The following is a 133,977-nucleotide window of genomic DNA, read 5'->3' as shown; positions in this document are numbered from 1 at the left end:
TAATGAAGAAATATTTTACTATCCATACCCAGTTTATTCCTTACAAAAAATAAAATTTATTAAAGGAACCTATACAAAAACTTGTGTTTCTAAACTATTATGATCCCTAGGTATTTAATAATTTAAAATACCGTAAAAAATAAATTTTAAAAATTATGCAGTACACCTGCAATAGTTAGCCTCATTCAATCATTTTCTCTTTGAGTAAAAACCTACTACAGCTGATCCATGTATGGGATCTCTTCTTTAGTTTCTAAATTCAATGAAAGTGCTGTTGACATTACCTCTTCAATACAGAGTGTAAGTGAAACTGATCAAGTATGTTTAGATGGCAACACAGATGGATCTACAAACGGGATCATGAAAGTAGATCTGAACTTTCTATGATACTGGATGCATTATGTATTACTGCTCTCTACTCAGGACTCAAGACCAATGTTACTGTTAAGCGAAGATATACAATAGAACCCTGACAAGTAGACTCATGGGAATTGTGTTTGCAATAGCTTGTGATAAGGGGTAAAATATATTCAAGGGGATTTTGTATTTTAAAATTACACTTGTTATCAAGGGTGACTTGTTATCGAGGTTCCACTGTAGCACTTGTGGTACTTTAGTCAAGCTATTGGCTTTGATAGCAAGTCGACAAAGCTGAAGCCAGTTTTGAATTCTGTTTTATTTTGGTGAAGTTTTGAGTACACCATAATGTGGACTAAATGTTTCTAAGTTTATCTTTTATCTAAAGGAAGATTTTGCTATTTATGCTTTAAACTTTGGTTCTGTTAAAATGTCACCAGAGGACAAACGGTAACAGGTTGTACTAACCAGTAACAAATTTAATACCCAACAATATTTTTTACATCTTAAAAGCAGTAAAAAACACAAAATGTGTTTTGGTTCCAAAAACAGATGTTTCCGCCCAAAACTCAAACTCATAAATGTTGATGAAAACAATAATTTCTCCATGTATAAAGGGGGAGAAAGTAAAAAAATAACGTCTCATATAGATCATATTTACTTTCTTATCATTGAACCAATAATAAATAAAATACTAGGTGACCTGCTCAACTTAGTCTTATCTATCAATGAGCCAATAATATCCAAAATACTATCTGGCCTATGACTTACTTCGTACCCTGCATGTGTTAACCTTTGACCGATGCAATGGTTTAACCTAATCTATGATTTTGGGGAGCGAGCTGGTCTAGTGGATAGAGCGTGGGACATCTGTGCCCGAGGTCCCGGGTTCAAATCCCGCCAAATCACCAATGGATTTTGATAATGCCTCAACCCCTAGGTCTAGCCTGAAGTAATTTGAAAAACAATCCTAGGCTCGTGCCTAGCGTCCTAGAATAAAAAATCTATGATTTTATTAAATTAATAAAATATCAAAGCATACCTAACTTTGGGATGCGGAACAAATTGGTTCAGAAAGTGAAAGTTTCCTGAAGATTTACAACTTACCTCAGATTTTAAATTCCAGTCATGAACTTAGGTAATTATTTTGCTTTTGTTCTGTTTTTTTTTTTTTTTTTTTTAGTTAGATTATTGTTTTGTATTTGCCGTGTTAGGTTTTTTTTATAATTATACTACCAATGGTTAATAGGTAGGTAGGCCTAAAACTCTCCTAAAACCCTCTCTAAGATCTCCCGAGTCTGCTTTTTGTTGAGAAGACTTAAGAGTTGCGTCTCGGATAGTATGCTCATTACTGCTTATTATAGTTTCTTCCACTCTCATCTTCTGTATGGAAACATTCTGTGGGGTAATAGCGCTGGAGCCAGAAAGGTTTTCTCATGGCAGAAAAAAGCACTGAGAATAATTTTTGAAATACCACGCAGAACGACCAGCAAACCTTCTTTTAGCAAACACAGAATAATGACTCTACTGTGTATATTTATTTTTCAAAATTTGCTATTTGTTAAAGAAAATCTTTCATCATTCCCAAAACGTAATGAATTTCACAGTTATAATACTAGAACAAGTAACCACCTAGATATTCCGATAGTAAGATTATCAAAATCAACTAATAGCCACAAATTCCTTCAAATACAGCTCTTTAATAAGCTACCTGTATCGTTTCAAGAGCTTAGCTTTAATAAATTTAAAAATAAATTGGCTGTTTGGCTTCTTGACAGAAGTTTTTTTTTCAGTAAAAGAATTTTTAGAATACCAAATACCTAATATATAGTTCATTGTTTTTTCCCTTTTCAATTCCTGCTGTAACTTATTTTCTTTTAACACAATTGACCTAATCCATAGAAAGTTTGTATTTATTTTTGAAGTTGTCTATTGTACTTTTGTTTGTATTTAATGACAATACAGATATTCTTATTCTTATTCTTAAAAACACCTTTGAACCATTTGTTTGGAAGGGATGTAATTTTTATATTGATTTTGAAAAATAGTTATTTTGTCATCCTAGACCTAGTCAAATCCATCAAAAACAACAAAAAATATCCCAACCATTCTCAAGTTGTAAGTGTTTGAGCAAACCTGACTTGATTTATTAATACGTAGTACTACATTCAAAGGTCAATTTCGTGTAGGTTTTTAACCCTGAAAAACGATAGCTACATTTATGTTCTGCGCTGGAGCCCACACGACCGGCTCTAAAAGACGGATTCCTTGGCGGATACCTCGTGACATCGGTTCACACGGATGTGTAAGACGGATGATCCACCGTATCACGACCCAAAGTCAACGGACTGCTGGGAAGATCCGGCAGTCCAATGTCCGGCAGCGCTCGGCTGTTTTCGGCAGCGCTCGGCAAATTTCGGAAGAGCCGCGCATCAAGCAGGCGCAGACAGTCGCAAGTCGCGCCGAAGATGCAACTCCTACTGCTAGCAGGTCAGTCTGATTGTGGAATCTGGTTTGAAAATAAATAAAAAGTAACTTAGTATCAAGATATAAGAATAAAACATTTAAATTGAGTACGTTTATAATTTTGTTCTGTTTCAATTCTTTTTCTATTAAAAATGTTTGAATCTTTTCCTCTCCATTTTTTTCAAACTCAAATGTAATAAACCCTTTATACAATTAGACCTATTATCAATTAGGTAACTCATACAGCTAATAATTTTACCTAATTAGTTAGCCTAGTATACCTAGTAATTAGCATTTTTTTATTTTTGTATAATTTCAATTTGTTTCTTTAGCTCTTGTCTAATAATGCTATTATATAATTTATTTATGCAGAAACATTTCCAGTTGTTGAGAATCATTCATTCTTTAGAGTGTTTAGACAAATCTTTGTTTTATACCACTAACGTGTATAATATAGCCTATATTCATTACCTATTGTAACAGACAGACAAAATGTGTTCTTTCTCCCTTTAAATACCCCAGTTGGTGTTTGTTAATGTCAGGTCAGCACTAAACAATAATAAGCCTTGCACGTGGCTGGATTAATCCCAATTATGATTAAAACCGCAACAAGTTCATTGTTATTTTCTCAAACAATTTTGGATAACAAGAACCGTCAATATTTGACTGTTCGAACACCTCTCTTCTGGTCGACCTATAGAACTGGGCTATAGTAAAAATAATTTGCACATTTACAGTTTTCATTAATTTATTTATTGTGTTTACTTTTGTAATTATATGAAAATCGTTTCATTTTACGATTATTCGGGCTGTTAGCCTATTAAACGTGCTACGACGAATATTAGACCAGAAACGGCATGGATCACAGTTTCTGTTCTAATATTGGTGCGTGCTTCACAACGGGAAGAAGCGCGAAAGAGACTACTGTAATAATGATCTTGAAATAGTTACACATCTATTATTTATTTTAGAAACAACCCTTAGCTTTTACTACTTAGTGTAGTAAATTTCTGATTTAAATAAGCGGTTCAACCAAGTACAGTGTTTAAATGTAGATGGTGCGTGTTAAGAAATATTGTAACTCTATGATTTACTTAGAAAAGATAAACTTATTTAAAATTATGTAGACCTACATACTTTCAAAACCCTACTCATATTTGAGGTCAATCGATTTAAAAGGATCTAACAACATGCCGTTGCCCCCATTTTTCAACTTTAGTAAAGCGTCTTTCTTTACCTGTAGCTTATTATATAAATTTCAATAAAAACTATGAACAAAATCCCATTACCTTTACTACTTTTCTTTAACTCAATATAACCTTATTACTGTGTATACCTCACGAATGTCCATACCATAAATAAAGCATCATCAAACACCCTTTCAAGTAAAAAAAAACACCTTTCAATTGCATCGGCCTGAAAATTTTGGAGCCTTGGACATCGCCCTGTGTGGGGCAGAGCTTTTATCAAATTCGTTCATAACAATAATTTTTGGCAAATTTAGGTTTATTTTGATCTATCATATACCTGTTTCTTTATGTGGTTAGACCTTAAATTTGGATATATCACTTTAATAATACAGATGATAATAGATTTGGACTGTAGTTTTGTTATAGTCAAGTGTGTCTCATTAAAAAATTATATGGTTACTGCAACTGAAATGACCATTAGATCTAACTTCAGGACACTTAAGGAATAGCTTTACAAAAATTCATTGCAAAACTCAACCATTAACTTATTAAATTTAAATTCCTTAATTTGATAACGTGGATTTTCGTTTTGAGTCAAAGGTCATCATTCAGAACATTTTTCCACCTGAACGTATTATTCAATGGTCCTTTTAGCATGAGAGAACCACAACAATGGTGGACATTAGAGCGAGTCAGAAGTCACACAGTAAAAATGTCGACTAAGAATGCGGAGCTTAGAACACATAAATTAGACCCAGATTATGCAGCGCATCGTTGTAGGCGAGAGGTGTTTGTAAACAGCTGTTTAGCGCGTACTTCGTTTTGTACGCTACGTCTCACTCGACACTACTGTAGCAATTGTTGCGCTGCACTTATAATCGATGCAAATGATGTTTTCTATTATCAACAAACTTAAAATCTGTATACATCTATAAATTTAAGGTAAAATATAAGAGCAAGTCTGTCCGGTATTAATTATGCACTTCCATACGATCATCGTTAAACTAAGGTACACAAATATCCTTAGGAAGGGTCCTGTCTTACAGCTTAATTTCATCAGGGCTTTGTCCCTTGGTATTGGCAAATTAGAATTATTTTTTATTTATTTTTTCCATGGCAACGGAAAGACTATCAACATTATTACAATCCTATAAGTATTTATATTTTACATAACTTTGCTCTGTTCAAATAATTTAGACGGTTTGAGGGGAAGTTCGATCCCCACTACTTTTTTGTGCATAATTTGTATGTTACTTAATCAGCTGAGCTACTTACTGTTTTAAATGCAAGGGTCAAGTGGAGAGGATAAATTCCTCCTTCCCTAAAACCACCTAAATTTTATGAACGGAGTATGGCGTTCCAAGTCTGTTTTTTTTTTTTTCAAAACCTAAAACTTAGGTATAGACTTTTTTGTTAAATATGTGTTACGCTTGTTTGTTGTATGGTAAGGAAATTCGGTGGCCTCTTGTTTTTTATCATCTAAAAGACTTATTTTTACTTTTCCCCCTATCATTTATGAAAAAAATACTGTTTAGTGAAAATGTTCTTGTTTGAGTTTTGGGCGGAAATACCTGTTTTGGGCCCCCTGAGCAAAAACAAAGTTGGAGTTATGTCTGTGTTGATGTGTACAGAGCTTTGACTATACCCTGTGATCCGATGTTGATGGCATTTGTTATGCTACTAAATCATGGTATTCCCATTTTGCTTTTTGATTAGGATGACCCATAAGCCCCATAAAATAACGGAAAATCAGATTTTCACAAAAAAAACTGCCAAATGATTTTTAAAACCATGTTTGAAACTTTTGAAAGAGGGAATACAAAAGCTGGAAGTGGAATAGGAATCTGGAATGTTTAGTAGTTCGGTCATTCACCGGACTAGAGGCTCGACGCGTTCCTGTATTCCTGTTACACGTGCAATCTGCATGTACGTATGCACGTATTCATGTCTAAGTATATAAGTTATATTGTAGGCTAACCACATTAAATCATTCAAATTTGACGTATACGAATACTGGATGAAGAATAATCACATAACATCGCTATAGTTCATAATGTCCACTTACCACATAGTTGCATGATTTATATTATGTGTAAGGGTGTCATTTCGTTAAAGACGAAATAAGGGTCACGTTTTCCTATGAATGTGTAATTATTGTGTAGGTTCTATTGACAGATGTTGTGTTAACTCGTTCCTCGCGCACAGGCTTCGCCTGTATAGGGGACCATCCATTTTGGAAGATGGCATTTTCTGTATGACTGTTTGTTCTTGGAATAAATTATTTTAATTTTATTTGACCTGATAGAAATTAAAACAAAATGTGCGTAGAATTTCTCTGGCATTGCCAAAATCCATACATAGGAACAAGGAGGCTACTTGTTCACGTTTTTGGGGCACTGCTATTTTATAAACACTGTTGGAAAGATTTAAAAAATAAAAGTCAATTAATAGGTGAAACAGGTGGTAAATAACAACGGAATATGCGGACATAACAACGGAGTGTGCGAAAATAACAACACCGAATATGCTAACTTTACAATGGAGTAGGCGCACGTTATTGATTTAAGAATAAGTCGTTAAATATTGATAAACAAAAATGCAATTTGTTTGGTTTGTGTTATCGCCATTTCTACTTGAAATTAAAATAACTTATGAAACCTTATTTTGACAGAAAAGTTGTTTAGGCTAAGGCTAATGATATTTGCCAAAATGATTAATGTATAGATACAGTTTAATACCACCAATCTCCACCAACAAGGATGTACAAGAAGTGACTTTTAAATCCGAAGGCTACGGCAATGTTGCGAAAGTACAATTTACCTGACGAAAGGGAAGCTTATCAAATAAGCCTTTCATTATCAGTCAAACGCCGGTTGTAAATTAAAAACAGCAAAACAGCTGATGGCACGACCCGGACCTGTCAGTGACCGGCGACCTTGGCGGCAAAGTTCACGGATCATCTGCGAATAGTTCGGTCTCGTCGATATTTACCTCTTTGGCCAACGTCATTTTAGGAGGAAGCTTGAATAGAGGTTTTTGCAGAAGTTTAAGATCCCTGTATTTCCCTATTATTATTTTGTTTTGGCACTTTTCTGTAATTTGACAGCACCAGCAGTTATGTTGAATTACATACTCCAACAACAACACTGTTTCCTTTACAGTTACATTATATAGGTCATAGGTGTATGTTTGTTTCCGTGTTCAGTTCAGTGCCAACTACAGACAATCGTGTTGTGATTCATTCAATTCAGTTCCGAGAGACGGGAGTTTGCGTTTGTTAGGATATAACCTCAATGATGTAACTAAATTTGTAAAAAAAACCTATCCATCCTCCTCAAGTGGCTATAATACTCGCCATCAATTCTAAAGGTTGCCTGTTAGATTCCAAGCTGAGTTGATTTGTCATCAATTAACTAACTACCGTACGCCATCCCAGAACATTTCGGTATTATAAAGTAAAATACCAGATTGTTTAGACCGTTCCGTAATAAAACCCCGTAGAGGAAATGTCATTTAAGTTAAAGCACTTAAAAATAAAAAAAACGAATCCCGGTTACATAGGAATAGTAGGCCTATGAGCCTTACATCAGCACTAGGGCCTAAAATGACCCAGGTCGACTTGATGTCAGGTTTGACAACCGAGGCGACGCCGAGGATGGAAAATTAGGGTTGAAATGGTTCATTTCATGACTATAGCAACGAAAGTGGCATTTTCCGATGCGCGCTCAAGTTTAATGTGCGAGTCAAAACCGAACAAAGGAACTCCAAATTTCACGTGCTAGGCGAAGCTGAAGACGGGGAAAACATTGGAACAAGTACAGGAAAATCACTTTCTGTACAATTTATGAACGAAACTTTTCATAACGACGAAAATAATACATACAGAATAACAGAAGTCAGTAAAATTAAGTTAAAACTATATTTCCTAATTAATATTTTCATAAATATATAAAGCAAATTTGTTATAAAAAAAAACCTACCTGTCAATGTAAAAATATTAAGTTCAAGGTTGTGATAACAACACGCACTACACTACACTGCACACTAAAGCACAGCTAGCTACACTAGCTTGTCTATTCCTGTAAAAACATCTTATTTAAATTGTAAAAAAATGTATATAATTACTACAGTAGCGCGCGTGGTGAGCAAATAGATAAGTGATTGAGAGCAAGGGACCCCTAAGAGTTTGAGAAACGATATCATTTTTTTATGTCAGCTGTTATAAAAATAACTTCTTTCTGTACTGAGTGATGAAAATACACTTTCGGTCCGTGTGATTAATAAACGGTATCAGCAATCTGACACATACTTTCTCCCATAAGCTCCAACAAACTTTATCATGGGTAAGCGGTGGGAGTAACTATGATAATTTTATAGGAAAAAATCGCAAAAGTTGCAATAACTTTTGAACCGTAATTGATACAGTAACGGGGGTTGCATTATTTTGTTTGGAATTATAAATTTAATCAACACCGGATTTTTTCCCAAAATCCGATGTTTGTAATTTTATGGGGTTTTTTTATGGGAAAATAACATAAGTTACAATAACTTTTGAACCGTAATTTTTACGGAAATGGGATTTGTACCTACCATTTTTTTCATAATATAAAGGACATACTAAATTATTATCAAAATCGTACAGGCCATTTTTGAGAAAATCTGATTTTTCCGTTATTTTATGGGTTTTTATGGAAAATCCCCATTAAAAATCAAAATTTCAAAAAAAAAGAAAAAACGCCTGTAGATACATATTCATGGCTTAGTACCTACATACCAAATGTCATCAAAATCGGAGATGTGGTCTGTAGCTCTGTAGACATCCACACACACAAACATAACTTCGAAAACCACTTTTTTTGGTTCAGGGGGACCCAAAATGGATATATCCACTCAAAACCATAACTCGAAAATTTTGATAAAAACAATACTTTCTCCATATACTATGTATAGGGGAGAAAGTAAAAAATGTAACGTCATACTATAATTACTGTACGGTTCGTCGGGCTATAAAATCACAAAACCTCAATTTTGACCATTGTTTATATTTATAGATTAACAACCTATATGTACCTCTGTGGTTGTTAGATTTAGATACAATGCCTTTCAACTCGACCAACACAATAATACAATCATGTTTAAATTGGAGAATATCTGTTGCATTTTAATTTGTATATAATCTTGATAATGTGAAGTATACTGTAGTAAAATATACAATATGACTCCATAATATACACAAACACATTTTAATAATCATGCGATAGCATAATTAAAACTGGGAGACTAACTTATTTGACAAAATCAGGAACAATATTACAGATGTAAAAATGTACGGCGCTGTACATTTTTCACATTTGAAAATTATTTGGCTGATTTTGCGGGGTAAAAATAGTAAATTAAAAAACTATCGTTGCAACGTTATGCGTAACAGCGGTTTCTCACTTGACGAGAAGTATCTTTTCGACCCTCACTCATTTTCCAACTTCAGCTTTGCTTGGTTTAAACGACCATCAGTAACACAGAGAAACTATTCCAAGACCTCTCTCTTTTAAGAATACCTAATTCAAATGGTTTTGAAAAGAAAATGTGTAACAAATACCAAATGCAGTGTATTGTTTTACTTCTTTTGTTATGCTAAGCACAATTGGCTATAGGAGGAAGTTAGGTGACCAATGGAGAGTTGTTCTGTACGTTTAGTTTCGATGTCTCAAATTTTAAAAACCAAGCACAGGGGAGACAGGCCTATATATATTGAACTAATTAAATACAGCTTGAATAACTGTATAAAGAAGCTTATGTCCTCTGTCCTCACATTAATATTTATGTACTTGTCAACTCTGTTGTGTTTTGTGTTTTAACTACATTAATACATCACAAGCTTGTGTCATATATTCCATCACGTACCGTACTGCATTTAGTACATTTATCAAATTTCTTAAATATGATTACTGAATGCATAGTGAAATTGTTTGATCTTATCATCAAGGTTTTTTCCCCTATTTTTCAGGCATAACATTCATAAATGGAGTTCTATGTTCACCAACGATTGAATGGGTGAGTAATTCATTTGTACATTGGGCTATTTTTCGCAAACAAGTTGTTTAAAGAATATTGACAAGTTAAGAGGCCTACTATGATTATGAATTTTAGCAGATAAACTTTACATTTTGGGACCTAGACTTTTTCATAAAATTAAGAGTCTTGTTTTCACATTTTCATAAAACATTAAAAATTATGTTAAATTACATAATTATATTTAAGTTATTTTAATTTTGAAAGAAGAAAAGTTAGTACATCTTCAAATGATCATAAATTATACTGTGGGTCTGTAACAATAAAGCAAACGTAGAAAACCAATTTTGAGCAAGTATTTTTTTTTTGTGGTAAATATTGTATTTTGTGTAGGTACCTACTAAAAAATAATATGAAGCACACAATAGATCACCTAAAATGTATTACCTTACCATTTGCGGCATTCTTAGCCTCTTTCCACCAGTAAAAGTTGTTTCTACTCTAGCATAAAGCGATCTGATGGCAAATGGATGCTGCCACTGTGGCGAACATGTCCCCTATCTTGATTTTTGTACCTCAACTTTACTATTTTTTTAAATTGTTAGCCTACACTATACAATTTGTTTTACAGAAAGACAACACAAATATGATTTCCTGCAAGGGAAGGCCTGATGGCTACTATGCTGACACAACTGATGCTCAGGATTCTTTTTTTAGGTGAGAATAAGATCATATTGGCTAAATGGAACTGTAGATTACATTTTAATATGCTATATGATTAAGTATACAGTGCATTATACACCAGTAGCGAGGGAAGTCACTTTTTTAGTCTCTTATTATGTACATAAGAATCTCACTTGACTCCTCGGAGCTCTCGTCCCTACAAAATTCTGCCACAGTCTTAAAAGCTGAGGAAAATGGGTTGGCATTGTGACCCTGTTTCCCGCATATTTTTTCATTGCATTTTTTGTTTGAATTGTGTTTCATGCGTTGTTGGGTTCCAGTTCCCACGCCATACTTATACATCTGTGCATATTCAGGATTATGACTTGAGGAATTAGATTCCCTACTCGGTGGTAAAACGTGTCATGGATCTTGAAATTGTAGATACTCTGAGTGATCCTCTCATCTAAAAGAGCTTCAGAGCTGATCATGGCAAAGGCAAATTGACGAATTTATAAAATTCAAATAATTTTTGGATTTAAGCCTCAAAGCACTGTTTTCAGATTTGGAGTTTCCAATAAGTTCCTGAAAGTATGGTGAATTTCACAATTGAGGTAAACAAACCTTTAATTTATTCCAACAAAGAGTAAAAATTGAACTGTCTCGGCCAGTCTTTTCATGCTTAAAATTGATGCAAGCCACAACAATGTAAATATTTAACATTCATTTGTCCGAGGTTGTATGTATCATCACAATAATTGTGAGCAAATTGTGTGAGCGAGTTTGGAAAAAAATTTCTATAGCTGGTCAATGTTGAATGTTGATAGAAGTCTAAATAAAAAAACAAAGTCAATCACTTCAAGAACGATTTGACATTGACACAGATGAATTAGTAACATATTCTCTATACATTTTATTTGCAGATGTAAGGACAATGAGGTGATAGAGCAGACCACGTGTGACAGAGGTTCAAGGTACGATCCTCACTCTCAGCAGTGTAGCCTCACTACAGCCCTGGACACAGACTGCGACCAATCAGATGACAGTTTCTACACAACACCTGGCACCCTGTGTAGAGGCTACTACCGATGTGTCAATGGCGCCAGGGAGGATTACACGTGTCCCAAAGACTCCTATTTTGATATGAACTCCCAGGTTTGTTCATGCTACTGTACAATGAACAGTAAACTAAAACACAAAAAATACCCAATAAATAATTCACTACAACATTTTTTTTTCGATTTCAATGTCAAATTGGCTTACAGAATAATATATTTCCATATAGTAGTTGTGGAAAAACAGCGTTTTCTTATCATTGCAGTGGCGGTTCAAAGGTGGAGGGGTCTACAAGCCCCCCCCCCCCACCAATAGACCCTGAAAATATAAATTGAAACATACATTTCCTCCTAAAAACATAACGGAATTTGTTCTACAGTACCAGTTCTAGATGTTAAAAATAGCTTTAGAAAGTCACGGCTTTAAAATACCAAATTTTCCAGGGTAGGACCCCTGAACCACACTCTTTTCTTGGGGGGTGTGGGACAGCACCCGGTAGCCCCCCTTGACAAGGTCCTAGAGATTTATTTATTTATTTATTTATCATTTCAACGGCTGACGCCAATACATAGATGATTGGATTGAGATACAATTTAAAGGAACTAACAAGATGCAAATGTAATAGGTACAATTTAGAACAGTACAAGCTACGAGAAAACAATAGAGCTGCTTGATTGATAGAGCTCCTAGTTCAATAAGAGCTCTTGGTATTTTGGCAATCTGGTGTGACAGCTTCTTCCTCATTTCTTCGGGACTCGACACTCAGTCTGACGATGTGTGTTACTGCCATACATCAGCCTCTTTATCTTACACCAGTATTTCTGTACATTTTGATGTTTGTTGCAGTTCTGCGTGCGTACTGGTGGGCTCTGTTACGAGTTGGTTTGTAGCGGCCGAGTCAACGGGAGATACGCAGACACAACCCATGCATGCCGCAGATCCTACGTGTGTGAGGGAGGAATGCTACGATCCCTCGGCTCCTGTCCTCCTGGTTCTTTGTACAACGGCAGCTCATGCCAGCCCAGGGAACAAGTCCAGGTGAGCTTAAGATGAAAAATTGTTGTTAGATGGAAGACTTAGAAAAAATATATTGTAGAATTATTTGTCTACAAATTGTTTTAAGTTGTATTAGGATTGTTTTTAGTTTTGTCATACAGTGTTTGTACTAGGGTTTGCGAGCATTGTTATAGGGTCAAAACAAAAATTCATTGTAATAGCCCCAGAACTGCAATAATTTATGGTATATTTTTTGCTAAGCTCATCAGCAGTTCTGTTATAATTGGTGATTGACAATGGCATCTCACTGTGCTAAGAGGTAATGTAAAATCTAGTCAAAACTAAACACAAACATCCAAATACTTCAATTCTATGGTCTTTCATTAGTATATGTCAACTTAACAGTATTATACAAACCCTTCTTCAGGACATTAGGTCATGTCAAAGGCTCACGATAAAAGATTACTACAAACGCAAACTACTTTAGACAATTGGTACATTTAACCCTTTGAGTGCCACCGCCGTTTCACCATGTAATATGCATAAAATGCCGGGCCTACAAAATTGCAAGCATCTAGGGGAAAAATTATCAAAAATTAACTATTTAACCAATTTTAATAAATCTTTTTTTATTTTGTTGGTTATTAAGTGGAGAACATAATGATCATGGTGATACAGTTTGAAATTAAGTTTGCACTATAAAAAATATATTATAACAATATATAAAAAAATTATAAATTTCAAGTTTGAAGTATAATTTTGTGTATACAACATTTTTAAAATTTTTTTTTTTAGTCATACAATAAGAAAGAGCATGAAAATCTGATCTAAAATCATTTATACTATGTTATCTTACTATGAAATATGACATGGTAACGCAATGCAAACAAAACACTACAAAAAGTATATTTTGGTTCACTACTAGGTACTTTTACAATTCACTTTTCTCACATACTCTAACACTAAAACAAAAGTCACTAAAATACTTATAAACTTATAATAAAGTGTTTCAAATAAGTTTAGTGAAAACAAACAAAGAACTCACGGTGTAAACAAAACAACTAACCAAACTGCGTAGCTGTCTGCCCCTAGTACTGACAGCTGTTAAATGATTGCGTCACCTTTTTCTTGTAAAGCCCATGACTCCCAAGGAGACAGTAAAATATAAATTCAACATCAATCGATAGTTTGGAGCTTGGAGAATGTGATACAGCCAATAACAGGTTAAAAAAACAATGTACTATATGAAATATTTATAAAATACTGATCGTCTACTATGTAGACGCTGGCACTTTATGCATATTTCATATCGTCTACTATGTAGATGCTGCGGCACTCAAAGGGTTAATTTTACTTTTTTCCAGTGTCTGACATCAGAAAAGTCAGCTGTAGCAGTGAAGATCCTCTCCACAGATCCTTGTGCAGAATTGCCCAACGGTTTCCAGACTCTACCTGACGAGACATGTCGCAACTACCTGCTTTGCCACTCTGGACAGACCATCGCCAAGCTGCACTGCGCGACAAGCGAGCACTTCAACGGTGACAAGTGCGTGCCAGCCACCAACACCAGTTGTGCGTCCTACTGTGCCGACAAACCTGACGGCTTCACTACCGACTTACGCCGCCAATGCCGAGGCTACGTCAGCTGTGTCAAAGGCAGAGTGGTCGAAGAACTGGCCTGCAAAGACGGCTCACTTTTCAACGGAAAAACATGTGTCCCTGCCTTACTGTATCAATGTCCTGTACCTGTGAAGAAAAACGTTTGTTCCAAACTGAAAGACGGATATCACCAAGATTACATGACTGGATGCAAAGAGTATTTTTACTGCCACCAAGGACAAATGCTGTTGAGAAGTACATGTAGGGACGGAAAAGTATGGAATGGCTCGGATTGTGTGTCAAGAGATGAATTTTTGTGTGAAGGTCCAGAGATTTGGCCGGGTTGTAGTGCTTTGGACGACGGTCTGTACACAGACCTATCAAAAGGTTCAAAATGTAGATTTTACCACTATTGTTCCAACGGTAAGAAGGTCCGATTGAGTTGTCCGATGGGGTATGTATTCAACGGGAAAACTTGCGTAGAACAAGATTCCTATCACTGTCCACTGCTTGACACAGACTGTCACAATAAGGTGGACGGTTATTACTCAGACCCTAAGTCAGGTTGTCGTTCGTACTATTATTGCTCAAACGGCCAAAAACTGACTTACATTTGCCCAGAAGGTTTACTCTTCAATGGAACAGACTGTGTTAACAAACGCATACACAGCTGCACAGCGAAAATCAGCATTTGCTCCAACAAAACAAACGGATACCACGCAGACGCTGCCACCGGGTGTCACAAGTATGTTTATTGCTTACAAAAAGTAAAAATTACGTCCTTTGAGTGTTCGGAAAATAGTGTTTTTGATGGCAAAAAATGTGTACCGGTCAAAACGGATAGTTGTACTAACGCTAAAGAATCTTGTGATACATTAGAAGATGGTTTATACGGAGAACCCAACTCTCAATGCACCAGATACTTTAAATGTGTGGGAAAAAAGAAGACTACAACTTTTACTTGCCGAGGAGGGTAAGTTTTTAACGGAGTAAAGTGTGTGAAGTACATATGTCCAGTGGAGAAAAAGCAATTGTATAGCCAAGATGATTGTGTGGGGAAGATCGGGTTTTTTCAAGATTTTGAGTCAAATTGTAATAAGTATTACTTTTGTATTAATGGTGTCAAAACTATGCTTTCTTGTAAAAGAGGCCAAGTATTCAATGGGGAGGTTTGTGTTAGTGAGAAAAACTACACATGCCCCATTTAGTTGTCACATTGTAAAACTTCCTTTGGATTGTTACGGTTGAAGAGAGAGATTATGTTTTAGGATTAGGTAAGGAAAGAAAATTGAAGTTGGAGAAGACGTTTATTTTTAAATAATAATATATAGAAATAAGTATTTATGCCTTACCATGTTTAAAAAAAAATCAACCTTAAATTAAATTTTGACTTCCATTAAATCTTTCATTACGATTAACTTCAAGTTCAAATATTTGTAATAGTTTTTGTAAACAAATTATTCACTTATAGTCAGATGAAAGGTAATTAGTAAATAATAGGTACTAATTGATGAATAAAGAGACAGGTTTAACATACTGTAAGTATTGACAAGTACTGTTTATTATATTGAATTCTTCTAAAATGGTTTCAAGTTACTTTGGTGTGAAATAATCAATTAGCACCTAGTATTAGAATTTGGATGGAATTGAAGCACTGTAGTTTGAAAAAGATGGCATGCAACAAAGTCATTGTACCTGTTGATAATAATTTTATTTTTAATTGTTAAATCATGATATTTAACTTATTTATGCTGTAAATAAAATTACTTTATTTATGAAACTAATTTTTTTCCTTCCTAGTTAATTTATGTAGATGAATAGAATTTTCTAATTTCTGTGGTTTTCTTTCTAAAATATTTTTTGTACAAGCAAATAGACTAACTCTTTTGTTTTTACCAGGACATAAAGAAGTATAAATAACTTCTTGATCAGCATTGTACGTGTTATTAAATTTACGGAAAGTAAATAAAAGTCTTACCATCTTTTTTGTATATTAACCGTCTTGTGAGTAACATTATAAGCGTAAATATATGTTTTAAGTGTTGATTCAAGAAATCAGAATTTTTTACATCTTTTGTAAGGGAATGGTCAAAAACCTTTATGGTTACTCGGCCTTTTGTTGGAGATAGCATAATAAACTGATTGCACATAGTTAATTATGCCATGATTGCATTGTTAATGCTGTAATAAATACCACAAAGGTCATTTTTAAATAAAACAATCAGAGCTAAATAAATAACATCAGTTTATTTCTATTTAATTAAAATGATTATACGAATATTAACAATATTTATAAAACTATAACTATTTAATGGTAAATAAACATTTGATAAACATCAATAATTGCATAACACAACAAGGTTATTGGACGAAAGCAGGGCGATTTTGTAACCTACCTAAACCAGAAGAAAAACATTCTGTGTCAGAATTAATAACGTAAGTGCTTCAAAACAATTATTTTTAACACCAAAGCAACACAAAAATCAGCATAAACCTGAGAGTTTCGTTGAAAAATTGAGGGAATCTAAATAAGCCTACTGGGTTTAATATTTTAAGAGTTCTTATTTAATCTGGTCCCGGTGAAGGATTAGACTATCCTGCTGAGATTGGAGAGCAATGAAGGTATGGGCTGGATTGAAGCAAACTCAAAGTCTCGGAAGATCACAATCGTTATTACCAAACCAACTAAACTCTTTAAGACAATAATTTTTACCACCTACTCAAGTTATCATAAGTCATCGTCAAGTTTATCTTTCATTGATCTATTCGATTTCTTTTCTAGATTATATTGATTGACATTTTGTTTTGCTAATACAATAGAGGGGCATATAATAATTAGTTGGAATATTGTTTATCTTAAATTATTTTAAAATCTTTATCTAAAAATTTGTTTGGGTCCCAGGACTTAGTTCAATAAATTAACTGACTCCAACCTAAAATCATTTTTGACTATAACCAAAATGTTGTATTACAATTTTTCTCATCGGAAAACAGCTTGTGAATCTGAACTCATTGCAGTGTTTGAAAATGTTGCATGTTTTCAGAAAGACATCATTTTGAGAAGTACTTTCCTGTCCTAATTTGTATTCACAGACAGAAACAGGTAATCTTATACCATTTTAATTTTCAAGAAGTGATCATGGACCAAATAACATCATTATGACTTTCCTGTCTCTTAGATTTAATCGTACAAGAAGACTACAAGAACTAACTCTTTTTTTAACTCTCTCTTATCCACTAACTTACTGTTTTACTGTTTACACTACTACTAAAACTTTGAACTCGTAAAAGAGTTAAAATTCTAGAAACAAATTAACGAGCTCAATCGAAAAGTAGCGAGGTGCATTAACAAATTTGTTTAACTGGTGACAGCAAACTGTATTTGTCTATACTGACTTCAGGCTGAAAATGTACGACTATTTTGATTTATGCCAGATTGGTAACTGAATTTAGCTACGATTTATAAGTATCAAGATTCAATTACATCACCTCACTATGTAGTGATACCAAATCATCCTAATGAAACTATTGGGATGTACAACTACTGTCTCAATTTCTGGTCTATTTTCAAATAAAACACTGGTATCTGGAAATTCCCTAACACATTGTGCATTCAGTGTCCTGATCCAAATTTAATCCAATACAATTATTATTCAAATATCACTATCACAGTTCCAAATTTGTTCAACAAATCCCAGAATCATGCATTGTTACAAGTGTTTACGATTACTCAGTTATTATAATCCCTAAATACCTCTATCTAATAAGTCTTGAAAATAATATATAAGTAAAACTAATTATTTACCATAGACTACCAAAAAAAAATTCATTAATATAGTACATCCTTAGCACATTACATCTAGCCATATTTTTACTCGTTTTAATCTTACGATAAAATATTTACAAGGTTTGACCGTCAAAATATACACTGGAAATCAAGAATAACCTTGAACGTAGACGTTAGAAAAATATCATTCATCGAATCGCTCAACAAAACGCTCCGTCATGACTGGGGTTAACGGGCAAACGTTAAATATATCGGAACATCGACCCACGGATTACACATGAGCATTACATTACTGTGGTAGAAGCGCTATGTCCGGGGACTGAGTTTGGCTACAGAAGGGCAGACACGTCCCACAACTTGATGAGTTTGTCCTGTCCAACTGTCAACAGCCGTTTCCTAGGCTCGTCCAGGTCCATGGAGACGATGCAGTGCTTAGTGTCGTGGAAGGTAGCTAGAGGAGTGCGGCTGCAAACAGAAAACTGGGTTGAATATCAGCTATCTTGTAGTCAAACAAAGAAGTGAATTTGTGAGAATATTTTAACCGATCAGTCAGTTATGTGTATAAATTAAATATATGTGTCAGTTGGTTTCAATAAATGTGCTGGATAGTTGTGTTAAGATCAGCTCAAAAAGATTAAAGCTTAGAGAGCAAATAGATTAAACCCATACATACATACAGTGGCGGTTCTAGGACCTTGTCAAGGAGGGGGCCACCGGGGGGCTTGGGGGGTGTGGATCACCCCCTAATAAAGCAGGGGGGTTCGGGAGTCAGGGAAAATTTGGAGTTTTCGAAGCCATTTGGTGACTTTATAAAGCCATTTTTAACACCTACAACTGGTCCCAATTGCCCATAAACTTCCATTTCACCTGTTTGTCATGAGCAAGTAGACATTTAAAAAATTAAACTATGATGATTGCATTAATGGATTTCAAAACACACTGTAGCCTACGGTCATATCCTCCTAAAAGCCGTTTGGTGACTTTCTAAAGCAATTTTTAATGTCTAGAACTGTGTGCAAAACCTCCCATTTCCCCATTTATTTGTCATGAATAAGTAGACATTTATTTTTAAAACTAACTATGACGATTGCATTCATAATCTCAAAACATATTGTAGGCTACGGCCATATCTTGCTAAAAGCTGTTTACTGACTTTCCAAAGCCATTATTAATTTCTTTATCTGTGCCCTACTGTACATAAACCTCCCATTTCACCTGTTATTTGTCTTTGTCATCGGCAAGTAGACATTTTAAAAAGTAAACTGTGACGAACTTGCATTTTTGAATTTCAAAACATATGCCTACTTTAGACTACAAAGCCATATCTCCTAAGCCGTTTGGTGACTTTATAAAGCCATTTTAACGTCTAGAACTGAGCCCAATTGTCCTAAAACCTCGCGCTGTTTTGGCGTGTCCTAGAGGAATAAAACTTTTGTATCCCAACCTGATGATGAAGCTTTGAAATGTACATATTCATCATCGACTGTTAGAACTGTGAAGACGGGTAAAGATGTTAACCTAGGCTATTCTAATTTTAAATAGGCCAATTTTAGCATAAGTTTAAAATTATTTAAACTAAAATCACACTCACTCAGCGTCACGTAGCTGTATGTGGCAAGGGTCACACACACGGACAGGCAGCTCAAAGCCCATGGTAGGTATAGTCACTGCGCGACTAGAGCATCTGTCACACACTGCGCGACCACACGCCCGACAGTGATGTTGTCGGAACCCCAGCTGCTTCTGGTCCATCATGGCCCGGATGTTCCAAAAAAAGGGTCGTCCACACAGCTGACATGTATCCGACTCCACCCACTCTGGTGTCTACGGGATGAAAATAGCTTTGTTAAACAAGATCAAAAGCTTAGCTACTACTAGGTTAAACATTACTAGGTTGATACAGTAATGGTGATCGAATTCATTTTTCCTATAATCAAAGATACAGTTGGCTCTCGATAATCCGACAGTTACGGGACCGGGGGGGTGTCGGATTACCAAAAACGTTGGACTACCAAAGGTTAGCTTAATTTCACTGAATTTAACTGCATACGTTAAGAAAAACCAGTTTTTAATACATATCACGTACTATTTAACTGTTATAGGTATAAACTAATCAACATAGGCATTACATATTACAAAAAAGAAAGATTTATTGCATATAAAAATACAAAAAACAGTACAGTACAAATCAAAACTAAAATACAATGTAGTGCTCCGTTTTTTCTAAATACATTACAATACTGTAATTACTGTACTGTAACTACGGTGTAGGCCTACACATTTACGGGTTGAAAAAATCTGTGATAGTCTTTTGTTTCTTTTTACGCAAACAGTCTGTCATTGCATTTTCTTGAATGTGTCTCAACATTAAGGCCGGGCGCGCACTATCCCGACCACGACCACGACCACGACCACGACCAAACGCCCGACCAGTGGTTGTCATTCACCATGCGACCAGAGCACGACCCGACCACGACCCGACCAAGGCAACAATGTTTTACAAACTTCAGTGTCAAGATGATTGTTGAAGAAGTAGTTGATATTGTGCATTTGTATTGTAAGTACGTTAAGCGGAAGAAGACACGATACTGGGTACATCCAATGTTAACTGTCAGGTCTGAAAGGGCATTTTGCAACATTTTATGAAGAGCTACGTCAATATGAAGATAAGTTTCAAAATTGTCAAAATCCTGCGACATTTTACCAAATGAGTCACTTCACAGACCGGCACTGAAAGCAAGTGCTCACCGTTTGATTGGTCTAGGAATACTGGGGATTGAGTTGTGTACTGGTCGGGTCGGAGGCAAGTCGGGGGTAGTGCGCGTCGTCCCATTACATTGTGTGCTATTTTTGGCTGCAACGACCAGCGGGTCGGGCCCGACCAAACTGGAAAATTTTGGTCGTGCGACCAGGGCCCGACCAGTCGACCAGTGCGTGCTGTTCCATTTATTCCTATTATAAAACTGGTCGTATCCGACCAGTCGGAGTCGTGGTCGTGGTCGTGGTCGGGATAGTGCGCGCCGGCCCTAACACGTTGTTCAAGTCAAGTCCACGCTCTTCACACCAGCGAATCAAAGTGTTTGCAGCCAACATAGCTTCGTCACAGCTAATCGTGTATTTTGCCTCCACGGCCTCCTCAATTGTGTCGTCTTGTTCATTAGATATGACTTCCTGTACTATATCTTCATCTGTTAGGTCAGCACACAGGTTGTCGTCTAATACCCATCTTCTTAGGTCTTCTGAAGATTCTTGCGAAACGTTAATATCATCGCAAAGTGTTAGTGTATCCTCCACAACTCCGTTGTCATCTTGACCATTGTCATTTCCATCGTCTTTATTTTAGAGGAGTGGGTTTTCTGGCCAAACATTTTCTTTTTGAAATTTTCAAACCAGCCATCGCTGGCACGAAAATCATCTTTTTTAATGATTTCACGATAAAAAAACCGTGCTTTCTCTTTTAAAATGTCCCCATAAATCGGGGCATGTCTGTTTCTTTGCTGTTTAAACCACGCATAAAGAGCTTCCTCAATTTGGGGATATTCGCTCATTTTAAGTGTTTTTCTCTTAGAATCGTTTTCAACACATTTTATAAAATGTTCTATTTTTCCCTATTTTTCACAATGTCATAAACGGTAGGTCGCCCGATGTCATAAACCTTAGAAATAGCCGTGGGAGTTTCACCACGGTCATACCTCTTAATAATTTCCCATTTTTCGGGAAGAGTTAATGTTTTATGCTTACGTTTATTGGTTCCACTTGTGCTCGCCATCACACAACACTTAACAAAACTCTAACACTAAAACACTGAAGGTAAACTGTCATTTGATCACCAAAAGTACAGTACGTATGCACGAGTCACTTCGCTACTGAACACTGGAACCAGCTACCGGAAACACATGAGAAGCCCAAACCGATGTCAGTCTAGACAAATGACCCCGGTGACTCCTACAGTACAGCTGTACTGTAGTTTGCCGCAGCGTCGGACTACCGAGCGTGTCGGACTGTTAAGTGTCGGACTATCGAGAGCCAACTGTACTATTTTTTAATCGATAACCTACCTCTTGAACAAAATATTATTTAATTTTTAGCCGGCCGTTAGTGATATTGCACTTAAAATATTACAGTTTGCTGCTAGACTAAAAAAATTTTTTAACAGTAAAAAAAATTAATAAGTGAACAAAACAAAATGGCGGCTGTGTGAGTAACTAAGGACTTCCGGACTATTTAAATATGATATTTGGATACGTTTCTTCCCAGGAACAATGCCCTAAAATATTGGTAGAGAGTTCCGGGACACCCTGTATATTACAGCTTAAATATGCAGTACCTCTTTCCTCTCAGCTGTCATATCCCAAAACACCAAAGTACAGTCTTCTCCTCCAGAAATCAGCTGTTGCTTCAAGGGACAATAGTTGAGGGCTGTCACTTTATTGCTGCAAAAAAATAAAATTTATAAAAATCACCAAACATAATATTTAATCCGGATTTTGATTGATAATTTATATATTTTTTTAATTAGTCCCATTGAATTTCTCTCACCCTCCCGTGTTACACATCACTTTATAATACTTCCCCCTATACTATGTATAGGGGAAGAAAATAAAACTTAGAGAAAATGTTATTTCTAGTCTCCTCTAACATACGCTCTAAGCAAGTACTCTTGGTATAACAATTGCTAAGAAAAACAATGACTACAGCTGGCCAATTTCCATTAGTATCCAAAGTGAATGGTTTAACGTACTGATGCCCCTGGAGCTCATAAGCATTGCCTTGCTGGCCTCCGATGTCCCAACAGATGACAATCTGGTCAAAGCTGCCCGAGTAAAGTCTTTGTCTCTGAGGGTCCCAGGCTAGAGTACGGATACTGCCAGTGTGTCCCTACAACACAGAACAATGTCTTAGATGTGTTGATTACCAGGAGTACAAATCCACGAACACCACACATAATCTCTTTCTTTCTTTGTGCTTGTCTGTAGGCTTGACTAGTTGCCGTACACCCTAGAATGTTTCTGCAATATGGGCCCATGTCTTGGACATGTGGACTACCAGGCCTAGTACAATAATTAACAATACAAAACCTTAGAGACCAAACATAATCTCAACAACATAATCTCTTTCTTTTTTGTTTGATTTTCAGCAGGCATGACTAGTTGTCATGTAGTGTAGATCGTAGAATAACGTACAAATTGGCTAAACATATCTAGATAATCTATAATCAAGTCATGTCCGCCATGTTACCTGTGTCGGTTTGTCCCGTGTATCAATGTGGCCGGCCTATCATCTTTAAATGTATTTAAATTGTGTTTTTAATTGAGAACTTAATGTGTTTAACTGTATTTACGTGTTGATGAAGACTTCCGTCGGATTTATGACTAACTCCAATTTGATGTTGACAAGGATTTGATCGTGGGTCTTTGACCCGAAACTAGTCATTACTAGACTAACTGAAGATGGACTAAGGTATGTAACCTATTATTACTTGATTAGATGTCAACCTTGATCAAAATTCGTATTTAATAATACCTGTGAAAGTCTTGTTATCGAGGTTACACTGTACCCAAGATTACTTAGTGTCTGATGGCTGCTTCTTGTTATAGAAACAAGTTACTTATGATGAGAACCAAATCCAGTACTAATAAGAGTAATTCTAACTAACACACTATTACAATAACAATTTCAAATCCCTTGCTAAATAATTCCTGAAAGAGGTATGTAAAACTTTCTGTTTCTAGAATAAGATTACTGTGTACTAATCTTGACATGTTCAAGGTTACTCCCCACATTGGCAGGGTCAGATTCAGATGGAAAGTGTCCACAATAATTCTTTAAACAAATTTAACAGTTCATAAACTAAGAAAACTTGATCATCTAACTCACTTTAAGGGAGGTGATGATTTGACAACCGGCATTGCTCAGTTTCAGCATTGTGATAACTCCACTGTAGTCTCCTACGAATGCGTGCTTTGATGGAGCGTCAAAACTGAGAAAGTGTTAAGGGAAATAGAAACAGGTTGATTTACAAATCTCTTATCTCTTGTAAGAATACAAAGTTGTCTTAGTAAATTATATACTCTTAGATCATATTACAAAAGCTTAAGAATGTTTTAGTAGGAAACACAACAACATAGCCCGCTAATTTCTGGCAAAATCAGTAATCAAAATATGCATAGTTATCAACCCTAAGTCATTACAATTTACACTTTATGGACTCACAATTCCTTTAAATGCTTAAGCTGTTGCTTCGATCCTAAAAATGATTGTTACTTGACTTAGTTTTGTTCAATGAAAGGCTCGATTCCAGGATTTTGAATTGTAGAGGAAGGAGGATAGTGGCCAGCTTACCTAGGTAGTGGTTGTTGTAGGTAGGCCATAGGACATACAGAAGAGATACTGTGCACACAATGTTTTGTCCCCTGATGGACTTTTTCAAAGTGTAGAGAAAGTGGTAGAGTTTGTATGGTGGTTGTAATATGGTTTGTAATCTCTACCACTTTCTCTACACTAAGTTCCTCAGGGGACGAAATATTGTGTGCACAGTGTCTCTTCTGTACTTCTATGGCCTTCCTACACTTCTTCTAGGTAAGCTAGCTGCTGTCCTCCTGTCATTTGAGTTAGTCATGGGGCTATTGATTGACAATACTTTCCAACAGCATAATTTTTCTGTTTCATTTTCTAAACAACACTCGACTCGTATCATTATGAAGGAATGAATGGGTACACAACAAACTCACTGAAAAGAGTTTCAGAAAGGTTTCAGGCAGTTGATAACAAATAAGAAGTTCACAACACAAACTTGCTATTTTGCCCCAGCAAGAGGACTTCTTTAGAGAAAAATTGTAGGGCTTTTTATCTAGGAAGTAAATTTTTTTAATTACAGCCTACCACTGGAGAAGCTCCCTTGTACAGGAAAAATATCACCTTGTTTTTGCTACCAACAGCCATAACTCTTTTCTTTCTGGAGTTCTTTGATTAGTTGTAAATGTTCCTTCCTCTTTGCATGCACTTTTAGCAGGTTAGGGTTTCATAAAGCAAGACGAGGTTTTGATCCAACCTTTAATAAAAATTTTGACTGAGTTTAAATTTACAAAAATATATAAATATGAATATGAAACGGAATGTGTTTTTGGCCTTAATATGAGACGTACAGTAATAGCTTATTCCCAACCTGGGAAGTTCGCTAAAAACATAACATGTTGTAAAGGATACACAAGGGCTGTGCACCAAGCGTTGCTGATGAAGTTGCCGAGTTGTCTGCCAGTCTCAGAACAATGGAACTGGAACATCTTGTCCCTACTGATGCTCAACACCCACTCTAGGGTGAGAGCGTAGTGTACTGCAGTCACTCGGCCTTGGTGAGCCAGTACATCTCTCACTGACGACATCCGGTTTAAGTCCTCCTCCAGCAAATATTGCTGAAAATATAGAACAGTTAAAAACTATTTAAAGGTGCTCCATGCAGACATTCTGTTCACATTGACTCACTCGGCCAGTTGGTGTGAACAAAAGCTTGAACACCAATATTGAACTCCCTTCCTAACTCACATGAGTTAGCCGATATTTTGCAAGCAAGTCGCAGTAAACATTGGCAATTTTCGGGATGATGTTGTATAAAACATTGAAGATAACGACATTTACATGAATGGTGGTGAACATAGCAACACCATAAATATCGGTAAAGGTTATTATAAATGCAAACGTTAGCCGAGGTAGTAAAATGTCTCCATTGTTTCAATACACTAAAATGTTGCACAAAGCAGGTTGTCATCGTCTAGTGTGGTTTTGGTGACATTTTCATCTACCCCATACACTGGAACATTGTTTCGATTTTTGTGATTGTGGCCATAACTCCAAAATCTTTTACGACCGTAGCTTCATAAACGTCAACCACGATCATTACAATTTTACCATCAATATGCCGACTTAAAAATCTGCTTGAAAATTTGAATCGAGGTCCTGACTAGTTTTGTTCCAAGCTTTGACAATGTTGCGCTTGCAGCGAAACTAGTTAACACCTTGTTGATAGAAGTTTCTGACCACGGACTGGGGTAAGATAGCCTAATGTGTCATATTGCTCATCTTGTCTAAAATTGTTCAAACTGGCTAATTATGGTAGGTTAGATCCACTTACAGTGATTGTGCCATTGTCTTGCCCAACGAACATCTGTCTAGTCTCAGGGCAGTAGAAGACGCAAGTAGCTGCCACAGGCATGTAAGCGCAGATACTGGGCCAATACTGTCCCGAGTCCCTCTTCAACCACACCCGTACAGTCCTGCAATAGCGGCAGTGTTAGCAAACCAAACAGCAAAGGACATCAAATGGCACTAAAGAAATAGAAATAAACGATAACTATCAGCAATCTGACATACTTTCTTCCATTAGCTTGTCAACAGCCCTTATGGGTGTAATTATGATATTTTAGGGGGAAAATTACAAAAATTGCAAACACTTTTGAACCCCAATTTTTACAGCAATGGTGGTTGTAAAATTTTTTTATAGATAGAAAGACTATGATAAAATACTAGATTTGAAACAGAATCTAGAGCTGTTTAGAGCTGCTGTTAGAGCTGTTATGGGGATTTTTATGATTTTTATGGGGAAATCAGCTTAAATATCAAAATTTTCCAAAACATGAAAAAACGCTAGGAGATAATAAGTTAACTTCTGTAATTTGCCTATCAGGTCGTTAATATAAAACATTGCTAGAACCAGGTATTTAAACCACTATTTTCTTCGCAATCCAGAGTCTATTCATACTACAATAAAACATTAAAATCAGATTTTACCAGTGATTACAGGTTTAACTTTAACCAGATGTAAACTATGATCCATGTTTCATTATAGGAAATTGTAAGCCCTGCAACCGCTTTAGCCACTTGTAGGGCTTGCAGGGTTATTTAGCTGTTGAATAACGCTTTAGACCATCTTGACACTCAAGTTCAACATTTAAGAAAACAAAAGAATTAAATTATATTTTTGAAAATCATTATTTCATTTTCATAACTTTTTTTAACTGATAAAACATTGTTCTCTTATTCTTCTCAAAAATTTAAATTTTAAAAATAGAAAAATATTAGGCTAATAAACAAGCAAAATTTAAGAATGGGAATGAATAAAAGTAAACTGTAGGCCTACTTTGTTTTCTAGTTTTGAAGAATACAGGATGTATCTAATAATTTTTTAAAATTAGTTTTCACTGGTTTTTTACTAACGGCTATTTGAGTTTTTTTTTTCATTGATATGCTGTACAAAATTTAGACTATCAAGTTTGTTTGCAATTTATAAAAGTGTGGTGTGCTGGCTAGATTGAGAAAGCGCTGGAATTGAATGGTGGCAATGTCTCATCTATTACAGTAAAGAAATATGCAACAATTCATTATAAACTGGGCGAAGCCTATTTAAGTTATATGGGAAGTGATACTTTAAAATAATGATAAATTACTAGGTCATTCTGTAGGCTGCTGAGACAAAAAAATATTTAGCAATATTGAATATAAGAAGCTCTCTCTAATCAGAGTGCCCACTTTGACAGAAAACACAAAAAAACTGTGATTTTTTACTGTAAGCATTACTTGCCTTGGAAAAAAATTAAGGCCAAGAGTATCTAAAAGCAAAAGCAATCAAGTGAGATTTGTTTATAAATTGTGTTCCGTTCAGCATTAACAGCAATGGTGTCTTGCGATAAAAAAGTGAATAACCAACAATAAATATTGACAACCAACAATATTGGTTGGAGGCTAACTTTGACAACCAACTTTGATAGTGAGATGTGTGTAGAACAATAATAAAAACAGGTTGCCAGTTATATAAGTCATGGAACATTTTGTCTTTGAGAGACATTGTTCTCTCATGTAGCCTACTGTACTAAAGAAAATTCACCTTCCCGAAGACACTTTCTAGGGGTTCCCATATTTTGAATTAACCGAACTGGGGCACAGAGTTGGAGGGGGAGGGGGGACCTAAGGCTACTTGGGACAGATTATAAATTAAGAATATAAGTTATTGAATGGTATTTTTTCTTTTCTTTCAAACATCGAATTTTGCCAAAAATGATATCACAACTCCTAGCCCTTATTGTGATTGTTTCTTAACAACCGGTAGGCCTACAGTAAAATCTCACTAATTTTCAACAATTATTTGTGAACCCTGTAACAACCCATTGATGTATAATAACTCCCTCCGTCGCTACCTCGCTCTGTCCGCGAGGAGTGGGGATAAAGGCATGACTCACCCTAGTGCCAAGCAACGCGCCCGCTCTTGCCTTTTATTGCTATGTTAGTTTTGTGGAAATATTCCGAGTATAATTGATTGTAACGAACTTAAGGAGGTTTTATAAGCAGATATAATTAATTTTTAAGTCAAAAGTAAATCTCATAAGAAACGTAGTGGTGATATAAAAGAGTTAGATTTATTTATATTTGAACATTAACCAGAGCAAAGTATATCACAATAATCATTTGATCACATATGCATGTCATCATTTGCTTCGGTGAGGCCCAATTATTATTGAGAGACTTTGCATCATTTAAGAATATATATTTTGTTTATATTATAGTCTGTTTCTTTGTCATACTGTGATTAACGTGTTTGGAAAACATATTATGTTGCTAAATAAAATAAGTATATAATATTTAATGCCAATATCTCAAATGTATTCATTATTCTCACTGAAGTAAAATAATAACAAAATATTTTCTTAGGTATTAAAATACTACTGTGTAATAGCACATTTATTCTTTGATTCAAAGAATTTTGTTAACTTTAGACTACCGGTAAGCATTAAAATGCATAAAATACGCCTGTAAATTTAGTTACCATTCTTCGTAATGTAATGACATATTTGATGTAATATAATGATAATTAAATGCAAGAAACTCAGTTTCTATATCCTGTAAACTGATGCTGAGCCGGCCGAGCTCCTAGCGCCAATGCCGCGCCAAGCGATTTTATGCCTATTTTTAATCGCTTAAAAATGATACAAGCAGGCTCCGTATCAAAAAAGCTTCAAATAAAAAAAAAATTCATTCTTTGATCTAAAACTTTGCCGCAGGAATTTTTTTCCTGACCAAAAAAGAAAAAAGTTCCTCGCTTACTACATTTTTCATGTTTTTAATGGTGTTAAAAAACAATCATCTGTTTTAATTTGCCTAGATAAATTATAAAGAATATGTTAAGGTAAAAACTAGCTACATAGTAATGAGCACTGGTTTTTCCAGAAAAATAATATATCAATTTGAAATTTTTATGTTAACAAATAAGTGTAGCAGAGCAGGTTGAGTGAATGTATGTTTGTGTAAAACAGAGAGGTTCATTCGGCCCGTCCGCCTCGGTATCCCGCCAATTCGATTGGCGGGCACGGACTGTTTTTCCACCACACAGCACGCTATCCAGTAGAGTTATTATACATCGATGTGACAGCCCTGAGGTTGTCGATTTTGGGGGTTGTCAAATTATCCAGAACATTGACATTTTTAAGGGGTTTTGATGAATGAATACATAACAAACAAATTTTTACTTTCCCCCCCTATACCATAGTAGGCCAATATATGGTGATAGTATTGTTTACGTCAAAATTTCGAGTTTGAGTTTTGAGTGGATACACATCCGTTTTGGGTCCCCCTGTACCCAAAGAAGTGGTTTTCAAAGTGATGTCCTTGTGTCTGTGTGTGGTTGTGTACAGAGCTACAGACTACACCTGTGGTCCGATTTTGATAAAATTTGGTATGTAGGTACTAATCTCCAGGCGTTTTATTTTTATTTTTTGAAGTTTTAATTTTTAATGTTGACTGACCCATAAAAAACCATAAAATAATGGAAAATAGAATTTTCTCAAAAATGGCCAGAGCGATTTTGATGAACATTTAGTAGGCTATGTTATAGCCCTTTAAATTCTGAACAAAATGGTAGAACTCCCATTTCTGTAAAAATTACGGTTCAAAAGTTATTGTAAATGATGTTATTTTCCCATAAAAACCCCATAAAATAAGAGAAAATTGTCTTTTCAAAAGAAACCGGTTTTGATTAAAATTAGTAGCCTATGTGATAATCCTTAAAATTCCAAACAACATAGTGCAACCCCTCATTGCTGTAAAAGTTATAGGTACCGGTAGTTCAAAATGTATTGTAACTTATGTTATTTCCCCATAAAAACCCATTCAAAAAAAGGAAAAATCGATTTAAAAAAAACCGATTCTGGTTGAAATTCTTCTGTTATGGTCCTTATAATTCTAAACAAAATAGTGCATCCCTTCATTCCTGTTAAAATTACTACGACGGCCCTTAAGGGACATTCAGCTTCTTTTTGTTTATCATTCACTTCGACTTTATTCTCAAACTACTTCGACTTTATTCTCGAAGCAGTCTAACTTCAACACACACAACTTAATTCTCTCGGTTTCTGTCAATGTCAATTTTTCAAGTGTCCGCTCACTTATGAAAATGTTATCTATATATATAAAAGGCAAAGCCCTCACTGGCTGACTGACTGACTCACTCACTCACTCCACACTAATTCTCCCACTTCCCATTTACCTAGGATGCTGAAATTCGGTACACCGATTCTTTGGGCATTAAATAGGAGAACTAAGTAGTTTTTATTCTGATTGAATTGAATTGAATTGAAAATGTCTTTATTCATATAATATACAGTGGTATACATCAAATGGCGTCATTATGCTAAATTACAGCTAACAAATTAATTTCATTACATTTCCTCCATGAGCCATAATGATCGGGCTTTCGGGCTCCGCCCCAGTGGCTCTGGAGTTTCCCATGTTAACCTTATGATCTTTCATATTTAAAAGGAATTAATGAATCTTAACAGCTGTTTCAATTAATCAAGTTGGTTCTGTTCTATGATGTTCAATAGCATTAAAGTTACAAGGATTAGCCTACCGACAGGGTGCAGCACTATTATTTTTTTTTAAATTTATGACAACAGCTAATTTGCAACCATAAGGTGAGTGAGCGTAGCGAAAGAACTTCAACCTGGAGGCGAGTTAGCGTAGCGAACGAGATAGCCTGAAGGCAAGTGAGCGCAGCAAACGAGCTCCAACCTACAGGTGAGTGAGCGTAGCAAACAAACTTCAACCAGGACGTGATTGAGCCATGCGAATACTTATGAAGTTAAACGGGGCAAAGCCTGCGAGTACAGCTAGTGCTTCAATAAAAGAATTGCAAGTATTTCAGGCTGAAGGCATAAACTAAAATATTGTTCCATATCAGTTCATTAATGTCATATTCCATGAAGTGTGCTAAAAAACACTTTCTATCTGCCAATTCTGATTAAAAAATCGAAGGCAATTAAATTACATTTAACTTATTTAATAAATTAATATGGTATATTTAAAAGAAACACCCAACATCAACAGTTAGTTGTGGTTGTGGTTGCAGTAAAATTATGTGGTTGCAGTAAAATTATAACAAACTAGGGTATAATAAGCACTTTGAGGATAAAGTCGAGGTACTTCGAGAAAAATGAAGAACTTCGAGAATAAAGTCATCGAATTACTTTGAGGTAAAAGTCGAATTGAATGAAAAACAGAAAGAAACTGAATGTCCCTTCAGGGCTGTCGTAGATTACTGTTCAAAAGTTAATGAAACTTTTGTGATTTTACCTATTAAATATCATAGTTACTCTCATCACTTACCCATGATAAGTTAAAGGTTGTTGACAAGCTAATGGGAGAAAGTATGTGTCAGATTAAAACAGAAAAAAAACTTTAGTAGAGAGTACAAGAGTTGCATTTTACAGTCATTGCACTACAATATTTGCAAACACAAACATTTATTTTAGCCTATTCCAAAAGTGATGTTAGCCTATACAATTATTTTAATAGAGAGTAAAAAAGATGAGATTTCTCACTTTTTGCAGGAGCTAAATTTTGAACGTCAAAATCCGGTAATCTCCGGGGATATGGCAACTCTAGTCAATTTGTAATTGTTTAATGTGTTTGAAGATATTAAAACAGATATTGTAAAATAACTACTCTTCTTGATCTCACTCATGCACTACTTGTTGCCATCCAACTTTATTTAAAAATTGTAAATATTTGTATTGTTACGGTAATATTTTTGTTACTATTGATATTGTTACCGGTACCACTATTGTTATTGTTCACTATTTTGTTGTGAGTTGTTATGTTGTGAATGTTTTTCATTGTAAAGTGGCTATGCCGTTGGGAAATAAAATAAAATAAAACAGAAAGAATGGATTGTAAAGGAAAACAAAAATATTGATATGAAAGAAATCAGATTAATAATAATGAATGTTCCCTTTAACAGGAAAATAAATTAGGCTACCCTTTCATTTTATAACTAGATTCTAGACATTTCAAAAAATAATCATTTTGCGGTTTCAGATACCGGTACTGGTCGAGACGCGTAAACTGGTATTTGGGCCTTAAAGTGCGGGTAGTGTAGGTATGGGGAGTGTGGAGACAAGAAAAGGCCGAACTAAGTAGGTACTTTAAACATTTCCGCTGACTCACAGGGATGACTCCCCGTGTTTCGTGTACTTGAAAGCCTTCATGGGTCACAAGGACAGTTGACACAACTTTTATTGCGCCACATAATGATTTAGAACTAGGCTAGTAGCGATCGGTCAAGTGCCAGCTTGTGTCACGAGCTGTTCATAGGCCAAATAAATTACTGTACATCATAAGTTACCTAGTAGGCCTACATATCCAACACAATTGATTCGTTTTTTTCAGAATTTCAATATTTAGATGGTTCAAACTCACAACAAATCTTATTTGTTACTAATTTTATAGGACCTTACATGCCCCATGCTCCCTCACGACACATACACCTTACTGTCCAACACTTCTACTGGGCTGCACTTTACGTCCTACACTCATTCGAATGAAACTATCGATTGTTCGATTGTTTCATTCGATATATCGTTTGGTTAGTTAGGTTAGGTTAACCTTACCTAATTAACCAAACGATATAACTTATCGAACAATCGATATATCGGTCGATATTTTCATTCGAATGAGTGTAGGACGTAAAGTAAAGTGCAGCCCTCCTACTGCCCTTCTTTGGGACCCAGGTAAGTACATGCATTTGTAGGTGAGTGTCCAGGAAAACTGGGTGGTATAAGTTAGGCACCATAAGCTTGACACAACCCTTTAAGCTAGAGTTAATCATATACATGTTCATTTTAGGTAGGCTATTATCTGAACCAACTAAGCAAAGACCTGAAAAGCTTCCAGATACCCATTACACCACACCTAGGCATTATTAAAGTTACAGGCTCTTAAACCATCTCTACATAGAAATTTTAGCTTGGTTGTATGACAATAGTTCTGATATTAACTTACCTATCATCCGAAACACTGATCACCCCATCCTGGCCAGGTATGAGAATTGCTTGGTTTATATCATCGTTGCATCCTTCTAACTTCGACAATAGCACCGGTTTTTTCGTTGTACTGAATCTATCTCCAGCATTTGCTGAACCAGGTTTTATTTCAGCTGCCATTTTATCACTATATCAATATCAATTACTGAAACAATATTATTCTAAAAGATATCTTCTATTCCAGAATGTGAAAGAAAAACAACAACACAGATAAATCCACTTTTCATTGAACGAAGAAGAGTGAGCTGTGGGCTATAAACTGAACAACTGTCGCCAGCGATGACAACGACAGACAATACAAAACAGAACATAACAGATGATTATTTTTCAGTTGAGTGAAAATAGTTAGGTCTACGAATGCAAAGTACACACTGACGCTGATTATAAAACCCTGCACAGTAAACGCGAATTTTCTATCTTTGGACTTGATCATTACAATTAATGGCTAAGATTTACTGTATCTACATTGGGATAAGATTTAATTTTTAGATGTCTACTTACAGTATTTTTCACGCTGAATCAAAAAATGCAATCAGTACCGGTAATTAATTAATTATTGTTGGGTAATGAATTAATTCATCAACCATTGACTTTGAGTGCTGAAGAAAACATCCCATCAATATGCTTCAAGCATCCAATAATCTACATATATAATACGTGAATACTAATATTATTGCTCACGCTATATCTATTTCACATTGTTACCAGTTCTTATCCATGTCAACTCATCAACACTCTTGTAAAATGGCGTTTGCCGTGCATGTAATAAAAAATATATGGACCAGCTGTAGAAAGGTTGTGTAGTCAATCCACTGAGCTTTATCTCAATTAGCCAATCAAATAACAGTATCCACCATGAGGGTCCCACATAGCACAGAATATCCTCAGGATATCCCACAGAGTTCCCAAAACGTCCCAAAATATCCCATGAGTTATAGGAATATACCTGGGACATTCCTGGGATTATATCCCATGGGATATAGGAATATCCCTGGGACATTCCTGGCATATTCCCGTTACAATAATTAATTTAATTTTTGTTCGGGTTTTTGATCGAGGGACAGGAATATCTTTGGCATATCCCTAGAATATCCACGCGATCTCCTTTTTTCACAATTTATTTGTAAAATCCACTAATAACTCAAGTATTTCTCGAAATATGCTACCGAATACAGCTTTCCCACACAGAACAGGATTCTGACCAGTTCCCACATATCCCACATAAATCCCAGGATTTGAGAATGTCCCTTAGGATCACTCTAAAATATTGCACATATCCAACACAAACGAATGCATTTTGAGGATATTCTGGGGACTTCCTATGGATATTCTCGGTAGGCTACCTATATTAAAACATATTTTATAGTACTGGATGTATTTTTTCAAGTTACAAGTGCTTGAGAAACGTTATTAAAAAGGATTTCAATACTATTTCGAATAACGTTACTAATGATTTATACAAATTAATCATGATTCTAACTTATTTGAGAAAATGTATTGGTTGAAAATTTAAGGGGAATTTAATTTAAGAATTTAATTAATCATATAACAATTATAATCTATATTCTTATTACAGTATATCCTCTACAACTCCCAGAAAAACAATTAAACAACTTGATGCCTAAACAGAATCAGTATCAAAAATATTTAAGTAGTGCGACCATTTCAGCTGTCGGCTGAACCGCTTGAAAACTAGTAATATCAACAATCACAAATAGCTCAGGAGGTAAGGTAAGAGTTTCATAAGTCAAAGGTAACCGGTTCAAAACTCGTCTGGGCAAAAATATTATATTGTTTCTATTTTTTTCCAAAATTTGTTTTTATGGGCTATTTCATTAAAATATACTTAACTGGTAAAAGTGCTTTTCAGACTAAATATTTATTATTTTGTGTTTTATGTATAATATCCTGGTGGGATATCCCAGGGATCAGGATTTGGGCGGACATGGGGATATCCCAGGGAGTTCCCCAGGATATCTTGAGGATATTGCGGGATATACAGAGGATATCCCCCATATCTCACTGGGATATCCCCAGGACATTTCAAGGATATTCTTGTGTTGTGTAGGGTATAGGTTGACTACGCCATTTACAGAGTATGCTGCTCTACAAATTTGATATTCCCTTTAAGCTCCAAGTTTTTGGTAGGTTTGTCGAATAGTACGTTGGTAAAAGTGCTTGAAATATGGAAAAAAGGAGAAAAAGTATTGAGTTTATTTTGGAAGATCTGGCTACAAGATTACTTAATGAGCCTACGTGAAAGGCAAGCAACGGAAATGAAACAGAAAAATGGAACTACAAAAAACCAACCAATGTTGGAGAAACTGTGTTGTTCTGATCCATGCAGAACTACCACGAGGAAGTTGGAATTGCTTAATGTTTTAATTGGGGTAAGACGGTAAGATCATTTAAGTTTACAGAAATTGCGCTGAAGACTATACTCACACAAAAAAAAAACGTTGGACGGACTCACAATGTATTCAACCAATGGAGAACATAGTGAGTATGTCCAAAGTATTTTAATACTTTAATACTTTTCGATGAAATGGGGACCATACAAAGTAGGTATTTTGCGTGTCACATAGTCTTCAACGCAATTAATCATACATCAAATAAATATAATTTTAATTTATTCCACCTAATGATTGTGGATTTTGTGTCAATTTTTGTGTATGAGGTAGTTTATACAGGCTATTTGGCGTTTGCGCAAACTAGAAGTACCCACTTTCCGACGACGACAATTACATTTGCTCACATTGCGTTGTGGATATTTTGGCTTTGCTCAATCGCCGAAGAACGTTTTGACTTTGGCATTTGAGTAAACTAGTTTACCCACAACGCGGTCTGGGCATTTCGCTTTGGCCAATGTCCGAAAAGAAATGCTAACTGCGCGACGTGGGTATTTCACACTGTCCACATCGCGAAGTGGGTAAAAATCTTGGACATTGTCCGAATTTGGAGTTTGAGCGTAACATCGACATAAAAAGGAATGTTTCAAGCGTTCAGAAACCCCAGAATGTTGAGAGTGGAGTAAGTGATATTGTATACTTGCATTCAATAGAAAAGGACTAGAAATTACTCCAAATGGCACTCTGCAAAATCTATACTCTATTACTCTTCAACATTGAGCATCGATAGTCAATTTTTTCGAAACATCAATGTTTTTCTATCGATGGTCAGTGTTTTTTACATTGATGGTAGATTACCGATGTTTTTGTTAAATCGATGTATAAGTCAAACATCGATATTTTTTGGGCAGTATTGAGATATCGATGTTTTCCATTACTAGAGAATATAAAAAACAGACGAAAAACATCGGAAACTTTATGTTTTAGTCCCAAAAACATCAATGTTTACGCAACGATGTTATCAGTACATAGATGGTTGACGTCAATGTTACAATGGTTGACCTATCGATGCTCATTCCTAGCCCGAAGTATGGCCTCGGAAAACTGCTTGATAGTTCCAGGTGCCCTCAGCTCGAACGATGTTGTCAGGACTGGGGAGTAATGTCGACTCTCAAAGAAGCCTGAGAGACTAAAACTGCCATATAACTTATTAAATAAACGGTATCAGCAATCTGACACATACTTTCTCCCATTAGCTTGTCAACAACCATTTTCATGGGTAAGCGATGAGAATAACTATGGTATTTAATAGGTAAAATCTCAAAAGTTTCATTAACTTTTGAACAGTAATTTTAATAGGAATGAAGGGATGCACTATTTTGTTTAGAATTATAAGGACCATAACTGAAGAATTTCAATCAGAATCAGTTTTTCTTAAAAAAATCATTTTTTTCGTTTTTTAAATGGGTTTTTATGGGAAAATAACATAAGTTACAATAACTTTTGAACCATAATTTTTACAGAAATGGGGGGTTGCACTATGTTGTTTGGAATTATAAGTATTAGAGTGAAAATTTAAAAACGTTCGTTTTCAGGAAAAGCACTTTGCAAATTTTTTTCTCCTTTTTTCAAAACTTTTATTTTTTTTATTTCATTAACATTTGAAGTTTCATAAAATGTCCATGGTAACGCAATATCTTTGGTAGTTTTTTTTTTTTAAAGAGCATCTTTAGTGGAAAAACACAAAATCCTGTCACGACCATAACAGACGTTTAGTTGAATATTAAAAATAGTTAATATTATTTTTATAACTATGTTTTGCTTTAAATAATTTACTTTTATGACCATTATACAATAAAAAGGTCACTGAGCTTTTGGTATATTTGGTCTTTCTAGAAAAAAATAAAAAATCTCAAGAAATGGAAAAAAAGCCAATAAAATCTTTTTAAGTTTGTATAACTCCGAAAAAACTTACCTGAGACCCAAAAAATCGTTATGTTTGTATAGAGGTGTGCTTCTTTTGTGTATAAAACATTGAAATATGACGATATTTCAATTTTTGAAATTTTTATGATAGAAATCGTAAACGTGATGGTCAGGGACAAGCGGTACGGTCGTGAATTTTCTGAAATAATCTAAATCTTTCTAAACAATCCTTCAATTATACTGTTAGTTATAATAAAAATATGTGTTTCAATTGAACTAAACTGTTCAATTTACAATTATATTAAAGTTATTGTCACGACCAAACACAGTATAATCCATAAGGCTGGATTGGTCGTGAAAAAACCCGCGATGGTCGTGAAACTTTGGTCGTGAAATTACGTGTTATTTGGCGGTAGCCCTGCACCTCATGTTCGAGGATACAAAGTGGACTTCTAGGTTAATCTAGCAATTGAAATATCTTATAAACAAAAATTAACACCATGTCTACTTCATCGAATGACTACGTACGGTCATGGACACACCAAAATTACAAAAAACACAATCTTTCCTTTATTAATCTTGTAATTTCTCCTTTCAACTCGAAACAACACTACAATCCTGACGTACACCACGAACTAGTCTCTAAAACCAGCTGACTCCATCGACGCCAGGCTTGTCACTGTCGTGCTCCAAAGTTGAAAATTTTTCCCAAATGGTCGTGACGCCAAATCGAGGGACAGACTTATTTTGTCATGGTAGTCAGTTTGCAATGACAATAAAACTATAATATGATCCTTTTTTGTAAGTTTAATAACCATTGATGACATAAAAATATGGCTTTATATATTTCGGCATGAATAATTAGTCTAAAAACAGCGTGAAAGTTGGAAAATGTACCCTAGGGACACGTCATGGTCGTGAATTTCGAGACTTTAAAAATACGAAAAAAATACCTAGAACCTGTTTAAAACCAAATAAATGTATTAATAATAATATATTTTACACTAGCTGTGTACCAGTTCTACGCACGGGGATATTATAGTATTCAGTTGAAACCTTCTTATATACAGTATAAAGAACAGCAGTTGGCTTGCATATTTTCAGATATGCTGGCCAAACTATTATACATAGCTTCATTTTATGTTGTTTGTTGTTGTTCCGGATCGGTATGACAATCAATAAAAGGTTAAATTACCTGTGTCCGCCGGTCGATCCTAATCTATCCTATTACAGGAGATGCATTTCGGCAAAATTAAATCTCCATTATCAGTCCTAATATAAGGTCTTGAGCTTCCCCATTAGGTGCATCTTGGAGTTTTTGAAACACATACACAAACTGTACACTTTTACACATGACGAATAAAACATAAATACACAGTAGGCCTACTTTTATTTTTACTATAGACATGTAGACGCGTGTCGGTCACGTTCCGAGTCTCGACTGAAAACGCTCATTTAAAAAATGTAAGTTTCCCAGCCATATACAACACTGATTCAAGGTTTTTTTTCCCGGTTATCAAAACTCAAGAACAATATTATACACAAAGAATCTCTATTTTCATTTACGGTTACCCTACAAATTATTGCACTTGCGATTAATTAAATCCTTTATGTAAGGAAAAAAGTTTTTAATCTTCCTTGGTTTCCATTTGCTTTAAAAACGTGATCGGAATTGGTTACGGTATTTGTAAACAACATTCAATGTAAACATATCAGTGACAGCTAGAAGAAATAATCTTGATTTGAACAGCTGTTCGTTATTTCATAGATGAATATGTGATAAACATTGGGAGAAAACTTTACAAAAAATCGCACAAAATTGGGTTTTTTAACGTCTGTCATTTTATTTACAAAGTAGTGACGCTATATTTTAATGGCTAAAGACAATCTCGCCAATCCAGTGAATACATTAAAATTATTTGGAACTTGATAGGTACTCTCGTTTTTCAGGAGAAGGCCGCGTTAAATGGCTCTTGGGCCGTGACAGACAGGAAGACAGACAGAAATTTAGATGAAACTTGTTTCGGTTTCTTTAATGTATAAAACGTAAAATAACCTAAAAGTTTATGATTCTGAGCAATGCCAATTTACAGACAAAACTCTAATTTTATTTATATAGAAAACTATGTGGTAGGATTATTTATTCTAAATCTATTTCAATGATTGTGAAACTGAATTTTCTTACCGTTGCGAAGCACGGGTACAGCAGCTAGTTTATTATAAAGTTGAGAGCTCTAAATTGCATTTGTTTAAGGATTAAGGATATTGAAAAAAACCGTCACCAATACAATATTCAAATATTTATTTAATTTATTGAATATTATACAAATTAAGCTACCTTAAATACAATGTATTAATCATACAGTTTTTATAGAACTGAGCTTGAAGATAACATTTTGTTCTTCTGCCACAGTAATGCTGAGTATTTCGTCAAGTGACTAGAAAGTAAACTGAGTTGCTGTAAAATTCTACAAGCTGTTTTGAACTACTAATCTCAAATTATTACTGGTTGTTGAAAGACACAATTTATTTAACAAGTTATAGTACATTTTACAAAATAAGTCACCAGATTCAGATTTTAATCTACACAAAAATAGTAACAAAATTATTGAGCGTGAAAATATTTCAGTATAAATACTTTTTGAACAATAGACTAAACTCCAAATTTAAATAAATAAATTCAGCTCTCTAATCGTGGTATTTATAAAACCTTAGACATTTTTCAATTTTACAGAAATTACTGCTAATCACAACCACAGACAAAAATGAATGCTGCAATTTATCATTTCAACCAAATTCACACAGAAGTTTTCATAAAAAAATACTTATACAAATCTATACTTTTGAGTTAGTTTTTACCATGAATCACATCGCAAAACATTTACGAGATAAATGCCTCAGAACATCCTTTACAAAATTTCAGCTTAACGTAATATCAATGAACTTATTAAATATTAAAGCCACATTTATGGCAACACACATAGGGGAACTTGTATGACACTTTGTACAAACGTAATGGTAACTGACATACTAAATACATCAGCATACTAGGCAAACTCAGTGGCTCAGTCCTACCTTAGTTAACCGTTCACATATGGATTGTGCCACAGACAGATGCACACATAGCGACACCACAAGATCATGTCTTCGGAACCAGACTTCATAAATAAATAGTGATGTAAAATTGTTCTGGAGTAACTGTAGAAAAAATGCACATGGGTTGATTCTAAGATGGTGAACAAAACAAACTAATAAAAGCAAAGTATAAAATAATTGTTCTCAAGCTCATTCTATACATTAGTCTCAAGTAAGGAAGCCAAAACATATTTTAAACGCTTACGCTAAGAGGTGACATGAAAAAGCACTCGAATACTGTACACTATGGAAATCGAAACAAGGTCACCGAGGCCCATCAGTGCAAGGTCGTATCCAAATGTTTCAAGAGCATCCTACGATAGAAAAGTATCAAATGTAAAAACCTATAGGCCTCTTCATTACACAAACCATTTATCAGATAAATTCAGACATATTGTTTCATTTCCAGTCTCGAAAAGTCAGATTGTATCTTTAAGCTTAAATTTACTTTACCTCTCAAATAAAAAGGTTTGAGCAGCGCTTGGCTTCATTTGAAAAACAAATTTAGTTTCCACATTGCTAGTAAATTTATCTTGTCTTCTTAACTAGTTTTGTTTCAACCTTAAAATCAGCGTAATATAATACTCAGCCTAGCCTATGAAATGCAATCGATTAACTACTTAGCTACATACACAAATTTTCTTTCCCTGAGTAAAATGGATTAAGGAAGATTTACATGTAAAAAATGTTAGGCTGAGTTGTGTCAGTTGAGACTAAAAATGGAATGCTTTTTAGAGGGGTTTTTGTAGGCTATATTAATATTTACTCTTCATGGCTCGCCACCGACTGTAAGCAATCCCAGATAAAACATACTCACTCCCTAAGTAGATTTATCATCCTTATAGATCAGTAAAAGAAAATTTTACTATTAGTTCTGTTCGGTGCACTGTAGGGGTCGTTTTCTGTTTACAATTTGTTCTTGTCATTTAAAACCTCGTTTAACCAAATGAAATGATCTAATCATAAAAAATAATAGTAACAAAATTTTGTCAACACTAGGGATCAGTGTCACCGGACATGAACTAGACACAAAAAACGAGTTTTAAAATTTACAATGGGATGAGTTGTCTACTTGTGTTGGTAAGTCCATGGCAATACAAACCAACGACAAGCTAGTAAATCTTATGTGCAATGTGATTTGTACAGTTTGTTTTGTGAGTGAAAAACCAAGTATGTTTATGAACATTGAATCACGTGGGCAGTGAGCAGTTTTTCGTATCGCCGCGTAGGGATGATGAGAATAGATATCGTTCGTGATCATACTGATCACTCAATTGTTTATTGAATAGCTGACACAAAGAAAAAAATAACGAACAATCGAAACTAAGTCCATTCAATGGTCAATAAAATATATTTTTTATATGACAAACCGATATCATCCTTCTCGTCTTTAGGTTAAAACGCTTACGAAAGTAAGAGCTGTTCTGCTGTCTGCTAACTTCACATCTTTTTGTTTGGTTGTATCACTCGTAAGACAAACTACAAATAATTTTTTTATTGTTTAAAACTTATTCCTGCTTCACATGTTATTTTCCAACCAGTCAATTTTTTTTTTTATATTGAAAGAACAATATGAATAGTATGCAAATTGTAAAAGTATATTTACATGAGTAAACAAGTAATTTTAATGTTGTAAAATGCATTTAAAGTCATAGGATTTACGATTTACTTTTACACCATGACCAAAAAATTAATTAATTACCATGCCCAATATTTACACTTTGCTTCTTTAGTGATATTGTAGATCAATGTTTTAAAACAAGACTGAATCACCGTGTTTTGTGATATGTTACTATTGATCATACAGCATTAATTTTGTAGTTACACAAAAATATGTGAATAGAAGACTAAATTTCAACAAGAAAATTTGTTTATGGATTGTTCTATATTTGAATGTTATAAAAATTAATTCTAAGTCTGTAATTTATTTATCATTGCTCAATATTCACACATCTATATTCTATCAAATAGGCCATGTTCAAATTTGGAGGAATAGATTTGTGCGGTGTAGTAAAAAAAGGTTTTACAATTTAACAAACCATTTTTGTTAACATATTATGGAACACAAAATAATAAAAGGTAAGTAAACTAACTAAATATTTATGCATTTCTAACAAAATTATGATTCTAAAATATTAAATGATTGTTAAAAACAATTAAAAACATAAATATCGAGAGTAATCAATGGTGACAAAAAAATGAGCACAGATAATGTTGTTAATTTAAATATTTGCAATGTTAACAATAGCTCCAATGTGGAGTACTCTCGTTAAAACAAGATAGCTATGAATATCAGAAAGAAATAATATTTTCACTGCAGCGTCCACTAAACTCAGAACATTTTACTCTCGGTATCATGCTAACTTCAAGCAATTATCACTGTATAACATTCTTTAACTATTCAACTTTGCAGCCGCTGGGTTAATACCATTAGATTAAAACAAACAAAACTTAGTGTCTCACACAATAAATAAAACTTCTTCGCAATAAATAACACACAGGTTGAATATACAGCATCTGGAGTATTTTTTAAAAGCAAACACTATTTTGATAGTGCCGGACTTACTGGTACAAGTTCTCAGTATATGACAACATTAATTAATTTTTTACTACACTAATCAGACTAATATCCAAACTCTGAGATTCGGCCAGTTGAAAGGTGATGTCTTCTTCACATCAAACAAAACGACTCTCTTCCTGCTGCATTAGGCTTTTGATGATTGACTAATTGGGTGCTTTTAGTTCAGATCAGAATCTATGCTAACTACTTTTGGTTAGTAAAACAGAAATCAGGTATTTAATTGGCTAAGAAGTATTAGTTGTATACAAACTGAAAACTGAACATTTCTACTGGATTAGTCAAAACATATCCGATGGTTACAATTGTACACATTTTAGTCTAATCATCACAAGCCTCGTACATTGGTAAAACTAAAATACTACAATGAAAAAAAGAGTTAAAAAGCAGATGAAAATAAAACTACGCGTACAAGTCATGGAAAATACTAAATAAAGAACACTACTGGTGTCGAAGAAATGTGATAAGCTAAATAATACAACTAACCAAGGCTTTGGACGATCTTATAAAAACTAAACATCGAAAAATGTGCACACTCATACAACACATATACACTCGAATCGTAACAATGCTACAAAATATATATATTTTAAATACAAAATACATTACAAACCGGCAAGCCGTGTCTTAGGACCGATACAAAAATTGGAAAAAGCGATCGATTTCCATCATATAAAAATCCATCGAATCGTGGACCATTCTAGTTTATCACATCACAACCTGTCTGGCCGTCCATCCACTGTCGAGACTAGCAGCACAATACTCTCGGAAAATTAAAAATCTTACTTTAAAAAAATTTGAGCCGCCGTTCAAAACAAAATACATCGTTGTACGAAGGGAGCTCGTGTCCGTTTCACAGCTCACTTAATAAATAAATCACACTGAAATACGCTTCAAGCAATAAAAAACTAAACTAAACTGTTCTGGCTTTGGTAACGGATTAGCAGTTGTTGTTGGACCGCGGAAGAGGTCTGACAAGGTAGAGTTTCTCGCCTTGCTTGTTGGTGTAGATGGGCGCTCGCTGGTAATGGTCCACGAGCTGGTCCAGAGTGTGGAACTTGCGCTGGCCGATGCAGTAGAGCGCACCTTCCACGTGCACTCGGAAGTGTTTGTTGCGGCCGGGCGCTTTGAGCGACACAGAGTAATCACCCATCTACCAACATCAGTCACATCATATAGTAATAGTACGCTGGGAAAATAATCAGACATGAAAATAGGAACAGAAGTTTATGAAAGTAGGTATGAAGAGAACATGAGTACCAAATCTAAATGTACCCATTGTCTAGATATTTTTGGCCCAAGAAGAGTACATCATTCTACAGTACCATAAAGTTATAACAAAGGCTGGTTTACCTAGCTGCGAAATTCAGTTGCTCGTGCAAAAAATATGTGATACTTTTCTTTAGTTTAGGCTGCAGTAGTGAGTTGTAATGGTTTTATGTTGTAAGTAGACCACTTTAATTGGTTTACTGATTTTATTTAAGTTGTAGGTTCTGGAGGATAAAAGCATAGGCCTACCTTCCTCTAATACAAGACCACGGTTAGACCAACGAGCACATAATAAAATAGAGAGGACACAGCGTTTAACCAAATGCACTGAAAGTATGGCCAAAACCGCCATCTTGGTCCGTCCTACAGCCTGAATCCAAGGCCCGTGAGCACAGTTCGCATTAAAAACCCCGCAACAAAAACACGATTATAAACAACATTAATAGTTGACAAAAAATTCTGAATTTTTGCACACTTGTAGATATGATACTGAGGAAAACGATGGTGTTAATATAAAATTATTAGTTATGATAGTAATTGAGTTATAAATATGTTTAATACTTATGTAGTTCCTGCATTGCCACACACCAACGTCACAGCCTTGTATTTGAGGAGGCTATGAAAATAATCAATAAATTCAACTTTAAACTTGAAAATTGATTTAGTTCAAACTTTTATCCTTGTCATTTAGTAGTGCAGTACAAACATTTTTTTTACAAAGGATAAACAACTAAAACTAGAACTAATTGTAGGTAATGAATTTTTGCAGAACGACGCTCATTTGGATAAAAAAAAAACTTCTTACATTTAAACAGACTCCGCAGTGAAATATCAAAATTCTAGGAAAATACTCTTGCCGAAAAACTTAAAACACTGTAAAACGGACACTCACAATCCCGCAGCTTTACTCACTACAGCAGTTTGTACTCACGTTGGTCTCGCTGTCCCGTATGAGGAAATCGCCGTCGTGGCCTTGTTGGTTGAGCAGGGTATCGCACTGAGCCCGAGTGATGACTCCGTAGTACCAAGGTTTGCCCACCAGGTGCGGTCTGTCAGGTAAGTTATCTCCTCCCCCACCACCCCCTCCACTGCCGCCCGTTCCAACACGCTCACGTAGCGGCTGCGTCAGGTATTCACTCAACTCCTGCAATCAGACAACATATTTGGTGATGGACTCATAAGATGGTTAGGTTGATAGTATTGCTCTTGTGAATAATGATTGGGGAATGTTTAACATCCAGTCTTCCATCCAAGGTTTAGAAAGATACATGATGAGAAGAGGAAAGAATGATAGGATAGGACAAGTAAAAATGGAAAGAATGAGTAATGAAAGTCTATTGTATATTTTGAGGTTAGGTATTCTTGGCCAGAATAAGTATAGGAAACCTAATCTGGCTTAGACCCCTTTATGACGAATGCTAGTTAATGTATACATTAGTACAAAAACATTTAAAAAAGAACTACTGACCTGTAGGTAGTTCCTGGGCACCAGACCGATCTGTCCGTGACTGTTCCTTGCCTTGTACCACTCAGGGTCCGACGGTGGCCGGTCCAGTATCTCCAGCCGATCACCCTTCTCAAAGCTCAGCTCCTGGTCGTTGGTGGACGTAAAGCTGTAGAGGGCCACCACAATGTCCAGCACATTCTCAGCCATGGCGTACGTGTGTAATGTGTCGTCCGCATCTGTCTCCTCCTGCGTGTAGTTGCTAGGAAACCAACCAGCTTGCGACCCGCTCTGACCTCGCCACCACCTGACAAAATGTCACTTCAAACACTTGTTTTTACAGGTTTATTCACTGCTTTTACGATTCAATTCTTGTCTTATTGACTTTTGAATACGGTAATGAAGTAGACATGTTATTATATATATGGACTATAGTTAAAAGATCCACTCATAGACTACAGTATACCTCCAATTATCCAAACCTTAACTATCTGAATCACCACTTATCCAAATTGCTTACACAAAGAATTTTTAAAATATATAAAACAACAGTGATAAGAATATTTAAAAAAAGGCAGAGGCTGTGATAAAAAAAAACATTGCCTTTTTTCACGATCGCCGCAAAATATATAACATCTTCTGTGGTCTTACAGAAATAATCTTCATCTCCCCTGGCCATGCGAAATTATACTTCCTCCATCGGGACGAAAGCGTGAATTTTTCGACCGTGAAATCTTTGCAGAGGCGTTCTGCGATCGCAATAGAAAAAGACTCAGTCTATTTTCTGTAAAATACCTTGAATTTTGATAAAAATTCAATTAGTTTAATTTTTGATTATCCAAATGAGTTATCGTGCCAATTGATTTGCATAATTGGAGATCTGCTGTACTAAGAAGAGAATAATCTTCGCAAAAGGGGTAGAAGCTGGCTACAATAGTGGTGGAAAAATGATCACTAGGTTGGTCTTAATTTATTGACAGCACTTGTACTGTGCCTACAGTTAACATTGAATGTGATGTCTACTTCTGCCAATAGTCAAAGATGGTGGTCTTTGGACGACAAAGTCACGACAGCATCATCTGTACCAGACATTCAATGGATGCAGTTTCAATTAATACTGAAATTTCAACCTTTAACTTTGGACTGGAAGTAAAATCGCCTATGAACATGACACTATGAAAGGATAATGGATAGTGATCAGTCCAGTTTTGGTAAGGTCAGCCAACGACCATGATTCTAGAATATGTGACTATGGAAGCAATTCCATGAATGTCCTTAGTTTATTGGGGTAAATTACATTATCTATCACTCAAATTAATTTTAAAAGGCAAAATACTTTACCAATCACAACACAGTGGCTATTCAAGGACACTTGCTGAGAGTTTGAAAAATCTTCAAATAACAAGGAAATCGTCCCTTTTTATATTGAAATAAATTGAATCTTTGGCATTTTAGTTTTTAGTTTACTAATTTAAAGTATCAGTGGACAGTTATTTTTTTCACAGGATCTAGATATGTTTAAAATCTTCTTATAAAATCGAGATCGAACATGAAATATTTCTACAATATGGCCTACTTGCCCTTCTTCAAGGTAAGCTAGCTGCTGTCCTCCTTATTATACAATTCACAAACTTGTAAGTTGTAGACAATGAAATACGATATATAGCCTAGGCCTACAATTACATTATTTCCTAGATACTGATGAACTACTGAATCGCTGTGTTTATTAATGTCCCTCACCCATCATTGCTCTTCTCCAGTATGAGTATTCTCGTCCCCTTGATGAGGCTAAGTTCGTCGGGTTGTTGGGCCTGATAGTTATATTTGACAACAGCTGTTCCGATGGCCTCTGACGGATCAGCTGGGAGTCGCCGCGCTGTCGTTGGACTCTCCATCGCGCGGTGAGGTGAACTGCTTGAGGGCAGCGTCTTACTGCCCCCTCCCCCTTTCTTTACTTTTTTCTTGATGCTAAAAGCGAATTATTTATTTATTGCCAGACTTTTGGTTGCAACATAATATTTAACCTTAAGATGTGGATTGTTTAGAACTACAAAAAGATTGTCTAAGGAAGTCAAATAAATAACTTGATGGGCATGCGCAAAAAAAATCTTCCTCAACCATTTTCACTTTTGTTATTGTGTACATTGCACAGCAATTTCAACAATTAACTAACATAGCAAAACATTTACAATTTAATAGCTTAATTAGGTCAAAAATGTAATCATAAAATAATTATAATTTACATGAAACTGACTTATTGTCTGACAGTATTTACCTGTCAAACAAGGATGGTTTTTCCTTCTTGACGTAGTTACTCGGCACATAGCCAGCTTGGTTACGAGCGTTCTGTACTCGCCACCAGTGCTTGGAGTCGTCCAGCAGCAAATAGCGCTCGTTTTTGCGCAAATCCAGCTCCTGTGCGCCTTGCGCGGCGTAATCGTACTTAGCCACCACATAGCACACGTCATCCTGACCTGCCTTGCCTGAAACAATTATTTGTACTGGTTCTAAAATCTTTAAATTTTTTAAAATTAGGTTTAAAAGTGTAATCAGCATTAAAAAATCCTTTTCAAGGTTGGACTAGGCTGGTTAGCGAATTCAACCAAATAAATTTTGTGTTTGATGTTCCTAGGTTAAACTAAAAATAACAATTACATACGTGGGGTCTAAATTTACATGGGGTTTGTCAAAACATTGACTATTGAAAACTGAAGTAGACTTTCCATTTATATGGGCTAGCGATCACCAATTTTGTTTATTAAAACAGAATATAGTTGAGTGAGCCAGTCACAGAATGTGCTTTTGTCTAAAATTCTATAGGCCTATTCTGTCTTTTTTTCTTTTTAGCGAATTTCCCTATAGGGAAGTAGCTATTACCGTAGGTCTCATGGTAAGACCTAAGCCCGGGACCGATTTACTTTTTCATTTTGATGTCCCCAGAGGCCAAAAACACCATTCGTTCAAATTTTTATATATCTATATATAGATATATATATATATATATATATATATATATATGTGTCCATCCGCACGATAACTTGAGTAATTTTTGTCCGATTTTGATAAAACTTGGTTTAAAGGTGTAAGGCGGGATAAACTTGAATGAGTTCGCGAACCAGCATGATCGGACTATGGGAACGGGGGTTTATGGGGGGTTTTATGGGGTAAAAATAGGTTTTTCCCATTTTTGGCCCTAAAAACACAAAATTTCACAATTTCTTTTCAAACCATTTTGTAGAGCTTAAAAAAACAAATAATTTAGTATATTGAAGCGTTATTATGCGCCTAATTGTTACGGAGAAAATTCAAAAAAATTGTAATTTTAAAATTTCCATGTTATTCTTATGGAGAACAAGTAAACTGTTGTAGTTTGCTTGTTTATGAACATATTTTGATCAAATTTGGAATATACATTAATTTCTTACTAAACCACAGTACCTTTTAATATTTTACATTAAAAAAAACTTTTTTACCCTCCCTGTTGCAGCAAACCTAAGTACTCATTAAACTAATTCTGTTTAAATAGGGAATAAATGTGATATTTTTAAGGAGACATTTTAGTTTAAATCCAATCAGGCAGATGGAAATTCGCTAAGTCTGCAGGTTTGCTGCGGCGGGGGTATTTTTCTTTTTTTTTGTAAACACAGTTTATGGGTCAAACACTTGCTACAGATCACAATAAGTCATTGCATAAGTTTGACTTGTTTTCAACTAAAATTAGTAATATCAGCACAATTTGTCGGTGGCTCCCATCATTTAAAAGGATGTTAAAAAAAGTGACATCTGTTTACAGTATGAGAGCATATCAATATATAGAATATTACAGCCTGTAGGCCTAGGCTAATCAGTTTTCAATATACAATGTTTATTGGCTTGTTGGAATCCATAAGAGCCAAGTAGTTTTATTTATGAACACTACAGTAACAGTGGTTTCCCTAGAGAGAGTTTTATCTCAAAACTGTTTCTTGATCAAACAAACTACCACAACTATAGATTCCATAAGGGAAAACTTTCATGCTGAAAACAAATAAAAAAACTCTTACACAACTAAAACAAGTAACACAACTACCTATAGCCTTGACCAACGTACTATGTGATCGCATGGCGGCCATGTGGTGGGGTGGGGGCCGCACTCCGTTGCTCTTGATGAGGTGTCTATCCGCAGTCACTGATCGTGAGTCCAACATGCTCATGTCGTCTGTTACACCATAACCATCTCAACCACTACCATTCCGTGACACTACAACAAACAGTGCAACTATCAAAAATCAAAACTACAAGGGCGCTAGTGCGGGCAAGCACTAAGAGAAACGGTTTTGAAATAAACAGGAACTTTACATTCTTAAATTGTTAAAAGTTTCTTTTACATGGCTGTGTAGCTGAGTGTTGAAAGTGCTCGCCTAACAATCAAAAAGTTGCCAGTTCGATCCTGAGAAAAGTCAGTAGCTTCTTGATGTTTCAAAACTGCACCCAGCTGTCCCTGATCATTTGGCTTTAAATAAATGATCCTGGCTGATGAAACAGCTGATCATAGTTTTAGCTACACAGATCATCTCACACTATTCTACACTCATCCCATCCTTCAATTATTTGGGTTAAAATACGCACTTAGGTAGCACCCCCATCTTAATTAATTGATAATTAGATTAACAGCATAAGTGAGAACGGTGAGAGGGATGGATCACTGTAGAGACTAAAGTCCTGTATTAGAACAACAAATCATTGAATCTATCACTGCCCTTCAGGTACTGTCTGAGTTTTGCGCAACTGATATGTCAGTCCAGATTGTTCACATTAGCAATATTTTTGCTGCACATTTATTTTTAATAAGGCAATTTTAAGTAGGCCTAAATTTGCCCCCCCCCCCAAAAAAAATTTCCAAATTTGTAAATTTGGAGCCCGAAATTTGTTGGCCCAAATTTGCACCACTGTTTTAAGATCTACTTAAGTCCTGTTATTTAGGCTATTTACAGATGGGAAGTTTTGCTGTAAAAACAGCTGTTAACCCTAGAACCGCAGGGGGCTCACGCTTGCGTGGGTTCGTGGCCAGGGCGACCACGCGGACCCTAGCTCTCCCAGAGGGGAGGTAACTGCCCGGTGTCAGACCCAGCACTTCAGGTAGACCACAGTTATGGACGACTGGTAAGCGCCAGCCCCTTAGGGGGAGCCTCCAGTGACATTCCCTCCATTCAGGGTGGGGGGGGGTGTTTAGCTCTCAGTGACGCCGTTAATTCCGCCTCTCCTCATCTACCTGTAACTGTGGTTGTGACTGAGTCCTACCTGTTGTGTTCGACTGACATTTTGTGAGGCATATCCTCGACTTTGGAAGTAGCCTCGTCCTGGGAGGTGAAATACCTAGCCCCCAGAGGGGAGGTAAATGCTCCGTGTTGGTATCGGCATTTTCAAGTTGGCCACAGACATGGTCGACTGGGCATCGGGTCCCAGTGACATTCCTTTATCCAGGATGGAGGGGTGTTTAGCTCTAGGAGAGATGGAAGTACATCATAATCTCTAACCTACCTGTGTCTGTGGTTCTTTGGGCTTCGGCCTGCTTGTTGTGTGCGACCAGCATTCAGTGGGCAAATCCTCGACTTTGGAAGTAACCTTTCCTGGAGGTGAAAACGGGCAAGTACCCGCAGCTCACGGGGACACTCAAGGGCAACGTAACTTTCCGCAGTGTGAGGGCAACGGTTTGTAGGTACTTATGCAAACCTATCCCTGTCTCTGAGCACGGACGGTATGGTTATCTTGAGTGTGGGGGGTTCTTCCCGGAACCTCAATTGAGTCAAGGGTGTCGCCACCTCTGGTGGATAGGTTCATCCGGGTGGGTCCCACTTCTATACCTGCCTCCTTTTGGGAAACCCTGATGGCCTGGCAGTGATGTTGGGTCTGACGGGCAAACGAAGTAGATCGGGTGCTGGGTCCGAGCCCGCCAGGGGTATCTGGGGATCTATCGCTCTGGATATCTCTGGTTCCCAGCAATGGGTCAGGCCTCGATCGGGCAGCGGTGTAAATGGGAGGTTGGGGTTCCCCCCGTCAGCGTGCTGATGGTCCCCTTCCTCCTGGCTATTGATGGCGGGTTCTGCCTGTCAGGGATGAGATAGGTCCCGAGTGTTGCTTGCACTAAATGCGTCGGGGCGCTCTACTATGGACCTCTAGGTTCCGACCTAGTGGAACCCAGGTGGAGTGACGCTTAAACAAGCAGCCGGAATCCCTGGTTAGGATTGAGGGGCAACCCTCTTTCCGAAGGGTCTGCTTCGGCAGCCGGCGAGCCTGATGACCTTAAGTCATCCGCCCATGATGTGCTAAAGGTTGATGCGTAAGCTTCGGCCTACATCATGGGGCCCGGGTATGTCCTGAAGGATAGGTACCGGGTAAGCAGTCAGGGGGCTTCGGCTCTCATGACAACAAATGTAAATAATGTAATAATAATAAATAATAATGTTAACCCTAGCAGTGGCCAACTCGTTTGCCGTGACGCCTAAAATGGCCACCAGCGTAATACGCTAGTATGGGCCAAAAATTTTTTAAGGGTGAAAAACCACTTATAATCAACTCTGATATGAACAATATATATACCATTCGAAACATCACATTCTGAACTTTCATTTTATTATATAAACAAACCCTGTAGCAGGTATATAACAATGTCACGACGATTAGAAATCAAATGAATTTTTGGCGCGGCACCACTTTTGCAACTGACACTTGGGAACTGTCAAAACACAACATGTTTGGCATTACCCTGCTCGGGTAATTTTTGTCTTGGGATGTTGCGCGTGGTACCACTGGATAGCCATTGATTTTATCTTCATTGGGGTATTGGTATTTAGAACGAAATATTGATTGCACAACAGGTACGATTTTATGTTAACAGCTGTTTTCGAAATTTATAACAAATGGCCAACCAGCGTAATACGCTAAGTATGGAAGATACGAAATACACACAGTGCAAGTTATTATTACTAGTCATATAATATGTCATTTTGAAGAGGAAGAAATGTAGCTTGTGATAGTGGCAGCCCTCCGCTCAGGGTTATTTCCGTTTTCTCTCTCTAAGACGACGGAAGTGATACACAAAGTGTCTTGTATTCGCCATTGCGTGTTGTTGCCGGTGAGTTTTCACCCTCGTTTTATCCGTGATTGATTACTAAATTCGTTATTATTTCGTATTGTCAGAGAAATGTGTGTGTGTGTGTGTGTGTATAACAGTAATCTTCATGCATTTTATATGCATGAATATTTACTGAATAGTGTGAAATTGTGTTTATACAAGTTTGCATTTTTTTGCAGTTGTATATTGCGGTTTTCCGTTTATTTATATTATTATGCCCTTAGCACGTAAAAACAAAAATTCTTACCCAACATGTTATTACTTTTTTATGTAGGTAATTGAATACACTACAAGGTGTTTATGTTGGTTTGAAGTAAAAACATTTGGTACAAAAGTTTTATACTAAATACTATGAACTTTTTTTCACAAAATCGCTAAAATTCAAAAACATCATTTTGTTTATAAATAAAAAATTATTTTAACCATAGACTTAATGACTTTTTTGTATTCCTTACTTTATTAGCTTTACAAACATGTATATATCATTATTAGTTTACACATATATTATATATCTTTTTACAACACAAACTAACACTGTTTGCAGGGTGTCTAGTTTATTTCCATCATAAAATTCAAGACTAATTCCAGACTTTTCAAGACTAATTCCAGATTTTTCAAGACTAGTTTTTTCAACAATTAGTGGTTGTTGATACCAAAATGTATCGATTCTCGATTCTTGATACCGATACCAATTTTTATTGCTTAACAAAATTTTCTGAATAATACTACACCAACCACTGTCTTTGTCATAAAGTAGTATTATGATAATGTGGTGTTTTAAGGTAAAGAAATAATGCAGCAATAAAAAATTCTAACTAGCAAATATGTTTTTTTTTTTATCATGAAATCTTCCGCGTACCGTACGTTTAGACATGCGGTTACAGAAACGTGATCGTCGTCGTCCGCTATCACGGCAAAATCATGAACATTTCCCGCGGCCTTGTAGCCATCAATGACATTATCGTCGTCTCCCGCGGTCTCAGAAACGTCATCGTCATCGTCCGCGATCGCGGCAAAATCATGAACATTTCCCGCGGCTGTTTGGACATCACCGTCATCTCCCGCGGTCACGGAAACGTTATCGTTGACGTCCGCAATCACGGCAAAATCATGAACATTTCCCGCGGCCGTGTAGACATCATCGTCGTCTCCCGCGGTCACGGAAACGTCATCGTCATCTCCCGCGATCGCGACAAAGTCATAAACATTTCCCGCGGCCGAGCAGATATCATCGTCGTCTCCCGCGGTCACGTAAACGTCATCGTCATCTCCCGCGGTCACGGAAACGTTATCGTTGATGTCCGCAATCACGGCAAAATCATGAACATTTCCCGCGGCCGTGTAGACATCATCGTCGTCTCCCGCGGTCACGGAAACGTCATCGTCATCTCCCGCGATCGCGACAAAGTCATGAACATTTCCCGCGGCCGAGCAGATATCACCGTCATCTCCCGCGGTCACGTAAACGTCATCGTCATCTCCCGCGGTCACGGAAACGTTATCGTTGATGTCCGCAATCACGGCAAAATCATGAACATTTCCCGCGGCCGTGTAGACATCATCGTCGTCTCCCGCGGTCACGGAAACGTCATCGTCATCTCCCGCGATCGCGACAAAGTCATGAACATTTCCCGCGGCCGAGCAGATATCATCGTCGTCTCCCGCGGTCACGGAAACGTCATCGTCGTCTCCCGCGGTCACGGAAATGTCATCGTCGTCTTCCGCGGTCACGTAAACGTCATCGTCATCTCCCGCGGTCACGGAAACGTCATCGTCGTCGTCCGCGATCGCGGCAAAATCGTGAAAATTTCCCGCGGCTGTTTAGACATCACCGTCATCTCCCGCGGTCACGGAAACGTTATCGTCGTCGTCCGCGATCACGGCAAAATCATGAACATTTCCCGCGGCCGTGTAGACATCATCGTCGTCTCCCGCGGTCACGGAAACGTCATCGTCATCTCCCGCGGTCACGGAAACGTCATCGTATAATTTTTTTTAGATAAGTCACAAAAAGTGGCTAGCATGATCTATTTTTAAATCTCGCCGACTAAATGTATGCACAGTAAATAGCTAAATATAAGCTATAAGTTTACAATAAATTAATACCCAATAGAGAGCCTGACAAAACTTAATTAGGTAATTAATTTGTTAGGCTATCTCAAATGATGAATTTAAAACTCTCATAATAAATACCCCTACCAAAAAGTGGGTAGGCTTTTTATTATTTTTCATAGGCTACTTAAACAATTGTTAAGGTTTCTTCAGGGCCATAACGTTTTATATCAGATGACATAACTTACATTTTTAGCGAATTTCCCTATAGGGAAGTAGCTATTACCGTAGGTGGCACGGTAAGACCTAGACCTGGGACCGATTTATTTTTTCATTTTGATGTCCCCAGAGGCCAAAAACACCATTCGTTCAAATTTTTATATATGTATATATATATATATATATATAGATTTATATATATATATATATTTTGTTATTGTATACATCAATGAGGGCTACTTTAAATGTTACTAAGCAAATCAAAATACCACAGTACCCTAAAATTTTAGGTTACTGTGGTATTTTGATTTGCTTAGTAATATATATATATATATATATATATATATATATATATATATATATACGTCCGTGAACGCGATAACTTGAGTAATTTTGGTCCGATTTTGATGAAATTTGGTTTAAAGGTGTAAAGCGAGATAAACTTGAATGAGTTCGCGAACCAGCATGATCGGACCATGGGAACGGGGCTTTAGGGGGGGTTTTATGGGGTAAAAATTGGTTTTTCTCACTTTTGACCCTCAAAACACAAAATTTCCCAATTTCTTTTTAGACCTTTTTAAAGACCTTAAAAAAACAAATAATTTAGTATATAAAAGTATTTGTGTTCGATTATTAGTAAAAAATTGTAAATTTAAAATTCCCATGTTATTCTTATGGAGAATATTGTCAAATGTTGTAATTTGCTTGTTTATGGATATATTTTGATCAAACTTGGCAAATTTATTTATTTTGTACTAAGCTATCAATATTTTACTCAAAAACACACTTTAATAGGTTCCTTGTAGCAGCAAACCTAGGTACTCGTCAAACCTAATGTTATTAAAATATATTTAATTGAAAATCAATTCAGACAAATGGAAATTCGCTTAGTCGGCAGGTTTGCTGCAGCGGGGGTATTGTTATAAATAAGTCTGCTGATTTTTTTAAAAGTAGGCCTAAGGTCAAGTGGGGTAAGTGTTCGTACCAAATCACATAATACAACATTGACCACAGATTAAAAAATACCTGTAGGTGCTATACAAATCAAATTGACTGAGCTCATACTTTAGAATGTGTTGTGTATGTTTTTTTTATTTTGTTAAAAATATTACCAAAAGTTAGGCCTATAGTTTAGTGCATGTGCCGGGAATTGGAACCCTTCCCCCCCACCGAGGTTGAAGACGCTAACCACTAGGCTAGCAACACACCTAATGATTAACACAACACCCCTATTATTAAGTTAAACCCAAAGTTATAACAACCCAGATTAAATTTTTAAATTTGATCATTTCAGGCTCCCAATAACTTAATCTAATTAAGAACAAGGCTTTTATAATTCTGTTACTGTATTTAAGTCCCCAAAACACACAATGAGTGATGCTCGTTACACAAAGTTGCGTGGCGGGTTGCGTCGCTATCTGCGTTTTAGTTCCCAACAACAGACACCTAAAGGATATAATTACCTTACAAAAATACTAGAGTCAGGAATCAGGGATTAAATTACTTGAAAATCTTTTTCAATTGGTGATAATCAAATCCATACAATTAATGTAAGAAAATATTTAAACCTATAAAAGTACTATATTTGTTATTAAAAATTGACAATACAGTGCATATTGAATGTACACTGACACAATATTCACGTAAATAACTCGTATCACTCATCAAACTAAGCTGACAGCTGAGCTGAGACTGCCGGAAGAGAAAGGAGTGATTGGGATAGGGGTTGGTGGTGGGTGGGGGAGGGGCGACATGACAACACGTGCATATTTAAGTCATTGTCTCTACCATGAGTCATGGTCAGAGTCCCAACCAAGGTCAGCTGTCGGCCGGTCGGGTGAAATAAGACATTGCAATATTGATATTAAGATAATTAAGTTGGGACAGGGCCTTCAGCTCCATAGTGGGGTTAATATTAGGCTATTATACTAAACTAAAAGTAGTAAGTTATACAAGCAAATCCAGCTACTCCATTTACATATATTTAATTTGGGAAAACGTTGCGAATATAAATATATAAAGTGATTGGTGTCAAATAATATGTATTTGTTCAGTAAATACATACAACGTAATATTCCAAATTCAGCTACATAATTTCCAAAATGCGTTGTTATGCTAACCTATTTTTTCCAATTTTGTTGTATTACTTTTATCGTGGCACTCGCAGTGCTCCCAGCGGCGCCCCACCCACGCAACGGCCCTGTTCATACTCAACAAGTCTTAGTCTTCCCATATTCATATTTTATGCAAACATAACTTATCAATTGATTACGGTAACCTAATGGTTGTACTTATTCATTGACATTGAAATAGATTTTGCTAGCCCTGATATTAAAAAGGGAACAATAAGTTTAAGATTTTCACTTAGGCCTAGCTGTTTTATACAACAGACCTGATAACTTTTTAGGTTAGTTTCTGCTGGAAAAATATGGCGTAGCCTATGCCTATTAAGGACCTGGACCTGATGATTTGTATAGTATTTTTAAGGCTTAGGCAACCGTGGTAGCCTTCTACGCTAAAGCTGAATTAGAAAACACATTCAAAATGAGTTATCTTGCGTTCTCTAAGTTAGGCCTAATTGAATTTGTGATATTTAATGTGGCCATGGGAACCTATATAGATTTATATATCACCAGAAACTAGATTTATAGCTGAAAATAATGGTGCTAAAATTTCTCCGCGCTCATAAATATTAACGGAACTACGGCCATTTAAAGTTTTTTTTTACTTTTGTAAATTGACTATACCTACCCTAAGTTAGGCCTAACCTATTTGTTAGCCTACAATATTTCCTCACCAGAAACTTTATATCTTACGTTTAATTCTGAGTGATTAAGTTTAAAGTACCGGTACTCAACTATTAGTGTATTAGACTCACTTTTAACATGGAAATAATGGTACAAAAATGTTTGGAGGTCTCGAATATTAACTAAGACAGTTTAAAGTTTTGATTTATTATATTTAGGCTAATGTACCTTCTTGTCTGCCTGAGGTCAACTAAAACTGAAATAAAATGAAAATACGAATAACTGAAGAGAAGAGAAGAGGATAAAGTAAGTTAATGCACAGGCATTCAGAGTAGGAGGTTTTACAGACATTATCTAAAACACAACTGAGCACTGAATTTTAGGCATGTGTGGAAAGCAAGTGGGACTTAATGCTGATTCGTGACTGTGTTAAGTCCTTTGAAGGTAGAGATTAGGTAAGTTAAAGTGTAGGTTTATAGTGAACAGAGTTGATAATTTATATTCACACAGGCTGTTTTTGTGCAATTGAAATACCTAGTGGCTTAAACACAACAAAATAACAATTTCAAAAATGCTTGAAAAAGATGCTTTTGTGCAAGTATTTGAAATTGTTATTTTGTTGTGTTTAAGCCACTAAGTTAATTTTGATACCACAAAAACAGCCAGTGTGAATATAAATTATCAACTGTTCACTATAACATCCTCTACCATAAATTTAACAAACCTATAGGCTAAGTAGTCTGGCTTAGTTTTAGACCTATCAAGAAGTATACAAGTGTATATGGTCATTCGTTTTATCTTACATACATATATTCGTAAATAATGAAATAAAACATAGAATAACAATGAAATTAGATTGTGGGTCCAATTTTATCAGGTTGAGGTGATTATTGTTCTCAGACAGTGTAAGTGTGGTAAACATATAACCATACAGCATTCTAACGTAATATTCCAAAAATTACAAAGCAATTTATAACAAAAACGCCCAATGAATTTATCAATAACTATTTTGTTGTATATATGGCCAAGTCTAAATGGGTTACCCTGAACCACCCAAACAGCATATTGGCAGAAGCCAGGCCATCTTTAAGAAACTAAGGCGAGTCTTGTTACTCAAGCCAAACGGTTCAAAAGTTTCTCACAGCTAAAACATTCAATATTTTAAAATAACTAATCTTCTAAACAAATACGTCGTAACTCACCAATTTTCAGACTGGACATATTATAACTGCAGGCATAGATTACAAAATAGGCCCTTTTGACAAACTACACACCCTCACCGGGAACCATTATCAATTAACATAGAGGAATTCCCTCATATCAAAGAGGTAGGAAAGTAAAAAGAGGTTAGATGCTTATTTTATAGTTGCTAATGTATAAAAAATGTCAATTAATAAATAATTTTCTTTGAAAAAAAACACTGTTGAACTTAGTGCGTTTGATTTTTTTGCTCTTTATGCTACAAGAAAACTTCTCTTCTTATTAATTTTAATTATTTGTGGAGGCTGCTTTAATGAGCAGTGTTTGAGGTCCGGTAACGCTTGATGGATGGATTAGTAGCCATCATGGCAACCCGTAAGACTAATGTTAAACATTAATAATTTTATGTCAGTCAAAAAGTGTACAGGTATTATCAAATTGAAATTTGTTTGTTTAGTAACATCAAAAATATTTGTCGAAATGCCCCTGGTAAGTTTGGATTCAATATGTTCAGCCGTTATTGAGTTAATTGATTACATAGTTTGCATAAGGTCCGATCTCAAAGAGCTTCGCTCAATTAGGTACCTATATGAAAAGTTCCCTTTAGAAAGCAATTACGACCTTAAAGGGCAATTTATGAAATAATGGAGTTTTGCGCAAGGTCTCTCATCATGACGAACATTTTAAGTATATGGTTTATGGGGGTGTGACTTTTGGTTTTCTCAAAAGTTCATGGGTACTTTTGGCTTTATATGCAGGGTTAGTAAAAAGTCTGGAGACCCCCTGTTAATTTTTTAACGGTCCATACTAGAAAAACCAAACTCGGCACATCTTTATGGCATGTTATGAAGTACTTTTTGGCCATAACCGCTACTTGATGTGATCCCCAAAATGGGGGATTTTAGGGGAAACTCAAAATTTTCAAATAGTAATCCCCATCAAGTGACCCCTCATTTTGAAGGTCACGATAAAATAAAACTAGCAACGCAAACTAGAGGTCTATATCTCATTCCAGTAAAAATTGCAGCTGATTGAAATCTTTAGATATCAGAATTAACTTGCAATTTTATATTCAATATTCTGTCATATTTTACTGTGTGATTATAGAGACCTCTAGTTTGCGTTGTTAGTTTTCTTTTAACAAGACCTTCAAAATGAGGGGTCACGCAATGGGGCTTAACTTTTAAACTTTTTGAGTTTTCCCCAAAATCCCCCATTTTGGGTTTGGGAACCAAGTAGCAATTAGGCTCAAAAAGTACTTCATAACATTCCATAAAGGTGTGTAGAGTGTAGTTTTCTTTCCTAGTGTGAGCCGTTACAAAATTTGCAGGGAGTCTCCCCAGACTTGGTAAGCTGTAAGTTAAATAACTTCTGAGAATTTCAATTGACTGCCATTTTTTACTGGATTGAGATAGAGACCTCCAGTTTGCGTTGTTGATTTTCTTTTACCAGGACCTTAAAAATGAGGGGTCACTCAATGGGTCTTACTATTCGAAAATTTTGAGTTTCCCTCAAAATCCCCCATTTTGGGGATGTACACCAAGTGGCGGTTATGCCCAAAAAGTACTTCATAACATGCCATAAAGATGTACCGAGTTTAGTTTTTCTAGTATGGACCGTTAAAAATTAACAGGGGGTCTCCAGAATTTTTACTAACCCTGTATAGATACTGTAATATGTGTGTCCGTTAGCACGATAACTCGAGCAAAAATGATCCGAGCAAATTTGGTATAAACGTGTAAACCTACATTTATTCGAACGAGTTCGCGAATCAGCATGATCGGAATATAGAAACAGGGGTTTATGGGGGGGGGGGGTTTATGGGGTAAAATTTTGTTTACCATTTTTGAACAAAAAAACATAAAAGTAAGCAATAATTTCTTTCCAAATAATTTTTAGAGCTTGAAAACAAATAATTTAGTATATTGATGTATTATAATAAGCCTCATAACTCATAACTCATTTTTTGAACCAAAATAACTAATAGAAAATTTGCATTGGTCATGTCAATTAATAGCTTAGAACTAAAATAAAATAAACAATAAACAATGGTGATTCAATAAAACTATACCAATTATACTTCTTAAAAAAGCTAACTAACTAAACCCATCAGCGACACAATCTCGAACACTGTAACCCTTGGCTAAGAGAATTTTTTTTATTTGCTTTTTAAAGCTATTCAAGTCCGACTCCAGCTGAAGGGAGGAAGGGATAGGAGATTAAAAAGTTTAATGCCATTGTAATGAAAGTGTATTGTAAATTAAAAATTCTTATGTTATTCTTATGGAAAATAAGTAAATGGTTGTAGTTTGCTTAATTATGAACATATTTTGATGAAATTTGGAAAATGTATTTATTTTATACTTAACTATTAACATTTTACAAAAACACTTTTTACCCTCCCTGTTGCAGCAAACCTAAATACTCGTTTAACTAATGCTATTTAAATAGGGAATAAATGTGACATTTTTAAGGAGACATTTTAGTGTAAATCCAATCAGACAAATGGATAAATTCGCTTAGTCTGCGTTTATGTACAGTACTAGGAGCGGGAGCGGGCGATAGCGGTCACGCTCCCGCTGTAAAAATTCTGCCAAATTGTGCAAGCGATAGCGGTAGCGGTCGGTCAACGGCGAACCGGAGCCTTTAGTAGTTTGCAGGTTTGCTGCGGCGGGGGTATTTGTGGTTAATGTTAGCTTTATTACATTTAGAACATTAGTAAAAAGGAGTGATTGCTTATGTAGTAACTTGTGACATAGCATTAGCCTTCAGTTGAAATGGTACAAATTGTTTTTTGTACTAAGAAATTGTATATTTCATCACTCAGTGGCTCTTTTTGACCGTGAGGTAAACTATATTTTTTGTCGTATTGCGTAATTAATTAACGAACTAAGCTAGAAACGAAATAATTTGTATGTAAAGATAACATCTCAAAACGACTCCCAGCTGGTTTTCAATTCTGCTAATGCAAATAAGCAATTGTTATAAGTAGGCCTATAGGCTATGCAGCGGCTAATTGTAAGTGTGCTATAAGCGGCTGCAAATAAAGTAAGTGATTCAGTCATTTCGTATGTTACGATTGTGTTACAAATACATTAATACCATAGATAAAACCTTTGACTATTAGCTTTGACTATTCAATTGTCAATGCTATTAGTCAATTATAAAACATACTTCACCATCGATATGGCGAGCGATCAACAACAATAGTCCTTACCTAATAAATCAATCGATAAATAATTTCGATCGATACGATTGCTACAATAGAAATTTACAACTGTTTATAACTGCTGATTTTTAGTCTCTATGGACTAAAATGGTTTTTTACTCCCTAGAGTAAAATGGCTACTTTATATCCCCAACGCATGCATTAAAAACGGCGGTTTTTTTCTGCAGTATGACAAAAATTTTGTTTTTAATCGCTTAAGTGATGAGGTATTCGAGTAACATTTTTTATAGGAAAATACACATGGTAACTTAGTGGTGCCGTAAATAGCATGTTGAATTTGCCATAATTAGCCTAATAGCAAAATAAGCTTTTTTATTACATGAGAAATTCGGAAAAAGAAATAAAACAATCTTATTGTAAATAAAATTAGCACAGTTGCAAGTATAAAACATAATGTATGTATCCGAACAAAAAACATAAAATTAATCTAAACATATTACAAGAAATTGTTTTATGAAAAGTCATCACGACATACTTTCTAGTACAGTTCAGTATTCAATGAATCACAATAATCGCTCAAATTTGCAAATTATTTTTGATGATTCACGATTGACCTGATCACATTTGACGTACGATAGTCTACACACGACACGTCATTGGTTGAGCAAACGCAGGCAGACCAAAGATCTCTTTGTTATAATGACTCATAACGGTTGTAAGTAAATCAGCTGTTTAGTGTTTAGCGTTGGACGTGTTGTGTTTCCACGCTTCGCCGCTCGCGATCCCAAGCGCTGGTGTACGAGAGGGGGTGAATAACATCATACAGTGTTCCGGACGATGCCGTCTGTCATTTTATTTCTCTCTCAGTTCGATTCGATTCACCCATTCGATCTAGTCTGCGTCTCAGTACGGGGTAGTTGCTACTCGACTGTCTATTATTACATGGTAGTCAAGCTTGCATTGTTGTGTTAGTGTTGTGTGGTCATTGTCTCAAAATCAAATTATTGAAAGTTGAGTTGAGACTGAACTTCGGTTGAGATAGGCGTAAATTTCAGTGTCAGATAAACGAATAGAAAGGGTTGAGGTTAGGTTAGTCAGTGTTGTGATTGTGTTTCTTCTATTGATCATCGTCAATCGTCATGCATAAAATCATGCAATGGGTAAGTGTATTCAATTTGATTTTTTAAATATTTTTTTTTATTTAATTGATAGGTTTTTATTATTACTTTATTATGTTAATTTAATGACAATCTCATTGCAGCTTTGTGACTGCAGTAAATATTTTTCTTGATTTATGGAAACTTATAAAATATTAATACATTTTTTGTTTGTTTGACGTTCAATATCACGCAATCTGGTCGGATTGGTCCAGCGAACACAGAATTATTTGTCTGAAATTCGGTATGGTGAAAGCTCACATTCCCGATTGACATATAGACGCATTCTTATCTTAAAAATCTTTTCGGGCTCTGCCCCAGTGGCTCTGTAGTTCCCCATGTTAATCTTATGAGTAATATTTAAAAGGAATAAAATCATTTTGTCAGCTGTTCCAATCCAACTACACGAGTTGGTTCTACGATATTAGGATATTAGATTCTTTTTGTGTATGATATTAGATAGCATTAAAAAGTTAAAAGGTTTACCAACAGGGTGGTGCACTATTAATATTTTTTGCATTTATGACAACAGCTTATTTGAACCAACTAGGTAGCAATAAAAAGCTGTCATATACGATGAGAACTTTACTTTTTTCTATTGTTTAGGTGCAGTGGTTGAACATTATGGCTACCGGTATGGTAGATGTGCTATACTATAGCATGCCGTAAATTAAAAGGACCAAATTTTATCTAACTGTGTCCTCCCCATTGCAAGCGAAAAGTCTGAGTATAACACTACTGCAATAAGCATATGCCAACCCCGTACGAAGGACGGGTTCTCTGCTAGTAGGCCTACTGTAATAAATACAAGCATGAACAATGTAAATTATTAAAAAAAATTATTACAAATATAATAAGTACAAAGGAGAAATATATAACATACCGCATAAGAGATTTTTAACAGTTGAATGAATTAATAAAATCAAGTAGTGTAGTAGGCCCTACTCAGGTTGAAAATTCAACTTTTTACTTAAAACTTTCGCGAGCGAAGCCACGACGAGTTTGATAGTTTGCATACATTTGGGAAGTATTGAGGGCTGTAGGGTACTGTTTTGTTGCTAAAAGGACATAAGACATAAGATCAATTTATTTCCTTTAGAACTTTAATTAGCAAAGTCATTGGAAAACGTCTATACGATACTCAGTTTTAATAAAAATAGTTTCAGTCGTTTTTGGTAAAAATCCGATGTTCCGCTATTTTGTGCAATTTTATTGGAAAATCACAGTTAAAATTACAAATTTGAAAAGATTAAAAAACACATTATGGAGTATATAGTATCCACATATTAATTAAAACTAGTGTACATGTTGCTCGAATTCGAGCAATTGCAAAGTATTACAGGAGTTATTTCAAAACGAATAACAATCATATTTACAATGAATTTAAAAGAGTCAACTCAAAGATTACCGCGGTGTGTAACTCAGACTATGTTTATCTTCGTTATTGATAAACCTAAAGCATTCCGGCCGGTTTTCGTCTCCTTCCCAAAATGCCTCGCTGTACAGGCAACACAGAATTGAGAACGAAAAGTTGTTTTGGGGTAGTGTTAGGGCGCATTATTAACCTAATAGTTGAGCCTATTACGTGTCACTGTTTTGTAGCTGCGGTCGTTATCACGATTACGCCTCCTGTACATGTTTCGTTGTAGTAGCGTCGGAGGCATTTAAAAGAAAAAAAAAACAACAAATAAACAAATTATAGCTACACAAAACAACGATAAATTCACAAAGTTAAGTTACCATCATTACACGATCTGTCATAGCGACACAAAACAGCGATAAATACACTAATTTAAGATACAACCATACTAACACGATCCGTCTTGGGGGTTATGTTTACACAAACTCAAATAGTAAATAAATGTACTCAATGCGTTTCATTGAATTGAAAAATAAATAACAGCAATTAAATTGGCTGCACTTTACTTTAGGTCCTACACTCATTCGAATGAAAATATCGATTATTCGATTGTTTCATAATTAAACCACACCTAAGCACAGTAAGGTTAACCTAACCTAACTAACCAAACGATATATCGAATGATACAATCGATTAATTGATATATTGATCGATATTTTCATACGAATGAGTGTAGGACCTAAAGTAAAGTGCAGCCATTAAATTATACAGCTGATCAAAATGTAAACAATTATGTTCTTCATAAGGATAACATAGGAACTTTCAAAGCCACTGGGGCAGAGCCCAAGGGACTTTAAAAAAATGTAAGGCCAGTTTGCAAATCTACGCGACACGACCTTTCCAATGAGACGTCAATGGATAAAATCGGTTAAGAAATGGAGGAGGAGTTCAACCGACAAAGTTTCATGTAGCGTATTAATTATATAGATTTGGATTAAAAATATGGGTACAGTCTCCATAAGATACTATTTTTACCTAGGGGGAGATCAAACTGTGGAATGTAATATCATAGGTGAACTAATATAATATTATATCATTATGATATATTAATATACTATTATGTTAGTTCACCCATAGTAATATGTTGTCAATTAATGTACGTGAACGGACTTGGATTTGCAATAATTGAATTAAAATCTATGGTTGAAAATTAAACAGTAGTATTGTTTAGCAAGAAATAATACACACAGTTAATTATATTTTTATATCAGACAAGCATTTGATACAATGTTAATAGTCAAGTGTTTTTCACCAAACACTTAACTTAACGCTGCTTACTAATTTTCTCAGATCATGACAATGCCGTTATGATGTCGTCATGGTTACCGCGAAATGCCTACTTGACATCGTCACTGTCCGGGGAGTCTGAAGCCCTGCATCCTACACCCATGCGGTGACTGTGTCGCTTATTTTAAAGTTTAGTAAACGCAAGCTAAAACAGAGGAATAGTTTAGTTTCGGAGTTTCTGCAGTTTTGAGACTCAGTCAATACAAATTTATGAGTTAAAGTTGAAAAGAATGTTTTGTTTCAAGTTGTGCTGTGCAAATTACGGTAGCGAAAAAATCCTGGAAAGAAAATTAGTAACTACTAAAATTTGTATTTTTACTATTATTTTTTATATATTATTTTTTTAGCTGGTAAAATGACGTCTTTTAATGTAAATTAAGATTGTAAAAGGCTATGAAACTGAAGTATTGGCGATTGGACATATCCTTTGCATATTATGAGCACCGACAATTTCTCTGTGTTTTAAGATCGCCTTTCAAAGAATTGAGTTAACTGTATCATTCTTAAGGTAAAATTGTTTTAACCATCGAACAAACAGTTCTATGTAGCATTGGTTTGCCTTGACACACGCCCCCAATTTCATCATCGAGTACATTGACTGTAAATAAATGACGCATTGCAATTTTGTTCCAAATTCCATAAATCAGCGTACGTTGTTGAATGTTGAATCACTAAACGATTTATAGCAACGTCCATGTTTACCCAAATACGCGATGGGCATTGGTCGCCGATGTCGTCAGCTGTTCCTGCTGACAATGTGTGACGTCACACTCAGCTGGTCTAAGCATGTTGCAACCAGAAATGCACTTGCACCATGCACCGACCCAGTTGCAACGGCAAGGTTAACCGGGCAATTCCACTTTATGTTGCCGGGGTTACGGTGCTCGGTGCTGTCAAGGCTTCATGTGTACACAAAGGCTTGCCTACTCGAGCATGGCAGTTAACCTAGTTGTGGGGTAAGGTTTTATGGTTTGTGGAAAATGATCTAGGGGTGTAACTGAAATAAATTGCTAGACAAATTGTTTTTCGATCCATTGTGATCGGGTTGTTCTGAAAAGGATAGTAGGGAGTATGTATGTACTTAAAATAAAATATGTTACTGGAAAGTCAGGCTGCTTTGTAATTTAGACGATTTATTTACTAATATGTAGGCTAGCCATATGTTTCGTAAAAACGCTGCCTTTTCTGTCTCGTACTCACTGTGTCAGATTTGACTATTAGTCAATGGTATCAGTGAAGAAATACAGTAGACTCTTTCTTATCCGGACACCATTTAACCGATCGTCGGTTTACCCAGACTAAATTCGGCAAAATGGCATCTACTAAACCAGACAATTTTTATCGGGGTAGGATGAAAGTGGGCGGCACTGAAACTGTTCTCGGTGAAAGATTTGAGGCCGGCGAATTTTGTTCACATAGGCTATGTAAAACAACGTACTCCCAGATTTAAGTAAAATTTGGGCTAGTTTTTCGAGTAATTCCCATGGTGTGTCCTATTTTGTCAAGTTTTAGGGGACGACGGTTTAACCGAAACCCTTATCCGGACTGGCCTCAGCCCCTAGGAGTCCGGATAAGATGGAGTCTACTGTAGTACGTTTTGGTTGGTTAATGAAATACGCTAACAATTATCTGCGATATAACACGTAAATTTTGTTATAATAAATCATTGTTCCGACTTAAGATAATTCACAAAATGTTCAACAAAATTAACTGAAGGTCATGCAATGTATTTGTCAACTTAAGAAAACGTTTCACGTAGGCCATATCCGTATCCGGGCCTGTTCAGGTACGTGAGACTGTGAGTCATGTTTGCGCAAAGAATAAAATCGTGAATATCTGCCTCAATATCGTGAATTTATTAAGACGAATTAAAGTCAAGCTTAAAACATCGGTAATTTAAGAACAGTATGAACAAGTAGACTTCTCATTGCATTGTCAATTTTGAAGTTGGTTTTTCGGTTCTAGTTCGTACGTCAACACGGATCGCTAGCGTAGAGGAAATTTTGATTCTATTATTTTAGAGTTATTTTCTTGATTTGTGCTTTACTGTTTGGTTATACAACTAGAGGACGAGTTTTTGTTTATAATTAGATCGTTTTATTTGGTTAAACGAGGTTTTGAATGACTGACATATGAAGAAACGAATTGTAAACAAAATACGACCTCTGCAGTGCGACGTACAGAACTAACAATAACATTATTGGCTTCAGCTGTTCCATTGTGATAAATAATCTTTGGGGTGATCACGTCTTTTTGTCAAGGTTGACTTCTTATCGGAGTTTGCAATAGCGTGTTATTATGGGTCGTAAGGGTATGGAATCCACTAACTATTTATCCACTGAGTATTTGAAAATTCCACTTGTTATCAACCTTCTTCTTATTGAGGTTCCGCTATAGTCCTGAGTACGTAGTTAAACAATTGGCCTTTTAATAAATTGTCCTGGATAAAGTAACTGAATCAGCCAGTGACAAAGCTATGATGTCATTGATTCAATACACTAATTCGTCGCTTATTTTCGCCTTCAAATTCACACTCTATTGTGCTCGCATCTTACAAATTTTATCATCACATTGTATCCATTGTTTCTTTCAAACTCTAACGTATCTACTACCTCTGTGTTCCAGACGGCGCGGATGCTGGACTGGGGACCTGGGACAGACTCTGACAGTTCCTGTGGGGCGGAGACCCTGGAGTCTGCCCTGAGAGGACTACGGGAGTGTACTCTGGACCCCCGGGAACTTCCCAGACCCCACAGGCTGCACGACCATCCAGGTAATGACTTTATAAAAGTTGTAAAAATGTGTTTTTATCTTATTATTGCCTTTGGTTATGGATGTAACCAGACGCCCCACCCCCATGTATTCAAGTTTAAATTGATAGCAATGCATTTGAAAAATTACTGCAAAAACTGTTATAAAATAAAAAAATAGTTTTGTAAAAACACTTAATGGCGGCTTAGGCTGCGGCCACACGGGCGTTTTTTCACGCAAGAACGCAGCGTGAAAAAACGCGAGAAATATGAGCAGCATTAAATGTAATGAGGTATGCCACACGCAGTGTGTTTTCCCGCAGTAGTGGGCGCCCATTTGTTTCAATGCTACTCTAATTTTTCGCGTGTTTTCACGCTGCGTTTGTGCGTGAAAAAAACGCCCGTGTGGCCGCAGCCTTAGAATATTTACGTAGGCTAGCCCTAATATTTGACTTTGTCTGTCGTCCAGGATTGATAAATAAAAAGGTCGGTAGAGTTTGGGGACGCCCTGTATATTAAGAAAGAGCCACAACAGAATTGACGGGGACGTAGGCTAGAATTTATCAATGAATAATGCATAAGAACAGCAACAGCCTGCATTCAAATACTGCATCAACATTTATTTATTTCCAACAAACAGCAAACTCCATTTTCATCAAGTACAAAGGAATACACGCTATTTTGTAAGAGAACAATATCATAGTGCATTCTTAACCTACTTAGCAATTAAAAAACCCTACAAGAAATACAAATATACCTTGGTGATTCCGTGATACTCATTTTAAGCGGTACCGACATGAGAGAAATATAGCACTACTACTTTGTAATAAAAATATACTTTATAACCCCGTTTATAAGTCTGGGCTTTATCTACAGTATAAGATTTATTTTGCTTCAACATTCCACATTCCATTACTGTAATACAACCCTAATCCCTTTCGTTTGCAAAATTATTACACTGAATATATTGTACTAGCTTGCAAAGTACAGCATAATAAACTTATCAAATGTATGACAACTGTTTCATGGAGTAAAGATGCGGGTTTGACCGATTACGTTTGTCTGCAGGTTAAACCAATCCAATAACCCTAGAATCCTATCCTATAGTCTAAAAGTGCGTGTACGGACAAACTTTTCGTCCAAGGATTGTTTATGTGTGGCATTTGGCCACGAGAAATCGATTGGTGTTGACCACAAGGCTGGGAAAAATTCAGTTTCCGTCATACAGCCCTTGAAAGTGCCCGTGTTATCGACAATACCTTGTTGTAGCTGCGGTTAATAAAACAGCTGATGCAGGTACAGTATATTTTATTGCAATCTATAAATTTATAAAGGTGTTAAAATGTTAAATTAAAATGTTTCCTTTCTATCATTAAAAAAATCTTCATACTGCAGCAAAAACAGCCGTTTTTAATGCATGCGTTGCGGGTCTACAGCTAGGCGAATTAAACATTACATTATTACTCTCTAGGGAGTAAAAATCATTATAGTCTCTATGGAGTAAATTTCGATTTTGGCAATCGTATCAATCGAAATTATTTATCGATTGATTTGTTAGGTAAGGCCTATTGTTATCGATTGCTCGACATGGTATGGTATAATCATAGATAAAACATAGGTTAGTCTATGGTATGGTTAGTCTATGGTATAATGTACTCTAACTCAATCGTTATAGACGAAAAATGATTGTACCACTTACTAAACAGCTGCTTATTTGCATTAGCAGAATTGAAAACAAACTGGAAGTCGTTTTGAGAGGTTATCTTTTAACTTTCTTTTACATAAAACTTATTTTAGTTTTCTAGCTTTGTTTGTTAATTAATGATCAATAGGACGAAAAATATAGTTCACCACACGGGCAAAAACAGACACTTTAGGCCCCAGTGATGAAATATACTATTTCACATTGATTACCGTACATAATAAATATTTATTAGCTAAATAACTTATCTAATAAATTTGATGTTAAATCAAATCTGAGCAAAGCTCTGCTCCTGGTACAGTACTGTAAAAATGTAGGCTCGCGTTAAAAATTGTACTATAAATAACAGATAGATTGTCATCAAGCAGCTGCTAGCAAGTGTGCCAGATTTAGGCCTATGCACGCTATTTTTTAAAGAAATGTAACCACGCTTAACTTAACATTTGTTTGGATGCTATTATATTGTTCCTGACCATTGATTTATTTCAAGGTTCTCTAACTATTGTTTATACACAAATAATATTCGCCAAATTACAGTCAACGATGTAAATAACTACAGTTATATATAAAACAATAACTGAGTTGTTTATATCGTTGATTACAGTTGATAAGCTAAACTACATACTTAATTGAGAAGCTTAACTTCAGCAATTATAATTAGACTGAGGCGGCGTACTTTGTCAATTTCATTGGGTCGAGTTGTCAAGCTATGAACGCATGTGTAACTACTACCCTATATAACTTCATAGTTACCTCTTTGTTCTTAAAAGCTTGCGATTATTGTTACTGTAGAAGTATCCTTTACTGACTTCTCGGTAAATTTTTGATGTCCAAAACCTATTATCGATCGTTAAAATCAATTTAGAAAGTTAGTTGGTTATTTCAAGTTTTGGTTATAAGATCGAATAGATGTTGCTTTTACTTGTTGATTTCGATGTTTTGCCAACTTTTTCATCGGTGAATATAGGGTATTGTTATTTTACCGTATACGTGTAAACCACTTACACACCAAAAGAGAGTTTTAGTTATGAGTTCAGGCCATAGTTAAGCTTAAAACCGGACAAACCATCTGGCGCTCTTTTTACTTCCAGTCCTCCTCGGAGATAAAAAACTAATCTATTTTAGGACTTACGGCTTTAACCCCATACTGCGAGTGGTGTATGTTGACGAATTTCAGACTCTCATATCTCAGAGTAAATAAAATATATCTTATTCTGTCTAATAAATAATTGTCTTATTACTAATAAATTCCCTGTTACACTTAACCATCATCAGTGCAACAATGCATATCAGCTGATTGATAATGAAGTAAAGGATTCAGTGATACCAATTTATGAGCTTATGTTATCCTAAATAGCGTCTCTTGGTACTTGTAATTTGGGTTGCGTTTTTAAACAAACACCCTGTATTTGGCCTTAGTTTGGATAGTAAAATGCAAAAATTGATAAACACAGCCAAGCGTCACCGGAAATTTTCGTCATATTTCATGAAAATTGTTCTAGACCCATATAAGGATGATAACTTATTATGGAATTTGTTTCTCCATGGGCATATACGGTAGGTATTAACAGTTAATTTTATCTAGGATATCCATTTTAGCACCGGTTAAAACAGGACAATATTTCAAATTCTAGCATATCACCAATAATATTTCAAATATACAGTAAATTTCCGACATAAATTTGAAAAGCCCCGATCCTAAATTGAACAGACTTGTTTGAAGTTTTTGAAAGACAGATGATGTCTGTTAGTTCTGAAGTTTAGACCATTAGTACAATGAGCGTCATTTAGACCAGTAGATCAGATAGCGGTCTAGGGACAGTGATATATATATAACTATGACAACCGAGTGCGATCTTTCTGTCGATGGAATTCCTTTCAGTTTTGACAACTAGACTGGCTTAGGCCTACATCTAAGCTGATTTCAGTAGAATGCTTTTCAAGTCTGTAGTTTAAGAAAGTAAGACAGTTCTACTGTTATACTAAAATGAGAGGTTGAGTATTATTGTATAGCTACCATGTCTTAAATTTGAGGTACTGCTTATGTAATAATTAGGAAACATATATTGTTAGTGTACTTTGCTAGTGTATAAGGGTGCCCTGTAAATAAGTGGAAAAAATTAGAAATTGATTTAATGAGTCGAAATAAAACGAAAACCAAGAATAACGTTCTTTAAACGTCTCGTTAATGTGGTATCCGTAATCTTGTTTCTCGCTAAAGAGGCGTTTTTAAAGGAATGTTATTCTTGATTTTCATTGTATTTTAACCCATTAAACCTATTCCTGGATTTTTGGTACTTATTTACGGGACACCCTGGCTGTATATTAAATACACCACTGCGAAGTAGACATTTTATCCCACTCATCAAGATTTTACATTAACCATAACTGGCTTGAATTTGGCAAGTATACCTTTTATCCCACTGTTTTACAACAATCATGTAGGTGTAGTTCATTTTGGTGACGTTTAGCGACCACTGTCGACTAATTGTCTTTGATTTTATTGTAGAGATGTTACTGTTACACGACGGCACGACACGTGCTCTACTGTTTATTGTAATACTTATACTAAAGGACAAGCTATAGTTTTGTTTAGGGAAAATAGTAAACAACAAAATACCATCTACTATCTACTAAAACCCGAACTGAACTTAACATTACAATTGTCTTAAACCAGCATCTATGATAAATCTATAGAAGGTTTAATCTGTGGGTTTTCGTCGCGTGTCACAAGTAGGCCTAATCTAGTACATTGCGGCTTATTTGTTACAACAGAGTATTTTATCTTTCTTTGTGTAGAGTTTATTGGCCGAACTGCGCCTGGATGTGTAAACTATTTCATCAGCACGTGTCGGCGCCGCTGCGCAGCGCTGCGAGTGCGTGTGAATCAAACAGCTGATACAACAATGCTAGGCTATACAGAATATGTCTTTGTTTACAGTTGCTAAATCGTTGATTACTAAACGATATCACTTAATAAAAAAAAGATTTATGATGTGTTGTCTGGCATTATTTTGTGAACAATGTACATTATTTGCATTTAGTCGGTTTTTAGCAACTAAAACCCTTTACGTTGTAAGGCTGGTTATTTCTACATGTATATTTTTAAAACCTACTAAATATCAACGATATATTGTCATTAATACACTTTCAATATTATTCTCATTGAATAATAAAAACAGTTACAGCTATTGCTTAAATGCGGGTAATTTTCCGTATACGTAGTCAGGGAAGCGAGCTGGTCGAGTTGTAGAGAACGGGAATACAGTCCCAAAGTCGCGGGCTCAAATCTTGCCAGTTACCAATGGATTTTATCTAATTGATAATGCCACAATTTCTAGGTCTATCATGAATTATTTAATGGTAATGATTTATCTGAGTCTAAAACTCATGTTTATTTTCGTCAGTTTCTCTATACAGTAATAAGTTCGGAGCACAAAATAGTTCGACGTCTCGCAAAAACCGTTATCACCAGTTGCTGTTATCAGTAGTTGTCTATATTATGTAGTAGCACGAGTCATCAGTATAGTCATTGCTTCTGATGACTCTTGGTACATATTTCAACAACTTATAAACTGAGTCACGACATAAAAGAACAAACTACAGCATTTGTTTTGTAAACCACTACATCCTCTGGAATTTTAACCCAACAGGAAAGCGCACTTTCTGTCTCTGAAACAATAGTTTTTTTTTATATAAACAGCAGGGCATTTAAGCGTAACCGGTCAACTCAATGGAAATATATGGAATACACAATGGAACACATGAAAATAGCCCTAGATTTTATAGTAGAATGACAAGTCTACGCTACTACAGTACAGTTAAAAGTTTTGGGTCCACAAGTGAACTAATTTTTTTGTAATTACCTCATAAATCTTCTAACTACACGACACAGATATACCTACTATACAATACTACACAATGTATAGAACTACATTTTCAACTACACTAGCAACACAATTAATTGTGCAAGTTTATAAGAGTATATTCATGCAGTTTAACTTTTCCTAGATTTAATACTGTCCCAAAAATCGTTTACTTTTGGCGAAACGTAAGATTATTGATTTTGACAAAGATCCTAGGCACGTGATACAAAGAAAACTTGTACCTTTCGACCTAAGCTTTCCTCACGAAAAAATATTGTTAAAAAACAAGCATAATATATCTATTCTTGAATTACGGCGTTAAAAATAGCGACAACAATCAAACGTAGGAATTTATATTTTTCTTGAACATTTCACGTATTCCTTATGTAAAATCGAAGCAAAAACTTTCTCCCGTATTCGAAATACCGCACGACCAACATACAATATCCATACGTGGAATAATGCTGTACAACTTCTCCAGTGTCACTGCGACAAAGATCCATTGTTTTTCTAAAACGGTAAACCGTCAGCTGGTCGGTGTGGTGTTACCCACAAAGAATAATTCCAGCGTGGCGTCCGTAGTTAAAACATTCTTGGGTATCCAACTATCCATTGGACGGTTCTTTGTTTGGCTGTCAGCTGTGGAGAGGGGGGGGGGGCTGTACGCACATCAGCTGATTATAGATGTCACAGACGCATTCCATGAGTCACTGGCGTCCGGGGTACGTCACAGGTCTTTGCCACCGATACACAATACACATAACGTATTGCACCATCAATAAAATACAGGATATACACACTTCAAAACGTTGCTGAAGTGATAGATCTTGATATAAATCGCTTATTTAGGCTTGCTCAGCTGTGTATTGCTGCAACTACTCGTTCATCCCGGAGGGCATTACTATTTAATGAACTGGAAACTAAATGAAACCGTTGACGATTATTACTCACTCTAGTAGTTTACTCGCACTGTGCGTATATCTTATCTTATTTAACTTGTCAATATGCGTCATTGATTGTATGTGCCTGGAGGTCAAATGATGACCTTCCATGGATTAAACAGTTTCCAAAAGTCATATTGGTCATACTCTTAATGTATTTTTTATCTGTATAGATGTAATTAGATTTTAGGGTTGTTTCGTTTAGGTGCATGTAGTGTGTATTTTGGCATTGACGAATTTTTTCTTGTTATTTTATTTTACTTAAAAACGAAAAATTTGTTAATGGTTTTGCTCTACACTCTGAAAATAGAATCAAAGAATTTTGATCTAAACGATACCAGCTCAATGATACTGAAGTTAAATTTAAAACATAACTTTAGTTAGTAAAACGTAACACTAACACAGTTTAGTTTACCATCGAATTTGCATTAAACAGGCTTCAGATTTTAAGTTTAGAAGACTAGGCTACTTTGCAGTACAGTATATTATTGTCGATGCTTGTACAAACCATCGAAGTATATAACGTACAAACCAAACCAGTTTAACATTATAGTCTGTATGATGTATCCTGTCTCCTTACCAAGTAAGGACCTGGGGATAGGCCAGCCAATGGTTCAAGACCCGGACTAGTCCAATGTAGATGGAGCGTTGGGAGACAGGTTCCATCATACAGACTATAGAGACTATGTTCTGCATTTCTAGACGACAGGGAGAAACACTTGGAATGTTAATCATAAAATTCCACTAACTGTGGGTGTAGTCTTGTGTGAGTACATAGTTAACAGGAACTACGTGTAGTCAAACACACTTTCACCGAATTGTAATAACTTTTTCCTACAGTCACCCGACAAAGTTGGCTTCCCTGTACTGTTTATAGTACAGAAAGCTGCTAATTGCTGCATATTTATACTTTGCCGTACGGTTTATACTTTGCCGTACGGTTTATACTTTGCCGCACATCAGGATTCCAACCAAACAACACAAAACAGCGTGGTTTTATTATGCACGTAATCCGTGTACGCTTGGAAATAGGTTGGCAACACTTAAAGATAATAATTCTATGAGCAGCTGATTGACTAATTATAACTACGATTTAACCTGTCATTTCGTGTTTATAGTTTCGGTATTCCTGAACTTTCTGGACTTTTCTTTTAAACGTTTTTAAAATATTCCTACGATCTTAATAAACAAAAAAACTACCTTTTAAGCATTTTTTAAGGCGCGGAAACCACTTCAAATTACTAAAACATACGGAACTATATTCTCAAAACGCGTAGCAAATTTCTTGCCGACGAAAAAAACGGAGTGATACGGACCGCGGGTACTACTTTCTCTAGGGCACCATTTTTGTTGCCAGCTGAACCTAAAAAAGCTTTGTATAGTGTTTGAAAGACTAATTATTTATATGCTTTATAGTGACTGTAGGAAAAATATAATGTGTAACACGAGTGAAAAAGGCCTTTGCTGCACTCGAGATCATTCCGCACTCGCCTGCGGCTCGTGCGTAAACATTGCTCTCGTGTGCAGAAAAGTGCCACTTTCACCACTAGTTACACAAATAACTATTTCTTGTAAACAGTTAAACTATTAGTGAAAGTCATGCGAAGTCAAGTACTGTACTGTCAAAACTGTATTGAACAAATTCTCAGAAAACAATCTTTCATTACTGTTTCCATTGATTTTTTAAGTTTAACATTAACTGTTGCTAAATTTTACGAATTATGTTTTTGAAATGAAATGAAATTAAATTAAAATCCTTCTCTATTGAGGCGAACTTAGGAACTCATGGTCATTTTTTTCCAGTTAACTCCACAGTCTACTCTTTTGGTCATTTGTCAGCAATATTCTTGTTGTCTGGGATTTTGTTGTTTAAAGAATTGTTGCGTACATTTCTATCACGGATTGTTAATATTCGTCGGGGTATGCCTTCGAATTGCCGATAAATGGATATGTAAGGGACTTTCTTCAGTCGAGTCGATATTTAGACATTGTTTGAAGATCATTTAGTTCCCGCGACGTTTTGGGATTTGGGATCGGATTGTATCTTCAAGTAGGAAATAACTTAGAGCATAACATAATTAGTAGACAAATTGGGAAACACAGTAGCTGAAAACAACAGGACGAAAAAAATTGAAAAAAAAATAGTATGTAGTGTTCTAGGTCAAGTAGTTAACTTATACTGATAGCAGATTGTGGATATTCCTCACATTCTTATATTTTATGTTGACAAACAAGGAATCCACATTTTTTATTTAGTGGCATTCGTTCTATTTAAGACAAGGCGAAACAATGTTCTTAAGTGAAAACAGTAACCTATAAAAGTATAGATCCACAACTGTCTTGGAAGTTGGGAAGTTCGATAAATTGAAAACACAAGTCTTATTTTAAGGGCTTCGTGTTCTAGTTATTCGCGGACACGACTCTCTTGTACCCCGACCCCATTCAATCTCACCCCATCCTCGTACGATTCCCCTTTTCAAAGTCATCGCGGACCGGGTAAATCATTCCCGCACAATCAATACTAGGCTCAAGAGTCGTGCAATTAGGGTCGATTTTCGCCTTTGTTATCTTTGAAATGGTTGTCTAGAAGTTGAGTAAAGTAAAATAAAAGGTCGGTTTTTAGTTCTTTATCTTGTCGTCGACATACATCTATGAATGCAATGCAATGCAATTCTTGGTATTCGCGTGGTTTTTTTAGTGCTTTCGAGTTTATTTGGTCAAATAATCTTTTTAATTCTTAAATAAGTTTTAAGTTTGGTACTTGTAAAAATACTATACATTTTTCATCGATGGTGTATAGCTGAATCAAAATTATGATTCCATGAATCTAGGGGCCCCAATAAATCGATCTCGGCAAAAGTGCAATAAAACTTAATTATAAGTGTATTAATTTATATCAATAAATTAATTTATTTATTAATTTATAATATCAATTGTTACAGTAGTATTTAATACTACTGTAACAATATTTTTATAAACAAATATTGGTAAAATTTGTATACATGAAGACAATATTTACAGAGAGTTGTGTTTGCACTTGAAACTGTACTCACTCATGGTATGTCTCGAATCATTTTTAAATCTATAATTAGTAGTCTCTTATTCATCCGATACGGATTAAAATACAACAAAACAATCATATAACGAAGAGGGAGTATTCTGACACTAGCGAGAGTCTCCCGATCATATCTCCACAGACCAGACCAACAATGTAAATGTGACGGTGGAGGGGTGGGGGGTGTACGTGACTGATCAGCTTTAACAACCAAGTAACAACAATCACCCGAAGAGAGATCTCCCAGTGACAAATTTGTTGAGCGGAGCGAAGCAAAGCTCTATCTTTGGGATCGGCTTCAATGCAATCTTTCTAACACTATCACTCAATTACGGCTGAAACTAGTTTAGCCAAACTTACCAAGGTTGTTTTAACAAATGTTTGGAAGGTTTTAGAAGGAACAATTTCAATCTTTTATATTGCCTATGTAATTCCTATGTAGTGAGTCGGGAGATTACTACGACAATGTCCTCACCTAACTCAAGGCCCCGGGCCCTACGTTGGTGTGTGGCAACGTCACACCGGCCAGCATAGCCATGGTAATAACAATAACAAACGTGTTAACATAAGTATTGTACTGAATCTCCACTACGAAAGCTTCACTAATTAGTGCAAAAGCTCTTGCGGTAGGCCGAAAGTGCGGCGTTGCCACTTTTGTCTCGCGGTGGTCTTGTATTAGAGGAGGCCATGCTACGACGCTACAAGCTGGACGCATTTTTGTTCATTCTAACCGTAAGTAGACTAATTCTTTTAGAAATCTTAAGCCTTGGGGGAGGACTTCGACACGATGGTATCTCGAAGACCAATATTCTTGTCAATTCTGGACGTGCTTTGACTCATTCCTTTGTCCCCAGATGGTGATGGCAACAACTGCGGCAAGGCGGTTTGTGGAGGGGAGGTCGACTCCAGGACTTGGTGTTGCTGGAACTGTGCTCAGCTGTCCTCCCAGCTGCTGGAGTGTACCATCTGCCTGGAGCCTCTAGCGGCCAAGGAACGGCGAGGAGTAACGTCGTGTGTGGAGTGTGGCAACATCGCATGTCTGGCGTGCGCTCAGCGACTACCTAGGTAGGCCTATGTAATTTGTTTGGTACTTAATATAGTCTGTATGATGGAAAATGACTTCTGACCCTTCGTCCATCCGGGACTTGCTTGAGCCTTAAACCATTACTTATTCCGCAGGTATACGGAGGGTCAGAAGACAGGTTCCATCATGCAGACCAGAGGGAGTCCCTGTTACATTGTCCATGGCTATAGTAGCAAGCTGATCCATATAGATGGGATATCTATTTCAATATCCAAGAGTCAATGCTTCATGATACTATAAAGACATCCCTTCTATATCAACAGCTGTAGCCAATTTGTCATTAAAAAGGAAATTTGATGAGCCACTTGTAGAGTCTGCTACAATAAAAAAAATAACGTTTCTCATGGTTTTGGTTTGTTACAGTATAAAATATACTATCTACAATAAGTTGGCCTTTAAGTTTGGATTGGTTAAAATTTGGTCACTCGACAGAAATTAGTAGTTCGCATCAGCCTTATTCTGTTGTGGCCACTACATTTACTCTGTTATAAATCTTAAATCGTCATAATTTGCTATTTCATGTTTATAGGTACTTATATAATTCATAAATTTCCTTTACAGGTGTCCATACTGCCGCTCAGAGCCGGGACTTGTTCCTAATCTAGCCCTGCAAAGACTCGTGTATAGACTTGACATTCCCTGTCGCAGCAGGTAAGACAAAATATCTCAGATTATTTTTCACATGAAATAATGTTCATTGTTCTAAATAGACTTAAATTCATTGTTAAGCCCCTGAGCTGTAGATATTATTGTAAGACTAGATTACTTACGTCAATAGCTCATTGAATTTCACTTCATGTTTCGACACATTGTCATCATCAGCAATCAATCAGCATCAATGTATATGTTCCGTGTCGTGTCGTATTTGTGTTACGTGTTTATTTAATTGAACATTGACGAAACCATATGGTGAATAAAAACTTCACTAGTACTCAGCTGTTGATGACAATGTGTCGAAACATGTACTGAAACATGAAGTGAAATTCAATGAGCTATTGACATAAGTAATCTAGTCTTACAATAGACTTAAACATTTTTATATTGTATGTCTTTGGCCCCTGCCTTCTATATGATGGGGACTGGCCAATGGTTTAAGGTTTAAGGTCCGGGCGAGTCCCCAGATGAATGGAGGGTCAGGAGACAGGATCCATCGTACAGACAATACTGGTTATTCAATCTGTCATGTGGTAGCTTTTGATATGTGCTAACTTTTAATCTACATTAAGACGTTTTAATACAACATGCCCCAATGTTTCAATGACATTGTGATTAAAATCTGTCTGTAACATCAATTTTCATCACTCCGTAACGAAAGTAACTATTTTCGATAACAGCTGACATCGATGAAAGTAGTCGTTTCCCAAGCTCGAATTTAGAGCGAGGGAAAATCGATCAGCTGATTTTCCCTCGCTCTAAATTTACTTTCCCTCGCTCTCAATTAGTTCTCCACTTATTCACTACGCGAGCTAGTGTTTTGTTACGATTTAATTTAATGATTTGAATCAGCTGTGTGTATGGTTGAAAGTTGTTTTATTCTTTTATTTTAATGTTTAAACCAAATTTATTGAAAAATATACGTAGGCTAACTTTAGAATATTTTCTCCTATTTTTTGTTTTAAAAATTAATCAAAAATAAACCTAGGTTTCCTTTTAAAAGATTTTATTTTATTTTGATGTTCAATCTAATTAATTGATAAGTAAAACAGTTGCAATATTACTGAGGTCTGCTATTCTGTGTTTGTGTATTTTTGCGTCGTGATGAAAAGTATCGTTCATAACTCGTACCGAAAGTTATTATCCGGCACTTGCTCCATTATTCCCGTCCTCGGCTTCGCCTCGTACGTGAAAATAACTCTCACATACTCGGCTTCGCCTCGCACGTGGAATTAATGTTCCCTAAAAATTTGAGCACGCGACGGAAAATGCCACTTTCGGTCCTAGTAATGAAATATACTATTTCCAATATTCTTAATAACACTGTGTTTCGACACATTTCCAAGCTATATCACATCCCCATCCAAAGACTTTAAACCATTTCTATGAAATGGGCTGCACTGCATGTTCTAGTTTTTAAGCTTTTAATACCCAGAAAATTGGTAAGCTACTACGTTCTTAGCTTCAGTCAGTTGACTAACGTTAAAAACATAGTTGCTTAAACCTTAAAAATCCTAAACATATTTGATTTCTTTAGCATACCCTTGAAAAAGTTTGGTCTCTGTTGAAAAATCCAGGACTATGTATACGAACTATGAACAAAAACTTGTTCTTTTTATTGTTGCAATAATTCAACACATGCAAAATGACAAGTTTAACTATATGAAAATAAAAATCAAAGTCTTTCAGTTAGTTGAGAACAAATTATTAATAATTATTTTGCTTTGCTTATCATCATGCTTATTTTGAAATGTTCTGTTCTAGTGTTCTGCCAGTTAGATGCCCACATAAGAAGTGTGAATGGAGAGGTGATATAGATAGTTTGGCAACACATCTGGAACAAGCTCATCTAGTTACCATACTCAATGGTAAGTGAAGATAAGAAGCTCCTTACTTAAACCAAATTGTTCTATTTTGATGAAAATTAGTACATATGAGAATCTAAACCAACAAATATTTTATTGAGTTCTCATTAAGTACTCGCATTTGAGCAAATATTATACTAGGGTTATTTATTTGAGTGTAAATATCCCTGAAAGAACCTGTGTGCATAAACAATGATAAAGTAACTGTAAATTTGATTAGTCTACATCTACAAGTTTGTTTGGACGGGTTTAAGTTTGCAGTCCAAGACTATTATGAACTTTTAAGAACAGTTTTTTGTTCAGATGGGGCAATTTTATTACTCCAAAGTTGTAATTTCCACAGTATAAGAATTTAAACACATAGAATTTTCATTTGATTTTCGTATTCATTTGGTTTTGCCCATCATTCAGACCTAAAGCCAGGAGCAATAAGAGAACACTATCGTTTTGGCCATTCAATAGTTCCTATATAGAGCAGAAGACAGAACTTTAAAATTTCCCTGAAAAGAAAAAAAAATCCATTGGTATAGAAACAGAAATCAAAATTGTGCTGGCAATTACAAATACAGTATATTTCTTTTGGTGAAAACGAAAACAGCAACAAGCTTTCATCTTTACATGTGGACATGAATACACTGGGTTTTAAGTTACTCAATACTGCATACCATTTCTCTGTGCCAAAAACGCTTATTTGAAAAAATAATGGTGTATCTTTTCTTTTTTAACTCAACATATGTTTTCAGGCAGCCAAGTAACCCTGGATATTGCAGACTTCCACAGAAAAGCTGAACTCAGCCTGTCCAGAGCTCGTCACTACTCCGTTCTTCTCTCGTGCTTTTCCGACGTCTTCGTCTGCAAAGTGATGCTGTACCAAGGCAAACTTAAGGTCATCTTATCTCAACTCAGCAAGGTCAAACACTCAAGAATTGGAGCCTGGGTGGAAATCTCATGTTTATCTAAAGTGACCAAAGGGATAATCCATCTTTCAAAGACCAAATCTGAGTTTGAAGTGTCTGTTACGAATTTTGTCCTCCCAAATAAGGGAAGCAGCGATAGAGTTACGATCTCCATAAGTATACGACCTCTTTGCTAAATCATATGGTAGACTTCTTCTAGTTTAGGGTAAGTTCAGTTTTGACAGATTGCTCGAACTGCATCTGTTACTCATACACACACTGCGTTTGTCCAATGTAAACCAATCACAGGATGTTTGTGTAGTGCTGTTCAATATTCTAAAATACAATATGATAAGGAGAAGTATTTTATTGTTAGTTTTACATCTGTTATGCACAACTATTTCACACACAATGTTTCATTCATTTTTGTATCAACTTTTGATGAATTATACTTTTTTGTCCTGATCTGTTCAAACTTGAGGAAGTCTACTCAACAACTAAAATATTGTTGAAATGTGAAATAGTTAATGTAGAAAAATAATGTGTAATACATCTATTTATACACAGAATAATAGGTACATTACACCAAAAATTGTTGGAATATTTTTCCTAAACTACTATGTTCATTTATGTTTAACTACCATGTACTAATGCTCAACCAAAACATAGGAAAATGTTTTTGTCTAAGTGATAAACTGTTGTTCATATTTAAGTTTTGTTTTTAGGTGACAACGAAACATTTTACAAGTAGTGCCAAGGCATATTTTTTGTGAAACCAATTATTTAAAAGTGTTTAAAGTATTATGTGCATTCACATTTTTTTCTTGTTCCAAGTTGCTTTCTAGTACCTTTGAGAAAGTGGCAGGATAAAAAGTATTTGGTATACTCATCCTTCTCTTAAGAAAACAATTATTTTGTGGCTTTATTTTTATTTAACATTTTTTTCTACAAAAACAACTAGAATTTCAGTACTGGTAGGCTATTGAGACCAATGTACAATTTTTCTGGACTTTAATTTGAAGACACGGTTCTTAAAGTATATCTATTACAATATTTAAGAAAGTTTGTAATATTTTTGTATATATTCTAGTTTAAGCTGTGATTTGTTTATAAGATTTGTGTGCAATGTAGTTTACTAGTTTAAAAAAGTCAAAACAGTCTTTCAAAGGGTTATGAATATTACCGTGCATAGTTAAGAAGTATATATTTTTCAAGATAACAAGTATTTGTAATTTTTTGTATGTAAGATAACTTGCTCATTTTTATTTGTTGTCGATGCTAGAGAAATTACCAAACTTGTCCATTCTAAGACTAGCTTTTTAAGTGTCAACTGTCTTATTAAGTGTACAGTTATCCAAGCTAGCTTAGTAGTCACATTGAATTTTTTATAGCCCCAACTATATCTAAATTGGTGGCACTTAAATACATAATGTAATGCCTTTTTAGATTTTTTTACTGACAAGTAGCTATCTGGTCTTCATGATAAAAACAATTGGCTACAAAAGCAAATATCTCTTTTTGGAAGCAAGTCCTGCAGTTCATATATGATTGAATAGTGTAAGTTAACCTAGAAGTCTTTCAACTTGTATTATTACCATTTACACACAGGGATGCAATGCTTTAGTTTATAAGTGATAATGTTGATATAAGTATGGCTTGTAAATGTCTAGTCTAAGAGAGACTGTAGAAACATGTACATCAGATTTTTTTACTGTTGACCAAACCAATATTATGGACTAATACATTTTATACATTGAATACTGCGTTTTTCTCCCTTTTACTGTTTATTTACTCGTACATTTACTTCTAAATATACTGTACTAGCAGAGAAAGGGTTGACGTACATTTTTTAAAGTGCTTATTGCTGTTAAAATACTTGCATCTCTTTGAGTACCTATTAACACCTATATAGGTATTTTACACCACCCTTTATACCCTCAAACTCTTAGATTTCCCAGGTAGTGAGGCTGTTTCTGACGAGATTTCTTTATCTTTATGTTCTATATCTTCTGAAACAGTCAAAAATAATTGATTATGATTACTTCAAATTATTTCAAAAGGACTACAATAATTTGATACTTAATACTTTAATACTTTCATATCAAATGGCGGCCGTACAAAGTAGGTATTTTAATCCAAGTATGAATGGAGCTTTTGAATCTATCCAGCAAAGCAAGTGCTGAGGTGAGCCGGTAGAGCAAGCAAGAGCAAGGGTGAAATAGTGTACTCTAATAAAATGAAAAGTTGTGGCAGGTACCAAGGATATGAACCCACAACATCGCTGCCTTTGGGCCGATGAAGTCCATGGCGCTAGAAAAAACTAAGCTTGATGAGTCACACCCTGCCTTTCTTCAGGTGTGTTGCACGTACAACCTGAACCTGAATATAATGTGATTAAATTAATTTCATAACTATTAAAATGTATATTTTTTAGAACGCTTTAAAAATAGCGTGTGTGTGTGTGTGTGTGTGTGTGTTGAGTTTATAATAATCGTGTCAGGGTTTAGAATGTAAGTTTAAGTAAGTATTTGTAGATACCGGGTTTCTTCTATATTTACCCAGACAGCACACTTTATCCCAGGGACATCCCATAGTAGTCCCATATGTCCTGAGAATGTCTCGGGATATGTGCGCTATCCTCAGGATATCCCGCAAAATCCCGGGACGAGTACGAAATCCACAGGATATCCTACAATATACCGTAATGTCCCGGGATTTGTAAGTTAACCTCAGGATATCCTGTAAAGTCCCGGGATATGTACGAATGCCATAGGATATCCCAGAATGTCCCATGACATCCCGGGACATGTACAAAATCCACTGGATATCCTGTAATGTCCCGGTAACAAACTGAAGAAAAAAAATACTACCACTGATGAAATGTACAGTATATCTAAATTTAAATGTTCAACAAGGCCAATATATAATAATTTGTTTTTTATTCACTAGTGCTTTCAGAAACTTGGTTTCCATCTTCAGGCTGTGTTTACACTAGTACAAAAAGTAAATATTTACTTAATAAATTAATTTTAAACAAAGTTAAAACAGATGATTTAAAGGATATTGGAAAAATAAAAAATAATATTAGAAAAATTAATCTTTTGAATTTTGGATATGTTACAGTGTTGTTCTTGATGTAATTATTTTCAGTAATTCCGAATTTATAATTGGGCCGTCTTCATTATTTAACAAATAATTTTGGTCTGTTTTTTTTTTCTAAAAATAAGATTCCCAGGCATTAAGATGTTGAGGTTTTATAATTTATTTTAAAAGTTTAAGGTTTCCCAGATTGAAAATATGTCTTGTTAATACTATGGCTAGCAAGGGTTGACTTTACTTTACTGACATATTACTACCACTGAGTTCAGGAAAACTAGAGTTCTATCATAGTTGTGGAATGTGAATTTAATTCTAACTTTAAATTAATAAAACGACAAAAAACTAATTTTAATCATATAACAATCAATTATTACAGTGTTAATCTAATGGTGATTAAATAATCTATATTCAAATACCAGTATCCTCTCCAACTACCAGAAAAACAATTCAACTACTTGAGGCCTAAACAGATTAACGGAATCATATAGCCTATACTGTAGTATCAAAAATATTTTAAGTATTGCGACCATTGCAACTGTCGGCTACTCTTTAACCACTTGAAAACACCCATAATCAACAAGCGCAGATAGCTCAGGAGGTAAGGTAAGAGGCTCACAAGGCGAAGGTACCAGGTTCAAAACCCGTCTGGGCCAAAAACTTTTTTCTCGTTTTTTTCTTCAAAATTTGTGTTTATTAACTATTTAATCAATTTACTAAACTTATAATTAAGCTTCTCATACTAAATCTATATTATTTTGTGTTTTTTATGTTCAGGCCCAGACCACACTTTATCCCAGGGACATCCCATAGTAGTCCCATATGTCCTGAGAATGTCCTGAGGACTACCCTGGGATGACCTCGGATGTCCCACGGATATGCGTGTGAGCTTATCCGTAGGACATCCCCGGGCGGGGACATTAGGCATTCCTGTGGATATCCTGTGATATCCCAAGTTGCCCATAGGACCACTATGGGATATCTTGCATATCCTGTCGCAATATCCGTGGGATGTCCTGAGGAGAAAGTGTGCTGTCTGGGTACAGATGATGCTCTGGTTACACAGAGCCCTTTATTTTAAATAGTGTTCTTACCAATCTTACCTGGGACCAAGAAGTGTTTTTATAACCAAAGACAAATTCCGCCCTCAGAATACATAATATGTTTCTTACAGTAGTAAGTGTGTTAGCATTGACTATTGGATCAAGGCCCCACTAGAAAAACCTTTTTTCTAGTGAGGCCTTGATTGGATACAGAAGTTGTATTGATAGTCAAAACTGTTAGTGTGTTTCAAGGTTTGCATGTAGATATTTTATTTGTATAATGAAGAGGTGTTTATGGAAAAAATCTTATTTTTTTGTAAATGCATCGTTTTAATGAAAATGAAGCTCTATATGGTTTCATTTTATTTAATTTCATTCGTTTCATTTCTTACAGTAACTTTGTAGACATGTGTAACTGTCTTTCTTAGAGTTAGAGCACGGCCACCTTTAAGTCCAGGCCGCGGCCTTCGAAGTGGCAACATCGCAAGTAGGGTTGTAACAGCTGTTTTGTTTTGGAGGCAGCTAATGGTATTTATGTATTTTTTTTAATAATATGAAAGCTTGGTTACTGAGCTATGAAAATATTTACTCCACTTTAAATATACAAAATTATATTTTCAATTTAAATATTGTTTTGCTTTTTAATTCTATATGTTTTATTTTCAATCTTTTAATGCATTTATGTTCATAAATTTAAACAAATAATACTCGAATTAATGAGCTGATGTCACCTGTCTACCATGTTATCTTATGGGACGTCTGGCGCTAGGCAACACCACTTGCAACGTTGCCAATTATTCTACCAGGCCGCGGCCTGGAGTTAAATGTGGCCATGATGGTTAGAGGTACTATAGATAAAACTGTAAGAAAGGACCAGGATGTCCTAAGTTTGCCTCCATAAAAAAGCATTTTAATTTAATTGCATTTCAATCCAAACCTGTGTGCAGTATCCATCTTTAACCCCTGGACTTTCCTTGATTGTCTTCGTCATTATAGCATCCACAAAACAGTGTGAATATATGATAGCTATGCTGTTGTACATCAGCAAAACAGTTGAGTTTGGAATTAGAGGTGAGAGAGGAAGCTTGAATTTAAGCACAAGTCTAGTATATTGGCAGTATGAGTATGTTTTATCTATGATATTAACGATATTACTTACTGATTCATTTAGTGATGTAAATGCTGTTATATTCTAATTTGATCCATTACTTTTTCATTTAATTACATCTAAACCTTATTATCATTTTATACATTTATTATACATTTTCCATATAATCTATGATACTGTCGATACGAGTAAAATATTAATGTCGATAGTATCGGATCGTTTCTAGTTTGTTATATTTCCTTTTTCCCTTTCCCAACGTCATCGTCATCACGATTCACAAACCGACCGACAGCTGGAGATGTCTGTCAGTCTGTCTCTGATTCATAACTACTTGCGAGATAAATAATGTCAAACTAGTTTTCGTGATATCAGTATTAAGTGTGCTCAACAAACATAAACTTTTAAATTGCTCATTATTTTCTTGGATCCTAGTGCTTGGCAAGAATTACAATGTTTCGCTCAACATCAAGCTTTGACAAGCTACTTGGTAATATTTCTTGATTTAGGTTATGGTCATGGCTTTACTTTTGGTTCAATTCAAGTTGACCATACAAACATTTATGGACCCTTTTGTGAAGCAGTAAACCATGCCATATTGTAAATATTTTTTTGGACTAGATTTGTCAATTGTCACAGTTGCTAGCTACTTATTTATACTTAGTTAATGAATGTTAGCTCTTCTGGCAATCAAGCAATAGATTATTACAATATGGCCATGGACAATGCATTAGGCTTACAGATGGTGCAAGGTTCCATCCCAGTGTATCCATACCCACAACCAAAACAAAATTGGTCAAGAAAATCTCGTTATAAGTTATCCCACTTTTGATTAATGAAAAATCCCATTTCATCCCACATGAATATTTTCGTTTAATCCTAGGAGTGTTACATTTAACCATTGAGTAGGTATACACGAATAAGAGGGGTCAGATAATGCTAACTTAACAATAGTTGTTAGGCCTACTGATTTTGGCAACAGGTTACTTAGGTTCTCAACAAAACTAAGTTAATGTAGGCCTATTTAGAAAAATTCAGTAGGCCCTATACAGTGTACTGTTATCAAAGAACATAAATTCAAAGTGTAAAAAGTGCTCGGTTATAGTTTGTTTAGAACATTCAAGGTTGTTGTGCGTGTAAGTGTGTGATACGTGTGAACTTAAGTTTCATTCAGTTAACATTCAAACCTTCTGGAATCATGAAATGTTTGATTTTTTCAGACAAAGCCACTAGTCACCTGCGTCTGGAGCCAGACTGGCCGGTTATCCTGCAAATTTGTGACCAAATACGTCAAGGAGATGTTCAGTAAGCATAGCCCTCCATTTATTATTTGTAATTGTGAAAAAGGGGTTAGGTTATATATAAGGGGTTATATGTTAAGTGTTTGTTAAGAACATTTAAATTTAATAGATTCAAGGTTTTTGGGCGAAATCGTCTCAGCCTCGATGGTCAGAGTGACCTTCTCACACATTTGACGTAGAAAGTACCTATTTAAAGTACAGTATTGTAGTTGTGTCAATACAGTGACGTTCTCTAGGGTCCATTTATTAGGATTTTGTCAATAATTATTAAATGAATCAAAACACCATCCACACACAAGTATCATAACTAATAAAGTCAATGTGATAACCACATCATGTGCGTTTGAACATAGGCTAGCTTGTCAGAGTTGGGGAGATACCATCAGCATACTTAAGTCTCAATAAAAAAAAGGAGGAAGTCACTTTTATGCTATAAGATAGGCTCTAACTGTTTGGTAATAGGCCTATGTTATTTAAAATTCGTCATTGTAGGAGTTTTCGTACCATCTTTATTTAAGTTCCAGTTTGAGTTCGTTTGGATCTAAATAAAGTATGCCCAACCGTTAAATAAAATCCTTAGGAGGAAGAATTTAGTCAAGGCCAGAGCATTGTGATTCACCATCCTATTTATTTTAGTAATTTAAGATGTATATTTTTGGAAATTTCCTCTCTTTACAGTCTTAGTAGTTGCATACACATTGAGTTTATTTAGACCATAGAGAGTTTAAGCTAGCCACGTTCGCTTCCTTTGGTCTCTCCTTTTCTTTGGTAGATAAGTACCTAGTATAGTAGGCCTATCAACTTTTTTAACACTTTAGTATCCTATCCCAAAATTCAATAGAACACTCTATTTTACTGACCTGAAGTTTAAGGGCGAATGTAACCACTGTGCCAGGTTTCAATATTTTACTATTGGTGGTTTATAATATTGTAATATGTGAGTATTGGATTTAATTGACTTTAATTTAATTTGACTTTGCCTAATCTATATATTTACTGTTGTCTAATAGATGTTAAGGAGTCTTTGACAAATTTTCCAACTAGAAACGAAACTCATCAGTACTATACTAGGAATAACTATCAATTGGATTTAGCTTTTGTAAGATTGGAAAAAACAAAGAGCAGCCACATATGTATGAAGATACAACTATTCAATAAATTGCCAAAAAAGGCATGGATTGTACCCTTTAAACAATTTGTTTCTATTATAAAACAATGGCTTAAGGAAAATGTTTTTTATTCCATAGACGATTATCTGGCCTGTGATATTAGTTCCCTATGTTTTTAGAACATCAATGTTAATATTAATATATTTAAATATTTAATTGTTATTATATTTAAAGATTTTATTGTTATTATATTTACAGATTTTATTTTTGATCATTGACATGTAAATTGTTAATTTATTTATTTTAGATTTAATTATGTTTAACTGTTATTTTTTAAAGAGTGATTGCTACTCACTTGGTGCATTCTTGCTGTTAGGCCTACTCTAACAGGAAATTAACTGTATGTATTATTAGAAAAAAAAAGAAAAAAACTTTGACGATGTCTATTGTAATACTTGTATTGCTTAATGACAAATAAAGATCTTGAATCTTGAATCTTGAATCTTAATATTTTATAGATTCGTTAAGATTCTTAGCCTGGCAAAGAATTTTTGTATGATGAATGACATTTGGTAACATAAGGGAATTAAAAGATATGTTTCTTTTCAGACCAAAATACGCCCTTGCTGCAATTAAAAAAAAGTTGATCAACCCGAATCCCCATGTTGCTTTGTTTGGACTGATTGTAAGTACCGGTATTCAGTTTTATTTTATAAGCTATGTTGATTAATCTGTCGGCTCTCTTAAAGTTTGTTATCATTTTAAATGTTTTGAGTTGGCTTTGATGTAAAGTTGTGGCCTATTCTATTCATAATGATTAAACTAAATTATATACAACATAAAATTTTTTCCAAGTAGTCTATCCTATTGTTATTTAGATAGCCCTACTGGTAAATTTTCTAGATCCTAGTTGATAATTGTTTAGTCCTAGCATTAATTCATCATAGAGCGTCTGCGTAACATTATCTTCACATGTTTGTTATTGATACTATTACCATGGCAATAGGCCGATCAGTGCGACGTTGCCACAATACAATGCGGTTTTATATTAGAAAAGGCTATGCCTACGGTCTTAGTCTTTACTGTAAAACAAAATATCAGTGTTAAGTTATGTGATCTATAAGCTGTGAATACATCAAACTCCTGAATTAATTTCTCATTTAAGCTAGCTAAACTTAAAAGCTATCTCTTTGAGGAAATTTACCCTAAGAATATACTGTAACCCTCATTGAATTTTGCCACTAATCATTTACACAATTCTCTTTGCTGTTTCACAGGTACTCGAGTCGTGCGTCAAAAACTGCGGTAGTCTCATACACGATGAGATTGGGACCAAGCCCTATATGGAGCAACTGCGCGAGCTGGTCAGGACGAGTCCTCACGAGAACGTGCGGAGCAAAGTCCTCGAGTTGATACAAGCATGGGCGTTTGCTTTCCGAAACAGCCCCAAGTACAGGGCGGTTCAGGTAGACATACATATTTTAATTATTTGATTTTATGTCATGTTTTGTGTTAAAAATCAATTTGTAATTTAGTTCAATGTTGATTAATACTTTAATACTTTTCAATCAAATGGTGACCATTTGTGATGAGGGCAGCAAATATATATTGGGAGAGGATCTATTAAACATTTCTTTGAACAAAAAAAGCCATTTTGTGTGAATTTTTTTTACTTTTGTTGAAGATAAGGACATCTGTTCGTTGCCCTTGGGCGAAAAAGAACTAAATACATCATTTTGCCTATTACTGGAAGACAAGGTAGGCCGAGGTCCACCCTCGCAGATACTCCTCAGGGAGGGGTTGAGCCATGGTAGTGGTGTCACGGAGTTTGTTTCAAGCTGCTCATTACAGTAAAGAAAACTATCTGGGATCGTTCATTTCTACACACTTAAAAAGCCTTTTTTTTTGACGTACAATACAAATGTAAATCATAGCCATAATGTCATATTAACCCCTCATAATAAGATTTAAAAATACCTATTTACCTAAAGTTCAAAAATGGCATACCGGTTGATCTTTTTATCCACTCAATCTAATTTTGTATTTTCATGATGTTAATGTTTTATATATCAGTTGGACAGAATGTTTTGAGATCTTTGTTCCCACTTTGCTCTCTCCAAAAGTCCAAAATTAACAGGTGATCAATTTTTGATCCTGGACAATGGTGAGCGTTTCTGGGCTGAAAAAAATACCATCAACATCACTGCTTACCATATACTTGTTTTCCTTTATTTTAATCAATTATCTGTTTTAATATAAGATATATTAATTTGGTCATTAAGAGTGAAGTGCCCATTTGTGCCTATAAGACAGATGCACCCCCTGGAGGTTAAAACTATTAAATCTTTTTATGGTTTAACATTAATTTGTTCAATAATTACTCCCAATTATATTTTTCCGTCCAACCATATAGGCCTTGACAATTAATTGTATTCTGTAACCAAGGTAGTCTTAGTCCCAACAACCCCGTTTAATAAGGGGTGTACTATTATTAGCAAACAACTTTTGTATATTTTAAAAGCAATAAGACAACATAAAATATCCCCTCCTAAAAAAAAGAAAATACTAACAAAAGTTGTGATATATAGTTAAAGGCATAGCAAATATAGGTTAGTTTAAGATTGGTACGGTTGTATTTGACACCATAAAATCTACAAATCTTACTGTAATTTAATGAAGTTCAATCTCCTGCTGAATTTAATTCTGTCAAAACTCTGTTTAATTAAAATTTACTTACTGCTCATTTCCTGCTTGGGTGTAAACTATTACCTGATCATTAACATAGGATCTGAAATAAATGTAGAACATTTTAAAGCTCAGCTGTTCTTTTGACATAAACAGAAACATTGGTTTGAAATTAACATGTTTTTTTTGTTTTTAATATCCACAAATTTTGTTAGTAACCTATTTTGTATATAAAACTTAATAGAAAACTTAAGTAAAAATCAACTACATTGTAATATATGAAAATAAAATTAAGTTATAGTTAAGTGACATAATCGGTTGAAGTATTGGGAAGCCTTATGAATTGAATCAATATCACCCGTCTTCCACCCAGACCTTCTCAATTTAGTCAACTACTTTTAGTCTCCTGTAAAAAGGCGACTAAAGTTTTCACCATGTAAGTCGGAATATTTCATATTGTTTATACAAATATTTCAGTATATAAAGTATATTACAGCTTTTCATTAGGGAAGTTGGGGAACTGGACATAAATCTAGTGGCCTATCTATTAATTTAATCATTTCAGGCTTGGATGTAATTTGTCCATTCTCAGCTATTCATTTTATTGGTAAAATAGTTATGTCTGTCAGTACTTTTATTTAGATTTTAAAATATATTTAAATTATATTTATTACAGTGGGTGGTTAAACCTTTTATTAATATTTTAATAGATGAAAATGTTTTACAAATTATTCAACTTCTATGATTAAAGTTCCACAAGTTGGTAAACACAAAGATTGTTTACTTTGGAAGCTTTTATCATCTGATATCAGTTGAATTTCCCTTCCATTGAATGAGTCAGTCTTACTCAAAGTGTTTAGAAAGGCACTAAGTCAGTAGGCCAGTCAATAACAGCATTCAACATCGCAAATGCGCATGTATCTACGATTTTTTTATATATTGTTAGGTACCCTAAGAGTAGTTTATACCCAAGTTTGCAACCCTGAAAACCCTGTGCTACTCCAATGATACTCGAAAAACTGTAAAATACTGGCTCTTTTTTTTGTTTTATTGAAAAAATCTAACTGAAGGAAGCGTTTATCAGGTATATTTATCGTATACTTTTTTAAAGTTAACTAAATTTGCAACAATAGGAACCCAGTTAGAGACCTTTAAGTCCATTTCTTGCAGATATACAGTTAGTAAAAAATAGGACAATTTTTCAAACATTGAAAGATTATCGGTAGGCTCATTTGCCAAGATGCGTACCGGCTGAAGTAATGGTCATAGAAAAAAGTCTTTAGGAAGTATTTAGTAGATAATTTAATAAGCTTTAATTTAATTCCAAAGTGGTGTGGCTAGGCCAAAAAAAAGTTTGTCTGTAAAAGTATTCAACAAGAGAGTTGATGTTGATCTCCTTACCATATTCCAGAGGGTCTGCGTTACAAAACAATCAGATGAACAATTGAAGCAGCATTTTGCATATGCGAGCTAGCATCGTATCAACTGTCCTTATTCACTGAGGAAGGAATGCGCAAGGGCACAAATTCTTCCTTCTATTCAACATTTACTCCGCTCAAAGCGTTCATAGTGATTGATGGTGGTTACATCTTACCCAAGGTTATCTGGCATCAAAATGATTCAGTCAGATCCATTGTGTTGGGATACGTCAGCTATGTTTTACTTTTAACTACTTTGGTAAAAACGTTGCTGTGGTGCTTGGTATTTAAATACATCAATTTTAAGAGGACGCCGATGCTGATACAGTGTGGACTGCCAAGAGTTCATCGTTCGATCAGGTTTTTTATCATTGGGGAGGATGTCGACCTACTGGTGCTCCTCAACGGATTAAGCTCTGAACAGACGAACGTGTACTTCCAGAAAGGCAGGGCTCAAGTGTTCTATTCTATACCTCTTTTGCCAAGGACAAAATTGCAACAACATCACTCCTATCGTCCTAGATGAGGATGTGGGCCACCCAACATCATTTGACCACCCAACTCAACCTCCAGAAAACGTTATCCCTCCTCCCCCTCACCACGCCACTGATCGAGACCGAATGAAACCTGGCCCTTCCAAAAGGGCGAAATTCTAAACACTTTTTGTGCTTAAACGTTATGTATAATTAGTTTATTTTTCAGTTTATTTCTTAGTAATTGTTTGTTTTTTAGAAGCCATGTGTTACATCTATAAAATGTCAATTTCACATTCTTGCACTCTTCAAATTAATAATGACAGTAGCCAGTACCTAAAGTCAATTTAAATTTTTTTTCACTCCTCCTGCTCCCAGTTCTTAAGCTAAGTGGCAGTTGATATCAGGGCCTCCGACGATACCACTGTGGATGGAAAATAGGCGATCACTGACTGGAAATGGAGGGTGGTTGTTGAACCACATCTTGATTTATTTTTATTTTTTTGTGTGTCTACAGTGTCTATTGCAATTTGGGATGCCCTCATATCAACGTGCTGTTCTGATGTTAGAGTCATAGTTTCAGTGAAACGTCCCACCTCCTCGCAAACGTTGAGCATGGAAACCAACCCTACTGACCAGCGCGCCAGCACACTAATTGATATTCCCCGACCATGAGTTAGCCCACCCTGGCTTTTCATGGACCTCATCAGTACGTGTTCCATGGTCAAATCTGTCCACAAACCAGACCAGAACTTATCAGAGCGACGTATTGTAAAGGATCCCCATGTGAACGTGCGATATTCGTCTGACTTCATGTGCTTTTTTAGGCCAAGCATGTCTTGAAGGTAGAGTCCAAATCTTTTTAAGAAATACAACCCAAAATACAACATTTACGCAAAATATGATATTTTTATAGTTTAAATTTTTTTGGCCTAGCCACACCACTTTGGAATTAAATTAAAGCTTATTAAATTATCTACTAAATACTTCCTAAAGACTTTTTTCTATGACCATTACTTCAGCCGGTACGCATCTTGGCAAATGAGCCTACCGATAATCTTTCAATGTTTGAAAAATTGTCCTATTTTTTACTAACTGTATATCTGCAAGAAATGGACTTAAAGGTCTCTAACTGGGTTCCTATTGTTGCAAATTTAGTTAACTTTAAAAAAGTATACGATAAATATACCTGATAAACGCTTCCTTCAGTTAGATTTTTTCAATAAAACAAAAAAAAAGAGCCAGTATTTTACAGTTTTTCGAGTATCATTGGAGTAGCACAGGGTTTTCAGGGTTGCAAACTTGGGTATAAAGTACTCTTAGGGTACCTAACAATATATAAAAAAATCGTAGATACATGCGCATTTGCGATGTTTGCCTTTTTTCGTGTAGATATTGACTGGCCTACAGTTGATCATCTTGATTTTAAACTGCTAAAGGTAAAAGATTTTCAATTAAAACAATAATTAAAATTTAAAAATATTATGTTTATGAACTTAAGCTATTCATGCAATTTTTACAAAGTTTTATTTATTTGGCTAGATTAGGCAATTTTTAAGCACTATTTTTTGTCTGGTACTTGTGGGGCTAACACCGCAAATCATCTTGAAATTTGTGTTATAAGCTGACTTATTTAGGTAGGTCTGACTTTATGCAAATTCGAGGCTACATTAATCATTAAAATTACTAGCCTAATTATTGGAAGTTAGGTTAGGAAGGAAAAGTTTAGATTATAGTGAACCAAATTGTAAGTTTATAATAAGCTCCGGACTGTTTTTGTACAATTGAAACACTGGGTAAGACACTGCAATATACTATTCCAAAAATTGAGCTTTAAAACTCAGGACGGATTGTTTGACGTAGTGACCTCTAATTATATCCAGATGTGTTATACCAAGTAGCGGTTGATCCAGGGTTCGGTTCAAAGAGGTTGTATTGTGATAGTCTACATACAAATGGCAGCCTAAGTAAGTTGGCTTGTTTGTTCCGCAGGACACTATGAACATAATGAAGGCTGGAGACTACAAGTTCCCTCCACTGAAGGAGAGTGACGCGATGTTCTCCGCAGATACGGCTCCGGCGTGGGCAGACGGCGACTGTTGTCACCGCTGCCGCGTGCAGTTCGGCATGGTGCAGCGTAAGGTATGTTTACATACACTTTTAGAATGCAAATGAGAAATTTGAACATCCTTACCAAGAAAAATAATTTGTTCACTGCAAAATTTGTCAGGATAACCTTGTTCTTTTCTAATCATGATTTTACAGCTATTATTTCTTCTTTTGGTTTTCACCAGCAATTTTTATTGTATTGTTTGAATGGACAGACTCAGGGTTCTTGCACGTCAACTGATGCATATTGTGCATGTCACTAATTAGGGAATCGTATACCTGTGCCCTTGACCAGGTGCTTTTGACCAATGTTAGCGTCTGGTTCATCATCTGGCTGCTTTTAACCAAACAAGCCATTCTAGGCCCAAGTCTGCTTGACCGTTTAGATGCGCTTAAACATATTGGACAGTTTGTTTTACAACTGTGTTTTTGTTTTCTAAAAAAAGTAGTACCTTTCGTTTTGTGTATTATGTTTTACCTACCTCTGTAGACATAGTGACTTGACTTAATTCCTATTACCTCCTCTTATGTTGATCAAATTCATCAACATGTTGATCAAATTCTTGGGAGCTTAGGGTATTCAGAAGAGCTCTCTATCCATCCACCACCTTCAATTGACCCCTTGTTTTACCCTTTTCCTTGATCCAATTCTCGCCCGATGTTTCATGCCAAAGGTTTGTTTCTAAAGATTCAGTCTGGTTTTATTTACTTTCAATTTCCGTAATTGTTTTTGTTTTTAAGTTGAAGCAGGTTATTACCCACCTCTTCTGATCTGATGTTGTAGCTGCCAGCTACTACTTTGGGCTGCCGGATTTTGTGTCAGGGTTTACTCATCGCCTTTGAGTTCCCCGCTGTAACTACAAGGCAGACCCCTGTCGTCTAGAAACATTTCTCAGGCTCCGCAAGGTCATGTTTAACAATGTGCCCAGCCAACTCATGTTGTTTTGGGCAGAGTAAATTTATGCTACTGATATGTGTCTGACACATCACTAATCATTATCGGAGTATAGAGACACATTTTTGACTAGGTAAAGGGAAGAACGTTTTTATTTGCTCATTGTTTTACTGTCTGCAGCACTTTGCTCAAGTTCTACAAATTCATTTTCCACTGTTCCTCTGTTCGCAGCACCACTGCCGCGCCTGTGGACAGGTGTTCTGCTCGCAGTGCTCTGCCAAGACTTGCACTCTGCCCAAGTTCGGGATCGAAAAAGAAGTCAGAGTCTGCGAAGCTTGCTACAACAAGAATAGCAAGTGAGTAAAAACTAAACATATTCCCTACAAATAAGCCATGTACAAACATAATATTTTGTCTATATATAGTTAGGAACACACAGTCAATAGCTATCTACGATATACAATAGACAAATTTCTTTATTTTTGAAATTTATAAAAAGAATCATTAGTGTCAAAACTTGTTTTGTAATAGTTTATTATTTATTATTTGGTTCCTTTAGTTGTCCATTATCTTCTTTGGTCAACAAATTCCTTGATTGAGCACACTGGTTTATTTACAAGCTAGTTTTAGAGTTCCTTTTTCAGTTTGTTTACTGATGGGGCTTTACATGTGCATTGGGATGGTTTTATAAATAAAAGTGCTGAAAAGGGAAAGCTTCTCTACAACTTTCTGGGGGGCCAAGGCCAGAAAGTACCTTGACAGCATTCGTGTAAACCACCAGGATTTTTTTGGTTGTTGTCAGAGGTACCACCCCAACAAATCAGTTGTCTTAATGTCTGATTGCCCGCACCTTATGTCTGATTCCACTATGGCATAGTACGCTGCCTTGGCCGATTCTATTCCTACCATCCATTTCATGTGTTTGTCGAACATGTGTTTGGTGTTTATAAATTTGTTAAGATCAAATTTTATTTTGAAAAGGAAAATCGTAACAAAGGTTTTTTATGTCATTACTTCACATTCATCACAAAAAAATCTCGACGATCCAAAATCTTAGGCTCGCACATGTCTAAATGAAAGTGTTATCAAAACTCCTACCTAACCATAACAACACTGGGGCTAGGCAAATCAACACTTCAAAAGTAACGTCCCTATGTTATCAGAGAAAGAAAGATTTTCCTTTGAATATAAGCTAGGCCTATTCATTTACCTAATGTAAAAATATTTTTGTGATAATCTTGTATTTTCCCAGGCCAGCCACACCCAAGAAACAAGATAGTACTGAAGAACTTCCTGTGGAATATCTGACGAGCTCTTTAGCCCAGCAAAATCAGGTCAGTAATGTAACCACGTTTGAACTGAATGCATCTTTACTGCATGATACTCTTTGTCCATGAGAGCAAGCTGATCAACACTACCAGTTAAATATGTGTGTCAGGTAGAGCAAGAGACTTCGGTCCCTGAGGTACCGGGATCAAATCCTGCAAATCACTAATGGATTTCATCTAAGTGATCGTGCCACAACATCTAGGCCTAGTCTGAAGTAATGTGAAAAGCGATTCCCAGCTAAGAAAATAAAAATACTCTTGGTCCAACATTTGAATCTCATTAAGTGTTAACCTCAAAATTATTAATTACAGGGAAATAGAAAAGAATAAAATACATGCGATGCTGTAACAATTTGTTGAACAGTTATGTTTAAATGATATTTTGTTTTTTTCTAGGCTCCTCCTCCTCGTAAAAGTGAAGACGAGTTGAAGGAAGAAGAAGAACTTCAACTTGCTCTAGCTTTATCTCAGTCTGAAGCTGAACACAAGGAGAAACATGTGAGAATGAAAAAAAATATTGTTATAAGAAATGAAATAGTGATTTGTTATATTTATTATTTTATTTTATAACTATGGTCCCCTTCTGAAATAAGTTTTAGAGATATTGCATTATGCTGTAACATAGAGATTGAACATTGGCAAAGTTTTTTATTGGCACACTACTTGATTAACTTAATAAAGGAGACAAAGTTGTTTCAGATCTTATTTTTTCTGGTTAAGAAATGTTAGGAATTAAAAGGCAATTCAAAGAGATCTAAAGCTGTCATTTTAATTTTAATAGCAGCCTTCTTAAAATACACACCTTTATACAAAATTTTCATGTCATAAAATAATTTACAGTTGTTTCCTAAACTTTCACAGTATGAGATCCATGTTGTTGTCTGCTCCATTATATTCTGTCGGCCAAGCCAACCAACTACTTGCGCATTAGCGGACTGTTCCTCATTTTCCAATTGATTTAATCTTTATGATGGTTTAGGTTAACTCATGTTTTGGTTTAACGGGATGTGGTTAAAAGGGGATTTACTTTATATTCAATAAAAGGGTCTAAAAGCATTGAAGGCGAAGTGTTGGTGATAACAAAGTACAGTTTGAGACATTGTAAGCTAATAAATAAGTCCCTGTAGTAAACAAATTTCACCAACTCTATTGATTGATTTAGTTGGGGACAGAACCTATCCCTAGGCACGTCAGCCGCAAGTAGGCTTATTGCGCTCCCTGTTTCTTATCTAAAAGCTTGTTTATCTTGAAGTGCTTGCTTGACTGTAGCGGTCCCGTCCTTAAGCTGTTCCAAAAGCAGATACCCTTACCATAGTCCCATATTACTTACTATTTTATGCAGTCAAAGACTATTGCTTTTCCTCCTCATCCTAGCTTGAAGGCGTCACTTCCAAGTTTTTCTCTAGAAATTACTCTGTGTAAAGGAGTACTGATTAGCAAACTCCTTAAAACGTTGAGTCATGGATAGAAAAAATGCAGCTTGTTCAAAATATCTTGTGTTCTAAGATTGTATATTCAATAGATAAAAGTTCTTATGTATTGTTTTATATTATAAGTATGCATTTGATGAAAAATTCAGCAATTAATCTGGAACTAAACGTATGGTAACAATTGTGACTTTATTTTCAGAAAACTACCAGAAGTTTGACTCCTACTTCTAGAACCAAAAGTTACTCCCCTCCGCCAGTGGTAAGTTGGTACAGATTAAAATTTTATGAAAATAATATAATTTACTAGTAAAATAAAAAAATATATATAGGCCTACCCAAAGAAATTATTAATAATGTAAAAGGTCAGACAGAATTTAAATAATAATAGATATCTTAATAAACATTTTCAATTATTCTCTATAAGAATTCCCCCCACTGAATATTCCCTCTACCTTCAAGAATACTAGACATCAAGTAAACATATCTGTATAAGGAATTGTATTTATTTATAATATATATTTATAATAAGTAATCGTTTACACTTTTAGAATGTAAAAAAAAAATATATATATATCGTGATATTTGAGCCCAGAGAGCTGAAACCCCCCGGAATCTGGCTGTTATAGGACAAACATAATTTGTGTTGACATGAGTCTTGACAAATCTTTAGTGGATGTGCCAGGAATTGAACCCGTCCTGGTATTTTCATATTATACAGAGACCACTTATTTTAAAAGGATTTTATTTACCAGAGACCAAAAATAACTATGGTACATAATTGAAAAGAACATAGGCCTACTTAAATTGACTTACTGTCCAAAATTGACATGATTACGATTAGCGGCCTTTGAGTTCTGCCTCCCAGAAGGCAGCAATCTCGGCGAGGATTGAGTTGAATGCGCCGACGCCGGTAGCTGCCACATGTACCCCGTCAAGTAGGTATAGCGCGCTGCAGCGGTTGGGTTTTTATAAATATGTTTCTAGGACTTTCCTCGTTTCGTTATGAATCGAACGATACCAGATGAGTCATCATTCAGGACACTGACCCAGATACAGGCGGTGGCAGGTGATGCTTGCACTCCAGCCAACGACCTGACCTTGGCCTACTTTGGCAGGCGAAAGTATGACTCATCTGGTATCGTTCAATTCATAAAAAAATTAGGAAAGTCCTACCCTACACATATTTATGATAACCCAACCTAACATAACCGCCGCAGCGCGCTGTATAAGGGTGGCCACCATGTAATACGAAAGTACCCCTGTCCCTCCCACACTGGAAGTCCGGAAAGCTTACCATTAGGCTAGCAACACACCATAGAAATATGTATAATGTATATATACTCTTTAGTTAACAAAGAAATTGAAATTCATGCTTGTAAAATCAAGCATGCAAAGATAAATACAACCTAAATCCATTCCAAATTCAGTTTGACTCTTACTGAAAAAAGTAGAAACATAACCTTTGATTTTCAAACCATTTATCACTTGACGTATCAAATTCACTAATTCAAATATTGGACTGCTCCCTAGAGTTTTAACTAACCAAATTCCACTATAATTTAGTGTAACTGGTTTAACATAACAAAAGTGTTCTCGTTTTCTAGAGGCAAGAGGTCATTAGCCCGCCGATAGAAGAAGATCCGGAATTGGCGAGGTATCTGAACCGATCTTACTGGGAAAACAGAGGGACTGAAGAAAGCAGCCCATCAGCTCCTGCACCCATCAGTAGCGCTACTAACATGGGAAAACAGGTAGAACAAATGATGTAATATAGTTTGTACGGTAACTAAGACCATTAGCTGTTAACAAACTACCAATATTTGTTTTTTGTTTCTTTCTCCCTCTATACACAATATATGGAAATATTTAAGTTAAAATCCAATTAGCTGCAGGTTTGCAGCTGGGGTATTTTTACTAATCATGCAAAATGTCTGCGGTGAAAAATATAACCAACCCATCATTATGAACTTAAACATGCACATTCAAGTCGGGGAGTTAAAGATATTGTACACTAGATGTATAGGATCGCTAGCTTTAGGGGATCACTTGAGTTGCTCTTTGGGTGTTACATCTCTTTATTTTTCTCTTTAACTGTAGTTGACTTCTCTTTCTCTACTAATAAAAGTATGTTTAAGGTCTAGGATTATACTAGGACGCTGGCGTCCGAGAGGCCAGCGTCCGGGACGCTAGCGGGGCATTAAATCAAATGGGGTCGATTCTACTATGGATGCTAGCGTCGGATGCTAAAAAAGCCACCGGACGCTCGAAGCTATTACCGTAGGTGGCATGGTAAGACCTAGGCCCGGGACCGATTTACTTTTTCATTTTGATGTCCCCAGAGGCCAAAAACACCATCCGTTCGTATAGATTTAAATATTATATATATATATATATGTCTCTAAACGCGATAACTGGAGTAACTTTTGTCCTATTTTGAAGAAATTTGGTTTTAAGGTGAAGGGTGGGATAAACGTGAATGAGTTCGCGAACCAGCATGAACATACCTTGGGAACGGGGTTTTATGTGCTAAAAAAGGGGGTTTGTCATTTTTGGCCCATAAAACTGAAAAATTCCCAATTTCTCTCTAGACAATTTTAATGAGCTTAAAAACAAATAATTTAGTATATTAAGTATTAAGTAATAAGTATATTTAAATGTTTTTTTACTGTTATTAGTTATGGAGAAAATTAAAAAAAAGAGTATATTAAAAATTGCCATGTTATTCTTATAGAAAATGTTGTTAAGTGTTGGAATTTGCTTGTGTATGGATATATTTTAATTAAACTTGGCCAATTTGTTTTATACTAAGCTAATAATACAGTATTTTACTAAAAACACACTTTATTAGCCCCCTTAAAGCATCAAACCTTGGTACTCGTTAAACCTAATGTTATTTAAATAGATATAAACAAAAGGGACTAAACATGAGAGGCTAGCATCCCAACACAAATCACGTAATTTTTCGGCTCGAGGTGGGACGCTAGCCTCTCGGACGCCAGCATCCCGGACGCCAGCGTCCTAGTATAATCCTAGCCTAACGGTTAGTTCTTTGTTCTTTTACAATTTTTCTCTTATTTACCATAAGCATGTATATTTTATTGTAACTTTATCATTAAGAAATGTGTCACTATTCATGTATATATTTCTAATGTAGGTACTTGATGAATAAAGATAATTTGAATTGAATTTGAATTTATTTACTAACAAAAACCACATATTAATAAATGGCAGTATTCTTTAAATTCTCATATTTGTCTAGCTTTCAAATGAAATGGAGCAGAACGGAGTGGCAACTGACAGTGAGATGGAGGAATTTGTGAGAGATCTGAAAAGTCAAGTGGAGATATTCGTGAACCGCATGAAGAGCAACTCTTCTCGCGGAAGAAGCATTGCAAACGATTCTTCTGTTCAGAAACTGTTCATGAACATAACAGCGATGCATTCCAAACTTCTACATTACATTCAACAGCAGGACGATAGTCGAGGTGGGTAGCAAAATAATTATGTTTTACTTTAGTTTAATACACTCCAAAGATTTAAAGGATTAATAATTGCTTCAAACAACAAACAGGTTACATAATGGTTTTCGTGCAAGTTCTACAGGCGATTGTTTTATTTGAGTTATTAATTTATTTGGCACACTTAATTTTAGGAATACTTTTAGGATTAAGGTATGTTTTGAAAATGTGTTGTCACAGTAAACTTTTATTTTACTCCTGTCAAAAAAGTGTGTTGTCATGTCACAACTATTTGTGGCCATGTTTTTTTCACCAAATTCTCTAATCTCTTATTATGTACAGTACACTCCCTATTATCCGAGCCCTCGGGTTATCCGAGATAGTTTTTGGCCTCAATATATATTTTTATTTTCAGTAGGAAAACAATAATTACTTGATTATAGTACGGTATGTTTCTATTTATAGAAACGTAAAAATAGCAATCAATTTAAAGTGATTTTTTGAAACAAATACAGTACCCGGTACTTGGTATAACCATTAAGTATTATTTTAAAGTTAAAATGAACGGCAATAACCTTAAAAATTAATATCGCTCGGCACTATAGTCTTATTTTTTACTGAAAGCGGCTGGAGCTTGGCCACCTGCGAGTGACCCGACTCACGCACGCACACTCACCTTCACCCTATTTGCCTAAAATGCCCCGATCACCTTCACTACCTAAAAATATAACATCTGTTGTATGATACCTCAAAATCGCAAATCATTTTAAGTTAGAAATACAGTAAAATGCTTAGTGTCAGTAAATTTTTTGTTTAATTCCATGAAAAATGAGTCCAAATACAAAATTATTATGAAAAGAAATAGTAGAAAAAAATATTTGTAACTTCTACATTTTTGCAAAAAATATATTGTTTGGTATCATTTTACTCAACATTTTGAGCTGAAGTCAAAAGCATTAACTTTATACCGAAAGGTAAAATAAAAAAAATTGATAGTTAAATTTCTTTTAGCCAGTTATGACTCACACGGCAGGTCTCTGGTCCGTCCTAATCCCTTGCGTGTGTGTGTGTGTGTGTGTGAGGCCTGCGTGTGTGTGAGTAGGGTTGACCCTTCAGCCAACCGTGTTCCCTGAACAATCATACTATAGGTTGGCCGGCTACCGATGACAAACTGGACTGGACAAGCCGTCTGCAGAAAATAAACAATAGCAGTGTCAGTCTTCTTCATTACTGGCACTGCTGTTTTGATGTGGACGTAATTCTGCCAAGTTATAGATAAGTCAAACAAACTTGAACAAAATGTAACTTTGACTTTTTAAACTAAAAAGATCCGCCTTAGTAGTGTTTTGTTTTAAGTAATGTAGTGTATTGGTTTATCATACAGTAGAACCCCGGTTAACCGAAATAAAGGGGGGAGAGCTGTTTCGGATAACCAATTTTTCGGTTAACCCGTCATATGCTAAAAATAGCCTGTGTATTACCACGGTGAGTTTGAAAATAGATTTAAAACAATATCTATACAATACAGTATTTTATTTTAGCTACAGAAATGTTACAATGGGTTAGAAAATACTTTAAACTAAACAACTGATGTTACTAAAGCATTGATATTACTTATATTTTAGCCCCGTATTATTTTATGGAACCGTTTCGGTTAACCAAAATTCGGTCAACCGGGGTTCTACTGTAATTAGAATAATACTGTGTTTCAAGTTTTTTCAAGACAACTTGTTGCATTTTAAGGTGTTATTTATTTTTTTAACAATACTATGTTATGTATAAAAAAGGTTTGCATCAAAATGACATATTATCGTTTTTCATTTGCTATGTGTTGCTTGAAGATATATATTACAAGTATTTGACTTCATAATAACGGACCGTAACCCTAACCTCAAAATCTATGCGACCTCCTTGTTATCTGAGATTCATTTTGTTATCTATATATTAATACGCAAGCAGTTTTCTTTTCACAGTCATAACTCGATAACGGCTTGACGGATTTTAACGTTTGAGGTGCCAAATTAAAGGTATTTTCATGTAGATGTGCAAATACGTTTCAGAATATTAAGAAGGGGCGCCACTTAAGTACAGTGGAGGGTTAAAGTTTGGGAACGGCGGCGCTATCTGTTGACATTATATCAAACTCAATTCCCTTTGTTTACAACTAAACATATGGACGTAGTTTGAAATAGTTTTTAAGTTTAACCACAGACTGCAGTACTTATTACTTCCAGTCCAGAGCAAAGCCGGAATTTTATATTTTTATTTAAACATCTGTTAACTAAGTCTGGTTCATAAATAAAGAGTTTACTAGCAAGACCTGACAACAAATAGTTTGTAATAGTTGAATTTATTTCCCTTCAATAGTATTTTACTGAATTATTTAGTTTTGGTTACAGTTTGGTGTGATTAAGTGAATGTTTGAAATTGGTAATTCACAGTGTAGTTACCCGTTACATTACCATATTATCATGTTGTTTACAATGTGTATCAAAATTCCTTTGCAGTGTTTTCTGTTGATTGGTTTCGTATTTTATATAAATTTAAAATTAAATGCCACCAGCAAGACAAAGAACTTTGAGTGGCTGGAGGGAACGCAAACGTTACCGCTTGCATCAACCTCCCAATTTGACGGATACAGAGTGGCAGTACCGCCGTGGTGGGGTGATACATCCAATCTCGGACAAATTAACGTTAAATGTTTACATTGTGGTGGCTAAACATTTTAAGCAAGAAAATACTGACCGAGAAAGTTTAATTTTTACTCTTTGTTGCCATAAATGAAAGGTTCGTTTACCTCATTTGCGGAATTCTACATACTTTCAGGATCTTATTGGAAACCCCCGATCTGAAAACAGGGCTGTGAGGCTTGGATCCAGTAATTATCTTGGATCCAGAAATTATCTTTAAATTAAATTCAATTCCACCTTTCCCATGGTCAGCTCTGAAGCTCATTTTGACGAGAGGGTCACACAGGGGATCTACAGTTTCAAGATCCATGACAAGTTTTACCACTGAGTAGGTAATATAATTCCTCAAGAAGGTCATGATCCTGAATACACACAGATCTATAAGTACGTCGTTGGCACTGGAACCCAACAGTGCATGTAAAAAAAATTAAACAAAAAATGCGATGAACAAATTTGCGGGAAATAGGGTCACAATGCCAACCCATTTGGTACTTACGTATTATACGGAGGCCACTTATTTTACAGCGCGCTGCGGCGGTTGGGTTAAGTTGGGTTATCATAAATATGTTTGTAGAACTTTCCTAGTTTCGTTATAAATCGAACGATACGAGATGAGTCATAAAAACTTATGATAACCCAACCTAACCCAACCGTCGCAGCGCGCTGTAAAATAAGTGGCCTCCGTGTAATACGTAAGTACCACCCATTTGCCCAATATTTTAAAACTGTGACAGAAATTTGTAGGGACGAGAGCTCCGAGGAGTCAAGATAGATTGTTATGTGCATAGTAAGAGACAAAAGAAGTGACTTCTCTCGCTACAATGATGCTACCTGTATAGATTTCGCAGCTATTTTAAAGCTGAAAACAGAGCACCACCTGGCCAAATAAATCTTAGTTTTTTTGTCTTTTTTTCATCAAAAATTAATAGTGTTAAACGTGAATCCGTTCTAGATACGTCGTAAAATCCACTCTTATGTTCCCAACCTAACTTTGGTTGGGGCACCTAATTTAAACACGCCTAAAACTGAACATATCAAAAAAATTATTTAACAATGCTATAGTACGTGTCGTACTGGTTGGCGTTAAGATAGGGATTTAGCTTGCTACATTAGGTCTGAAAAGCTCACTTTACAGTGTGTGGTTAACATCTACGTTCTCATAGAGGGCGCCTGCCTACAGTACATAAGAGATAACCAAAGCAGTATGAGAACGGATCTATATTTAAATATTGTACCGTAGATCACTTTTACAATTTTTTTCAACATCATATTTTTCACGTTTCTAGAATCATAGAAGTTATAGTTATAGAAGTTATCATAGAAGTTATAATTTCTAGTTCTAGTCATAGAAATTACTTTAGAGTGACTCTATGATTGAGGTTTTGGTGTTTATGTTTTTCGTTCTTCATTATATTATTACAAGTTGCAGTTTTGCTCGATTTTGAGCAACAGGTTATCTAGTTCACATTAATTGTTATTCACATTAATTATTATTCACATTCATTGTTATCCGACATTTTGTAACAATCATTTTGAACTGTTAGTTGTTCTCTGTAAAAATTCAAAAACTGTTTGCAACTGTTGCTTTTAGCAACAATTGCTTGCATCTGCTACTTTTTAGTAACAAAACTGCTTAAACTTTTTCTTGTAACACTTACTTTCAACTGTTACTCATCCCCATTTTACACTAACTTAGCTCCACTGTATTGCCAATTTTTTTAGCAAAACTGTTATTTTTATACTGATATTTGTAACTGTTATTTTTTATCAGTCTACTATGAGGGGCTACAAGACAAGTTGGTGCAAGTTAAGGACGCACGTGCAGCTCTAGACGCTCTGCGCGATGAACATCGTGAGAAGTTGCGGAGAGAAGCGGAACTTGCCGAGAGACAACGACAACACCAGATGGCTCAGAAACTTGATATCATGCGTAAGAAGAAGCAGGAGTATCTTCAGGTGAAGTTTACATTATCAGTTCAAGGGACATTATCAATTCATAGGCTACGTACACATAACGCGCTTCAGATAAGCATTTGCGTACACATGACAGCGTTGCAACGCGCGTTTGAACAATTTTGTCTCATGGCAGGTCTCGGCGTAGCCATAAAAGTCTAAAAGGTAGTTTTTACTAACTTTTTTGTAAGGGAGTTGTACTATAGATATAAAGAAATACAACAAAACAAAATACCCTCGTTGCAGCTTTATTTAATATTTCAATGATAAAATATTAAATTATTAATGTTTTTTGCCTTTGTGGACATCAAAATAAAAAAGTAAAGCGGTTCTAGGTAATTGTGTCGGAGAAAATTCCCTAAGAAAAATTTTTACAAGAAAGTTTAGTTCGTATGTTTTTTTCGTTTTTACTTTGTAGCCTACTCGAGGATACGAACGTCAGCTTTTAAATACTAAAACATGCTAATTGCTTCATTTAACGAAAGTTAAAGTCTGTCTAGCACCTTGTGAGAGAACATCATAATTACCATAAGGTATTGTATATAGAAGTACTCAGCAAACATACATAAAAACCTACTCCCCTCTACTCTATAATGCGCGTTACAACGCTCACATGTGTTCATCATTAGAACCTTTGTAACTCGAGGCGCGCTGGCAGTGCGCGTTGCACGGTGAACCTCTGAGGCGCGCGTTGCAACGCGCGTTGGCCAAAGCGCTGGCGCTGCATGTGTACGCACTTTGATTGCTGTGTTTCTAGGACGCAACGCGCGACACGTAATGCGCGCTGCAACGCTCTCATGTGTACAGGGTCTTAACCTTATGACTTCAGGCATTTGCAAGGTCAAAGTCGAGCCCCAATATTTGTGGAGTATCAGACTATTCAAAAAAGAATTTTGTAAAGTACCAAGGTGTAATAGTGAACATACTAATATCTGTACTTTTATGTTCAGAAAAAAATGAGAATCTAAAAATAGTAGGTATCAAACATGGGTTTTATGAAAATTGTATTTTTAAAATAAACAGTAAACCTAGATAATCATAATCTTTTACATAGTTTTAAAAGCAAAGTCTCACCTAATAAAAAAAAAAAAATTTTAAGCTGAGTGTAAATGCAGAAATGTTTTTGGGAGTTATACCAACTGCAAGAACAGGCTTCCCCAAACAAGCCAATACTAAACAAGTTATATATTCTTCTTCAATCGGTATGTTAGCGCAACAAATTCAAACAACACTCATACGCGCACGTGTAGGCTGGTCGCAGGGCTAGCGCTCAGACGTGTAGATGCCCCCGTGGGATAGAAAAGGTTAACCTCATTCAAATAGTAGCCGTTCAGGAACGTATTTCTTGGCCAACCTCTGGGTTATATATATATTTACCAACCCTAAATGTCCTGTAGGACAAATTTTAAATACATTTTGAAAAACAATCAGCCTTATTTAGCATCGCTCTGACTTGTGTTTGTTGTTGCAGTACCAACAACAACTCACTCTCCACCTAACTTAGCATCACTCTGACTTGTGTTTGTTGTTGCAGTACCAACAACAACTCACTCTCCACCTTACTAAGCATCAGTCTGACTTGTGTTTGTTGTTGCAGTACCAACAAAAACTCACTCTCCACCTTACTTAGCATCACTCTGACTTGTGTTTGTTGTTGCAGTACCAACAACAACTCACTCTCCACCTTACTAAGCATCAGTCTGACTTGTGTTTGTTGTTGCAGTACCAATGACAACTCACTCTCCACCTTACTTTGCATCACTCTGACTTGTGTTTGTTGTTGCAGTACCAACAACAACTCACTCTCCACCTTACTAAGCATCAGTCTGACTTGTGTTTGTTGTTGCAGTACCAATGACAACTCACTCTCCACCTTACTTAGCATCACTCTGACTTGTGTTTGTTGTTGCAGTACCAACAACAACTCACTCTCCACCTTACTAAGCATCACTCTGACTTGTGTTTGTTGTTGCAGTACCAACAACAACTCACTCTCCACCTTACTTAGCATCACTCTGACTTGTGTTTGTTGTTGCAGTACCAACGACAACTCACTCTCCAGCGTATCCAGGAGCAGGAGCGGGAGATGCAGCTGAGACAGGAGCAGCAGAAACAACAATATCTCATGTCGTCCCAGTACGCAGGGCTGGGCTACATGCCACCAGGTATACACCTTTTTAACAAAGCTAAACTGAAAAGGAACAATATGTCGTATAATCCATATAAATGATTAAATTATCAAGAACCGAGAAGTAATAGGACTAATTTTTTTACTGGAGAATACTCTGCGAGCGGTTTATTCAACTAAGTTCTCTTTATGTACAGTCAAACAACCCCTAAAGATTTATGAAAATCTACTTACGTATGCCAGAAGCATAAAAGATAACTACAATTGACACCTACTGACACAGGTAAGTAGATTATCATATATAATTGAATTAAGTTTAAATCAGAACTATAAATAACACAGTACTAGTTACTGAGCTGATCCTTATGTTCCAGGAGGTTACGAAAGTCTTCCTCCCGGAGGTTATGTGATGGGAGGTCCTGTACCTGCTGGCTACTCTCACCCTCACTACACTCCTGCCCCAGCTCAAGGTAAACACACTTTTACTAAACTATCATAGGAAATATAGCTTAGACTATATCTATCTTAGAGGGCTCTCAGGGCTAAAGTAGGCTGTCTGCAACAGATAACTGCTTCTTTGAACTGGTGAAAGTAGTGGCCGATGTTATGGATGCATTGCAGCAATACCAGAGTAAGCTGCAACATGTCTAATTGTACTTTGTCTCCAATATGGATAGTTGCTTCACATCCAAACTGTTTGTCAGTGTTTTCACCTGTTCAAAGATGCAGTAATTTCCCAAAGATTGTGAATCGATAGATCTTTCATTTCCAACATTACAATTTATCCTATACTCTTATGTGAACAATATTTGCTTGTATGTATGCTTGCTTGCAAAAAGATCTCGAAAACAGCTTCGATTACCTTCAAATGCTGTAAATAAATTATTTCTGGCCTAAAAACATGTTTAATGCAGTTAAAGCAGTCAACTAAAATCTAATTAAGTTATGTAAAAATAAAGTCAACATTTTTTAATATTGGCCGGAAGTGAATTAGGATTTAATAGTAAATTAATATTATGTTGGTTGAACAAAAGAACAAGGAAAAAGTGAAGGAAAGACTTGTAACATGTGTTTTTAACAAGCCATCCACAGTATACTAGATTACAAAATACAATACAAAGGAAGAAAAACATCAGTTGTCACGATTGAGAAAAGATTACACTACAAATTACTCGATATAGGGGTACAATGGAAATAAACTACCTAGCCAAAGCTCGGTCCCCAGGTACTACTGGTACCGGTACTATTCATTGAAATCATTCACTTTCAAAAGCTCTGTCTTCTTTTTGCTGTTTTATTTCTGTTATATCCATATTTTTTTGTGTTTCTTCAAGTTTTTGCCTAGTAGGCTTTGTGCTACTTACCTAATGTTCATATGCCGTATAAAACATACCTTAAACTACTTTTAGCTTTTACTACTTGTGCGATTTTGTTTGAATGCATTTACTTTCTTTACTATCATTTTTGTTTTGTTCTCTAAGATTAATTGTCCAAAGGTGGCCTTTTTTTAAGTATTTAAAGAACTGGAAAATGTGCTTGACATAAAATTAATCAATTATGTGATAAATGTTAAACACTTATCAAATAAATTTCTAAGGTAAAATACTTTAATTAAGTGTTAAAAGTGTTTTAAATTTCTCCGTTCCAGCGCTGTGATTGACATTTTGGACATTTGGGCTGTGTATGTGCATCTATTGGCAAGCCTGCGCCGGAAATTCGGCAACAATCGGCTGTGTTTACATCCAGTTTAGAGCATTGAAAATGGTGCCGCCAATCGAGCCTGCCACCGACTGTGAAGTGCGCGACGTAATTAGATTTTTAAGTGCTGAAAGTGAGAAAGCCATTGGAATTCATTGACAGATTAGTGAAGTCTATGGCGAGAACATAATGAGTAAAGGAAACTCATCAAATAATGATGAGATCGTAAACCATCTGTTCTCTCTCACTTTTTCATCGACTTTACTCACCAATTCATCAGTGATGACAGATGGCCACCCAGTGCATGCGTTGCTCATCATGAACATTGGTGCGGCCGTCTTTAAATGCCCTTACCCACTTTCCTACCATCACGTCACTCATAATGTTCTCGCCATACACTTCACGAATCTGTCGATGAATTTCAATAGCTTTCACACCTGTAACACTTCTAATTACAGCACGCACTTCACAGTCGGCGGCAGTCTCAATTGGCAGCACCATTTTGAATGTTTGAAACCGGATGTAAACACAGCCAATTGTTGCCGAATTTACGGCGGAGGCTCGCCAATAGATGCACATCCACAGCGCAAATGTCCAAAATGTCAATCGCAGCGCTGCAACGGAGTAATTTAAAAATGGTACTTACTTAAAAAGCATGCCTCGTATTTAAAATGTTTTAGGATATTAAGACTATATAGAAATTTTCTCGTAACAAATGGTTGTAATTTTTTAGAATGTATTTTTCCATTAACAAGTTGTGTTTTCGACAGGTATGCCGGGAATGATGATGCCGGGGTACATGGGCCCCCCACATGGTATGGTGGGCCCTCAGATGATGGGACCCCCGTCAATGGGCCCTGCTTCTCTGCCTACTCACATGGGATCGTCTCCGGTCCATCTACAAGGTCAGATACCACCTCATCCTCAGCAAGGTGGGCAAATCCCACAGCAGGGACAATTTCCCCAACAGCAGGGACAAATCCCCCAACAGCAGGGACAAATTCCCCAACAACAGGGACAACTCCCTCAACAGCAGGGACAGATTCATCCTCAGCAAGGTCAAATGCCTAATCAAGGTCAAATACCTCCTCAAGGTCAAATGCCTCATCAAGGTCAAATACCCCCTCAACAGGGACAAATTCCCTCTCAGCCTCAAGGAATTCCCCCGCAAATAGGTAATATGGGACTGCCAAATCAAGGGCCTGGCATGCCTCCCAACCAAATCCCTCAAATGGTTCCACAGTCAGGACCTCCAATGCTCCCTGGTGCCCCATCTCAGGGCTACCAACATCAACAGCCTCAACCTCAAATTTCACAACCTCAGTCACAAATTCCCCAACCACAAGAGCAACAAACGGCTGAACTCATTAGTTTTGACTAAGTCGCAACAATTATATTGTCATATACCATATACCAGTTATTGTGCTAATATGTTTATTCCAGCAGGCATTGCATGGTTAAGAAAATTAAATACATTTTGGGAAATGTTTTATGGCGTTATATGATATCAAGTGAATTTTATCTATGTACTTTATATAATTGAATGCTTTTAATTGTCGCTTTAAAATAAATAATTTGTAGTCAAGCTGTTGGGTTAAATCATGTATAATCCTTGTCTAATTCTTTAGATTTTAATCTGTGCAGCAAAATGGTTATCTGTATTTTTGAAAAACAAAGGAATATTGTAGTATAAAATATCTCACCAATCGTAACTGTTTTATATGTTTTTCATTTCATAACGGAATAGGAAATCTTGACGGTTAATCTTTAATTTTACTGACAGATCATCATCATCGTTATTACTTATCTCTTAAAAAGTGGCCTTTAAGTTTTTAAAGAACGGTTAAAAAAAATTGGTAAATAAACACACAATTTGAAACATTAAAATATTAAAAACTTTAATAACTTATAATAATTACAGTACAGATTGGCTGAGGTGTTTGGTTGCTTTTAATAATATTTTCATAATGTAAATTTCTTACTAACAATAAGTTAAAGTCTGAATACTAGATGCTTGAATATAATTGATAACAGAATTTTCAAAATGGATTTTTCATTACATCCTGATAAAACTACTAAAAGCTAACTGTATAATCCCCAAAAGAAAATAATTATTGTAAACACATGGTTCACATTATGTATTGTGAGGGAGAACGATTTTAAAATATTCATTTTTTTCACAATTGAATAATTAATCTGTTGTCTGGCTGAATTGGACCTCTACATAAACAATAAGATAAATTAATACCTATTGTATACAAAACACATTTGTACATTTATAAACTCACAAGTTGTCATAATATAAATTTCTGATACAAAAATAAAATACTTAAACCTATAAATAATTTTATAATTAATAATTTCATGGTTCCACAAGCAAAGAACACTTTCTTTCTTATGACATAGAAACGTTCAAACACAGAGTTTCAAAAGTTTTTAACATTGGTTATCCAAGTGAGAAGAGATCTTATCAAACGCGACACCTAAGATCTTGTTCCAAGCTGATTCTACTTCTGATGTGAACTGTTCGGGCAACGTTTTCTTGAACGTGTCGATTATTATTTTGTGAAGAGCCTGAAACACAATGGTCTTAATTAGTCATATTGGATTGGATACAGTACGAGCATAACCTCTAATTAAACTATCTATGTGAGTAAAACTCAAGAGTATAATCATCCTTTTTGAAGAAATATGGGACAAACATGTAAACCTACATTTATCGAAACAAGTTGGTGAACCAGCATGATCGGACTATGAAAACGGGATTTTTTATAGAGCTTAAACATTCAGATAGTTTACTACATTGAAGCATTGTTGTACGTCAAACAACTACAGAAAAAAATTAAATTTAAATTCTTATGTTATTTTTTTTTCCTACAGTCACCCAACAAAGTTGGCTTCCTTGTACTGTTTATAGTACAGAAAGCTGCTAATTGCTGCATATTTATACTTTGCCGTACGGTTTATACTTTGCCGTACGGTTTATACTTTGCCGTACGGTTTATACTTTGCCGCACATCAGGATTCCAACGAAACAACAAAAAACAGCGTGGTTCTATTATGCACGTAATCCCTGTACGCTTGGAAATAGGTTGGCAACACTTAAAGATAATAATACTATGAGCAGCTGATTGACTATTATAACTAAGATTTAACCTGTCATTTCATGTTTATAGTTTCGGTATTTCTGAACTTTCTGGACTTTTCTTTTAAACGTTTTTAAAACATTCCTACGATCTTAATAAACAAGAAAATACCTTTAAAGCATTTTTTTAGGCGCGGAAACCACTTCAAATTACAAAAACATACGGAACTATATTCTCAAAACGCGGAGCACATTTCTTGCCGAGGAAAAATAGCGGAGTGATACGGACCGCGGGTACTACTTTCTCTAGGGCACCATTTGTGTTGCCAGTTGAACCTAAAAACGTGTTGTATAGTGTTTGAAAGACTAATTATTTATATGCTTTATAGTGACTGTAGGACAAATATAATGTGTAACACGAGTGAAAAAGGCCTTTGCTGCACTCGAGATCATTCCAACATGATCTCGTAAACATTGCTCTCGTGTGCAGCAAAGTGCCACTTTCACCACTAGTTACACAAATAACTATTGGAGAATAAATAAACTTGTAATTTGCTTGTTTGTGATATTTTGATCAAAATATGCATATTTAAATCACTGAATAAAGGGAATTGGTAATGCTCATGATTAAAATAATTGACACATCATAGATTTACCTCAAACTGTGCTCTGTGAAGATTTCTTTTCTTGTGGTTCACTCCTATATCCTTCAACTGTTCCGCAAGCTTTTCAGGATCATCGAGATTCTTCAGCAGTAAAGCAATAGATGGAAACAAAGCTGAGACCATGTGTTTCTTAAATCTTGCAGACTCGAAAATATCTTGCTCTGGAGAGGCTTTCATTTTTTCAAAGTATTTTATGTAGTCGGGGTATGCTGTGAATAGTCTGTAACAAGATAATATTCTTAACACTTAAAATGAGGCTTACAACACTTTTATCAATGTTTACGGAAGTTTAAACATCTCGTCCTCAATATGTTTATGAACAATCTACGGTAACTCAGGGGTTATATCAGAGCTAATAAAACAAAAGGTTGCCAGTTTGATCCTGAGATTTCAAACAGATTTGATGGTTTAAAACTGGGCCCAGCTGTGATCATGGGGTTTTTAATAAATATTGCTGCTAAAGAGTAAAGAAACAGTGGGTATTATACTTTGTTTACAATATTAGGCGGTTTTAGATGAAGAAATCTATCCCCTCCAATTGCCCATTACCTTTAAAATAATAGCTCAAAGCTGATTATGCAACATACATTAAATACAAAAAAGTAGTGGGGGCACTTCCCCCAAACCGCCTAAATATTGAGAACGAACTATAGTCAATAACAGCTACATGTGTCATCTCACTCCATTCTACCTTTATCTTTAGCTTTCAAGCCCAGTTACGATCTTAATGGATGATGATGATGATAATAGAAATAATAATAATGACATAACTTGATTTAAGAAGTTTTGTACTGACTCTTTACAGAACAATGTTTCAAAATAATTGTTTGTGTAATAATACAATAGTAACTGACTCCATACCAGTGAAAATTTAGATTTTAGACTAAAATGTTCTTAAGCCAAAAATGCAATTAAATAAAACAGTGAAATTTACATCAAGGAAGAAGGGATGGATGCACAACTAACCTATCTGAGATAAGAGCTCCAGGAAGTTGAAGCACAAAAAGTTCACAACATAATAAACTATTTTGCCCCTGCAATCTCATTGTTAGGGATATTTTACATGGGGCTTCTTTGAAAGAAAGAAGTGACCCTTGCAGGTGCAAAATATCAAGTCTATTGTCTTGTGAACTTTTCTGTGTTTTCAACCAAGCCCAGTTTGCGTGATGCGCTATGAGAGATAATTACCCCTCCACCTGCCTTTTGGAGGAAATCTTTTCTTCCTTGTGTCACCAAAAACCTTAAACTACTTGCACCCCTGGGCCCAGGCTCAGTTGGCGGAGTAAAAGTTGCAGATTTGTATTTTTGGTGCAGCAGTTTTGTCAATGTAATCAGAAGTCCACCATTATTGTTGCTTTGAATCCTACGAAGTTGCTTTCCCTCAAGTTTAATTTAGATATCATTCATATAACCTCCACAATTGAGGTTGTGACTTTGTGAAATAGATAATTAAAATATAAAACAACCTCAAATTCAAGATGTTTTCCATCTTTGTTCTGATATTTTCAGATACTCACTCTCTGAACAGAATGTTGCCTACAGCTGCGTAGTCCTTTTCCACTAGTTGCCATAATTCTCTGGCTAATTGCTTGTCTCTCTCACTTATTTCCGCTGCCTGCAAACACAATCGTTAAGAAATGCGTAATTATCTGTAGATGAACTTTGACACATTTGAACTAACAGTATTCTTAACTTGGAGAGGCAATATATATTTATAATATATTTGACGTGGTGATGCGGTGTGATGACGCAGAGTCGGAATATTCATCACTTAATATTAACTGTTTAGAATTAGATAATACTAGCAGCAAAACCCGGCTTTGCCCGGTTAAAATTGTACAATGTACAATAAATGGTTATGGAATAATTTTTGTTCTGTTTTCATAGATGTACACATATCATATCATGTAACATATCATGGTACTATTCAATCTACAAATATGTTAAATAGCCTTTGTAGCACACGTCTCCTTAAATAGCAACTAAAATATTAACAGCAATAAAATTATCCAGCTGATCATAATGTAAACAAATATGTTCTTCAAAAGGATAACATGGGAACTATAAAAGCCACTGGGGCAGAGCCCAAGGGTCTTTTTCAAAAAATTAAGGTCAGTTTGCAAATTTACACACTTAAGACGAACATTTTGGTACCGTATATAATATGTGGGGTTAAATCTTAAAACAAAAAAGCCTTACTGTTCACAATGTTTCATGTAGCGTATTAATAATACAGATCACTCAATTCTCAGATTTTTACAGCAATAATCCTGGTGAGGAGAAGTATTTGTCTATATTAAAAAAAAAAATACGTAGTTATAATAAAAATTTTGATGAATTCTACTTAAATTTATTTATTCACAGTATAGATGTAATTGTGTTGACTGAATGCTGGCTTGGGGAGGGTGGGGTGGGAACTGGCTTGGAGGGGTTTGACCTATTTCAGACTGACACACGAGTATAGGTTAGTTGCACAATTGCTACCTACACTAATCCGGGTCACAGAAAACATATTACTATACCCAGAATGCCAACCGCATGGTAAAAAGCATTAAGTGTTTTGAGAGAGCTTTGCCTGTCAATCGTAGGCAGCGCCACCAGCGTTGCCATGCACTCAGCATAGCAACGCTGGTGCAGGGGCGGCTCCAGAGAGCAGGCCAGGTAGGCCCAGGCCTACCCAAAGTTTTGGTAGATTTAAAAAAATTATAAATAAGTAATGAAATTTTATTATATGAAAATAAAGGGAAAGCATCCAAACTTATTATTTTGAATGTAAATTTTTTAATTCCTTCCTTTTTGCGGGGAAAGTCTTCAAACTTCTCGTCTCCCAATCACTCTTTCATGATATATATCAGGCCTACCCAAGAAAATATTCCTGGAGCCGCCCCTGCGCTGGTGGCGCTGCCTAGGATTGACAGGCAAAGCTCTCTCAAAACACTTAATGCTTTTTACCATGCGGTTGGCATTCTGGGTTATAGTAGTATGTTTTCTGTGTCCGGGTCCCGTAAGGTGGGTTATAATCCGTTAGGTTATTTGCACATTTACGGCTTCAACAATAGATCTCTTGAAATTATAAATAGTCCAGTCAATAAAGGGGTTGTAGAGGACATGGAGAGGGGGAAATTTTTTTTCTTCGGGAATGTGTTCGGGGTAGTTAGAAGATAAAAATACCAAAAGTCCCCGCCCCTGACCCTGCTGCTTCAGCGGGGGGAGGGGGGGAAAGACCCCATTTTTTAGTTTTTTACTTCTACACTGAAAACCGTGCATCGTACGGAAAAAATGTAAATTATAAAAAGAAAGATGATGAAATTCTCTACAAGAATTGTCATATTCATTTCTTCCGTATATGCATTGGTTTAAAAGATATTCTCAAAATAATATAAAAATTCTCAAATAAATTGATTTTTCACGCGTTTTTTGTCAAATAAGTTTATATAATCCATTAGCTTGTTGTTGTTTCACATCAATCAGGATAGAAAACAGGTTTTTGAACACTAACCTATATAATATAATATATCAATCGTATATATTGTGTTAAAAATATTAGTTTATATAAATTTAAATAAGTTATGTATATTTTGTCATGGAAACAAGTAATTTTGGCATAATTAATACACTAAAAATTTAAAAGATTATGTTTGTAGCTATATTTGTCCAGGTTTATTTATAACAATTACCGAAACCAAGACTTAACACTATTGTTCATGGTCTGGCTCACTTGGGACGAGATGGTCCGACTTCTGTCCCAAAAACTGTCCATAATCCAATTCTTTTTCATTAGACTCAATATCTGCTATCGATGTGAGAGTGCAGTGTATATATTCTTCATCATCCTCATTTATCAGAATTGGCATTTAAAACGGTCCCCTTACTGGCATAACAGCCAACGAGGAACATTTAATGGTAATTTCATTGCATGTACATCTTTCATTACTACAATCTTTAGTATATTTGCAAAAAACAATCTCAACATTTCTCATGGGTTAGGTGGTTCATTGGTTAAAACTGGGAATAGATTACCTTTTTTGCGCTCCCAATCCCACATTTCTGAGGGTAGTTGTTTTTCCAAACAGAATTGTCCTTGATTAAATGATACAAATGATGAAATGTCATATATTTATAAACTGACAGCAATGTTTGAAAATCGACCCACTCTTCCCTGAAACTCAAGATATCATGTCAATAGCATCTGGGGTTGTAGGAGATGAATCCGTTAACTGTTACGATGCTGTATTACGTAGTCTGCGAGTAATTAATCAAATTATAATCATATGCAGACAACAAGCTGTCACAGGAAAATATGGCTCTCCCTTTGTCCTCTGTGAGTTCAATCATCGATATCAATGATTAAAACGTTGCAGCAAAACCTTTAATTCTGTTTCAAAGGATTGTTAACGATTTGAACTTGCTCCATTTCCCTTTATTTAATGAGAGTGGTGTAAGTAAAGACCAAAAATGCCTGCACCGTTCAAGTTCTTTGGGACCAACCAACAACACTTTTAACGACCTTTAATTTGGTTATCGATGGGGTATTTCTCACGCACAAGGTTATATGGCAAAGGGGATCTTCAGTGTCTGCGATATGTGATGGATACGCGAAGTACGTGGATACCTATAAGGTAATGCATTGTTGTTTTTGACGGATATAGCAATTCAGAAAACAGCAATAACAGCAATTCAGAAGATGGGAGACCAAGAAAGACGCTACAGATTGAAATAGTCAGTACCGTAGCAGTGGCGGTCCCAGGAATTAATTTCCGGGGGGGTCTCCGGTGGTTAACCCCCCCCCCCCCGGAAAAAATGTTGAATTTAAAGCACAATAACGTATTTTTATAAGCATATGAGCTCTAAAATATCTTCAAGCTAATAGTATTTATGTTAGCTTATAAAATATTTCAGAGAGAATATATACCTCCCCCCCCCAAGGTACCGGCACTGGTCAGTAGATATTCGTTTACTATATTATACTATTATTCATCACCGAAATTATAGTAACCAGGAACAGTTAATCCCTTAACCAAGTTTTTACAAATGTACCAAAGATTACAACGGTGCCAGATGTATAATTTGTGCATGCAAGAAAATGTCCAATAATTATTGTTCTCCGTTATGCCAGAACTGCTAAGGGAACTTTTTACATGAAATGCCCATTCTGATAAATGAGGAAGATGAAGAATATACAGGCCTACACCGAATTCTCACTTCGATAGCCAATATTGAGTCTAATCAACAAGAATTGAATGATGGAGATGTCCTAGATGGTGGTTTTCAGTTCCAGATGGCACCAGTTTTTGGGACAGAAGTCGGACCCTCTCGTCCCAAGTGAGCCAGACCATGAACAATAATATTAAGTCTTGGTTTCGGTTATTGTTATAAATAAACCTGGACAAATATAGCTACAAACATAATCTTTTAAATTTTTAGTGTAATAATTATGCCAAAATTACTTGTTTCCATGACAAAATATACATATCTTATTTAAATTTATATAAACTATTTTTAACACAATATATACGATTGATATATTATATTATATAGGTTAGTGTTCAAAAACCTGTTTTCTATCCTGATTGATGTGAAACAACAACAGGCTAATGGATTATATAAACTTATTTGACAAAACACGCGTGAAAAATCAATTTATTAAGGAATTTTTATATTATTTTGAGAATATCTTTTAAACCAATGCATATACGGAAGAAATGAATATGACCATTCTTGTAGAGAATTTCATCATCTTTCTTTTTATAATTTACATTTTTTCCGTACGATGCACGGTTTTCAGTCTAGAAGCAAAAAACTAAAAAATGGGGTCTTTCCCCCCTCCCCCCTCTGAAGCAGCAGGGCCAGGGGCGGGGACTTTAGGTATTTTTATCTTCTAACTACCCCGAACACATTCCCGCAGAAAAAAAATTTCCCCCTCTCCATGTCCTCTACACCCCCCTTTTGAGCATTCATTGACTGGACTAAAAGAGCAATGAAGCGTATCAAAAAGCCAATCAACCAAAATAATCCATAAAAAGAAGCTACTTCCGAATGAGTTAAAAAAAAGGAAGTTAAAGTAGCAGTTGTAGCGATTTCTCCAGTTTTTTACCAAAGCTGATGCAGGTATTTTTTTCACCGATACTAGCAAGTAAAATCATTTTGAATTCAGTATGTACCATTTAACCATGTATAACTGTGTGTATGTATTATTGTCAGCATCTTATAACAAATTAAAAATATAAAACAAAACTAGTGCACCTGTGTTTCGAAATTGAGCAATTGTCTAGTACCGGTATTACAGAAGTTATATTAAAACTAGTAGTCATAATTTTCTATGAGTTTAAAAGACCCAACTAAAAGCGTAAGCAAATAATGGAAACTCTTTCTGTTAACAACAATTATAATAAACATGTCTTGTAAATATTTTATCCTATTCCAGGAGCTGACCTTGTTTTTAGTGTTTTCAAAAAATGATTCCCTTCTTACCCATAGCCACATATAGTTATACTTATTACAAATTGCAATAATTTTTTTTTTAAATAGCGAGACAAATTGTTAACTTTACTCAAGTACTACTTGATATCCTACCAACTGCCACGCCAACTGTCACACCAACTGTCTGTCACAATTTCATTTGCTTCGAGTTTCGATTGAAATTCTTTTGGTTGGTTACTACTGAGAAATCGCTGTTTCCCATAACTGTAAATGCGAAGCTCTTAAGCTCATTTTACAATATGACACACATTTTCAAAGTGGGCTCTTTAAAATGACACAAAATCAAAGATGTCAAAATGTCAAATCAAAAAGTATCTTGTGTAATGGTTTTATGTTTTACCCTCCCTGTTGCAGCAAAACTAAGAAACTTGTTAAACTAATTCTATTTAACTAGGGAATAAATGTGATATTTTTAAGGAGACATTTCAGTGTAAATCCAATCAGGCAAAAGGAAAATCGCTTAGTCTGCAGGTTTGCTGTGGCGAGGTATTTTTTTATAACTATAATGGCTTATTATAAAAAAAATTATTTGCCAAGTTTGATTAAAACATATCCTTAAATAAGCACTGTAAAATTTTATCAGTAACAAAAAAAAAAAAAACACTTCAAAATTATTTGTGTAATTATTTGTTTAAAAACTTTTTAAAATGGTGACAAATAGGAACATTTTATGTTTTGGGCTAAAAATGAAAAAAAAAAAAACAATTTTACCTCATGAAACCTCGTTTCCATAAACCGATCATGCGGGTTTGTGAACTCATTGAAGTTTATTCTGCCATATATATTCAAGACGAATTTCATCAAAATCAGACAAAAATCACTCAAATTATCGTGTTAATGAACTATACATTTCTAGTTGACGAGGTCTATTGTAACTTTGTTATTTAACAACCAATAAAGATTTAAAAAGATCAAGATTAAACCATTAGGATGTTTAGGGAATCAAGTATTGAGTTGAAAAATCTATCAAGTGTGGGTTGTAAGTCACAAAATGTGTAATTTTTTTAGAGGTTGGCAGCCTCTTGTATCTTGCATTTACCCATCCACATGGACCACAGAGGCCTGGCCTGTGCGTGGAACTATACAGCAGAGCAAGGGGTGGGCCGCTACAGTAGGAAGGTGAACTGTACTCATACTGATAAAAAGTATAGGCAGGTACCAGGATCCGAACTCACGACATCGCTGCCTTGGGCCTAAGTCTGTGGCACTAACGACTCATTTCTACTGTTAGAGTTGTTTTTAATAATGTGACAGTAATTAATTGGTCATGATTCTTTTTTATTTTTATCTGATACCCTTAATTCTGTATTATGTGTTGTTATCTATTGAGTATTCTAATTGTGTTTTATTATTATTTTATTTATTGTATCATAAATGTTCATTTCTGTTGTGCTAAATGTTTTTTAAAGACTCATATTCATTTTAGAAGGCAAAGATTGTGTCAACCAAACAGACGGTTGTTATCAACCATTGTTTCAAAGTGTTATGTTTTTGGATGTACATATTACCTTATCGTTTAATAAAGCACTTACTCATTTCATTTCATTTAGAGACAAACCACTAAAGGAGATTCTAGTAAATATTACTCGTGGCTTATACATAATTGTAGAACCAACCAGAGTCAGTATTTTGTAGCTGTTCCTCAAAGTCATAAGAACGTATGTTAAATCTATGATACAAAGATGCAATTAAAAACTCTGAGGGAAAGAAAATAATTATCAACCGTTGAAAGAAACAGTAGTTTGAAATTGCAATAGCAGTTTACCATAATTATACTCCATTCCCAACATTTAGGTGATTTTAGGGGAAGAAATCTACTTATTTACTTAGAAACCACTTCAAACCGTCAATACCGTCAAAATATAAGCAAAACAAGTAGTGAGGGAACTTTCCCCTAACCCCCCTAAATTTTGTGAACGGACTATAATCTATGTCAGTACATTGTCTCTGTTAGTTAATAAATTGTATTTGAGCCAGCAAGTGATCATTTTTAAAAGTCATCTTCAATCAACAGATTGGTTCTGCCACTTAAAGTAGCTCATCTACAAAGGTTAACTGGATGTCTTCATTTGTCTCCGTTTGTCTGTCCGCTGATGATAAATTATTAAACTTTTGATAATCTTTTGGTGTCATTGTAACATGGCATTTACGTGCCATTTCATTGTCGTTATCACAAATGGATTATGTACCCCTTTAAGTATACTGTTTAGAAATTGTGATTGGAAACTTTTATTGGAGGCTTATGAAAGTCTGCAACCAATCAAATTTACAGACCTTATTCGAGTGGTATTTTTCAGTGGTATTTGTAAGTTTGAAATTTTGAATAATAAGTTGGCTGTTCCCAGCCAATTTATTATCGCTACCGATGAGCGGTTGTAGTGCTCGCCTAGCAATCAAAAGGCCTGTTCGATCCTGAAAAAGTCAGTACCTTTTTGATGGTTAAAAACCCGGTCCCAACTATTTCTGATTATGGGGCTTTAAATAAATGATCCTGGCTAATGAAACAGATCTTAGTCAGTAACAAAGCGACACAGAACATCTCACATCTCACATCTCACACCATTCCACATTCATACTTCACTCATATTTTACCTTGGTGTGTTAAAATAAGCAACTAGGTGGCGTCCCCATCTCAGTGATTGATATAATTGATAATTAATAATTGAAATTCATAGAATTTTCTCAAAGATCTTATTTTAATTTCAAATCTCTGGTGCTGACTCAAAACTCCACTGACTCAATTTTAAATTGTGCACATTTTGTGTCTATAACTGTATTTTCCATTATTAAATGGTTCAATTTAAAAAAATATTTTCTAATGATCAGAAAGTAAATGTAATATGTCTAATATTGACCCGTGACTCAGAGAAGTTTGATTTATCAATACAGATAACCTTTATGCCTAAGTTAAGTTTCCTAGTATAAACAAATCAGTAATCAATGGCACAGGATTATTGTAAAGATGAAATATCAAATATCCCATGTCTATTTTTGACTGGGTTTACTTATGCGAGTATTAAAGTAGTTAAGTAGTAATGCAATAGTATGTACAAAATAAAATAACTTGTTAATTTATTTATCTTTACTTTGTGCTTAGCCATCATAATAATCCTATTACATATATTAACTTAAGAGAAAACAAATAAAATACAAAATAGTAATGGTTTATAATGATTCTATTTTACATAATTGACATTTCTGTCACCTTATAATTGTAAAATCAACAGACACAGTGGATAATAGGGTGTAAAAGTATAATACAAATGCATATGATGCTTTAAAAATTGTATCTACATTAAGTTTAGTATATCCAACAAAATAAAACCCCACATAGTAAAAGGGAAGAGTTATTATTATGTCAGTAATTTGTTTAAACATTATCTTTACTATTGCATTTTAAATGATAAGAATGAATTATTAGTGAAGAATGAGTCATAAACATGGTCTTGTATCTGAAGAACTAATTTACTTTAGATGCAAACAGTTTCTCCAAAATTGAAATGTAGAAGTTATTCGACTTTGAACAATCTAATTACTCAAATTTTATCGTCACTGTAATTGTTTAAATATTTTACATTTAGGTATACTAATCGTAGAACTCATTTCTTATAAGTCATAGCTAAATTATTATTTCGAGAGGTTCATCTCATCTTACATGTGTATAGCCTTAAGATAATAAATAATAATGTTACCTGGCATCTTGGTAAGAATTTATTAATTCTAAGCTTATTACTTTACCGGCTTAAAGAGAAAGTATTATTTTCATAATAATTTTTGAGTTTTAGTTTTGGGTGTAAATATACGTTTTGAGCCCCCCTGAACCCCAAAACGTTACAAAAAGTTACTGTTGCTCAATATTTTGTGGCTATTAGATACAACATGTAACATACCATATATTCGCTGTAAAATGGTGTAACCGTTGAGAGGAAATAAATAAATAAATAAATAAAAAAACGTGGATTTTGATGCAAATTAGTTTGTACTAATCCATGGTATCTCTAGGCTTTGTTTTATTTTTGGAAATTTGAGCGAATTTCCCATACAGGGAATAAGCGAATAAGCTATCACTGTAGGTGTTATAGTAAAACCTGGTCCCGGGTCTGATTTACTTTTTCGTTTTGATGTCCCCAGTGATTTTATCATTCCGATTAAAAATAAAAATCACCCGACATACTATGCTGCAACCCGCACAGCATCAATGCAAGCAGTAAAGTCTGTGATTTTTTTTATTTTGAGTGTTTTTACGCCAGTGGCATTTTTTACGTTTTGAAAGGTAACGGTCCAAACCCTGGTCTTGTTACTACCTAACGTCGACCTTTTTGTCAGTTAACATAATTAATTCATAGCCCAATGGAATGACAAATGGCATCTGGGTCTGGAATCAACCAGCGACCTTCAGCTTGTGATGTTTGCGGGAATTGTGTAAAAAGCAAGGGGTTCAACTTTTGTATTGTTTACTACAATATTAATGATACTACAGATTTGTTATACAGGATATCCTTAAGTAACAAAATTTAGGTATAAGCATTGACTATTAGGATGACTATTTAAAATAATAATATTCAGAGATATAAGTTGATATTCAACAAAATTAAGAATAAGATTGTTTCCAAAACCCTACATTTGCGAAATATCCACCATTATGTTTTTGTGTTTTAAAGATGTACCTTAAAACAATTTTAAAATACCCCTATGAAATTAGGTGTACAATTTTTTTGAAGTCATAAGCTGTTTAATGAAAAAATAATCATGAATTAATTCTTTTCAATTTCAAAATGGCGGCTATTTCAATTTTTAAAACTGTAATTACCAAGAAATAATTTAATTTATAAAAGAAATTATAGTGTAATTGAATTTATAAAAGAAATTATAGAACACTTTCATTTAAAATCCAAAATTTCCTATCAAACGACACCTAGTGTTCTTGGTATTTTTCATAAAATGAACCTTTTTCAGTAACTTAATTCAAGTTATAAAGATTTAAATGACGGCATTAAGAAAAAAAAAATATTTTCAATTATTATTATTTTCTTTAATAGTTTATGACATCATAATATTTTATACCAAGTTTTATAAATCTATATTTAAGATATAAATAATATTTAAAAAATGCGCATACTTTGCTACAAAGGAATCTTTGGAAAGAACGTTATGCCTGATTTTGGTTTAATTTGACCCAACAAACCTATTCATAATTTTTTGTACTTGCTTACGGGATACCCTGTATAAGCTACGCTACCAAATTTAATATTATGAATTCATGAAACAACAAAAATCAAATTTGTCTGATAACCTGTCAACATGCACAGTAAAAAGGTTTTAAACTTTTCAATTCGTGTAAAGATCCATATTGTGTTAAACGTTGCGGCATTGAGTGGGCAATTATCCACAACTGATAATATCGACATCAATATTCTAAATATAACACTCGTATGATAACAATAACAATGGGTGATAAATTACACAAAAATAGTCCTAAACACGTGATTTGTCGTAGTAAGTGTAGAAATACTTATGGGTTTTCAAGTTATTAATACCCCCGCCACAGCAAACATGCAAACTAGGCGAATTTCCATTTGTCTGGTCGGATTTTCTCTCAAATATTCCCTATTTAATAACAATTAGGCTTAATGAGTACCAACTTAAGGTAGCTGCTCCAAGAAATGTAAAAAAACGCGTGTTTTAGTTAAATTGTAATTGATTTGAATGATATAAGTGAAATATATTCACAGACGAGGAAACTGCAACAGTTAACAAACTCCTCCTCTTTAAGAAAACACAGAAATAACAAATTTAGGGGTTCTCCAATATTATAGTTTTGCGCACGAATACGCTTCAAACACCCAAATTGTTTGTTTCCCTCTACAAAACGGCTTAGAAAAAATTGCGAAGTTATGTTTTTAGGGTAAAAAAAAGAAAAACCAAATTTTACCCAATTAAACTCCGTCCCCATGTCTGGTGATGCTGGTTTGCATACTCGTTCGAATAAACTTCGGTTTACACGTTTGTACCAAATGTCATCATAATCGGATGATTTTTTTACTTATCGTGCTAACTGACACGTGAATATGTAAATAAATAAATAATTAAATTTGTATATGAATTTGAACGGATGGTGTTTTTGGTCTTTGGGGAGATGAAAACGAAAAAGTGAAGCGGTCCCGGGTCTAGGTCTTACCACGATACCTACGGTAATAACTTATTCCGTATATGGGAGATTTGCTAAAATTAAATAACAAGGATAAAAAATTAAACACTCCTAAAATTCTTCATGTTTTTTCTATCTCAGAATTTCCATAAGATACTTCCAATTCGTTTGGTTTTGTTATAAATTTATTACTTTACTAAGAGAAATTGTTATTCATGACACTTTGTCACTTAACTAACTATTTACATATCATGCACGTGTAATCTGTAATGGGATGAAAAGAAGTATTACAATGAAAGCAGGTTTAAGGTCCTATGAATAAATTATTTTCATTTGTTTTGCATAATTAACCTTTTATGCAAAAATATCGTATTTAAAAGATTTTATAGGGAATATTATGCATATAAAATTTAGTAATAAACGACAATTAACTGTACACGATACTGGTTTTATCCGTCTTTTAAAAATAATACACTAAATAAATCAATAATAGAAATATCTCATTATTTTAAAGTTATGACACACCTAATTTACATTACCTATATAAAATTAAATTACAATTTACGAAAGCACAACTTAGCTTTTTAAACACTAGTTCCGTTTACACTCTTGCAAAAGTAAAAACAATCAAATAATGTACGTCTAATGAAATTACTTGTATTAAGAAAGTTTTTTTGCGAATTTTTTTAAACATAGGTCATACTAAACTTAAGCCTTTAATTTTGTTTCACGTTTTTGTAAAGAAATTAAAAAAATAATGGGCTTATCATGCATCCCTGTATATCACCAACTCAATTAAACATCGCATCAACATAAAAGTATTTTTTAAGATATTAAACATAAACTCTTACAAACAATATTAAATTACAAGTAGTACTAGTATACAATAGTAAATGTTGTCACCAACCTTGAAATATCCCAAAAGGAAACACCCCACTTAAATAACATTTTGTTTATTTACACATTTTACTCCATTAAAAAAAATCTTTTTCGTATCCCATGGGAAATGTTTGGAAAAATTAATGAACACACGCACTAACCTAACCACTTAATAATGACTAAACAAATTGATATACAAATTATTATCTTACGTTAAACACTATTTCCCTCTAAAAGTAATTAAACCCACACAATATTTTCACCCATAAAATTTGTTTCTAAACACAAGAGCTCCATTAATCATACCTCTTCCTATAAATATGTTAAATTAAAATGTTTAACTTTTTGGCTCACACTTCGAATCACTTAGTTTAGACTGGATCAAATTTATACAACTCACCATGGTGTTGAATGCTCGCACGCAAATGCACGTAGTCAATTGCCACTAACTCGTCCTTCGCCCCCCCCCCCCAACCCCTCCCACTACATCGGATTTGATTTAATACTATCAAAGACTCTTGAAGATGATAGACTGTCAAAGGCGCTTACCACTTGGCGGGAAGACTTGGTTCTTGGCGGGAAAGTTCTGAAGAGGAATTACGCTCGTTACCGCTGAGGTTTGATTGAAGGATTAATTCCGTAATTGGAGAAAGTATTTCGGCTGGTTTACTTCTTGTAGTATTATTTTTACTGTTTCCTCGTATATGACAAAAATATGGGAAAAAGTATTGTTGTCAAAATAGTTGAATCTGAGTTGTGAGTGTAGACATCTGTTTTTGGTCCCTCTTGAGCCTAAAAATGTTATTTTGTAAAGTCTGTATGGGTGACTTTGTGTGTGTGCTACAGAGCTACAGAATACACCTGTGATATGATTGGGATAAAAATTTAGTATGTTGTAGGTCTTTTAACAAAAAAAAAAAAAAAAAAAAAAAAATAGTACAACCCAAGCCACAACGCTATTAAAGTTATGGTTCAAAAGTTATTGAAAGTTTTGTATTTTAATTTTTAACCCATTTAAGTATCATAGTCACTCCCACCGCTTAGCCATTATTAGGGTTGTTGTCAAGATAATGGGAGAACTTATATGACAGTTTACTGATACCGTTTAATTTTAAGTACCGGTATAGTCATAGCTAAAGCCATTCAATTTATATTCAATTTTATTTCAACTCTCTTGTAGATTTGATTATTACCATGTTGAAATGGTTTTAATGCGTGTTCATGTCCGGTGGAATACGTTTTGTTGTGTACTAATTCAGCTACTTGCTGAATGTTCCTTATTGCCAAGGATGTCCCAGGAAATTCAAAACAAATAAGAAAACATGAGTTTAACTATAGTTGATTCATCCGAGAAAAATAAACGTTATCAGCAATCTGACATATACTCTCTCCGGTTACCTCCCGCTATCTCCGCGTCCCGCCACCTCCGTGTACCGCTATCTCCGAATTTCAGAGTGACACCTATAATCCTCGGTTACTTCCTGCGTTAAGACTTTCCGTCCAAACCTAACATAACCTAACTTAACCTAACCTAACCCAACCTAACCTAACCTAACCTAACCTGACCTAACCTAACCTAACTCACGGGTTAAATTTTCATTAAATCTTCCATCCACGGGGCTTCGCAGCCGTGGATGCAATGACAGCTAACAACGCAGGCAGTGGCGGGATTATAAGGGTCACTCAAGAATTCGGAGGTGGCGGGACAGATTTGGGTTCGGAGATGGCGGAACGCGGAGATAGTGGGAGCACACGCTCTCTCCCATTAGCAACCTTTATCATGGGTAAGCGATGAGAGTAACTATGATTTAATAGGGTAAAATAACAAAAGTTGCATTAACTTTTGAACCGTATTTTACAGGAATGGGAGTTCAACAATTTTGTTCACAATTTAAAGGGCTACAACTTACTAAATTTTTTATCAAAATCGTTTTTAGACATTTTAGAGGAAGTTATATTTTTCCGTTTTTATGGGTTTTTATGGAAAAATCACCATTAAAATCAAAATTTCAGGAAAATTAAAAACACCTGGAGATACCATGGATTAGCGTCTATATACAAAATTTCATCAACAACGGACTTCAGGTGTGGTCTGTAGCTCTGTACACATCCTCTGTATCCTGTATTATGTAAAGGGGGAGAAAGCAAAATCTGTTTTCAATTTAAATAGACTCATGAAATAAAAACTGGGTATTAGCTTTGACCACCAAGAGAACTAGACATTCAATTTCGCATGTTAAAGTTGTCCAGCTCAAAAAAGGAAAAATAACCTACAAATTGAGTAGTAAAATTGAGCCACCACCAATCACACACTTTTCAAATTATTTAAGCTAAGAAACCAACTTATTGAGAAACTGTTTCATATTCAAACTATATAAATACATTAAAGATTTTTTCACTTCAAATAAACCTGCGTATTAATCGTGAATCGTCTAAACACAAATTTTCTAAAGTGAACCCCCTACTAATATTCTTGCGCAGTGAGGTATACAACATCGTTCATAAGTAGATCTGTTTGACAATCGAACATCGGAGAAAGGGAAACGCAAATAAACTAAATATCTTCGCCGTGGGAAACCTGCAGACTAAGCGAATTTTCATTGGCTTGGTTGGTTGGCTTTTCACTTGAATGAGTCCTCAAATAAGTCAGATTTATTCCCTACTTAAATAACTTTGGATTTAACTAGTGCCATTGTATTAATAGTCAAAGAAAAATCAGACGTACTTAGGTTTGCTACATGAAAGATAATAAAGAGAGTTTTTTAGCGAAATATTAATATCGTAGCAAATTTAATCAAAACATATACCTAAAACAAGCAAACTACAACATTTAGTTTCACCATAGGATAGGAATAACGTGGGGATTTTCAATTTGTTTTTAAGAGTTCTCCGTAACCATTAAGCGTACAACAACGCTTCCACATACCTACAAACTATTTGTTTAAGCTCTACAAAATGGTTTGGAAAAAATTGTAAAAGTCTATTTTTTATGGGGCAAAAAAGGGAAACCCCTATTTTACCCCATTATACGTGATTAGGTCTTTGAGCATCTCAAAAAGAAAAAGTCAATCAGTCCCGTTTCCAGGTCTTACCATAAGTTGTAATAGGTAGGGTTTTCACTATATGGGAAATTCGCTAAAATGACAATTTTGCGTATTATTGAATCTGAGGTACAGTCACAATGCTTAGCAAATATTGTTGGGGAGTTTGGATAAGGATTTCATTATTAATAGTCTAGATGTGTGTCTAGTCTATACTTCCCCCCACTTCCCATGGTTACAAGGTCAAAACCAAAACTGGCCGAGGTTGTGTAACCAGCTAGACAATGTGACAAAGGTTGTTGACTTCTGTTGTTGGAAAATAGCTTTTGAGGCGCGTGTAAACAAAAAAAATGATGGTTAACATACAAAGCAAATTATTTTGGTTTAAAATTTTTTT

The 133,977-nt window shown here is 35.3% G+C and overlaps 6 protein-coding genes across 9 annotated transcripts; 3 read left to right on the top strand and 3 right to left on the bottom strand.

The window, feature by feature from the left end:
• Window positions 1-2,819: 2,819 nt before the first annotated feature.
• Window positions 2,820-16,084, top strand: LOC129000940 (uncharacterized). Its single transcript, XM_054428034.1, has 6 exons — window positions 2,820-2,847; window positions 10,018-10,064; window positions 10,654-10,739; window positions 11,609-11,840; window positions 12,588-12,779; window positions 14,102-16,084. The coding sequence occupies exons 1-6, from the start codon at window positions 2,826-2,828 to the stop codon at window positions 15,311-15,313; spliced, it is 1,791 nt and encodes a 596-aa protein (XP_054284009.1). The 5' UTR covers window positions 2,820-2,825; the 3' UTR covers window positions 15,314-16,084.
• Window positions 16,085-16,562: 478 nt separating this feature from the next.
• On the bottom strand, window positions 16,563-33,693 carry LOC129001503 (WD repeat and FYVE domain-containing protein 2-like). Its single transcript, XM_054428818.1, has 8 exons — window positions 33,445-33,693; window positions 26,252-26,393; window positions 25,330-25,535; window positions 24,001-24,103; window positions 22,865-23,001; window positions 22,451-22,556; window positions 19,715-19,947; window positions 16,563-18,588 (listed from the first exon to the last, which is right to left on the bottom strand). Exons 1-8 carry the CDS (start codon window positions 33,603-33,605, stop codon window positions 18,453-18,455), a joined length of 1,224 nt encoding a protein of 407 aa, XP_054284793.1. The 5' UTR covers window positions 33,606-33,693; the 3' UTR covers window positions 16,563-18,452.
• A 6,351-nt stretch (window positions 33,694-40,044) lies between these two features.
• LOC129000005 (cytoplasmic protein NCK1-like) lies at window positions 40,045-59,604 on the bottom strand. 2 transcript variants are annotated; one of them, XM_054426846.1, is made up of 7 exons: window positions 59,520-59,604; window positions 50,276-50,425; window positions 48,461-48,668; window positions 47,926-48,153; window positions 46,210-46,492; window positions 45,673-45,885; window positions 40,045-44,625 (listed from the first exon to the last, which is right to left on the bottom strand). In XM_054426846.1, the coding sequence occupies exons 2-7, from the start codon at window positions 50,376-50,378 to the stop codon at window positions 44,413-44,415; spliced, it is 1,248 nt and encodes a 415-aa protein (XP_054282821.1). In that variant the 5' UTR covers window positions 50,379-50,425; window positions 59,520-59,604; the 3' UTR covers window positions 40,045-44,412. The 2 variants fall into 2 exon arrangements, with proteins under 2 accessions (XP_054282821.1, XP_054282820.1); XM_054426845.1 differs by lacking the exon at window positions 50,276-50,425 and having other exon boundaries at window positions 59,520-59,594.
• Window positions 59,605-63,524: 3,920 nt separating this feature from the next.
• Window positions 63,525-85,119, top strand: LOC129001858 (uncharacterized). 2 transcript variants are annotated; one of them, XM_054429315.1, is made up of 6 exons: window positions 63,525-63,846; window positions 69,176-69,323; window positions 79,719-79,929; window positions 80,510-80,599; window positions 82,367-82,470; window positions 83,211-85,119. In XM_054429315.1, exons 1-6 carry the CDS (start codon window positions 63,826-63,828, stop codon window positions 83,558-83,560), a joined length of 924 nt encoding a protein of 307 aa, XP_054285290.1. In that variant the 5' UTR covers window positions 63,525-63,825; the 3' UTR covers window positions 83,561-85,119. The 2 variants fall into 2 exon arrangements, with proteins under 2 accessions (XP_054285290.1, XP_054285291.1); XM_054429316.1 differs by lacking the exon at window positions 63,525-63,846 and adding an exon at window positions 67,397-67,506.
• Window positions 85,120-88,924: 3,805 nt separating this feature from the next.
• Window positions 88,925-114,867, top strand: LOC129001499 (hepatocyte growth factor-regulated tyrosine kinase substrate-like). Of its 2 annotated transcripts, XM_054428810.1 has the most exons (15): window positions 88,925-89,097; window positions 89,828-89,912; window positions 91,627-91,702; window positions 92,295-92,483; window positions 97,586-97,735; window positions 98,829-98,953; window positions 99,850-99,931; window positions 100,322-100,423; window positions 101,555-101,614; window positions 102,960-103,106; window positions 104,615-104,840; window positions 109,275-109,459; window positions 111,495-111,621; window positions 111,959-112,054; window positions 114,053-114,867. In XM_054428810.1, the coding sequence occupies exons 1-15, from the start codon at window positions 89,061-89,063 to the stop codon at window positions 114,661-114,663; spliced, it is 2,298 nt and encodes a 765-aa protein (XP_054284785.1). In that variant the 5' UTR covers window positions 88,925-89,060; the 3' UTR covers window positions 114,664-114,867. The 2 variants fall into 2 exon arrangements, with proteins under 2 accessions (XP_054284785.1, XP_054284786.1); XM_054428811.1 differs by lacking the exons at window positions 88,925-89,097; window positions 89,828-89,912; window positions 91,627-91,702; window positions 92,295-92,483 and adding an exon at window positions 94,060-94,138.
• Window positions 114,868-115,160: 293 nt separating this feature from the next.
• LOC129001270 (cytoglobin-2-like) lies at window positions 115,161-130,973 on the bottom strand. Its single transcript, XM_054428511.1, has 4 exons — window positions 130,940-130,973; window positions 118,550-118,647; window positions 117,024-117,252; window positions 115,161-115,856 (listed from the first exon to the last, which is right to left on the bottom strand). The coding sequence occupies exons 1-4, from the start codon at window positions 130,940-130,942 to the stop codon at window positions 115,719-115,721; spliced, it is 468 nt and encodes a 155-aa protein (XP_054284486.1). The 5' UTR covers window positions 130,943-130,973; the 3' UTR covers window positions 115,161-115,718.
• Window positions 130,974-133,977: the final 3,004 nt, after the last annotated feature.

Source organism: Macrosteles quadrilineatus, unplaced genomic scaffold (genome assembly GCF_028750875.1).
Source record: "Macrosteles quadrilineatus isolate MER2022 unplaced genomic scaffold, UCM_ALF_1.0 Scaffold_8__2_contigs__length_117827958, whole genome shotgun sequence".
Lineage (NCBI taxonomy): Eukaryota > Metazoa > Arthropoda > Insecta > Hemiptera > Cicadellidae > Macrosteles > Macrosteles quadrilineatus.
This window is presented reverse-complemented; position numbering and strand designations above follow the sequence as displayed.

Excerpts from the sequence above, each read along its gene's own strand:
- LOC129000940 (XM_054428034.1), top strand. The coding sequence starts at position 2,826 with ATGCAACTCCTACTGCTAGCAG. Across the intron at positions 10,065-10,653 it reads GTTCACCAACGATTGAATGG|AAAGACAACACAAATATGAT; the intron begins GTGAGTAATTCA and ends TTTGTTTTACAG. Across the intron at positions 12,780-14,101 it reads AGCCCAGGGAACAAGTCCAG|TGTCTGACATCAGAAAAGTC; the intron begins GTGAGCTTAAGA and ends ACTTTTTTCCAG.
- LOC129000005 (XM_054426846.1), bottom strand. The coding sequence starts at position 50,378 with ATGAGCATGTTGGACTCACGATCAGTGACTGCGGATAGACACCTCATC. Across the intron at positions 48,154-48,460 it reads AAACCATCCTTGTTTGACAG|CATCAAGAAAAAAGTAAAGA; the intron begins GTAAATACTGTC and ends ATTCGCTTTTAG. Across the intron at positions 45,886-46,209 it reads TGCCCAGGAACTACCTACAG|GAGTTGAGTGAATACCTGAC; the intron begins GTCAGTAGTTCT and ends GTCTGATTGCAG.
- LOC129001503 (XM_054428818.1), bottom strand. The coding sequence starts at position 33,605 with ATGGCAGCTGAAATAAAACCTGGTTCAGCAAATGCTGGAGATAGATTC. Across the intron at positions 26,394-33,444 it reads ATCAGTGTTTCGGATGATAG|GACTGTACGGGTGTGGTTGA; the intron begins GTAAGTTAATAT and ends CCGCTATTGCAG. Across the intron at positions 23,002-24,000 it reads AAATCATCACCTCCCTTAAA|GGACACACTGGCAGTATCCG; the intron begins GTGAGTTAGATG and ends TCTGTGTTGTAG.
- LOC129001858 (XM_054429315.1), top strand. The coding sequence starts at position 63,826 with ATGCATAAAATCATGCAATGG. Across the intron at positions 80,600-82,366 it reads GACATTCCCTGTCGCAGCAG|TGTTCTGCCAGTTAGATGCC; the intron begins GTAAGACAAAAT and ends GTTCTGTTCTAG. Across the intron at positions 82,471-83,210 it reads TCTAGTTACCATACTCAATG|GCAGCCAAGTAACCCTGGAT; the intron begins GTAAGTGAAGAT and ends ATATGTTTTCAG.
- LOC129001270 (XM_054428511.1), bottom strand. Across the intron at positions 117,253-118,549 it reads GGCAACATTCTGTTCAGAGA|ACTATTCACAGCATACCCCG; the intron begins GTGAGTATCTGA and ends ATCTTGTTACAG. Across the intron at positions 115,857-117,023 it reads TTCACAGAGCACAGTTTGAG|GCTCTTCACAAAATAATAAT; the intron begins GTAAATCTATGA and ends ATTGTGTTTCAG.
- LOC129001499 (XM_054428810.1), top strand. The coding sequence starts at position 89,061 with ATGTTTCGCTCAACATCAAGCTTTGACAAGCTACTTG. Across the intron at positions 97,736-98,828 it reads TCGGCATGGTGCAGCGTAAG|CACCACTGCCGCGCCTGTGG; the intron begins GTATGTTTACAT and ends CTCTGTTCGCAG. Across the intron at positions 99,932-100,321 it reads CTTTAGCCCAGCAAAATCAG|GCTCCTCCTCCTCGTAAAAG; the intron begins GTCAGTAATGTA and ends GTTTTTTTCTAG.